General features: G+C 38.0%; 4 protein-coding genes across 8 annotated transcripts; 3 read left to right on the top strand and 1 right to left on the bottom strand.

Moving 5' to 3' along the window:
• Positions 1-1536: 1536 nt before the first annotated feature.
• On the bottom strand, positions 1537-7703 carry LOC119794414 (PI-PLC X domain-containing protein 1-like). Of its 2 annotated transcripts, XM_038301968.1 has the most exons (8): positions 7666-7703; positions 7450-7581; positions 7241-7377; positions 6968-7093; positions 4502-4657; positions 4311-4423; positions 2199-2269; positions 1537-1916 (listed from the first exon to the last, which is right to left on the bottom strand). In XM_038301968.1, the coding sequence occupies exons 2-8, from the start codon at positions 7556-7558 to the stop codon at positions 1612-1614; spliced, it is 1017 nt and encodes a 338-aa protein (XP_038157896.1). In that variant the 5' UTR covers positions 7559-7581; positions 7666-7703; the 3' UTR covers positions 1537-1611. The 2 variants fall into 2 exon arrangements, with proteins under 2 accessions (XP_038157896.1, XP_038157895.1); XM_038301967.1 differs by lacking the exon at positions 7666-7703 and having other exon boundaries at positions 7450-7659.
• Positions 7704-21659: 13956 nt separating this feature from the next.
• LOC119794415 (four and a half LIM domains protein 2-like) lies at positions 21660-32059 on the top strand. Of its 2 annotated transcripts, none has more exons than XM_038301969.1 (6): positions 21660-21736; positions 24301-24490; positions 26785-26959; positions 27079-27248; positions 30743-30929; positions 31279-32059. In XM_038301969.1, the coding sequence occupies exons 2-6, from the start codon at positions 24335-24337 to the stop codon at positions 31428-31430; spliced, it is 840 nt and encodes a 279-aa protein (XP_038157897.1). In that variant the 5' UTR covers positions 21660-21736; positions 24301-24334; the 3' UTR covers positions 31431-32059. The 2 variants fall into 2 exon arrangements, with proteins under 2 accessions (XP_038157897.1, XP_038157898.1); XM_038301970.1 differs by having other exon boundaries at positions 21697-21736; positions 24306-24490.
• A 1896-nt stretch (positions 32060-33955) lies between these two features.
• cunh7orf57 (chromosome unknown C7orf57 homolog) lies at positions 33956-46873 on the top strand. 2 transcript variants are annotated; one of them, XM_038301993.1, is made up of 8 exons: positions 33956-34102; positions 38180-38254; positions 38549-38722; positions 40476-40563; positions 40806-40926; positions 43291-43355; positions 43432-43532; positions 45908-46873. In XM_038301993.1, the coding sequence occupies exons 2-8, from the start codon at positions 38203-38205 to the stop codon at positions 45964-45966; spliced, it is 660 nt and encodes a 219-aa protein (XP_038157921.1). In that variant the 5' UTR covers positions 33956-34102; positions 38180-38202; the 3' UTR covers positions 45967-46873. The 2 variants fall into 2 exon arrangements, with proteins under 2 accessions (XP_038157921.1, XP_038157922.1); XM_038301994.1 differs by having other exon boundaries at positions 33957-34102; positions 38180-38245.
• Positions 46874-50611: 3738 nt separating this feature from the next.
• Positions 50612-114232, top strand: LOC119794442 (plakophilin-4-like). 2 transcript variants are annotated; one of them, XM_038302025.1, is made up of 22 exons: positions 50612-51096; positions 51588-51770; positions 73284-73396; positions 75446-75480; positions 75992-76093; positions 77976-78130; positions 81172-81628; positions 87450-87620; positions 89392-89593; positions 94426-94558; positions 95288-95501; positions 103370-103553; positions 105875-105992; positions 107532-107726; positions 108740-108913; positions 109041-109191; positions 109489-109681; positions 110306-110390; positions 110511-110628; positions 111611-111739; positions 111817-111890; positions 113026-114232. In XM_038302025.1, the coding sequence occupies exons 2-22, from the start codon at positions 51639-51641 to the stop codon at positions 113278-113280; spliced, it is 3390 nt and encodes a 1129-aa protein (XP_038157953.1). In that variant the 5' UTR covers positions 50612-51096; positions 51588-51638; the 3' UTR covers positions 113281-114232. The 2 variants fall into 2 exon arrangements, with proteins under 2 accessions (XP_038157953.1, XP_038157952.1); XM_038302024.1 differs by having other exon boundaries at positions 75992-76099.
• The last annotated feature ends 584 nt before the right edge of the window (positions 114233-114816 follow it).

Genomic DNA, 114816 nt, shown 5'->3' with positions numbered 1-114816 from the left:
ACGTCATAGCGTGGCGCTGCGGCCTGTTCAGCCTTCTTTTTTCCCGTTTTGAAGGACGGATCCAGTGTACCCTACTTAGCCTTAGGTATCCCATGATTCATTGCGAGTCCAAGCATGTCGGCTGCTCCGTGCTCAGAGGAGAAAGGTAAAGGGCACCATACAGCTGTGAATATTGTAATTCCGTCCATCCATCCATTTTCTGTCATTTTTATCCCGGCTGGGGTTGCTAGGGGTGCTGGTGCCTATCTCCAGCTGTCTACAGGCGAGAGGCGGAGTACACCCTGGACAGGTCGCTAGTGAATAATGTAAGTGCAGTTTAATATAATACAAGTATGTGAATAGTTCAGTCTGGATTTAATGAAAATTGTTTTTTTAAACGGTTATTGAGTCAGATATGTTGTGTGTAATGTTTGTTTTATTGAAAGGTTTTATCGGTCCCTGCAAATGACTGAAATTTAAGCACAGATTCAAATATCTCTGCAGTGTGGGGACTAGAAATTAACCTGACTCCGCCAGATGGATTTGCTCTGCATATCGATCTGGAAACCTTCCGTTGAAGTAATTTTGGGAAGGGGCGAAAATACTGGTTAGCTGATTGGCCTATGTTGGTGATAGATGGGCCAAATAAACCAATCAGATCAACGAAGCATATGACGTACTAACAGAGCGACGACGAAGAGGAGCCAATTGATAGATCAAACTCTTGCCAAAACCAGTGGGGAGAAGAGCAAAAACATCTTTTCCTCTGAGAAAAGCCTCCAGAGCAGTGTTTTGCTATTCTTTCAGAGAAGAAATACTCTGTAATTCCGATCAAACTTGCTCGATAGCCACGCTAACGCTAGTTTCATCGGCTGAAGCCGCCATGTTCTTTAGACTGAACCGTCGCGCTTCTCGTTGCGTCACACCTCAACCCGCCTCAAAGCCAACGCTGATTGGACGTTCGTTTGGTGAACGGCTCCAAATTTTCCTTAACGGAGAGTCTCCAGACTGATTAGCGAGTCAAATCTTGAAAGCTTGCGAGATCAGGATGGTCTCACAAGGCTAACTAGAAATCTGATATTCACGACAACGGTACTGCCGCTGAAGCTCCTCGAAAATGTTAGAACCCAGAACAGTAGTGAGAAGTTTGGTATCCATTCTTTGCCTGCTTTGTGTAGCAACTGTCAAAGTTGCTAGGCGACAGAGCGTACGGGCGGTGAAAGCCGGAGGAGGCTGGACCTGTTTGAATCCATTGCCAAAACTCCTCTGGCCTCCTTATTTTCATTGACTTCCAAGGACCCAATCTACCTGGACCAGGTCCTTGGAGGACTGTAGAAGCTTATCTGTAATGCAGCAAAAAAAAAAATCCAGAAAAGGTTTTATAAAATTTATTGAGTGAATCATATAAAAAGATTTGATTTGACGATTTGTTGATGGAAAATGTGTCTTAAAGTGCAACAGTGATTCATAAAATTGGAAAAACAATCAAAAATAATTACAGTGCAAAAGAAAATCATTAAGATTACATAATAGTTAATATGCATAAAATAATATAAGCAAAAATAAGAGATCACAGTGCTTAAAGCTGTTTGGATTGTAATAGCATCCATGTAGAGGTCCTAATGTTCCTAGTTAACCCAGAAGATCCAGTTCAGGGCTTAACACTGGTGGTAACTGGGTAACAGAAGGAGTCCTGATTGCAGATTCCAGCAGTTTGAAGTTCAGGCTGATCACAATCGAACAGAACCGACTGACGCTAACGAAGTCGCAGCACACAATGTTTACTCCGCCCCCTCCTGGGCCTGGACATTGTTTTGCCGTCCAGTGGAGCAGCGGTGAGAGACCCTTGGTCGTCATCTTCCTCAGGTTTTCGAGGGGATGGAGGAGGACGTAGAGAATGTCTTCAGTCAGGTTCAGACCACTGACATAAAAACCATCTGGAAAAAGAAAATATGGTTTACACTGGTGCTTTTTACATTATATTTAAAAAGCTTAATGGTGCCTAAAAAAAAAAAAAAAGATTTCATGGCGTCTAAAAAATGTTTGCAACAACTAATCCTCCCGTTTCTTCAAACTGGGATAACGCTAAAGCTGCATACTTCAGGTAAGATACTGACTACTGATTAGCATCAAAAACTAAATTAAAATAAGTAAAAGTGGTAAAAAAATTAAAAGTTTCGATGTGATTTAGTCTCCTCTGAAGTTTTAGGCTGTACTACCTGGCCTTCCATGGCGTTGCTGCTCCTCCAGATAAGATATGACTTTGTTTGGATCTGGGCTGTCAGCGTACCTGCAAAAACAGCGCCCCCATGAGACCAGTCAGTCACAATGTTTAATCTGTGTGTTTCAAGCCTCAATTCTAATATCATAAGTTTGATTTTTTTATGTGTATTGCTACATGTAAAACACTGTTCCAATAAAAAAAATTGATTTATTGAATGATTTTTAACCAGGTTATGAAAATATTTTAAATTTAAAAATCCCCTGAAAGTTTTCAGCCAACATTTTTAAAATATCCAACCTGCTGCATCCCAAGGATTTAGGAAGGAAAGGAGCAGCTAGATGCTGGTAGAGTGATTTTATCTCCATGCCAAGGAGGAAAGACATCAGCGAGAGTCTTTATGGAACCTGATTGTATTAATAATAGGAAAACAGCATTAGAATAATAGAAAAAGATTCATATAGGGACAGTTTCAAGTCTGCCTTGAAACCAAAGTGGTAAGAAACAATCACAAGTACTGGGGAAGCACAGTTGGAAATATAAAATGTCCCTTTAAGGGAGAGTAGAAAGTTACAGCAATGCCAAGTTGCAAAAACTGAACGGCAGAAAGCACCAAATCAAACTCTGCACACCTCTGCAAGTGGAATGTTTAAAGAAAGTCGAAGCAGAAACCAAAACTTCAAACATTTGTGGAGTAAATCAGCAACCAGAACAAACAAAGCTTAGCTGTCATGCAAACAGATGGAGGGAAGCGATATGAGCTTGTTTTGCAGCTACAGGACAGAGAACATTGTAGTCGCTAAGTCAACCATGAATTCCTCCTTTTACCAAAGTATTTTAGTTAGATAGTTGTTTTACTTCCTCTTCCTGCTCTGGAGATTAGTGTTTAAGTAAAACCTATTTTCAGGATTTCTTCTCAGTGAAGTATTGATTCTCTTTAGACCAGGTTTCCAGCTTGGTTTCATCATTGTTTAACAAACGATATGCGTCAGTTTGTCCTGATTTCTTTATTATTTTTTTTTAAACTGGTTATGGACAACTAAGAGATCTGGTGGTAGGGGTGTAAATAATAATTGGATGCATCGATCCAACAGCCGACGATCCGATGCATCGATACGTCTGCAAGAGAATCGATTCATGTTTTTTTTTCTCCTCCGGTCTATTTTTATCCATTTGCTCCTGGACGTAATTCTCCCTCCCGTGCTGCGGTGGCGCAAAACCTATTTTGCCCTCTTACCTCGCTTCCTGGTTATACTCTTACAGCAGTTTGTTGCAGTGAGCTTGACACAGACAGTTATGATTTATGCTCAATATTGAAGTGTGGTCTGTGCTACACGCTGTGGGTCTAGATACGGCCGAGGCGGCGAGGAAGTAGGTGCGAGTTTAGTCGGACGACGGAGGGACATGAGGGCCAAAAAGAGCGGAGATCCAGGTGGAAAAAGGGTCCCAGCGTTTTCGCGCACCTCACTCTTCTAGCGGGTCAAACTTCACAAGTTGTTTTCCGCAATTTCAGTCATAAAAAGAAAACAAGCCGACCTCCTGTCTGCAGCACTGTTTGCGGTCAGCTGCAATTTGGGAGCGTCTGTGGAGGGGGCGGGGACGTCTGGAGCCGAGGTATTGAATTGCACTCATTGCACTGATTTTTGCAGTATTTTTTGATGCAACTTTTCTAATTCTGTTATTTGCTGTTGTTTCTAAAAAAAAAAAAATGCATAACTATATTACAGCTTTCTTGAAACTTTGTTTAGCCTGTAAGGTGTAAAAAAAATAAATAAATAATCGATTAATCGAATCGAATCATGGTGTATTCTTGAGTATCAAAAATAATCGAATCGTTGGGTCAGGAAATCGATACTGAATCGAATCGCCATGATGGATTTTATTTACACCCCTATCTGGAAGCAACAAGCTGTTAAATCCTGTGGCATTTTTCTCACATGTTGGCGTTATCTTTGTTTAATGAATAAAGGAAGTGCTTAATATTAGTTTTTCAGGTTAGATTCAGATATTATTCAGACATGCATTAAGACTAAGATCAATCTAAGGTAGAACCAGGATTTGCTTTAATTTTTTTAATCACATCACTGCTAGATGCATGCTATGAATTCACCAGTAAGGTATCGTTGGCCACAGCACAGGGTACTTCCGCTCCATCTGCTGGTTATCATAGGAGACGATCAACTGCTGACCTCTAGACCAACAGGAACGCAACGTAGGAATATCCTGCAAAGACGATTTATTTACATGGATGTATCGAGTCACAGGCCATGACTGTTAAACAGTTTATTCAAGCATTTTAACCTGTGGGAGGCAGAGTTTCCTGCCAAAGAGAGAGATGATGAACTCCACCAGCTGGACGTGATCCTCATCGGTCAGAGACTCAAAGTGTGAGCAGGAGATGATGATGATCTCTTTGGGGTGAGCATCCAGCCACAACGCCAGTTCCTCCAGAGCCTCCTGCAGATGAAAATATAACGATTTGGGCACAGGCGTAACTTTCTGAAGGACTGGTGTGGACATGTCCCCATCAATGATTTCCACTTTTTTCCCCCCTTTCTGCTCATTTACTTTAGCCAAAGGTAACAGATTGGGTGCAGCTTTCTGTGTTCAGAGCGTTTTGAGTCCGTGTTTTTATTTTTCCTCTCTCCGTCTGCTCCAGTGTCCCGCCTCTCGGTGTGACATCATCAGATCTTTTGCTTTGAGACGTCTGATTTGCGGTCGCATTTCACTGCATACAAAGTCGCTACGTGGAGGAGGAGAGACACACAGCAGCACTCAGTGAATATTAACCAGCAGCTACTTTGATGTTTAAGTAAAATTTAGGAGACGGGTTGGTCAAAAAAATTAGAAAAATCTTCCTTAGACATAGGGAGCTTTTTCAGCTTAAAATGGCAACAAACTTTAACTTTACTAGTTTAAAAAATCTTGGCTTCTCAGAGGACCATGACTCCCAGCTAAAGGTTAAAATGTTTTTGTATTGTACAGATAGAATCAGACTGCAGAGCTTCTACATATCTTGAAATTTTGTTTCTGGCATCATTATATTAGTGAAGAGGTTCATAAATCTTTTTAAACAGAGCACAGAAATAGGGAGAGCTGCAGATTTAAAGGTGAAACAGATTTACTCAGATATGCAACATACAATACAACACATCTCCAAGTTTACCAGAAAGTTTACAAGAAAAAAATATGCTATGCTATATTTAAAATGAAGCATATCTATATTTTTCTGGATGGAATTGAAACTGTAATCTGCATCGGACTCGGCTGTTATTGCTTATTTTTTTATACAATAATGTTTTGGGCCTGATATATATAAAATGCACTAAAATGGATCTCTCTAACATCTATAAATATAAATATTAGTGTATTATGGTTCTCTTGTGTTCTCAACAATAGGAAAGCATTCAGTAAATATATGTTAGAGCTCATTTTTAGAAAATATAAAAACCTAATGAAAGTTTTCGGGTCTAGTAACTGTAGGTCCATCAGTCTCCACCCTTAGAGTGTCCCCACCAACTTTCATCACAAAGGCTCTGTTCGAATTCATGGGCTGTGTCCTCCAAGGCCAGATTCTAAGGCCAATTACGTCATAGCGCGGCGCCGAGGTCTGGTCAGATTCCAAGATTCCTCGTTATGCGGCCTTAAAATGCGTCCTTCTTTTTGCCCGATTTGAAGGACGGGTCCGATGTACCCTCTCTATCCTTGGTTTTCCCAGGATTCATTGCAGTTCCAAACAAGCCGGCTGCTCTGTGATCAGAGGAAAAAGGTACTTGGCGCCGAACAGTGGTAAATATTGGAAGTTCAGTTTAATATAATCCAAGTAGGTGAAAAATTCCATCTGATATTAATAAAAATAGTTGTTTTAATAGCTGTGGAGTCAGATATGTGGCGTGTAATGTTTGATTTATCTAAAGGTTTTTATCTGTTACTGTGTAAATGGGTTTGGCTGTAATTTAAGGACAGATTCTAAGGTCTTTTTAATTGCTAATCTGCACAATTTGCTTACCGTAACTAAGTATTTGTTTGTTGTTGAATATAAGAGATATATTTTTATACATACATTGTTTAGATTTACTTATATCTTCCTTCCCCTTTTATAGAATAGAATAGAAAATCCCTTTATTGTCCCACAATGGGGAAATTCTGGTGTTTACAGCAGCAAAACAAACAAAAAAAAATGGTCACACAAATATGGAACTATAACATAATAGGGAAGAGTTAAAAGATAAACAAAATCCTGCACTGTAAAGTGTGTTAACAATATAAAACTGTGCACCTGGAAAATAAATAACCAATATGCAGCTGTGGACATTTTTATAGTAATGGATATTTGAAAATAGCAGCAACATCAGAGATGTGCAAAATGACAGCAGCAGGTTATTTAACTGACTAAAAGGTTTCTATCATTACATTTGATTTTATTTGTTCATGCTCCCGGTGGTTGGAACCTTTATTCCACTCTGGATTCTATTTGTTCACTTTACAATTAAAAAAATAAATAAATAACAAACAGCTTTGAAAAGTTAATATTTATTCTTTTCCTGCTTTGTGTGTCAGCTGTCACGGTTGCTAGGCGACAGAGTAGGGCGGTAAAAGCCTTAGAAGGCTGGACCTGTTGGAATTCACAGCCAAACTCTTCCGGTCTCCTTATTATCAAGGACTTGAAAGGATCCGATCGCGTCCTTGGAGGACGCAGCCCAGGAATTCGAACACAGCCAAAGTTCCACCCTTGGGTTTGGGCTCAGTTTCCTAAGCTTTACTCACCGTGACGGTCACCAGGGTGTAGATTCCATGAGCGAAGAACAACGTGCTGCCCCCTGCTGGCTTCTTGGCGATCCGCAGGTCCAAAAAGCGAACACCGAGCTCACATTGATACCAGAGGACAGATTGCTGCATCAAACACATGTTGTCCAAACGGATCATTTAATTAAACAAAGACCCTTAAACCATGGAGTAATGTTAATGTTTTACGTATTTTAAACATTTGTTTATTTCTTAGGGAGATAAATCCTCTGCATTTTAATAATGATCGTGTACCTGGGTGGTGGACCAGCGGTAAACGCAGGGCCGGATCCAGCAGGGCAGGAGTCGGTCGGTCAGTCTGAGGAGGAAGGGCTCCGATCCGAGCACCGGGGAGGATAGATCCAGACAGAAGGACATGCTGTCATGGCTTCCTGTTACAGTTAGATGCTTAATATTAACATCAAAATAACTTCTGGATGTTTTATTTAAGGAGATGATGTTACCGGGAATGGCCAGGTTCCACAGCGGGACGTCCAGCAGCTCCTCCGGGAGACGAGACATCCAGTTCGAGTCTCCTCCTCTACCGCCATCCTCCCACTGATTGTCCCCCATCTCTATCTGTCAGCTACATTCCTCTAAATTCATCAAAATAAGCGCATTAATAATGTTAACACCTGTTTAGAATACGAAACCCGTTTGTTTACATACAACTTCCCCACCTCTTCTTCTTCTTGTTTTTCTTCTTCTTCTTCTTCTTATGGGGTTTTATGGCGGTTGGCAGACTTGTGAATTGTGCATTACCGCCACCAACTGATATGGAGTAAAGCAAGAAAACAGAAAACGATTCACCCCCCCCCCCCCCCCCCCAAAAAAAAAAAAAAAAAAAAAAAAAAAAAAAAAAAAAAAAAACCTGTGTAACTTAAACCAACATAATACTAAATCACATTTGCCCATATAATTTTTAATTTACTCTAGGTCATCTTAACTCTGCCAGTTTCTGATGGTCCCATCGGTCCTCCCATCATACTTCCAACCATCTCCCAGTTCAAATCTTTAATGTCCAGATATTTTTCTGCAGCCTTCACTATTATTTTGATTTTTTCCGTTTTTTTTGTTGTCTGTGCAGTACAATTAATTACTTCTACCATGAAAAGAACAAAATTTGTCTTTTTAACAATAAGTGAGTCTTCATCAATTTTTTGATTCTCTAGAGGTTTGGAATTTGCCGTGTGTTGAACTGTAGGTTTGGGTTTTTCTGACTGAGATGGGATCCTTTTTGCAGCTTCAGCGTAGGTTATTCCGAGCTCAAATTTCATTTTTTTAATTTCCTCAGACCTTTTGCTTGCTTCACAGCCGCGATAAGCAGCAGTATGTTCTCCACCACAATTACAGCATTTTATTATAGCTTCTTTTCCACATTTACCATATTCGTGTTCTCCTGCACACCTTCCACACCTCTGTTTCCCTTTACAAACTGCTGCAATGTGACCGAATTTTTGGCATTTGAAACATCTCAATGGTGGAGGATTGTAGATTTTGACATTATAGCTTATGTAACCGATGAATACTTTGCTTGGTAATTGCTCTTCCTCAAATTTAATTAGCACTGATAAACTGTCAGATCTTTCTCCGTTTCTTGTTGTTTTTAACCGTTTTACTTCTTTTACTTTTGCACCGCTTATGTTTTCCAGAATCTCTTTTTCAGAAATTTTTAGAGGAACTCCTCCAATGACTCCCCTGCTGATCTTTTTGTTCTCCATTAGGCTGCACTGAACTCTTATCCCGTCAATTTTGTTGATACGTATTGCTTTGCCTTGCTGGGCGCTGTCTCTGCAGTTAATTAGCAGGTCTCCACTGTACAGAATTCTGGCACCTCTGACTTCTCCGACAAGTTTATTGATGGTTTTTGTTAAGTGAACCGGATTCCAATTTGTAAAAGAGTCTGCCTGATTAACGACTTTGAATATGACTTTGAATTCATTTTGTTGTGCTGTGGAATGTATGGAATGATCATCACTGGATTGTTCTGAACTAGATTCCCCTTGAACTGATCTCTGTTTTTTCCGCTTTTTCTCATTTTTTGATGTTGCTATCTTCCACCCTTCATTGTCACTATTTCCCTCTTCCATCCCACAAGAATCGCTTCCTGTTTCCTCACTACTCACGGCCCAAGACATTTCTCCATAAGCAGCTTCAAAACACGCGCCATGCACCAAACGACCATCCACATCCGACCGACTCCCCTTTCCCCGGCCCCTCTTCTTGTTTTTTCCTTCTTCTTCTTTTTTTATGTCGGTTGGCAAGCAACTTATTCATGCGCATTTACCGCCATCTACTGGAATGTAGTGTGGATCGGATGCTGTATATAAATTCTCCCACAAAAAATATGATAATTTAGTTAATGAATCTTATATTCTTTCTATCAATTTCTTTTTTTTAAAGGCAATTCTTTGAATAAATTAATAAAAAAAATGTAAAAGTTTTTTACTGGCGTTTGGCAACCAGCTTAAGGTGCATTTACCATCACCTACCAGCCTGGAGTGTGATCATCAATGACGTCAGAGGGAAGTTATTAATACATACCTCAACGGTATGCACGAATCTGCATATTATCTATCAATATATACCCATACAAATTCACATATAAATTAGTATGTGTGCAAATGCACATGCATACACACACTTATATTCTTACTTTCAATACAATTAAATAATCCAGTGTTTTTAAAAAATATATATAATTAACTGATTTCTTGCATAATTAGATTTACTTTCTAAAAGGTTTATCGTTGAAAATCCTATTTTTTCTCTATGTAATGCTGACTTTAATTACTATTCCTCCTGTTCTTCTAGTTTAACGGCTTAACGGTAAATTACCGCCACCAAGTGGTGAGAAGTGTGAACTGAATGTCGCTCAAAACAAAACAACAGCAAAAACTAATGAAGAGATCCTACCAAAACTAATTACTCCATCTTAGCAAATAGAATATAGCATGGTAGCCCTTTCTTATTGCATATTTCAGAAATAAATCAATACGGTCTAGTTTTGGATCAATTTCTTCCATCATGATAATGCTTGTTTTGCTCTACTGTCTCATTTTCTCCAGTTACAATTTTACTGCTGAGGTTTGTTTATTATGAACCACTCAGCAATAAGACTAAGGCAACTTTTATATACAAAATTTTGTTTTGTAAATCTTTTATGACATTTCCAGAAAGTGCAGCAGTGATCAAATGTCAACAGTGTGGGAGAAAAAAAATGTTGTAAAAAAAGCATTGATATGGAATATGCTGATGAAGGTTCCCAGTAATCCAGGTCATAGTCATTCCGTAAAAATTCAAAAAAATATCCATATCTTCAAATCTTGGAAACCAAGTCCAGTGGATATTTTTTTGAATTTTTACGGAATGGCATTGATATGGAAGTTCAAAGCATTAAATATATATGGGGAAAATATGCAGAATTTTGGTTTGGTGTTATCAGTGTGATGCAGAGTCTGTGACATTATTTAGAGTTTTCTCAACAGTTCAGCTGTCTGATGTTGGTGGGGAAGAAACTGTTTTGGAATCTGCTGGACCTTCATCGGAGGCTTCAAAGCTTCTTCCCAGAGGGCAGCAGGGAGAACAGTCCATGGTGGGGGTGTGAGGGGTCATTGATAATGATGCTCAGTGCTGGGATGGAATGTCTTTTATGGAGGGATAATGATCTTCTCACCTTCTTCCAGTCTAAGATGTTGCAGCCTCCACACCACACAGTGAGACAGCTGGTCAGAACGCTCTCTATGGTGCTTCTGTAGAAGGTGGTGAGGATGGGTGGGGGCAGGAGGGCTCTCCTCATCCTCCACAGGAAGTACATTTGCTTTTGTGCCCTTTTGACCAGTGAGGTGGTGTTTAAAGTCCAGGTGAGGGTGTCTGTGATGTTCACCTCCAGGAATTTGGTGCTGCTGACCACCTCTAAAGGGGTTGATGAGCAGTGGAGCTTGGTTAGGCCGATTCTTCCTAAAGTCCAAGATGATCTCCTTCGTCTTCTCCACATTCGGAATCAGGTTGTTATCTCTGCCTGATCCTGAATAATTCCACTCTAATATGTATGCATACAATTTCCTTGATTCATTTGTAGACATTTGTTGCACACAGACTATTTGCTTTGGCAGATAATCAAATTTCTCTGATAATTTTATTGGTTTCTAAACTTTTCTTTGTGTGCTCCCCTTTAATTGGAAAGACAATTTTAGCGCCCCACTTAACTGCCCCAGGTTTTTGAAAGTTGTAGTAAATATATTGTAATTAAATATAGTAATAAATAAAAAAAATAAAAACTTAAATCTCTAACAAGTACCAAATCTACCACTTTTGGAGTCTAATTACTTGAACAGAAAGCAACATTGCTCTCACTTAATGAAAAAACTCCCAATTGGTCATTTATTCAGATTATTTTCACCTGAGACCCCCCCTGAGGGCGTTCCCCAAACTTTGGGAACCACTGTATTAATTAAACATGAACTGACTGTTACTTTTTCAAAACTATCTGATCAGTTAAATTAATGATGAGGTTTCAGCTGATGTCTGACGTCATAGGGTTTGATCCTTTGACCTGGGAGAGCCTCCAAGATTTTATTAACAGTTGTAGATCTAATCTAATTAAAGAGTCTTTTCTGTAAATCTATTTTAGATGCGTAGCTGTGTGAAATGAACCGTGCAGAAACCTTAACTGTAACCACTTCTTTTTATCCTTGTGACTTTTTGAAAATGTAATAATGCTTGAGGTAAAGTTCAGGGATTTGATTCTAACCGTTAAAGTGGGAGTCCTGGGCTCCAACAAATGTTTGGGACTAATAAGGAAGCACATGATCCCTGTTTCTCCTGGATGTGATTATCTTATTAAGTGCAAGTTCATGTTCAAAGATTCCTTATTATCGCCAAGGAAAATTAATTTTCTGCAGCACGGCATACCTAGCATGTCACAGAATAACAAGAACAATGTTGAAACTAACTATAAATGCTAGTTTAAAATAGTGACAGGTAAAAATTGATGAAATTGGTTTAAGGAGGTATAACTAGTCCTTTTTAAAATGTTTAATTTTCAGAATTATTAAATGAACCGAAATCATTTTCTTCACAACAGTGCAAACACCCTGCAGCTGTTTCCTTTTAAGGAGAGCAACTCAAACCAACAGACAAAAAAAAAGGTTAAAAAACAGATTAAATGAAACAAAAATTAGACTTAGAAACATTAAAATGTATAAATTTTTAATGTTGATATTACTCCTTATTACATAAAGAGTTTGTTTTTTCTTCTGCAAGATTTATAAAATTAATTCATTTGTTTAAATTCCAAATATAGGTGCTCAATCTACATTTTATTTCTACTTTTTTCTTTTTTTTTTCATTTATTTTTTGAAAAACAAAATAGCTGAAGCATGTAATTTACTCTTTGCATGTCGTGGTAATAAAAAAAGTTTCTTTTTAGTTATCTGTTTTTGCAAATTAATTCTTCATTTCTTCTTACTTTCCTTTTAAAGTTTGTATTTATATAGTCTTTGGGTGATTATTTTGACAGCTAACAGAAAAAAATGTTAACCCAGTTTCTTACAACAAAATCAGAAATAGATCAAATCTAAAAAAAAAAAAGGTTTAAAATGACAAAAGATTAAAAAAAAACTTTATAGACCAGAAATGAGAAATTACATGAGTGTAAATGAGACTTCACTCAACAACAAACATGGGAAGCCATGTAGAGAAATAAGCATAAAAACATGAAATAAAAAAAAACATTTAGGACTTTAACCAGAAGCATAATAGAAATAATATTTCTAGAGCTGTACGCAATATTCAGCGTCATTCGGCCTTCATCATATGATGAACTCCAAGCCTCCATTTTCCTTTAACGAGGTCATAGTAATGAATAAACCAATAGAGGTGTTTGTAGTTACAGTCCGGACTCCGGGACCAAATGAACAACATATGGTCTTTAACTAGATTCCTCTGTGTGTCAAAGGGCCTGCAGAGGCTAATCCAATCAGGACACAACTTGGTTTTCATCAGACTTTCCAGAATTCCCCAGTTAGATTCTTTGGAAGCGGAAAGTTAAAAGTATTTAAGTAACTGCTTCACCTAGTTCTTTTCCTGTTTACTTCAAAGGAAAATAAATAGGAATACTTTCATTTTAGCTTTAGTAGAAATCTAAATGTAAAACCTGGAACTTTAGTTCATTTCATTTTTTATTCATTTATTTTTTTTTTGCGGAAGCATGAAGATCTAATGTTAAGTTATTTTTTTTAGATGTTTTCAGTCAAAAAAAGACATTGTTAACTTTTTTTTCCCAAGTTAAGCTATCATTTAGAGTGATTTGTTTTATAATAATGTTTGCAATTAATGATTATGTAGCTTCTTTATAAGATGATTTGAAGCCTATCCTTTTGTCCATATTAGATCCTTTTATATTTTTCACTTTTTGTTTTTTTATGACTAGAAAGACATAAATCAGAATACTCACTTATTTTTCCATTTTGAAACATCATGATCCTGGCTTTGGTGGTTGGCTTTATTGCTCATTCCACTCACCTGTTTAACTCTGCCCAGTTTCTCATTACTGCTTATCTGATCCACCTGTTTTCAGCTCCTATATATGCTGCATGTTTTCCAGCGACCAGTGGCAGATTATTCAGGCTGTTTGGTGGATCCTGAATTTTGCTTTGCCCCTGTCCGCTCTTTGATCCGCTCCGTTCTGGACTGATTCCTGGATTCTACTGGCTTCCCGAACCTGGACTGTTCTGACCTCGGCTTGGATTCCTCTTCTGTATCTCATCGGCTCTCTGGTCTGTGAACATGGTTCTGCTTCGGCTTTGGAAAATTCCCTTCAGGACTCTGTTGCCCCTCGCAGAGACGTAGCCAGAAAACTTTTATAAGGGTGGCCAGGCAATAACCAATGTACACTGAGGGGTGGCCGAAAGTGGATAGACTTTAGCCTTTAGACAGATTTTATTTGTCATTTTGTTCACACAAGTGTAAGACAAAAAAAAAATTATATATAGGATAGGCGCCAGAATGTTAGAGTAAATCTACACTGTTCCAACAGGAAAATTAATGAGTAAAACATCCATATTTTCTAAATAAAGACAAACTATCCTTTCCTACAGCCTTTGCTAACAAATGGATGAGTATATTTAAACATCCGTGCTTTCTAGATAAAAGATATAGTGGATACAATTCTTTGAGGTTTGAGTTCTGGGGCAAACATCTTTCAATTGTCATTACTTACCTAATTTTATCAATAATCATTCTGCCAAAAATTTATATTTACAAGAACTAATATCTATGTAAATTGATTATTTAATACATTTTTATTAAAATAGTTATGTATGATTTCACTGAATACTCCTATATTAAAAAATGGTAGGGGTGGGAACAGGGGTGGCCAGTGATTGGTTAAAGGTGGCCATGGCCACCCCCGGCCCCCCATCTAGCTCCGCCCCTGGCCCCTCCGCGTCGGCTGGCATCAGCTCCACTCTGAAACAAGACAGTGACCATTTTCTCTTAATAGTCACTGACCTGAGTTTCAGTTCCTACAGAGGATCCGGTTTATCTGCTCCAGCTGATAAACCAAGTGTTCAATAAAGACTTGTTTTGAACTAATCCACATCTGTCTGCTTTAAATATTAGGTTCAAATTTTGAGTCTCTGACTTGAAAAGTCTAAAAATATCGAGGATCTATCAGAGGAAAATAAGTAGTTGAAAACACAGACCTGGATTCTCTAACACCGTTTTACACATTGAAGATGTAAACCAGCTCAACATTATTTAGACTGTAAAAAATCATCTGAAGATCAGTTCTTGAATCTTGCTGCAGGTTCTCACATTGATTTAGGTTTGGGCTTTAATTGGATCACTGTAACATGAATATATTTGATCCAGGACTCAGTTTGAGCTTAAAAATCTTCTTTATGGGAGATTTATGTCAACATGCATGCCAGAAGCTGCAGCAGAAAGCAGACCTTCTTCTATAGTCTGTGGATGAAGGAGAGAAAATAAGTTTATCTATTTTATAGAAATGGTCACATGGTGTTTCATCCACGTTCCTTTCAAAATTGGGGTTTAACATTTCTAAGACACGTTTCAAACCTAATATTTTCACAAATGCTTTTTCTTTGATACCTGTGTTAACAAAATTAGATTTAAAATTCCAAAAAAGGAAACTCAGACCTTTTCAACGACAGTTTGGAGGTAATTTCAGATGATATAACCGGCATGTGTTAGATAAAATTGCTCTTTTATTAGTTTTTTTTTTCAGTTTGATATTATTGGTAAATGTCAAGAAACAATGGCTAACTCTTAGGAGCAAATGCTTTGTCTTATGCAGAAGGTCTCCAATAATGTTAATCACATTTGTCTGACATTTCCCTTTTATGAGTGGGGAAAAATATATTTGGCCATTTTTAGCACCATTGTGCTAAAATCACATATCCGCCAAGCACACTGCCCAATAAAAGCTTTATGAAACAAACATGCTTCAACCTATTCAGTCCACATTTGCATTAGTTAGTCAAGATGTGGATCTATAAAATCTGAGGGTTCATACAACGTTTCAAACAGGGTTTCATGGTGAGGCTAAATGTTTTTTTCTTTGTTTATTAACTTATAAATCAGACATGATATTTAAAATATTCCTCAATGCCTTTCTGTCATACAAATACAAACAATTGTATTCCTAATTGGGAGCTGTACTTTAATTCACATATGTAATTTCAGGAGGAATTTGCTCCTAAGACCCTCTGGGCTCAAGGGTTAAAATGTTGCTTAATGTTACTGTAATATTAATATGGTATACCTTATCTTAATAGAAATACATAAAAGTAAGAATTAAAGACATAATCAAGATAAAGTCAAGTGTCGACCTGAGACATATTTCTGCTTTGTGTTAAAGGAACTTCCTGTAGTTGTTAAAATAGCGCAGAGGTGGAAAGAAACTAAAAAATTGTAATTGAGTAAAAGTATCTTTACTTTGCCTAACTTCTACTCAGAGTAAAAGTAAAATTACCCATCTGAAAATTTACTCAAGTAAAAGTACAAAATTATTTCATTTAAAATGTAATTTGAGTAAAAGTTACTTAGTTACTTTGAGTTATTTAATGCAAAAAACAGGATGAGTCATGATCGAATTGAGCACAAGGTGTTTTAATCGATTTCAAGACGTATTTCAGTGGACATCCACACTTGCAAAAGATCAGCTGGGCTAAGAAACATACACAGCACAAGGACAGTCACAACCTGTACCATAAAGTGCAAACAATTTTCAATCCTACTGTCCAACAGACAACACCATGATAACTATCTTACCGCCACATTTTTACGTAAATTGGATGTTGATGTTTTAAAAGCCGAAAGCTCCGTTTTGCTGGGTAGGCACATGTTGCATTGCATTATCACATTGTTCCCTTTTGTGCATTTGAAAACAAATAATCCTTCCAAATATGGCCAAGGGTTTTTCTGGCTTTCGTCTCCAGAATATGTTTCCTCTTCAGGCCTTTCCTCATCAATACTCCCTAAGTTGTGATTAGCAACTGCCATCTTCCGAAGCGCAGCACTGGATTTTGAGCAACCCAGTTGGGTTGCAACCCAGTCTCATGGAAAAATGTACCCCCACTACGTTGGTCCACACTGCAAAACGTAGTGGAGGTACATTAATGGCCATTTTTTTGTGGTACTGTTACGTTTCTTCTGCCTATACGCTTTCTATTGTTTTACGTCCTAGTCACGTGACTTTCAAGATTCCAGCTGGGAGAAGAAAAAAATATATATATATATCGCCGACATTCGCTCATTTTTTGTGGAAAGATTAATGACTTGAGTTTGTTTTTGCATTAAAATGAGTTTTGATTACATTTCTAGTGAGAAATGTATAGTTTGTTGTCAGAATATTTACTCAGGGAATGTACATATTCACTTGCTTGTTCGTTTCTTGCAAAGATTTTTCAAGATAATGTGAAACTGTAACATTTTGGTATAAACATGGCTGAGATTTCTCTAACTTTTAGTGGGAAAATCAATCATTTCAATCAGTTTCTGCATTTAAATGGGTTTTGATTACATTTATAGCGAGAAGTGTAGGGTTTATTTACATAATATTTACTTAGTGAACATACATGATCACCCGCTTGCTAGTTTTTGCTACGATTTTTCGGATCTCGTCAGGATTATGTGAAATTGCAACGTTTTGGCTGCTACCCATCGCCTAATTTTTTCACCATCAATATATATAAATATATATATATATATATATATATATATATTTTTTTTTTTTTTACTCAGTAGCGTGAGGAAGTTTTAAATGTAGCAAAGTAAAACTACTTAGGTTAAAATGTACTCGAGTAAAAGTAAAAATTACATATTTCAAAAACTACTCAGACAATTACAAATTACTCATAAAAAGTACTCAATTACAGTAACTTCAGTAAATGTAATTAATTACTTTCCACCCCTGAAATAGCGCCATCATAAAAAGAGAGAAAAAAAGAGAAATCCAGCAGTATTTTTTAAAAAACTCTTTCTCTGTGTGTTTGTTGCACAATATGTTAAATTTAAGGGTCTGCAAGAGGCAGTCAGAATCTAACACAAACGTCAGAAGTTATTTTTGAGTGAAACCAAAGTAGAAGTGCTTTTTGATATCAATAAAAAAATCCAGTGCAGAATACCAGCATATAACACTTCATATCTACTGTAAAGCACGGCAGTCGAGGGGTGATGATTTGGGTTGGTTCTGCTTTTTTAGAGTTGAAGTAAAGATTTGATCTTGGTCTAAACTACTGAATACAAAAAAGAAAAAAAAAAAATACAACTTGCCCGACTGTGATTCTTCTTATTATTGGATGTTAGAGATTAGAATAATTATTGAATACTTCTAAACCAAACAAAAACTAACTGGTTTGATTCCTTTTTATATAGTACTTTTCTCTAAAGTGATTTTTATTTAATTTCCCATCTTATTACTTGTCCAAAAACTAATTTGATTAAATACAGATTAAACACTCTCATTGGTACATTGGAACCATGTTACTTTTCTAAAAAAAAACAACAACAAAAAACACACGTTTAAGAGAATTAATAACATTGGTTTAGCACGTACGACCCACGTTCTTAGGCCTTAGTCCTCGTTCCGGCTGACCCGGGTTCAAATCTGACCTGTGGTCCTTTGTCACATTTCTCTCCTCCTCTCTCATACCCCCTTTCCTGTCATCCTACTGTCGAAAAAAACGAGACACTAGTGCCATAAAAGGAAAGAGAATTACATCCTGAAGGGTCAAGTAGTCAACTCATTTATTATTAATTAACCTCCCTGCCTTTACTCTTAACGTTCTCCTTCCTATTTAGCTCTCATTCAGCATCTGTCTGTTGAACACAGTCCCTGACTTGTTTGAGTTGCATCGTCTTTATCTCGGTCAAATCAGGAGCAGGAAGGACGTTAAATGAGACATATGATTTATAATTCATCAATTACATTGATTGAGGATTTCATAAACTCAGCTGAGCATCAGGAGATGTATGACCTGCCCTGCTGCTGTAATGTACAAAATGTCAACATGCACAGAAACATTAGACTTTTATTTATATGTATATGAATTGACTAATGTTTCTTAGTTATGTGGTTTTTCCATCAGGAAAAGCTTTTGCAGATGTAGGACCTCAAATTGCCTTACTGTTTTTCCAAGTTTACCTAAACACCGATAATTAGGATTCTCTTAGAATTCTTTATTCGAAAAAGAAATCAGACTTTTTCAAATCAAAAATTCCTGTGACTTTTAGAAGTGATAAAATAATCTAAACAATGCACAACTAAACCATAATAAAGCATTTGTTGTCAAGCCAAGACCGTTTAAAATAATGAACTCATTATTGAACCCGATTTAATCTACTAAAAAATGGATCACAAACCGGATTCACAATCAAATTAATTAAGTTTTTGTTGTCAAATAGTTAATTTTAAGCTTTTCATATTGATATTCTCGAGTATGGCGCAGATTTAAATCCTGATCATGTGTAATAGCTATTAGTCTCTCTGATTTATTTCTATACTACTATCATACAGAGACGATGATCTTTGCCAATAACAGCTAATTAGCTTCATCCATACCCTCAAATGTTAGCATGTAGTCTACTTGTATAGATTTTTTCAAGTCAGGAGACTCCAAAGCGCTTTACACTGCATTCAGTCATTCATTCATACGCCGATGGTGGTAAGCTACATTGTAGCCTCAGATGCCCTGGCCTGGCCCTGGTCCCACCGGGCCCTCTGACTACCATCAGTAGGGAAAGCGGGTGAGCAAGTGTGTTGCCCAAGGAAACAAGAACTCCAGGCTAAGTTGTGAAAATATGCAAGTGCGCAATCGCGTGCCCAATTGCATCACTGTTGATGCACACCACTTAGTGCACAGTTTAAAGCTTCGACTACTGTATATACCAGGCAGATGGAGCAGGGTTTTTAACTGGTGACCCTACAGTACAGAAGTTTATTTTTGTGTTCTTTGATGTTTTCTTCCTAAATGCTTCCTCTATTGTCTTCTAATCTGTTTGGTGTCATTTTATATTTTAATATGATGTCTGCGGTGTCAGCCAGTCTGTATCGAAATAGATTCCTCACATGGTTTAAATTCAATGATCTAAGGCTAAACAACATTAAGCAAGCAAACGCCGCACATTTAAATGGATCATCTTGTAAATATACATTGATTTTATGACCAAGAAACACAATCTAATGTGTTGTAAATGTTTCTGTTAGATACATCAATGGGAATTTGGACGGATATGTAGAAGTGTGAACATAAAGGCGTGTGGTCGGTCAGCTAGTCAAACAAAGCTGAGCAAATATGTCTCATGGAAACTCTGCAACGATACCTAATCACATTAAACTATCACCGTTATTAGATTTAGTTAAAAAAAAAAGCATTCTTAGTACAACGCCCTGTTCACAGAGCCCCTATGAGCAAACATTCAGTCCTAAATGCTTTGCATCGTCTAGTGATATACAGGGAATTTTATTTGAAGGAATTTGACCGATGTGTTTGAGGTTGGATAATCACCGTTTTCAGTTTTATGCTTAGGTGTTAATTACATCAGTTAGCAACACACTGTATACACAGTGATATATTTGCTCATTAAAAATGGCTGTAAAGATGAGAGGCTTATTTGGGGTTTTAATGATTTTCTCAAGCTTTTTTTTTCTGTGTGGAATTGTGAAGTAGTTTGGTCAGCAAGATGAACCAAAAAAAAAAAAAAAAAACAGCTTCAGCCACTGGTTCCAGATTTCTCTGATGTCTTTTTATTTGGAACTTTTCACTCTGACAACCATCTCCTGAGCTTCCAACACTGCAAAAACGACCTCAAAATAAGTAAAAATGTCTTAAATTAAGAGTATTTACCCTTAATTTCAGCAGGTAAATAAGATGATTTGCCAATGGAATGAGTATTTTTATAAAATAAGGTATTTAGATATTATGCACTTGAAATAAGACAATGCAATTGTTTTTTTCTTATTTTAAGTGTAAATTGTCTTGTTCCATTGGCAAAGTGTCTCACTTAAATACTTAATTCAAGAAAAAATGCACTTGTTTTAAGAAAAAATGACTTATTTAGATTTATTTTTTTTGCAGTGAAGAGCTCAATGATTGTATAACCAATTGGCAACACACCTGCACATAAGTGGACCGAGCCATGATTAAACAGGTAGAAAAAAACAAAGTCTAAACAGAGAAACAAGAATAAATTTATTAATCTAATTTACAAACTCATCTACATAATGAAAGAGTCTGCGAAATAAACGATAGATACAAGATAACTCAATGACATCATCTGGCCAATTTAGCAGGAAATACTTGGACAAACAATGGTGAGTTAAAAGGAAAACAAATATCATGAATATACTTTGAAACAAAATAAACAATTTCAACCAATAGTAATCCAGAAGTAGTAGCTTTAACTTAAATATATAAATAGATGGAAACTGCGACATAATGGTTAAAACAAATACACTAAGGATAGTAAGTGAAGCAAATTTACATTTTAAGCATTACAAATCAGAGAAAAGAATAAGGGACAAGTGGGGAACACAAACTGAACCACTTTGTTACAGGAATGATTATAGACATAAAGCTAAAAAGATTTTTTTTTTTTTTTTTTTTTTACAAGAATTTTGTGCAGAAATTAGAATTTACGTTGGATTAACTCTAATCAACACGTTAAAATATATGTATGTACAAACTATGTATGCATAAGCTAATAATTTAATGCCTTTTTTAAATTTTCTGCAGAATCACATATTTCTCATTTCTACGGAAGAGGATTAGGGCCACGGAAAAAATAAAAAAAAAGTTAACAGATTTTTTAATATTATGTCAGTTTAATATAAGAAAAAAGTCAGAATTCTGACTGTAATCTCAGAGTTCTGACTTTTTTCTCATACTGAAATAAAATTTAAAAATCAGTTAACCTTTTTTTTATTTTTTCAGTAGCCCTAATCTACAGAGGAAAGTATTTCATAAAAATATTTCATTCATTCAGATCTAACATGTTGTTTAAGTGTTCCCTTTATTTTTTTGAACAGTGTATCATCACATTTCTGAGATTTTATAACAGCCTTAACATAACCCAGCCTGTTCACTGTGGTTGCATCCCTCTTCTCCACCCTCCTGTAACATCACGGGTCTCATTTTGGTCTAATTTAATAAACATCCTGAAGTACTCTGTACTGCACACACCTCTGGTCTCAGAGTGTAAGCAGACAGCTCAGCTGACACTCAGGTAAGAACTTTATGCTCTAACTTTGCTCTCCAAGTCTGGGATTTTTGCCTCAAACCTGGAGGGAAACCTTAATTCAACAGTGATTATTGTTTGGACAATTATAATCCCAATTCCACTTAAAGCTGACCATATTAGTTAAACTACCAAAGGATCTTTGGAAGTATGGCAATGGGCAAAGAGGGCAGACAGGGTCATGGCAGAACCTAGGCACTAAATTGCATTTATGGAAGTTTGTCACAAGATGAATGGATTCTGCTTCTATTTAAAGTAGAGGCATAGATCACTGTTTTTATTCATGATTCTTAAGGCGGATGAAGGAGATTGTATTGGGAGGTTTTCAAAGCTAATGAGAAAGTTTACCAAAAAAAAAAGCAGCTTTTATTTATGTTCCATTAATCTGAATCAAGCTTCCAGAAACCTGTAAAAGCACAAAAACCCTCAGTTTATGTACATTTGGATTAAATGTATATTTGTTCACAGTGACATTTGAAAGTTTTATCTAAACATCAAGTTTTCAGTCCAAATTTCCTTACTTTGTTATTTCTAATCAGTCATTTTAGTCCTATTTAATTATTTGTTTTTATTATGTTTAATTATTCGTGTTCATTAATGCTTCACTTTTCAAGCTACCACAATAAACTATTCTATTGTGCTTTTTTGATGTACAGCACTTTTACTTGGCTTGCTACTAAAATATTCTACATAAATCAACTTGCATTGTATATAAAAGTGAATGCTAACTTCAAATGAGGGTATTGTTTTATCAGCTTAAATTATTATTATTTTTTTTTCATATTTAAAATATCAGCCGAAAATTGTAGACAAAAATGAACAAAATACAGAAAATAACAAGATTACAAAATGTATCCCATGCAAAAAAAAAACTATTTTCTAAATCCCTCTTTTGGAAACATAAAACCTAAAGCCATTCTTTAAACAAATTACATCTCTAGGTTCTTAAAAGAGAGAATTTAATCAGATCATTCAGTTAGATTAGTTCAAAATGTTTTAAGAAAAAACTGCTAATTGCATCATCTCATTGACTTTGCAGGATTCGCTTCTCCTGTATGAAAAAGCAGATATTTGCTTACATTTTGTCTTTGACTCTTCAGCAATCCCTCACACCAAGCATGCATGCAGCGACAGTAGAGATAAAAGTAGGAAAACTTCAGCAGAACCAGACTCGGGTAGAGAGGCCTTCTGGCGAGGCCGACTGAGATTCAAGGACAGCAGTTATAAAAAAGGAACATAGAAACAGTGATCCACATATACTGTTTATTTAAAAAAAAAAAAAAAAAAAGGTAATGGTAAACTAGCTTAAGTGGCTCTGGCTGGGAAAGAAACAGTTAAACAAGTGAGGACTGAGCCATGTTGAAAAGATGGAAGGGAGCACATACAGTTAGTCACAGAAAAAAGCAGAGCAAGGACTGAGCACTAAAAAACAGGCCCAAATTTATCATCTATTATCTGAGATCATGATGGCAGTAGCCCAGCTGATATTTCCCCCCAGGATGGTCTCCCAGTAGACAGAACCTCACCAAATGAAGCTATGATGACGAGAGAAAACAAAGAGAACAAACAGTTAGAGGCTGAACTAGCAAATACTGAAGAATTCAAGAACAGAAATAGAATGAAGTAAAAGATGAAAAGTGGTTGCTTTGTCCTCCAGCAGCCTAAGTCTATAGCAGCATAACTACAGAGACAGCTTAGGATAACCTGGGCCACTCCAACTCTAAAACAGAAACTTTTAAGCCTAGTCTTAACTAACTAGTTAATGCAAACCTTTGTTGTTCTTTTTCTAACAATATAAAGTTATGAAAGTAACACAAGCTGTTATTGCAGAAGCTAATACTGTAGTGACTGTGGTTCAATAAAAAAATATGGAGTAAAAGATTGTTGAAGGATGTCGGAGAATGTACTGTAAATTAAGCGAATACCATTGTTTTAAAGCATTAGGGCAGCACAATGGGTATGACATAGATTAAAGTGGTCAAAACAGAACAAACAATATCTAAACAGTGTTTAAACAGAGCCTCTGTGGTTTTTATATGTGTAATAGAGGTAGTCAAGCTGTGTAAATTATACTGAGTTAATATGAGAAAGTAACATGTTAAAAGACCAGATAAATAGTAGCAAATCAATGTATTTACACATAAGATGCCTGGTATTCTTGTAGCTGTTATCCTCAACAGGCGTTTTGGATAGTTAAGTATAAATTACCTGTAACTTCACGAAGTGATTCCCAAGCCACATTCAACATAAAGCCTGAGAACTTCATTGTGGAATAAAAACTAATATTTAAGTTACTTCACTTCCATTTATAAAGTAGAATATACCCCAAAGTTTGCGGCATTCCACTGCCTAATTTGTCAAATGTAGTACTTCATAAATGCCTGTTAAGGACAACCTCATGATCTTGAGGCTGTTCTGTTCTGTTCTGCCTCAAAATTTCCTCTGGAACATGACAAAACTCAATCTAATTTCGTAGTCATGGCCATTAATTGTTCTGTAAAGTTATTTAATTACTGTTGCTTCATTTGAGCTAATCTAGTCTTATTTTGCAGAGAAGAAGACTTTTGTGAGGACATCTGAAGCATAATGTCTGAGCGCTATGACTGCACAGAATGCAAGGACTCCCTGTACGGGCAGAAGTACATCCTTAAGGAGGAAAGTCCCTACTGCATCAAGTGCTATGAAGAGCTCTTCTCCAGCAACTGTGAAATGTGCCAGAAGCTTATTAGCTGCACCGCCAAGGTGGTACTTCCAAGTTTTTTTAATTTATTATCCAGTCTAGCCCCTTTATCTCAAATTTATCCTAAAACTTTAGCATTTGTCTGCTGAAAGCAAACAGCAAGTTGACATTTGGTCATAAATGCCGAATTTTTGCTTCTGTGAATTTATTTCTAACGAAAAAACCTCACTAGTTGAGGTTCAGTTTCAAACAAGGACGTTTCAAGATTTTTGTCTCAATTTATATATCAGTGCTAAAGCTTTCAGGTTTTCAACATTCCTGTGACTTAAATGACTCCCTGAAGCTTTTGAATGTATCTTTTCTACTTTCCTGTTGCAGTAAGGAGTGTTGCATTATATGTATAAGCTTCTACATTGTGGCAAAGGAAACCAACATGCAACTTTTTTTTCTTCTTTAAGAATGCTATACACTGGGAAAAAAATGGAAATCTAGATAAGTAATTTTTTCTTTAAATAAGTGCATTTGTTCTTGAATTGAGTTTGAGGTAAAAGAGACATTTTGCCAATGGAAAAAGACAATTTACATTTAAAATAAGAAAACACAATTGCATTGTCTTATTTCAAGTGCATTTTATCTAATTATCTTATTTTAAGAGTAAAAATACCCATTCCATTGGCAAACTATCTCATTTACCTACTTAAAATGAGGATAAATACACTTAGTTTAAGAAAGTTTCACTTATTTCTAGATCGTTTTTACAGTGTAGGACAAATAATAATAATCTTCCTAGTTTATCTATTCAAAGCTTACTTGGGTAACATCGAAAGCCCTGAATCTCCAATAGTAAGGCTGATGAGAAAGCAACCAGGAATGGATGTAACGATAATATTTCCCACCAAAAAAAACGGGAACACTTTCATTTCTAAGCTTTGCTTGCAAATTAAAAGGTTGAATTTTCGTATACTTCTGTGACATTCAGTGTGCGATATATTATACCTTAAAATCTGGTTACAAACTAACCAATGAACTTATGAAAAGGCACTATAGATAGATAAGATAGATAGATAGATATTCATATCTAGTCTGTTTTCTCCAACTTTAAATTTTTTTTGTTACACCCTTGCACTTCCTAAAGGTTTTCTTTTTTCTGAAGCTAACCAGTAGTTAACCTGACTCCGCCAGATGGATTTGCTTCGCATATCCATCTGGAAACCTTCCGTTGAAGTAATTTTGGGAAGGGGCGAAAATACTGGTTAGCTGATTGGCCTATGTTGGTGATAGACGGGCCAAATAAACCAATCAGATCAACAAAGCATATGACGTACTAACAGAGCGACGACGAAGAGGAGCCAATTGATAGATCAAACTCTTGCCGAAACCAGTCGGGAGAAGAGCAAAAACATCTTTTCCTCTGAGAAAAGCCTCCAGAGCAGTGTTTTGCTCTTCTTTCAGTGAAGAAATACTCTGCAATTCCGATAAAACTTGCTCGATAGCCACGCTAACGCTAGTTTCATCGGCTGAAGCCGCCATGTTCTTTAGACTGAACTGTCGCGCTTCTCGTTGCGTCACACCTCAACCCGCCTCAAAGCCAACGCTGATTGGACGTTCGTTTGGTGAACGGCTCCAAATTTTCTTTAACGGAAAGTAGCCAGACTGATCTGCGAGTGAAACCTTGAAAGCTCGCGAGATCAGGATGGTCTCACGAGGCTAACCAGTAGTGACTTTAACACTGAAATACATGTCCTCAATGAGCAGGAAAAAAAAATACAGAAAACTTTCGATATGAACATACTGTAGATACCAAATTATTTATACCAGTTCTAGAAAATAGTGCATAGGTTTTTTGTGTCTGAGGATGCTAATTACATTCAACAGGCATCTGCGTAAGTAACCCAGTAATCATCTTAATAGAATCATAAATGAAACAATATTTAATAGTAAGGAGTAAAGAAAATGGGTTGCCAAGTGGCTCAGGTGTTTATATCCCCTATTAAAGTTCTTTATGCTCATAATATTGTCTTATAATTAGTCCCCATTGGGGAAATGGTCTGAGCATTTGACTGTAAAGCAGGGGAGCAGCTGTGTAACACTAGTTGCATCAGGAAGGACATCTGGCGTAAAAGCTTTGCCAAGTCATAGCGACCCTGACTATAGGGCAAGCTGGAAGGACTCAAATAAAATTCTTTAACTATAATTCTTAAGGGAGTCTAAGCTAAGATTTAAAAATAGCTCTTATTCCATTCCAGCAAATAAAGAAATCTTGTTAATCTCTCTTTAATTATTTTAGAATGTGTTTAGCAAGCTGAATATTTAAGTCAGATAAATAAAAATCTGACCCTTTTGTCTTTTTTTAAAGGATCTGTCCTTTAAGGACCTTCACTGGCACAGTGAGTGCTTCCTCTGCAACATGTGCAGCACATCCCTGGTAGATCGGCCGTTTGCAACCAAGGACGACCTCCTGATGTGCACTGACTGCTACTGTGCTGAGTATTCCTCCAAGTGCAATGCATGCACGAAGACTATCATGCCAGGTAGAAAAAAAAATGGTGCTATTTCTTTAACGATTTAAATACACTATACATGTTCATTTTGAAAGAAGAATGAAATCTTGAAAATAAAGGAACTCTGTGACTCAATATCCCCAATAAAGGGACCAAGAAGATGGAGCATAAGGGCATCAGTTGGCATGAGAAATGTTTCACCTGCAAATCCTGCCAGCAGCCCATGGGCACTAAGAGTTTTGTCAAGAAGGATGGCAACAACTACTGTCTGGATTGCTATGAGAAACTGTTTGCCCTGCAGTGTGTGCACTGCAAGAAGGTAACGAGCCCAATCATATTCCATCATTTTAACTGTCCCAACTCCCTCTCTCTCCTATATAAACCAATATACGCGAATATACTGCACATTGCATTCTTTCAACACATATGAAGCTTTAGCACTGTTTGACTAATTGCACTGCAGCAAGTTTGATAAATAACAAATGTAGAGAAAAAAACAGATGGTCAGGCAGGCAGGAGTCGGAGGCGTATTTTTGTCATAAAAGTTGGCGCAGGGAGTCGTCATCTGTTACACTGGTGAAAAAGTCAGCAACAAACAGATAAAATGACTACAGAATGGTGTCACACTGTTTTATAAAGATGAAGTAAAGGGTTTTAGAAAAAACATCTACATTACATTATGATGAAAGTTACAGATATTAAGCCAAGTGAGTGATCATAATATATTTTAGTCATCTAAAAAATTCTTAAAATCTAGAAAAAGGCTTGATTTTAAATTAGATTAAGCTTGATGATAGTTAGGCTTTAGCTTAAATCAGAATAAGCTTGGTGGATTGGCTGTTATTGCTAATTTCCCTTAGATTTTAGATATAATTCCAAATATTTATCTCTGTTATCCTCAGCTTTAGTCAGTTAGACTGTAGTTTTAACCTTCCGCTTTAATGTTGCTCAGCTTTTAGCTTGAATCCCAGATCTCACTGTCTTTAACAATCATAATTCATGTTTAATTTGTTAGACTTCAGTTTTTCAGAAAATGTTTTCTGCTTTTTTAGCAGTTTGTCTATACCTTTTTTACATAATTTGCCTTAAGTTATTTTTAGCTTTGAGCAATCAGTTTTAAAATTGTAAGGAATTTGTGTTTTTTATTTACCTCCATACTTTTAGTGTTAGTCAGGTTCAGAGGTGGGTAGAAACTAGGTACATTTAGCTATATTTACGTGAACAAGTTCTAGAAGAAAAATTACTTTTCTTGAGTACTTGTACTTTACCATACTTTTTACTTTTACTAAAGGTTTAGTGCAGGATTTTTGCGAAATTTTGAAAAGACCCGCCCTCTCCACTTGCACATGCACATGCACATGCACATGCACAACCCTGCACCCGCTCCTCAGAGGGATTTAGACAACTTTTATAGGAAATTTGTATACACAGAGGGCCGGATTTATCAAAGGTTTGCGTGTATTAAAACGTGAGCTATTTCACTGCGCACGCAAAAAAATGTACAAACTGATCTATCAACAGCGTGCTAAAAGGATTTGGTCTTTAAAACGTGCTAAATAGCGTCTCTTATCCATTTAGTACTTTTTCTGCAATGAATATTCAATATAGGGCGTTTACACGCAAAAGTGCGTCTTGTGGGAGGATAACATGTAAATATATTAATTTAGCACTCGCAAAGTGATTTATCAAACCTGAAAGCAATTTTGCTAACGGTATCTGACTCTATATTTAACACGTTTCAAAAGAAGGTGCAAATGGTCTGTATGCGTAATTGCGCACACATGGCAGCGGTTATTGTCGCAAGAGGAGACATCGAAATGAAGCAAGGAGACGCAGAGAACGCATTTTTTCACTCCGTGTGAATATTTTTGGAATGAACGAGGAAACGATCATCAAAACATATCGTTTATCCAGCATTGCCATTTTGGAGCTGTTGGGGGAACTCCGAATGGATTTGGAGCCAGGCACAAGGAGGACCCACGCAATACCAGATATCACGAAACTCCTTGCAACATTGCACTTTTTTGCATCTGGGATCTCCCAATCTCGTTTTTCAGAAGTGCTGTCCGACGTTCTAAATGCCATCTCGCCCTGACGCCCTACCGGAGAACCCCGACACCCTGCGCCTGTGGAGCAACATGCCAATGCAGTCATCTTATCCACAGTCACTTCTTGTGAGCCATTTGGTATGTGCATTTTTCTACAGGCCGATAAAAAACACCTGTTTTATTTTTGTTTGTGTGTTTTTTTCTTACTGCGGTGAAGTAGAAATTCAGCCACATACCACCTTAGGGAATAAAGGTTGCCAAAGTTTATATATATATATATATATATATATATATATTTCTTTCTTTTTTTGGAGGGGGTGGTGTCACTGTAAGATTAAAATTTCTTAATGCACTAGTTTGCACAAACTACAAACTACTTTGCCGCAAACCACAAAACGCGCAAAACCATCATTTAAATAGGGCGTCTCCAACAGTTTTGCGCCTGCCACCAGTTACGCAATCGCTCTTGTTAAATCACCCGCAAACCATGGTTCAGCCCCTCGCGCAAAATTCCACTTTGCGAGCGCAAATTACTGCACGCAAAATTGGATCTTGATAAATCCGGCCCAGAGTGTATACACAAAGAAATTCCATTTAGTACAGCTTTTCAGAGTGCTATTGAAAGGGTGTGAGGGCATGCACGAGCCCATTTCTCCTTGTGCATGCCCTGTTTAAAAGTTTCTGTTTGCATCAATCATACAAGCTTACTTTCCAAAAGAAGATTTGCAATTTTTCCACTATTTCAGACTCACCGCCAGTAAGTGAAAATGGGTTACATAAACATATCACCAGAATGATTGTCAATTAGGTGGACCACTTATTTTAATGATCCATCTGGATAAAGAGTATCCTCTACTACACCTTTAAGTTATATTCTTGTCAGTATAATGGTAACCTTAGTTGATTATAATTTCTGCCCTACCCTCCACAGTAACTTGAGCTTTTTGTAGATTAGGATAAAATACATTAGATATTGTAACCAGAGGTTGTTTCTCCTTTCTTTGCATATATACAAAACCTACTGTTAGGATTGCGTTTATAATTTTATGCTAAAAACAAATGGTATGGAAACGTTTTTCTTCTATCCAAATTTACTATTTTTATAATAATGTTACGTATTTGTATTTTAATTTTACTTTAAAACACCAGAGTTTTCAAAAAGCTCTATGTCTAATTACATCATTTTTAAATCAGATATTAGGAACCAAAGTTACTCTGTATCTGATTATCTATTTTACTAAGCACTTATTTACTTTTACTTGAGTAATTTCTTGTATGACAACTTTGTAACGGAGTAAGAAAACGTTAAAGTAGTGCTACTCTTACTTGATTAAACTTTTTGGGTATCTATCTATTCACCTCTTGTCAGCATTTATCTTATGATTCATTTTTATTTTCTTCAAGATGTAACAAAACATGACTGCTTAAGTTGTTTTAATGTTTGCTTCCCTGGTAGTAAAACTTAAGGAAACATTCTGTGTTTTTATTTTTACCTAAAATGACCATTTCCCCATGATAGTCACCTCTCAGCATTTAGCTTTTGGTTGGCTTTTAGCTTTTTGTACTACCAAATATTTAGGTTTCTTGATCTCTTTTTCATTTTAAAATGTAATAAAACCTAAATATAAATGGTTAATCAATGAAAAGGTTCTGCTATTCTATTCCTGGATTTTTAAAAAAAATCTTATTACACATAAATGTTGTTGTGATTCAAGATCTCTTTTCTTACTTTTTTGTTCTGGCTTTTTTTCTTTCCATTTCTCAGCCCATAACGACTGGAGGGGTGAGCTACCATGACCAGCCCTGGCATAAGGAATGCTTTCTTTGTATTGGCTGCAAAATGCAGCTTGCTGGCAAGAGATTCACCTCTCGAGATGATGTAACCTACTGCCTTGAGTGCTTCTGCAACTTGTTTGCAAAGAAATGTGCCTACTGCACCGACCCAATAAGCGGTAAGTTGATCTTACACAATTCTTTAGATCCAGTTTGGAATAAAAAAGTTTAAAAAAACTATAGTTTTTAAGTTCCTGCTAGACCCTCATAACTGTCAGGCTCAGAAAAAAAATATAGTTTTCTTTAAATAACATGTGTTAATTGTTTTTTGTCATGAAAGGACCTGAAAATATTAACCAAAGCCTCTTTCAAAGTGATATTTGGTTAGATTTTAACACCACCAAGCTGAAATGCATATTCTCAAGATCATATGCTTCCCTCGGTACCCCAGTGTGTCCAATCACCATCAATTACAGACTAATTGTATTACAAAAATCATGAGACTCCGCTTCTATGTTTTAACTTAAGGTCTCGGGGGCAGCAAGTACATTTCTTTTGAGGATCGCCAGTGGCACAACAATTGTTTCAACTGCCGAAAATGCAGCATGTCGCTGGTTGGTCGAGGCTTCCTCACGTTCGAGGAGGACATCCTCTGTCCCGACTGCGGTAAAGACATCTGAGGATCTCTGTGGAATAGACAGAAGAGTCAAACCAGCTTAACGGAGACAACTCTGCAGCAAGTTTAAAATATGTTAATTGTTATATTATATTTCATTTTGCATAATCTATACTTCCACGCTGTCTTTCTTTGTTTTGTTTTGAAAGAAAATCTGCAAAACTTGTGAAACTTTGTCTTAAAGAACTCTGGAGTGTAAGTCTTTGTGGCCTAATTACTGCTAGGTTAAACCAAATAACAGCATTAAGATACTTTTAAAGGATAGAAATCTAATAATTGTTCCTACTAATGCTTTTTTCTAACCATTTTAGATCGACTAAAATGTATAAGTACAAGTAAAGCAAAGTTTGATCAGTACTTATTCCTGGATTTCAGTCAAATTAAAAGCCTGTTATCAGTTATTTGGATCTGAAAGAAACATTTTTTTTTTACTTTAGTTTAATAACTTGCCGTTATGTTGTCTTTATTTTTTTATGAACTATTTGTTCAGTTTTTTCACATACTGGCAGATTATGGTTAATTATTGTCATCTGTTTAAACTAAATCAAGCTCAGTGTTTCCTGATGTCTAATAATTTTATTTGAATAAGTAGAATATATGAAATAAAAGCATTAGGTTGTCAAAGTAAAACTACATCTCAGCTGATTACTTTCGTCTGTCTGTCTGTGTTAAGGATAACGTGAAAAGTTAAGACGGAATTTTAATTAATTTCATTAAATTTTGGTGCTGATCCGAATCATAATCTGGATTCAGGATTTATTTATTTTTTTTATGATTCTCTAACATTGTGAGATAGGGATACTTGGCGGAACACGCAGTTCCCCACTAAACCAGAGGGTGGCAGCAGTAACTATTGACATCCTCGGCATAGGACTCAAAAAGTTCGTAGGTGTTTTACTGAAGACAAAAACACAAGAAAGAAAGAAGGGTGTTGCTTTGTTAGCTAGGGTTAGGGTTATGGACATTTTTTGTGCGCCTCGTGCCAAGGAACGATAAATTTAAATTTGGTCATGATTCCGATCATGTGCTAATTTCAGCTATAGGTGTAAGTCTCAGTTTGGGGTAAAATTTGCTTTTTTTTATTTTCTGTATGTATTTGTTGTTGTTTTTCCAGCCTTAAAATCATCCTATGCCACAGGCAGCGATATTCAACCTACAGATACTAACTTCTAACTTGCATGATAATTTTCCCTGCCAAGGATCCAGTTTGTTGAGGAGCAGTATAAGGCATTAAAAAAAGAAAAGAAAAAAATAGAACTAGTACTGATGTCTCAAACAAATCTTCAATGATTACATGTTGTTTCTTCTGTCTTTACATCTATGTTGTTTAAATGTTCAGCCAGTAGAGAGTGGGTACCCCTGAATATAATAAAAAACAAAAAACAAATAAATGCTTGTAGACTGTTGGTAGGAAATCTGCAACTCCTAGCTGCAGATTTGATGCTATGGTAAATGATCATTTATCATTTACTTTAAGAAACTGGACATAGAGGAACAAAAATTCGAATTAAATCTTTCAACAATCCATTAAAAGAAAATTCAGTAAAAGACCTTAAAATGATTTGAAGGTTGTAATCTTAGACACTGGTGGTTCTAGACAAATGTTGCCAGGGGGGCACGTGTTTTTTTTTTTTTTTTTTATGGGAGCACAGAGCAAAATAGAAAATAAAAATTAAAAAAAGGGTAAAAGTTCATAATTTAATTTATCAATGATCCTTAAAAACAAAAGATCCCATCTAAATAAGTTTATAGCTAAATTTGCAACTGCTTGATTTTCAAATCATAGTAAAATAAGCCTGTTAAAAATGTCTTCGGAACAATCAGTAAAATATTTTGTTATCATATCATCATACAAAAATTATTTGGCGTTATGTCTTCAGTAGAGGGGCCATAACAGGGGCCAGGACCAGTTCTACAGGGGCACAGGCACCTGTTGGCCCCCATCTAGAACCCCCCCTTGAACTGAAAATCTAAAAACCAAAACTGATTATCTTATTATCTTGTTTTATAACTTATTGAAAACACATTTAGATGGTTTTGGTTTGGTAGTTTTCTACAGACTCAGTTCTCAGACTCCAGGGTCTCAGCTTCAGCACAGACTATTCAAATGATTGCATTTGCAGTGATTAAATTACCTCCTCAGCATCAATCAAATGCTACAGAAGCATGGATTATGCTGCAGTAGATCAAGCTCACAAATAGTACTATGTGCATTTAATGAGAATCTTTTGATAGTGCTTAAATGCATTGGATAATAAAATAAACACTATTCACGGTATATTTTTGCAAGCAGTAACAACACAATAAATTAGGGGTAGAATGACACTGAATTCAGAGGCAAATGGAAAGCAGCCCACTGTGAAAACTTTCTAGAAACGTCCCTCATTTTAGCCTTTTTGCCCACCGAACAAAGATTACTTATTCATGTACCTCAAACAGTTTGTGTAAGACAGAGTTCTCACTCTTATTGTAGCCATAAGCGTTCACGTGCACGTGTTTAATAATCTCACAGCGTAAGGCGTTGTCTTAATAAACAATCTTTGGTTGTGGACAGGAAGAGAGGAGCAGGTGTCACCGGAAGCTGTTAGCTCTGTATGAAAAAAGCCCGACGCTAGTGGCTTTTTAACTGCCGCAACCCAGCGCATCAACTATAAGAGATTATACAGCTCAGCCAGAGTAAGAACTTTGTACATTTTACTTATTTGTCAGTCGTTATATGCGTTTTATTCAGAAATTAGCAGCGTTGCGGTGTAAAAATAAAGATAGCGTTGGAAACTAGGCGGCTAATTCAGCTAGCAGCGCTTTGTTAGCCTCATAGCAGATTAATTTATACCTCACATTAGCGCCGAAGTAAGAGATGGATAAATAATAAATAAATATATATAATGTTAAGAGTCAAATAAAAGGATCGTTTACATTTGTGTATGTTTTTAAAAGTCTGGAAATATTAACAGCATTAGTAACTGGGCGAAGTTTGGCCGCTAATGTCTGTTTTTTTTTTTACGCAGTTGCCAGATTTAAGTAATATTTCATCCACCTGATTGCTAACCCATCTCTTCATCTGCATAATTCAGTTTGATTAATTAATTAAATTAAACATTTTCGTCCATTTCTTTTAAACCGCTTCATTCACAAAGCGTCTGCCCATCTCCCCATTATGAATCTGGTCATCCGTTGCGCGCATCTCTTCACGCATAAATCAGTCCTTAATGTATTCATGCATCTGTTCATCCATTCATAATTCGTTGTGCATGCATATAGGTCCATCTATTTATATCACAGATTGACTTAAATAGGGTTTTATGAGGCAGGTACTAATGATGGTGAGATGAAGCCTCATGGGAAAATGTCACCACCTACTGGTGGAGTGCAGAACAACACTTAGTAATATAATGGATTTTTTTTTAGCAATTGTTCTTTTTTTCTCCCCCCCCCCCCCCCCCCCCCACACACACACAGACACACTCCCACACTCCTACACTCCTTTTGAAATTGTTAATGTTCTCTTTTGCAATATTTGTATGTGTGAAATGTCTTAGAAGAGAAAAATCACAGTTTTTCTGCCCTTTTTGATGAAATAAGCTCAAGCAGACAATGAAAGTGCTTCTGCAAATTGGCATCGGTGAACAAGATGAAAGATGTTTTTTTTCAAACTTAATAGTTTTTCCAGAGTTTTTGGTTTTAATCGGGTAGGAAGTTATGTGTTCAACCACTCCTTTGAACACATAACTTTGCAGTGTTTTTACCCAATCTGTATTGTACTAGGGGAAACCAATATAAATTAGTCACATTAGCAAAAATGTTATCGCAACTTTCAAAAGTCTGAAGTGGGTCTTGATCCATCAACCTCAAGAACAGTTTATTTCTTACAGCTAACGCCACTAGCAAAATAACAACGATCTGGAAAGCAATACTACGTAAAACTCATTACATCTGTACCCAATGGCTTGCTCACATTTCTATCATTACATTGTTTAATCTAACCAAACTAGCTTTAACCAACTAGATCTGTTGTTTTTCCAACCAATCTATTCTTAGAATCTATCCAAACTTTTTACAACTGACAGCAGCTCTCCTACAAATTCCCACATCTTGACTGAATATGGAGGCTGTTTAAATGCCTATCGAAGTTCCGGGTGACCTTAAGTGCTTCCCGAGGGGGTCATGTGGTATGGCGGGGTAGCGAGGCTTCGGACGTCATCAATTTTGGCTCCTCCGGCAAAAGAAGCAAGCCTCGATATGCGCCTCGCGGAAACGCCCCCCACCCCCTCATCTCGGCTCATCTCATAGCATCACTAGCAGATACCGATTATATGGATTTGCTTCCTCCCCCGCTCACGTGATTGAAATTAGAACTAGGGCTGCAACAACGAATCGATAAAAATCGACTTTTAAAAGCGTTGTCAACGAATTTCATCATCGATTAGTTGTGTCGCGCGATTAATGCGTCATCCGCCGCCGTCGTCATTGCTGTGGGGTGCCCCCCCATCCCAATCCCGTTCTCCCGCAGGAGTCCCTCTCAGCGCTGCAGTCAGAGCCGCAGGATGTTTACCCTCAGCGTCCAGACTGCAAATGAAGCGCGCATGCGCCGGGATTGACGGCGCAAATTGATCACAATAATTAAAATAGCCTGCGCTTTGTAAAGCGAAAAAAGTCGTAACATGCAACTTTTGTAAAAACAAATGAACATGGCACGGAAGCACCACTGTTATGACGCAGCACCTGAAAAGAAAACACGTTGGAGCCTTCAATGGCAGTGAAGAGAGCTCATCAGTTTGGTTTTAAAGTGGGGAAACGTAACGTTAGTTTCTCAGGTAGCTCATCTGATGCTTTCCTTACCGTGTTAGTAGGTTACAGACAGTGATAAGGTTGGCTACTTATTTTACTTTTAATTTCATTTGAATTAGCTTAAGCAGCGTTTATATTTTCTTTATAAATAAATTAACTTGCAAATTATGAGGGCAAGGCTTTTAAAGTTTAAATCTTCTGGCAAAGATAAAGTAAAGAAGATCCTGCAATGTATGGAAGTAAAGCAGAATAAAATCCAACAAGATCAGTAATATGTCAATTAATTATATGCCACATTGCCATGTAAATATCTGTCTTTGGAGGATGTTTTTTAGCACCCCTAGTTCTCTCATTTTTATTCCAAATACAATTTATAATCTGAATCACAGGGCTATTTTTATCTCTATGGTTGAGTATTTTCTCAAGTAGCAACTCTAACTGCTATACTTTCCTGTCTTAAAAGGCAGAACTCTTCTAGTCTAAAAAAACCTCATTTGTTGAAATGGGGGGACCTATTGTTTGAACCCCTTAGGGGCTTTTAAAAACAAAAATGTATTTTTTTGCGCTTCATGAAACAAAGTACCCTATATTTTGTGGATGTACAGCTACATTTCTCATGTATGTTTGCGTAGTTTTAACACAAACATTTATTTTTCATATTGCACCAGTACAGTTAATGAGCAACCTGTACTTGTGTGCTTGTTTGTTCTGAATAAAATGTTTATTTTGGAATAAAGAAGTTAATATAAAAAATATTTTTTGTCCGATTCATCGATTAATCGAAAAAGTAATCGGCCGATTCATCGATTTTTAAAATAATCGTTAGTTGCAGCCCTAATTAGAACAAATAACAGTGTAAATTAAAAAGGGAAACGTATTACAGAGTAGGGGTGCAACTAACAAATATTTTGCTAATTGATTAATCTGTGGATTATTTTTCCGACTTATTGATTTATAGTCGGATAGCAGAAGACTTTTTACTAAATTAAACCAGTTGAAACTAAAACTAAACTTTTCCACTGGAGGAGTTCTGGATAGGGCATTTTAACAGACAGATTTTTTTTCCCTCTTAAATGCAAAATGTTTATTGAATTTTTTACAGTTTTATTATAATTTCTGCTCTAAGTGAATCGCTTTTAAGCTACAGGCATGTTTAACAGTCTCTATACTACAGTTAACAATTAATTGATAACTGAATTAGTTGATGAATATTGCAATAATTGATAAATCACGATTAATCCAATTAGTTGTACCAGTCCTATTGCAGTGGATTGCAAAATAAGGGAGTGGCAATGCCTTCTCCTCAGGTTGATCTCAGGGCATGGCTGCTGATTGCACTGGTGAATCCACAAACATCTATTTAGTATCTTATGTGTATACAAGAGAAAAACACCAATATCGGCCTAAAATATCGGCTGGCCGAAGCATTGGTCTACCTCTAATGTATACTTGCGTATGCATCCATTCATCCGTTTGTTTATCCATTGATCTGTTGATCTATCAACATGTCTTTGTTTAATACTCATATTCAACCTATGCATTATTACTTTAAAAAATGACTGGAAGCCCAGATTTTAGATTTTATGAGTAATCCTTAATCCTTTTAGAAATTCCATCTTGATTACTTCCCATCAAAATTTCTTCCAACTGAACTGATAAAGATCCCATTGAAATATATTTTGCCATCTTGTGGGCACAGCCAGCAACACAACTGATTTACAAGTTTAAAAAAAGTAATAAAAAGAAGAGTAATATTCTAACAAATGTAAAAATCCACATTGGGTTTTAATGGGGGAGTTACTGATTTTAGTTTTTATAATTTTATCCAATAATTTAAACTATATTGATTGATTTAATTAAAATTCTTTGTAGGTTTTTTTACGTTAAAACAATTTTCTTTTAGTTTTGTCCAGCCTAACTTGTTAGAGTTGGGAGATTTAAAAAGTTTGCCCCTTTTGTCCACAGGTTTTCCTCCATCTTCAGTTAAAATGAGCACTGCTGTACCCAACCATCGAAGGACCAAACCTGGAGGTACGACTGGTAAAACTTCACCTAATTGTCTTCTCTCATTTTCTTAAAATGTTTGTTAGTGGCATGTTTTCCCCTAGAAATGAGTTGTTTTCTTGTCGACAAAAACGTATTTCATCTCTCAGCCTCAGGTCTTTCAACGCATGCATAATTAAACATATTAAGTTGTAAAAACCATTCAACCAAATCTTTTTATGAGAGCAATATAAAAAGTAAAAAAAAAACAGCTCGTATCTTATATCATATGAGAATATCAGAGAACCCCTCTGTTGCCTTAAAGCAAATGTTTGCTTTGGTTGTTTGCAGGCATAAAGCCAGGCGCTGATAACAGCGGCATTACCGGACCCACCTCCCAGATTCCCGGTCTCTGCCAGAGTGCCACCGATAGCATAGAGGTGGAGAGGACCAGCGGGAGACGAGTGGGGATATTTGAGAGCGACTCCGACTATGTCAAGCTGGCGAAGCAGGGAGGACACAAAGGTAAGCTGATGATTTCCATTTTTACTTCATAGATCAACTCAAGAGTTAATAACTTCCTGCTATTTTCATCCAAATGGGACAATGAGCATTGATCAAGCTTTAAAGTCGTAGAGAAATCATATTTAAATGTCAAATCATTCTGGCTTAAACATGTATATAAATGTACTCTTTATCAGACCATATTGTCCCAAACATTTAGAAAATTTCAAAAAAAAAAAAAAAAATCCTGTCTTAAAATCTGTGGGTTTTTTTTTTTTTCGTTTTCTTATGCTGGCCAGTTAGTTATACGTCAGCTTGTACACCTAAATTCGGCCAATCATATATCAACGGTCATCTGTCAATCAAATTTATTTCAGTCATAGCATCTTGATTCATATGTCGCAGCTAATAAACGCAGCGGTTGAAATAAGAAATAAGAATCATTTCCTTTCCCATTGAGTTCCGTCCTAGCGTTCACGGGGATGGACGTCTGTGTCTTCGGCAGGCGTAGAGCTAACAGAACTGGCAGCGTTGTGAGGCAAGGGCTCAAACATGTACGGCTGGAAGCCTTCTACACCAAACCAAGCTTCTGCCGCCCTGGCGTCCTCTTTCACAACATTTTCGTCCCCGCTTTCCTCCTCTAAATAAAAAATGTATGAAGGAAGAGACTCATCCACGACCTCTGACACTAAACTCTCCTCCTCTTGCATGTTTCCCCTGTTCATAGCGTTCCTTGACAGTGTCGTTTCTAAGTCACCAATTTATTTTCCCACTGCGAACCTAATAGCACTAAGTAGCTAACTGGTTAGCAAGATTGCTTCTAAGAAACTGACCACAAACAAAAAGGCCTGCGAATCTTCTGCCACAACAATCCCGCCCCCTTGATAAACGACCAATCACATTCAGTTTATTCTATATGTGTAAATTTAGGCACCACCTGGGAGAACTCAGAACTGCAACGGTTGGAACAGCCGCTTCCCTACGACTTTAAATCAGTCCACAAGGAAAAAAACTGCATCATTGCATCTGCAACTTTTTAGAGACTTTGAAATCCTTAGGGTGACTCATCAGCTGATAAGATATGAAAATATGGGATAAGTGGGAAATTATATCACTTACTGTTAACAAAGTCACATTTTAGAATTTGATATAGAAATCCAGCATTCATTTGAAATGACTACATTTCAGTTTAGCTTTGATTGCAAATTAAAATATGTGATAATCTAATCCATATAGCTCCCTTTAAAACTATGTATGTCATTATTAAACAACACCAAGCTTCATTGCATCATGTAGACAGGATGTTTGTGTTGGATGTTTGCGAGGCGCTGTGTGTTTGAGGCTGATGTTTCCCTCTGGGATTTCATCTGGAGCAGAAGGAAGATGTAGAGCATAAACTGCTCCATGTTATAAACAGATCCACCGCTCTGATTCCCTTTCAGAAACCTCTTTCCCTATTTGTGTTTAATGGACAGTGGCAGCACTTAACATTTTAGAGGAATCTTATCTCCATGGTGCATAAAGACCTCCTTAGTAACTAGAGTTAGTGTAAAAAATGGTGCTAAATAAAGATAAAAACAATCGCTGTGAATTTCTGATTTTAACAGTCTTGGAATGAGAATTCCCAACTCTGAGAGTTTGGAGTAATTGTTTTTGCCACTGAAACTGAGCTGAAAGTTAAATCCCTCATGGTGTTTTTGAAGTGAGATAGGAGTTAGTCATTACTGCCTGCAGAGTTTTAGCTCCATTAACCGGGTTCCCCTTCCTACTGCAGGCCTATTGAGTCATGATGCTGATGCCGATGACGCACCGAAGAAAGCCTACAACCCGCCAAACTGGTTCGGAGGGGATGAGTCAAAGAGGTAAGACCTCCATCCAGACGTCAAACACGATGAAGCGTCACAAAACCGATTTAAGGGAAAACATTTTTAAAGCTTCAGTCCGTAGTAGAACTCGTACCTGAACAAGTTTGGTTTTGACATCCAAGATCAAATGTTCCTAAATGCTCCAGGATGGCTCTGTCTGTTGGCAAAGTGTCGCAGCTGCAGGCGACATGTTCCCAGAAAATCTCACATGGATTGTCACCGTGGTTTTGTGCTTTCAGTGGCAGTAAAGCAACGTCTCCTGACAGCCAGATGAGAGCGGGCAGGCAGCCCCTGGCTGCTCCGTTTGGCACTGATAACAATTCCTCCTGGGAGAAAGAGACTGATAGTTTTAAAGAGAAGGTGAAATAACCAAACTAGTCACTCCCCAACATTCATGCCATGCAGACGCCACCCCATCTGTTACCTCATCATTATTTCAGTTATGATCTTTCCTTCATTTCCCAACCTCATTTTTCCATTTGGAAATTGGTTAAAAATTTCATTTTCTGAAGGTACTTTGTTGAGTTTTATTTTTTTTTTTCTGGGAACATTGAGTGGAAATACTTGCTCAGTGCATTTATGTCTAATAATCAGGCTGTTTTGTTGCAACTAATCTGGGTAATCTGGAAACTCAAGGTAATGCAAGATTATTCATAACCGGTTGGATTTCTTCAGCACATTTTGTTGACAAAGAAGCCACAAACTGATATGTGACATTAGCATAACCTGAGTAATCATATTAAAAAAATATATATTTAAAAAAAATGTCATTTGGTAATTAAAATCAAAATTAATTCATTATTTTAGTTTGAGCTGGATGAACTTGAAGAGATACCCCCTTTGTCTGCTTTCAGTAACGCATCTGTGAACAGAATTAGTTACTTTCCTTTTTAGCAGGCCAGTCAAAGACACCTAAAAGGACTTGATGTTGTCCACAATTGTGATCTGGTTGACGAAATACATTTTAGTTTGTGGTTTTTAACTTGATAAAATGTAAAAAGGTTCTAAAGCCCCGTCACACCTTGGCGATTTAGCCAGTTTATGCCTGACGTACAAAAAATCTGCCTAAAAGGCTGGCATATGTTGGATAAGTTATGGGTACATTTTGTATAAGTTATGAGCACAGGTCGACATACGACAAGTATGTCGAGAAAGTTGGAGCATGTTAAAAATGTCCTGCCGTATGCCAGCTTATAGGAGGATACGTTAAAGGTAAGCAATCTGATCGTTAACATACGTTAAGTGTAAGTTACTCATAAGTTGTGGTGTCCAGCTTATCCAAAAGTTAAGAGTAAAGGACAGATTAGACTTTTGTTACCGCACACATCAAATGTCGCTCGAGTCTGGTCGCGAACCAGTTTTGCTGGTATGCTTCTGCATTGTCGGTCTGGAATTTCTAGGGACGCACAGCAGTTTCCCGCCAAAGCGCAAGAGAACTTGCGAGAAGTTTGGCGGATGGTCACGAGAAACTTTGTTTTGGCAGAGACCTTGGCATCGTTCAAGTGGTTGTACCTCCGAACCTCCTCGATTAAGCTTTCATTGTAGTTGTCCATTGTAGTTGTTCCTCGGTTTTTAAAAATGGCGCGCTCCGGCACCGAATCGAGAAGGACGACCACACAGACTGTGGGAAAGGCGTACCAAGGACCAATCACAGCTGCTTTTTGTCTGTGCGGGTTTGCGAGTGTCCGACACATAGTCAGGATTTTTTTGGGGCACGCAGACAGATTTGACAGTTGCAGAGGCTATGCGTCAGAAGCATAAATTGGCCTTAACTTGTGCATAACTTATTTGGAACTTATCAAGAAATTATCTCCAATGTATATCAGTGTATTTGACGTGTTCCAGACAACCGATGAACGTGTTCCTAACTTACAGCTGCTGTATGTCGTATTGGCAGCGCTTTGGTTTAAAAGGGGGTTCACAGGAGGATTTTATCTGTAGTCCTCCAGACTGCATCCCCATCATAGGCTGAGCATGAATGTGAGTGTGATGGATCCTCCCTGCATTCATGCCAAGACCAATAAAGTTCCTAGCAGACATGACGCTGAATCTCCTGTGACTACAAACCTTCTTTCTTTTTTATTTATTTATTCATTCTTTTTTTTTTTGGCAGCTAGGTTAATACCGCGATCAAAGAAATCTTTTTTTGCAGTCCCGGCGCCTCTGGGCGCCTAGTTGCCCCCTTAGGACACTGGCTAGTGAGATTTCATGGACATTACTCTGCCAAGGGTTATGCAAAAGTTAGGCTGTTGTTGGACATATTCTCTGGACTCGTTATGAATACTGTATGTATACGCCAAAAATTAAAAAATACATAAAAAGTTCAGCGTATGCCAGCGTTTTAGAAGATTCTTTGACGTCAGGAATACGTCGGATAAATCGTGAAGGTGTGACAGGGGCTTAAGGGTGTGAATACTTTTGCAGATCTCTGAGTTTCCAAACTAAAATCCATCAGATCAAAGCTGATATTTGGTTTTGTAATTGAGCTTCATTTTAAAATGTTTTCTGTGGATTCCCTTCTGTTTGTTGTGATCATATTGGATTTTGTTTTATTTTTTCATTGCATGACAATTTCCTCCTTAGGTTTTCCTTGTTTCCTCCTTTGCTCGGCTTCCTGTCCCCCAGCAGCTCATTTATTCATGTGTTCTGTGTCTTCCTGCTGAATCCCAGCCATGTTGCTGCTGCTTTAACAGATTTAAATCTGGTTAATTCTCCAATCTGCAGATGTCTCCAAATGATGCAGCGGACGAGATAGAGGGTCTGTCCCTGACCAACAAGTATAAGAGAATGTAAGAAATAGTTTCATCTTCACCAACATAGATGTGTTAGATGAGAGGTTTTACAGCGTGACCTTCTCCTCCTCAGATCCTACGATAAGAAGGCTCCTCCGGTCAGCATGTCCAAGCTGCTCAGTCACGGCTACATGGAGGAAAAGAAGAAGTCTGGCAACGATGATGACACTTCAAGTAAAAACATTTTACTCGCTGTTAAACACTACAGGATATCTGATGGTTTGACTGTTTATAAAATATGATCTTGGATGGAAGGAGCTTTGAAAGTAAAGGTCGTTAAAAGCGATTAAAAAAAAAAACAGGCACAGATTATAAAAGGTGTCAGAAGCAATCAAATCTGAAGTTTTATCTGTATATGAAGAGATGATAAATCTGTTTAAGTATTTAGCATCAAAAGAGGCTTAAAGTTTCACTAGCTTTGTAAACTATTAAATGAAAAAGACTTTTCTTTAAAAAAAAAAGCTGGAGGTTTTCTCTCGACTTAAGACAATGATTCATGAAAGTATGTCCTTTGTATTTTGAGCTGCTGAAAGCTGGAGGTCCCATTATCTCAACATGAAGAGATAATTAAACTGTTAACACAACAAAATGGGCTTAAAGGCCTAAACACACAGCTTGTGTACAATTTTTAAATCTATGTCACATTAACTGGAGAGGCCCCGACTGAGGTGGGCAGATTGTTTTTCACTCCTCTCTATATGCTATACACAGATTGGACAGATTATGTAAAGTTATTTAAAAAAACAATGATAATAATAAAAACATTCTTTAAAATAAAGCTCCACTAAAAGAATTTAGTGCAGCTCCTCAAACTAGAAGAGATAGAGAATGTTCATATATTGAAAACATAATGAGGTCTACATCTAAAGAAAAAATAAACACAGCAATAAACACCGTGGGACGATTTTGCGAGGCCCCAATGGATTCATATTTAATCCATTTTCTTTCCGCCTCATTCATTCATTCCTTAATTCATTGTCCAGCTTACTATATAACGCAATGTGTGACGCCAAAACAGACTCTTCCCCGTGTGATTAACGGCTTTTATTTTGTGATTCCCCCAAACCGGATGTGTTTTACTTTGAAACCGCGCCTCTCTTCCTATCAGATCCATTGAATCGCTGCGTAGTCTGACTAAAATAGACCTGGGTTCTATCTCAGTCAGAGCTGCAGAAAATCAGGTGGTGATCATCCGCATTGACATTCAATGAGCGCTAAACACAACCTCTTCCGATAAGATTTTCTGTCGGATCGCACGCAAAAACGGATTTGGTGTTTTCTGGCCTTAAGAGTCTCATCTTTACTTAAGAAATGGATGAATTTGTAATCTCTACATAAAAATAAAAAAATAAATAAAATATGATACATTTCCTATTGTAACAAAGTGGGTCTTTGTTTTTATATTTAAGGAGCTATTAAATTGTTTAAACTAGAGTTCTGCTATTGTTAAAAGATATTTTAAATAGGTTGGGTAAGATAATTTAGTCCGATTTATCCTTTGGGATAAAACCTGCTGGATGTCTCCTTATCTTCATCCAGAACCGTCACAGGAGATATTAAATTAGTTGTACACTTTATACAAAAAAAGCTCATAAAATGAAAGGTTATGATCCTTTAGGTCGATCAATCATTATATTTAAAGATAATTAAACTTTTATCATAAAAAACAAACTTTGAGAAAGAAATAAGATGTGCACAATCATTGTTTCCCCTCATTAGAGATAAATTTACATACATCTGCAGCTATTTATGTGTAGTGTTTGATCAATCGTGTGAAAACGTCTCTTTTTTTCTTATGGACCCTAAACCTTAGAGGGAAGAGGACTGAAATAGATGTGAAAGATTCCTCAGGGTGATTTAGAGAAGGGATTTCCTCAATTCAACTCAAACTTTATTTATAAAGCACATTTAAAACAACCAGGGTTGACCAAAGTGCTGTACAGGAATCACAGTTAAGGAACATAAGATAAAAGCCAAAGGCTAAAATACATAAACACATAAAAATAGAATAAGATAAATGTTTCAATTAAAATAAAATTTTGAATAAAATTAAATTTAAAATAAAATTTTGCCAGATGTCCACTTAGACATGATTAAAAGCCAGGGAGAAGAAATGTGATTTTAAAGAGGATTTAAAAACCTTAAAAGGAGCCTGCTGATCTAATATGCCAAGGCAAGTTATTCCTGTTATAGCTTTTTCATTTCCGACATATAATTTGGGTTTTGACCAATACTGATATTGATTGAATGCATTAACAGCATGAATCTTAACATATTTATTTTTATTGATTAATGGTTCAGTTGTTCTCAAACCTATCATTATTGACTAGTTGTATAAATTTAGGCATTAGAATAATTTCTAAGAGCATTAAAGGAGCATTAAAAAAACATTAAATTAGAGTTAATGTTCAGGTTGGACACATTTAAAAGAAAACCTTCACAGATGTATTAAAAGGAAAATATTTCCATGGCTTTCACTGATGTAGGGCAGATGACAGGTTGAAGAAGCGACTAAAATCATGCATGCAATGTTTGTCTCTGTTCTCCAGGTGTGACCTCAGAACAGACCAGCACCGTCATGACGGAGGATGTGGACGATCTGGACTAATTGGCTCCGTTTCTGATTTGCAGCAAAAAAAAGGGGCTGTTCATTGAGGTTGTTATTTTTTTTCCCCCCACATGAAGGTGTGAACAAACCTCTTAGTTTTCGTCATGTTTATTGTAAATCCACTGACTGTTAGGGGTTGTGCTCATGTTTATGCAACTTTCTGTCTTTATTTATTGCTTTAATTTTTATGGAGAGAAGAGAAAAGAATGCTGTTTCTGAGTAGATTAGTTAGTGTTGGTGTCGTTTGGATTTCTTTGCTCGATTTGAAAGCAGGGCTGGAATCCAACAGCGGCCTTGTTGCTGTTTGCTTCCCGCCCTGGACGTATGAAGATCGACTTTAAATGTTTATGCTGATGAATCGTGGTTCCAGTGGCGTGTATATTATTCGCTCCTGCCATCCTGAAGCTGTCGTGCGCTTCTTCTCCGGCTGAGACGGCAAGTAGGAACATTAGTTGAGACAGCAACCCTGCAGCTGTGATCACATGACGAAGTTAAAGCTGACGGCCGGAGTCGCTTTGGTTTGTTCGGGTAAAAAGGAGCCAAATTTTTTTATTTATTTGTTTCTTTTTAATCCTGCTGATACTTCTCTCACCTCCTCAAAGTAAGAAACATACAGCCTCGCTGCTGTTTACCTGCCAAAATAACAAGAATAAATCAGACGAGGCTGAAGCAAACCGCTTTAGATGCTTTAGTGCAAAAGTGCCAAGCTTGTTTTATCGCTGTGAAATCACTACATTCCCCTTCAGCTAAGATCAAAACTTTTCAGTTTCTGGATAGGCTGTGGGATTTTAACTAAAGAAACTTGAATTTCAAAAGCTCCTTTTCCTCTTTTATGTTTTTACATTCCTTGATAAATCTCGAAATCTACAGTAAAATGTTCTTAAAAGGGTTCAAACTGACGTGCAACTTGAAAAAAAAATGCAGACAACCCGTCGTTTCCGCCTCTCTTTGACGCGAATCCTTAGAAGCAGCAGAGCAAAGGAAGGAGCGAATCCATTAGAAACAGACCGTAATGTTCCCGGGTGCTGGGAGCCGTTTTAAAGTTGCACCAGAAGTGCTTCTGCAGACGATAGAGATCTCCTCTTCCTCCTCTTTTTGTCCCATTACTTTGACTGCCAGGATCATCGGCAGGTAATGGATTCCTGTCTCACTTTAAAACGCCTTCGCCTTGACTCATCTAATAGAAGTCATTTTACGGCATGACTGAGTAAAATCCTAATCCCACAGGGACATTCGCTTAAAAATGAAGGATTCCAGCGATGTGGTAAAACAAATCCATCTAATTAACGACGACGAGACGCAGAACCACCTAGTTTTTAACGCAGCTGTTTTATTTAAATATATCACATCTGTGTGTGCCGTGAAAAGTGTTGACACTGGTTTTACTTTGCAGTGAAAGTAACAGAGAATGTATCCTGTTCTGATCTTTTTTTTTTCCTTTGAGGTACGGGTTTATTATTTATGATCTGTTAAATATTCAGGTGAACGGTGTTCTGTCGTGTTTTTGAGTTTACAGAGCAGAAGTAGGAACCTTTAGTGGCTTAACGTCTCAAAGCTCTTCTCTCCCTTTCGCTTTTACTTGTTAAATTTTGAAGCAATGGTTTGAAAAATACAAATACGCCAGACAAAACTGAAGAAGGCAGCGTTTTAAAGGAGGTCGAGCCCCCTTCTCTTCACTTCTCAGTGTGTAACTCTTCTCTTGTTGAAAGGCTGCTCTCACACTATTAATTGTCACTTCAATAAATGGGCATGTGCATGTTCATGAGTGGTGGTGTTTTCTTATCCTTTTTTCTAAATATGAAGCTGCATCAGCCTCTGATTCAACGTCGTCTGGATTTATTATGTTGTTCATTGCAAAAACTAATATAAGGAAGTCAGTTTTTCTTAGTTTTTTTTCCTTTATTTGAGCAGTTAGTCAATATACCAATAAATTTACGTGATTTACTTTTGAAACACTGTTAAATATAAACTCTGTGTCTACACCTTGAAGCTTTCTCTCTCCGTTTCCTTTCCCTGAAAGGAGACCAGTCGGGACAAACTCTTTAAATAACACTTCATAACATATCTATTAAAAACAAGGAGATATGACAACAGATTCTGATAGAAATTGTAATCTTAGATCAGAGAAGTTGCTTAAAACTACAGAATGGCAGCTGCTTACCAGCCGGGCTCACTTCTCGGGAAGTGGCCCCGAAAAACAGTTAGAGGCATCTTATTCATCTCCATTCTGCCACAACATATTTTACATCTGATGAGGAGGCATCTATGGCTTCAGCCTTATCAAATTCTTATTCTATTCCCAAATATTTGCCACCAAGATGAAGATTATAACTTTATATCCAGGACAGAGGAACCGTCCTAATTAGATAAACTACTGGGGAAAACATTAGTTCTGACGCTCCGGTAAAGGTTCTCAATCATCCAGGTCATTCCGAAAAAATTAAAAACAATCTACTGGACTTTGTTTACAAGTTTAAAGACGTTTCGCTTTCCATTTAGGAATATTTTTCAATTCTAAATGTCAGGGATATCGTTGACATTTTGAATTGAAAAAGCTTCCTGGATGGGAAGTGAAACGTCTTCAAACTTGGAAACAAAGTCCAGTGGATTGTTTTAAACTTTTTTGGAATCGGTTCTGCCACGCTACAGGCAGCTAATATTAAGGTGTAAAAAACGCACACATCATCAATGATAATTGGGATTCAGTTTTTATATATGCATAGATATACGTACAGATATATATACAGAAGAGCTATATGTGTATATATTTTATCTATTATTTTTTTATCTTTATTATATTGTATAGTTGGATGTGTGTATATATTATATAAAACTAACTGGAGCGTGTAACAAAAGTAATTTCCCTCTGGGATTATTAAAGTATTTCTGATTCTGATTATCCTAACAACACCATTATCTTATTCCAATTGGATAATATTAATCTTATTTTAAGGATAAAATAGTTGTTCTACTAGCAGATCAACTTATTAGCCTCAAACATTGGGGCACCGAATCAAAGAATGACAAAAGAAAAAAGGGCTAAAAGTTAGTTTACTGTATAACAGGGGGCTTCAACGTTTTCCAGGTCAAGGACCCCCAAACTGATGGAGCGGGGAACCTCTGATTATATATATTGTATGAAATTGTGTTTTATCAAGCTGGTTCTAAAGTCACATATGGAGTCATGTAACGTAAGTAATTTCTCCCTGGGATTATTAAAGTATTCCTGATTCTGATTCCTGGTTGATGGGACAGGTGTTGTGAATGAAACGGTGCCCAGCTTGAAAGAACTCCTGTGTGTCGCTGAATGTGTGCATTGATGACTGAAAGACATCTTCTGCCTCCATTTATCTGTTTACTTCAGTGTTTAATTCATGTTAATGTTTATTTAAAGACATTTCAACTATATGAAAAAAAATTGCAGGGTGGGAATATAAAAAAAAAAGTCTAATCAACCAAAACATTTGCAACCCCCATGCAGTAGCTCCATGGACCTCCTAGGAGACGCGGACCCCCTGTTTAAGACCTCCCCTGTAGAACATTAAGAGAACCAAAGAGCCATTTGCTGCTCTAAAAAACCTCAAAGCAGAAGAAAACTGTTCATATCTCACTATGCCTGAAGTGCAGCAAGTTAATGTTAACATTAATTTCAATTAAGTTCATAACTTGCTCAGTTTGCATTGTTAAAATAAAACTGTAAGGATAACAATAGTAAAATAAGCTATGTGTGACCTCTCTGCCTGTTTATTTCATTTATCATAAATGTATATATGATGTCCTATATACAGGGGCCATAATGGGCCATGACCTGTTCTACAGGGGCACCGATTTACCATTAGGCAATACTAGGCAGCTGTCTAGGGCCCCAAGTTCCTGGGGGCCCCCATAGAACTCTGTTTACATGTATGGTTAATACAATTATTCCTTAATTCTGTTTTTGATAAAAAATTATTTGGCTAAAATGCCATCAGAACGCTTACAATATTGTGTCTCAAACCCCCACCCCCTTAAGTGTCCGCCATATTGGATCAACATTGCTGTACATGTTCAAAAACCTCCAAACAGACAGCAGCATACCATTTGAAAACAAACTATGCACTTTTGTCGCTATATTTAGCCACTTTCCAGACCCCTCTAGATCTTTGATTTCAAAAAAGCATCTAGCACCAAATCTAGCAACTTTTTCTGCTACTGGAGACCTTGGCGACAACAAAAGCAGCGAACTCTACTCTCCAGAGCAAGTAGATTGGTAACCCTGCCTCCTGCTCTCCTCTATCTTGTCTGCTGTCGTGATTCATGCAGCTATTATTTCATCCAAATGAAAAATGGAGAACAGAGAAGCAGATCATGGCTCGTCTACAGTGAGGACTGGGTTATTTACTTTTTTGGAAACACAGGAAGGAGCAATTAGCTAAGTGAGCTTAGTGATGGGAAAAAATCTTTCATTCCTTTTGAGACGGCATGAAAAACAATCACAAAACATAGAGAAATATGTTTTGTGAAATATAAGAGAGTGAGAAAACCTAGAACAAATAATGGATGTCTATTCTATTAACATTTCTCTATCTGTATAATGGGTCCTCTGCCTGTCTTTGCCTAGGGCCCCAGATTTCCTAAATCCGCCCCTGCTCTCACACACACACTAAGCTCTGCAGGCTGCATCCTTCCTCTCCACCGGAGCGCTCTGCAAGGAGCTGCCGCTGCTGAAGGCTCCGGCCGCGGCTCCTCATCGATCTTCCGATCGGAAATAATCCATAGCCGCATGGTGACGTCACGCCGCTGATGCTCAGCGCCCGTGGCACGGTGCAGCCGGGACGCCAGGAAGCGTTTGACCCCTCCGAAACGCGCATACGGGATTAATTGGACGCAAACAAAGGCAAAGAGGGAATCATAATTGCAAGGAGAAGCGCGAGGACGCGCACGCGGCTGTTTGTTTGTTTGTGACGTCGGCGCGCGCGGCAATGGATTAGCTGTCACGGCCGCTTTGCAGGGAGAGGATGGATGCGGACTGAGCCAGCTGTGGCCTGCTCCTATCAGCAACATCTGGCCGGGGAGTCGCGCGCAGCGGCGGGCGGGGAGCGTCGCTGGCTCTGGTTCTCTGAGGCGGTGTGACCTCGTCCTTGGCTGCCGGTTAGTGGATGGTGGGATGGGGGTGCAAGGATCACAATCAGGCTGCACGTTTAATAATAACGGGGGGTCGCCTGCACCTCATGCATGGTGCATGCTCACCTGTGAACACGCTTGGCTCCAGTGTTTTATGGAGACCTGAGATATAGAGTGGAAAGATGCAGCCTGCAGCCCTCTGTGTGTGTGTGTGTGTGTGAGCGTGCACAGCACCTGTGCAGAAATCTGCAGCTGCATGACCAAATGATGAGGGGTTAAATCCTTCTGAATGACCTGATCATTCAAAAAAATCATATGCATGAGAAAATATCTTCTGTCTAGTTGGAAAAAAAAAGCCCAATCATAGGAAACAATAATTTATTGGTGGAATACCATAGAGTCTGAGATATTTCAGCAGCTCAGAGGGAGAATCCCTGCTATTAAAACCAACAATGATTACTGTAAGTGATGTCAGCATGATTATGGAAGCATTAAACCATATCCTGACCATCCTGCAGGGTCAGAGAAGGAGCGTGCAGCAGCCAGACAGATCTGTGGACGTGGAGGATATGGAGGAAGTTGATGCAGGAGGGGAAGGGCCCATGGTGGTCAGAGAAGGGCCAAGCCGTCAAGGCCGCCAGTGTGAGTCCAGCGCCGCCACACCAACCACCAACAACCTCCTGGCTTCTGTTAAAGAGCAGGTAAGTTCCTGCAGTCACACCCTCTGTGGCTTCACTGCCATGTCTTTCTTCATTTTCAGTGCAAACATTTGGCTTATTTGGGAAACCTGCTCCCACTGACAGAGTTTGGACATCATCTCAGTTCCCTTATGGCGCAAAATAGCTTGTATTTTACACTGTAGTGCAGATTTTGATTTTTGCAATAATTTATTTTCTGTTACAAGAGACTATGCATACAGTGCTGGATGTTTGTTTGGTTCTAATTGACTTTTTTATTATTATCTTTGTTTTCTAATCATTTTACACACCAGTGGTTTCTGTTTTCTTTTTTGGAGGGGCATGATCTGGCTTCTTGTTGATTTAACTCTTTTAGTCATGCCAGGTTTGTTTTAGCTGAATGAAAGGGTGGAAAGACAGTTGAATGTGTTGGCAAAATAGCCAGATAAATGACGACAGCAATGACATCACGATGGAAAGAAACATACAAAAAAAAGCATCAATGTCATTATTAGAGCTATTGTTGTTTTCCATCAATCTTAGATGGGCTATATGGTCATTTTCTGAAAACAGTTGAAGAAATCTCCTTATTAACTGTCAGACACGGTGGTGAGTGATGGTGATGTGGGCTTGTTTTTGCAGCTGTGGGTCCTGGAAACCTTGCAGACATTAATGGGCGATTCTTTGACTAAACGGCTCTTTTTATATCAGTTATGTTTCTTAGAGATCACATCTTGGACTTAACTTTGCGGCCATTATGAAGCTCAGTTTGGCTACTACCTTTGCATCTTAAGAGATTTAAGGCGACTTAAGTTTGTAAAGTTAATCTCAGTATCAGTTTATACACATTTAATATTGATCATGTTTGGATATTTCAGCTGATTTTGTGCTGTTTTCTATTTTTTAATGAACCATCAATCCCCAGTCCTGTTGCTTTGGAAGTCTAAACAAGTTTCAGGCAGTTTTATCTGTGCTTGTAACTCAAGTCACTCAAGTTTCCACAGTAAATCCAGGGGATTATCTCCAGATGAGGATGAAATTTAAGCTGAGTCACTCAGATCTAAAATTCTATTAAAAGCTTCATTCATTATTTCAACTGCCACATTTTCAGCACCAAGGGAAAAAAATGAAGTGGTGCTAAAAAAAAAAACATGCAGTGCGCTCAGCTATGTTCCAAAGCTCAGACAGATTCAAATTGAACCATTTCAGAAGGAGATATTTCTTATTTACCAAAAAAATTGCAGGAAATTCGTCCAAATGTATTTTTCCAAATATTTCAAACCAGGTATTTTTTTATGGTATGAACTTTTATGATTTGCTGCTGATTCTCCCTGAAATGCCTTTGATCTGCAGGAAAACAACAATATGAACCTGTGAGGACAGCCTCCGTCTGTCTCCCTGTCCCTGCTGTTATGTTTGATGCTGATTTATATCCTGTCAGCATGGGAGTCTTTCTGTTCTCGTCCTCTTAATTATACCTGGACAGTAGCCACGTTCTCTGCTCGCTCCCTGGGTGTTCAGTTCTGAATCAGACGTGTTGCTATTTAAAGGCTTATGATGTCTAAGGAAGGAGGTTCAGATCCAATGTTTAATCTGCACCTAAATCTAAGGAAGCGGCTATTTGACAGCCTTAATATCATATTTGGTGCATCAATAATGAACATTTTCTGCATTTGCATTCTTTATATTCCATTTTAGAGATTCTGCATGATAGGATTCTTTTTCCCCTTTTTAAAACCCCAAAATGTGCCCCTGATGATGCTCTGCAGTACAGTAGCTGTCAACATAGGCCTAGTTGAAGACATGTTACTCTTCCTGTTGACCAGATGAAATATGATCCAGTGACACTGAATGGAGCGATGTGTGCAGAAGGGTTAAGTCAAGGGCACTTCTTTCACTTATGATTGAACTCAGAGATTTTATATCAGTGGGGATTCTTATACTGCATAAAACCTACAAACATTTCCTGTACTTAGTTTGTGTTGCTAATAGCGCCATTGTCCGTGTTGCTAATGGATTGTTGAGTTTTTAAAAATAAGACTGGAAAAACAACATGCACAGCACTAAAGGGAAAGCTGAATTAGGAATTATCTGACTTTGTCTCCAGAAGCTGGAGAATTTATCTTTTAATAACACAATATTTCAATGCTCATGTAACAGCTGTAGATCTAATCCCATTTTTGCTATTTGCTCCTACTCTTCTTATATAGCTCATTTTTCGTAGCTTTTGAAAATGCATTAGAAAGTGGGTTTTAATACAGATTTTTCTGGAAATTTTCATTTTTCCTGGGGCCTTACTTTCATAGGTAGAAAGACCCGGGGTCTCGTTTAAAGAAATACTGTGCAGGATCCATATTAAAAGGTAAGTATGGCAAAAGTCCAAAAATTCAGATTTATATAACCGTGCACAATCCCCAAGCCAGGAGATTTACCTTAGAAATCACAGCCACAGTTTGTGGTAATGCTGCAAGTAACGATTATTTTGCATGTTGACTAATTGGTAGATTATTTTATCGATTAATTGATTAATAATCAGATAGCCAAGATTCTTTAAAGAAGACTTTTTAAGAGATTAAATCAGGTGAAACTCAACCTTTCCCACTGGAGTCCAGGGTAGCGCATATTGACAGACAAAAAACGTTTTGTTTTTTTATCTTAAATGCAAAATGTTTATTTCTTTTTACAATTTTGATATAATTTCTGCTCTAAGTAGGTTGCTCTGTCAGCTAAAGGCATGTTTTGGAGTCTATAGATCAGTGAGCGATTTATCAATTATTAAATTAGTTGAAGATTTTTTAATAATCGATTAATCTGATTAATTGTTTCAGCCCTAGTTTGTGTAAAGGCTTAATCTTAGGTTCAGCCCTATACATACCCGACCCTAAATACTCCAAGCAAAGCACCTTATATTTTTTATTGTGTATTTAAACAGGCTAGCTGATCATTGATATTAATCTGTTTCCAAGTGCAGTGAAGACAATGAAAAAACATAGTTAAACAATGGAGAGGTGGAGAATTGTTTGAATAAGTTTGGTAGCTACGTTATTGGTGTAACAAAATAAAAGAAAGTATCATGAATGGCAACACAGAGTGTGTTTTCATTGGAATAAATGGCTAATCGGACTAAAAATGTGTCATATAAACATGTAAGTTGGACCATTCTTATCAGATTTGGAAGGATCGTATATGGACGTTAAGTGTAGTCTGACTGAGAGGGGTGGTTTATACAGATTGACAATCCAGTCAGCATGCATGTAAACGCTTCACTGGGTGAGGTTTTTTTTTAAAGAGGCAAGAGTAAGTCTGCCTCAAGTGATTCATCTCTCTGGCTAGCTGTAATCAGAAAATTCCAATTGGCCTGTTTGCATGTCACATTTTTTAGTGGCTGTTTTGTTCCAACTATTCATGTCCATATAAAAAATCCAAATTTTTTTTTTTTGCTTTTTAATCCAAATGCATTTTGGTCTAATTCTGAAATTTTGTGCACGTAAACATGTATAGCTAATTACAAACAAGATGGAGGGCAGTATTGGGCTTTTCGCTGGCTGTGATATCTCAGATAAATGGATAATTTTATCAATTTATATAATTTTATCATTGACCTTTAATAAGCTGACTGCAGCCTGCACTGGAAAAATGATCTAGAAATAAGTAAAAATGTCTTAAATTAAGTGTATATATCCTTAATTTGAGTAGATCAATGAGATAGTTTGCCAATGGAATTAGTATTTTTACTCTTAAAATAAGATAATTAGATAACATGCACTTCGAATAAGACAATGCATTTGTATTTTCTTATTTTAAGTGTAAATTGTGTCGTTCCGTTGGCAAAAGGTCTTTTTTACCTCCTCAATCCAAGAACAAATGCACTTATTTTAAGAAAGAATGACTTATCTAGATTTGGATTTTTTCCAGGAGCCACACCTATTTTACACCCATTGTAACTCGAAAGTGACAACACTGGCACGGCTTCCTTTAGACGGGCTCTTTGTTAAACGCCTTGAAAACTACAGAAAAAGAAGACAAAGCTTTACATATACAGTAGATACATTTACAGACAATCAGGTGACACGTGCTTTAACCGAAGTTACCTCGTGACCGCCTGCCACTTCGGAGGTCTTTAACAGTTTAATTCTTCCTCGTCCACTCTAAATTAAAATATTAAGTAATTAAAACACCATTACCAATAAAATTGCAAAATATTACAAACACAGCTACAAATACCTTGACAGCTACAGTAAACACAAGGCTGCTCCACATAATGCAATCATTTTTACACATTCCCAAAAGGTGAACCAAAGAATGTAAAATACATTATCTTAACTTTTAGAAATAAATATAAATTTTTCCAAGAAAAAAATTATCTCACTGACACTTAAACCCATGTTAAATCTTTATGTTTTTATATAAGTTCTTACATGCACCACAAAGTCCTGCATATCCATATTTAATTGTGTTACTTTAAAACCATGCATCCAGCTATCCTCCCCTTTCTTTTTTATACTGGAGTTGTGCGTAGTGATAGTGTGGGTCTGGTTTCTTCTATACCGGACTAGCTCAGCACATTTATCCAAGAGCAATACTGTAGGGATTCTATTTGCTCATAAGCCAGTCATCATCATAGGCCAGGAAACCTTGGTGGAAGGCTTGCTGAAAAAGTAATCCCTCCTGCCTCCCCCATTTTTAACATCCTTTAACAGAGTCAATTAATGCCAGTTACACAGAGACGGCAAAATGGTACTTAAATGTTTATAGCAATCAATTTGAATGGTCACATTTAAGTGTTTTTCTGTATGACTCAATCTGTGGATCATAGGGAAGAGGAATGAATGGAAAAAATGACAATAACATATTTCTTTTTTTTTATTATTATTTTTACAGTGTCCTGTCTGGCAATGTGGCAATAAGAATAATTGTCTTGATGCCAAAAAGAGCCCAACAGATTTTACTTTCACAACTATAGCAGTATGGCAATTGCCATATTGCTCCACTTGTTTCATGCATATAAATTGCTTTATTATAATTATGCAGGGAGTTTTACAGTTTATATGGACACTGCAATGTAAATAGAGCAGAAAAACTGAAGAAGAAAAGAAAAAAAAAGAAAGAAGAGATAGAAAGGAGAAAATGACAAAACATTTTCAGTCTGCTTCATCACCTGTAACAAGATGAAAAAAGAACAGCACAACTGAGACATGGCACGAGACATACAATAAAGCAACACCTTGAAACTATCGCTAAAGTAGTATTATTAAGTCTGACATGTACTCTGTGTCAATAACATACTTCAAATATTGGGCGTACCTTAACTTAGAGTTTAAGCTGGTTAATAAACCTTTTTACCTGCACCACCTACAGTTTGCGTCTGTGTTTACAGAATATAACTTGAAAAGTTGTGAACAGATTTTAATTAAATGTTTGCCAAATGTGCACCGATTGCCAAGGAACAAGATATTGATTTTTATCGAGTTTAGCTATAGGTTTAATTTGCCATATGGGGAAAAAAAATTGCTGCTTCATGGAGTTCTGCGCTCTTTGAGCGGTTTTCTAGTTTTTAATGTAACAGTTCTTCATGTATAATCACGGCTCAGAGGTGCCAGCATGTATCAGACTACATCAGGTTTTTTTGATGTAATAAAGTCGATCTTCTAGTAAATATTCATATGCAGTGAAATTGAACTTCTAAGAGGCATGGGCGGTTCTAGACAGGGGCCAACGGGGGCCACTGCCCCTGTAGATCACGTCCTGGCCCCTGTTATGGCCCCTGTACTGGATGCATAATACTCCAACATATTGTAATGATGATCTGCGCTGGAACAGACATGGTTACTGATAGGTCCTTTGGATCAATTTCATTTTCTTTTTTTAAAAATTCTGTTTTATTGATTATTTAAAAACAATAAGGTGATAGCTTCAGTGCTATTGAGATTGGATCCCAGTTTTAATCTGCTAAAGGTTTTTTTCAAAACAAAAAAAGGCTGAATATATCAGTTTTTCTTGAGTTCTAATTCAGATTTTATAGAAAACGGTCATTTTACTGAAATTAAGTCAAAAATATGTAAAATTACAAAATTCTAAATGTAAATTCACCTAACGAGACATTGGATTTTAATTAAACCTAATTGAATAGAAATTTCCCGTCATGCAGCTATATTAATATATTTGAATCCCTTGCCCTGTTTTTTATTTCATGCTTTTCTGTGCCTCAATAAAAACACCGCCACTGCTAAGAGGAATTATGATGCAAACTGGCTTCAGTTCATCTTCTCACCATCTGTGTCCCCAGTTTCACGTGGCTCCAAAAGAAAACGAGTTAAAGTTGGTGTGAAGTGCAGCTAGTTTACAACCCAAGTTGTTTTCTTTAAATATAAAAACATAAGCCTGTGTAAGATTCAGGCCCTGTTTTGTGCGTACACACGTTTTACAAAGTAGATCACAGATCTGAAGGTTGGGCTTTTTACATTACCTCAGGATCGTTCTAAGGGACGGGATTTTGATTGCTGCAGGACATCCCAGAACTTGTTGCCAAATAAAATGCAAAATGAAGTTTTGTTAAACCTTTGATATGAAATATTTGCTTAATCTCTTCCTGCTTATAGATCAACTGTGTAACTCTAAAGCTGTTAATCCTTTCCTATTATTCAAATGTGCCGCGGTGTGAACAGGTGTTTGCACCCCTTCTTGGTTTCTCCTTTTTCTGTTATTTTTGCAACACTTTTTAAGAGCATGAAACTAATTTAAATATTGTTCGAAGAAAACATGCATTTATAAATAAAGATTTTTATTATTGAGTTAGAAATATAATCCGAACCTACCGGTACATACCATACCTGTCTGAAAAACTGATCCTTCTCCTTAAAAAAATTGTATAACTGTGGTTTATCACACCTCAGTTTACCTTTTCTAGCCACACCAGTCCTCAAGTATCAGTTAAACAGACCTGACAAAGTCAGGTACACTAGTAGATCCTCTAAAGTAAGACATCATGTCGAGATTTAAAGGAATTCAGAAACACATGAGTAAGGAAGGAATTGAGTCTTTCAGTATAGAACAGATAACAGAGCCAATTTAAAGCTGTAGGACTCCAAGAAACCATAATGAGAGAAATTATGCACAAATGGCAAAATCTCAAAAATGAAGACTTCTCTCAGATGAGACAAACGTGTGAAAAAACTGTTGCAAGGTGTGTGTCTTATTACATCTGGAGTACAAGTAACACTGCCTTTCAGAAAAAAGAACACCACCCCACTACTAACGTATGGTGGTGGTAGTTTGATGGTCAGGGGCTGTTTTACAGCTACAGGACCTGGAAGTATTGCTGTGATAAGTGGAATCATGGATTCTTCTGTCTCCAGATTGCATGTTTTGCTATAATTTGGTCTTATCATACAAAGAACAATGTCCCAAAAGTATTGCTGTTGTTATTTAGATGCAACCACAGTAATTTTTCACTGGTAAAACAAACAAAAAGAGCTGTTTTCCCCCCAAACTACACGTTGATCATCAAAGAAAGAAGAGTAAACTGAAAACTCACTGCTTTCATGTTCTATCTCTACCTTTTAGAACGACATAATACCTCCAAAGTCTCCCTCTCTGCTTCCTAAATTCCTGATTTAATTTCCTTTGTTGGAAGCTGGATAAAGCTACGCTACTTTTTGCAGTGCTGATAAAACAATGCACTCTCTGGTTTCTTAAAAGAACTGAGAACTGTTTAGGAATCAGCATTTAAAAGTGTTTAATCATCTGTGGAATATTACCCACAGCCAACTTTGATTCGTAATTAAGGGTAAAAAAAGAAACTTTAAAGCCAAAAATAAGCTATTTTTGAACATCCAAGTCTGAGAGATCATGAAATAATGACCTTCGCCGTCAGCGAGGGGAATTACATGTCCAAAGCAGGACATCTTTCTTCTTGATCTTTGTTTTCATAAATGTAAAGCAGAAAAGCTCAGCTTTGTAATTCAGACACCACCTTGGTAAAAAGCCCGACGTTCCTTGAGGCTAAATGTTTCATCATGAAACATGTTTTTAGATGATTGAGCATCCTGAGAAGAAAAAACAAAACAAAGTTGCTTTGCATATCCCCGTGCTGGAATGCAGGCAGCGGTGCTGCTCAGGAGTCAAATCTATTGCCTGCGGTTAATCCACAGAAATGTCAAATTAGACCTGCTAAATGGAGCACATCAGTCATTGCCCTCTATTGTGTGTGGGGCCTGATGCTTTTCCACTTAGCTCCCATTTAACCCCTTAAAAGTGGAAAAGTGATGGATTGTAGCCAACGAAGCAATGGCGAAACTTAAAACCCCACTGAAGTGTCAGAACACGGCTTGACTTTGTCACTTCTTCAGCAAACAGAGGGATCGATCAGATGTTGAGATAACGGCCTGCAGCAGAGTTTCCACTCAATGAAAGATGAGAATAAAAATAGAGGATTGAAAATATCAAGAAGATCATCAATCATAGTTGTTTAGACTTTCCTTTATGCAGACAGAACAGAGATTTAACCTAAACCAGGACGGTTTAGTGCTCTCCAGTGCAATGAACGCCTTTTAACTAAATTCACTTTCCATCAGTCCAGTTCATCTCAGTTTATTTCAGTTTAATTAGAATCTTTCTACTTTATTACAGTTTATTCCTGTAATAGTTTTTCCACCCTAAGGTCCATTAATTGCTAAAGCAGATCCACATGAAAACAATTGAAATACCATTGAGAGTAGAAATGGATTTTAACACTTTCACTTGAAAAGGAAGAGCAAATAGCACAGAAAATCAGCTCCGATACAACACACACACAAGGCAAGGCAAGGCAAGGCAAATTTATTTGTATAGCGCAATTCAGTAGAAAGACAATGCAAAGTGCTTTAAATGATTAAAATACAGGAAGATAAAACAGAATCAAAGCAAGAAGGAAAAAATAAATAAATAAATAAATAAAATAAAACATGCAGAAACAAAAAAAGAATATTAAAAACAGTTGGAAGTTTTTGTTAGATTACATTTATTTACTTTATGATTTTTTTTTTTTTTTTTTTTTATGGAGAAGAAGAGGACTTTGTTTGAGCTAATTTTCCAGTATTTGATTTCTAATTATCTTTAAAGCTGTTTGCATTTGAACAAAAATTTCTCCTTGGGCAGTTGACGATTCCCCAGAACCTTGCCTTTTGTTCTACTACCATACAACTGCAAAACCTGGATAACTGGGGGGGATCCCACTCTAGATTACCGATGTCTCCGTAAAATTAAGTACCTTGTGGTGGCACCTACAACCTTCCTCTCACTCTTAGAGAGAGCCTCACATTCCTATGCGAGGTCTTTTGGTTCACAGGTTCGCAGTCCTAAGTCCAAACATAACAGATCCTACGTCCTGTAAAACAAAAACTATGGGTCTGATCTTCAAAGATTGCTGATAAGAGGTGCTAAATTGCACATGCAAATTTTGTTTTAGTACGTGCATAAGTGGGCGTGTTGTGGGTGATCTGCAAAGATCACTGCATAAATGTTAAAACATGCAAACTGTCTGGGTCCATCCATTAAAATGAGCTGGATGTTCTACAGGCAGTTTGAGAATGGCCGTAAAAGACAGAGAAGGGTTCTGATCTATGGAGATCGAGGTAAAAGTTATCATTATTTTAATAATAATGATTAAAAATTATGTTTATGGTGTATCTCAGATAGGAAGCTCAAAGTGCTTAAAAACAAAAGCATGGGTTATGGTCCTGTATTCAGAGGATGTGCAGGATTATTTCCCTCCCTATTTCTATTTTCTGGCTCCACTGATATTGATCTTTTTATAACATGCCACAATAATTAAGTTCTGTCATTTTTTTTGCCTTTCAGTTTTTTTTCCTTACCCAGATTGTCTGCAATCGAGGTGCATTAATTTCTGCCGGGCATTTTTCCTCTGTTAATATTGTTCTATACTGATGGTCCAAACATATTTACATTTGCATTGATATCTCTCCATCCTCTGGCAACACAGCAATGCCACCTCTTTGGCAACAATGACTGCAGATGTTTTTTTTGCTTGTCCGTTTGCGCTTAACTTTCAGAAATACTAAAAAAGATACAAAACCTGTGACCGCAGTTAAGTGTCTGTGTGAAAAATCACTTTGTACATGGTAAATGTTAACATTTGCATATCCTCCACTCATTAATTTATGCGGTCCGGTCATTAGGATATTATCTGCATATTGATGAAGGCACACACGCAGAAAACGCTTTGCATACACTGTCTGCTGAAAGGCACCTTCTTTGAAAATCTGATCTGCGCATATAAACCTGTTTGCACCTGTTTTAAAACATGCAAACCTCATGAACATCAGATGCTTTGTGTTTGCCAAAGAGGGTCTTTGATTTTACGGAAGAATTTCCTATTTACGTGTTGCTATTGTTACAGGAGCTTTGTGCGTGCTCTGTGGAACAATGAGTTCCAAATCTCACCTGCAGTTTCAGTTTATTAAAGCTACAGTGTGTAATTTTCAGCGACATCTAATGTCCAGACTGCAGACTGCAGCAACATGAACGTCTCCCCCCCACCGCTTCTCCCCCCCAACAGTACGGCGAGCGTTACGGGACAAAATGTCTTCCACGACGTCGGAATCACCTACCTTCTCAAGTGATGAGGTTTGTTTACATAGATAATTTTACAGATAGTATTTCATTAGTCTGTGTAGGGTATAGATTTCATGTAGACTTTAGATAATAAATATACCCGTTGATTTTTCTACGTCGTTGTGACGTTTTGGTGAGCTGCTTTGCATGGTGATATAAACAGACGAAGTAATTGTAGTCATTAGTTTAACAGCGAGATTGTGTTCACTGGAAGAATATATATTCCCCGTTTACAGAGTCCAAGTCTTGTTTGTGGCACGGGGGTTACAAGGCGAGGAAGAGGGAGAGGGAATGCAGCTAGGCGAGAGAGAGGAGCCGGAGAGAAGTAACCGAGGTATATATCCAGAAAATTATTTTACAGAAAATTACTGAATCATTACCTGTGAAACGTCAGGGATGTTGCTGAATAAGTATACTGGAGAGTAACAGCATCATCACGCAGCATGTTATTGTTTTAGACAGGTCTGAGCATCCTGTACTCCAAAAACTGCAGTGATATTAGACAATTGTGTGTGTAGGGTTAATTACCTGTCCAAGAGAAAACTGGCAACTTGAGCGTCACTTTGAAAACCTTTTTCCTCCATCAGTGACTTCCATCGTGTAAATGCCGTGCCAATGTTGATCCGTGTTTTTTGTCGTTTCTTGTCACGCTTGCGTTTATTCTCGTCGTGTTTCCGCTTCTTAGATGACGGGGGTTCGGTGTCCGCCGCTTTTCGTTGTGATACAGAGTAGGCATGATCCTCCATTCGTCTGATGTTTGGCCACACAGTGCCAAACAGTTTGCAAAGTCACTCACGCCTGCCGCCTTGTTCACCTTTCTTGTCACTGAGGTGCAGTATACCTGCTTCTTCTTCTTCTTTGGTTTCAGGCAGACTAAACGCTTCTCAGGCATAATACTGCCATCTACTGTTCAGTACCGTCTCAGTTCATCTCTCTCAACTTGCCGTAGTTACTTTCGAGCGTAATGGGAGATCTCGCAATCGCTAGTTTGTTGCCTCTGCGCTTGCCGTAGCGCAAAGATGTCAGCCTCCATGGCTGCGAGACCCGCTCCTATGTAATTATAAATAACGAATTCTAAGGCAACGCAAATATTATGGTTAAAAGGCTGAGCTCATAGGTGATGATAAATAACATAGTTATGTATAATATATTAAATTTCTGACTTTATATCCCTGTAATTATTACATACTGTAGCTTTAAATAAGCTACAATAACTCATGTAAGCAAAACATGAGTCTAAATGTCTAACAATTCCCCCTGTTGTTGTGGCCAAAATCACCCAATAATCCAATATACATAAGTTCAGTTCAATTCCCTTACAGTCTCTCTTCTTCTGTAATTTATTACCTGGTATTTTACTTATATAATAATTCAGAAATTGTCTTGAAATTATTATTTTCCAAATTTTAGGAGGAAAGAGGAAATTTTAAAATAACCCATTCTGACACCTTTTCATACCCCTTTTTCTTGCATGATGGTATGCACATGAATTTGCCTTGTGTGTGCTCATGCATATGGATGGAGCATTAGCAACATTAGCAGCATGCATAGTTCTTTTATCATAATATACCAGTCTCTTATTGGACAGGTAAAAGGATTTAAAAGCAAAAAATACATACTGTCTGCAGGAGAGTCCCTTATTCACTTATTCGCCCCCTTTTTCAAGATAAAGACAGGAGTAATGGTGATGCAGGCTGCAGTTAGCATCCTTCAACGATTGACATTAATTAAGAAGGAGGAGCAAAATCTATATTTTTGGGTTTTCTGGTTTGAAATAAAAAAACACACAAAAAACACACAAAAAACACAAAAACGTTGCTTTTCCCAGCAGGTTTTTACACGTGGCTCTACACCAACTAAGATTTCCAGGGGTTTCAATTTGCTTATATCAGCAAATGTTATTTCAGAACTTGATAGAAAACAACACAACTTGTTCCAATTCAGGTAGAAGGTTTAGCATTTGATGGAATAGGAACAGTTATCCTTCCATTTTCATCCAGAACTGAATCAAACTCTCTTGATGCATTCCCAGACTGTGTAGGAACCCTGACACCACTGCAGAGGCTCGCATCTGTAGGGCCTGTTTTCTTTCCCTGAGCTGACAGCAGCAGACTGTTGCACTGCAGGGCAGCTCCCAGATGAGCTTGCTGCTGAAAAAGAACATGCATGCTCATCAAAACCCACAAACAAGATGTATTAGATGGGCAAGATGTTTTTTACAACCAGTGAGAAAAAATGAAATATGAGTAAGTCATTTTTTTCTTGAAATAAGGGTATTTACTCTTACTATCAACAGCTAAACAAGACAATTTCCTAATGGAATTTGATTATTTACATTGAAAGCAAGTGAAAAAACATCCCATTATCTTATTCAAAGTGCATAATGTCATTTTTTTTATTTTGAGACCAAAGTGTCTCACTTCATTGGAAGATCATCAGATTTACCTGCTCAAATTAAGGTTAAATACACTTATTTCAAGAAATTTTAATTACTTTTAGATATGCTTTTGCAGTAGACTGACCAACTGCAGGGCTTTCCATGCTTGGCTTGATTTTAATGGAAAGCGCCAACAGAAAACCCTGCATGTTGCAGGAAATTACCAGCACAGGTGCACCTGATGTGGGTGAGTAAAAGCCCAGTGTAGACTGAAAGGGTTTGCCTCATGTAAGCTGCAGGCTCTCAGTCTGAATCAGTGGCTTAAACTGACTCTCACTGTTGTTATATCAGTGCAGACTGGACCCCAGCTTTGAAGCGTGACATGTTGTCAGAAATGGAGCTCCCACAAGCCACCCCCTAGTGCCAGAGGTGGAGGACTTTGAGTCGTATCCCCATGGTGTAAGAGGATTTCTTTATCCCCTGAGTGGTGAAATCACAGAGTACCCCCCACCCTCTACCGTGCCATCACTCTCTGATGTTCTTTGCATGAGTGGATCCGCCTCCACCTGCCTTATCCGCTCCCGGACTTGTGTCTGCCATTAGAGAAGAAGCACACTTGTTGCTTGCAATTGAAAAAGGCAGACTGAGCCTGTAAAGAGGCAGGAAGTGCTTTAATCCAGCTAAAGGTCACATGTGGAGGCGTACAGAGTGGGAACACTGGGAAAACAAAGGCAGGATAAACATCATTGAGGTCCGTGGAGGGCAAAGTGGGAGTAAAATCTACTGTCTCTGCTTTTACTCTCATAATTTCACTTAGTTAAGGTCCCTGCAGAGCCTGGATTAACAGAGACAGGAGTTCTATCATCCATCTATCCATCCTTCTTTACATATCGGCTAAAAGAATTTCTGGATTTTTGCTGTGAATGATAAGTGAGAACATTTGATATTGAAAGCTGTAGAAATGTCCTTTACTTTATTCATCACAAATTTCATCACGATAAGATGCTTGTGGGAAATATCTGCCACTGCAGCAAAACGAGCCTGCAAATGTTCTGACAGGCTTTGTTACAAAGCCTTTAAGACGGAGTTTGCAGCAGCAGGAGAAGTAGGACGAACATTTCACGGATATCATTGATGCAGCGTGGATAAACTGAACTGCCGGGCCAAGATTAGACACAGCAAGCAGCAGAGGTCTGAAGTCGGTGTGACTCGATAACGGAGTGGAAAAACAGGCTGTGACGGTTCACAATAAGCTGTGTTGGATCGTCCGTAAGAACCCCCCCCAGCTGGCGCGAGGTGTCGCCTGGCACGGCTTGCTGTTGGCCGCTGAGATGTGCTGCAGCCTAGCGAGGGTAAACAAGCACGCCTGTGTATTGCTGTCCTGTCTCTGCAAAGCTTTAGTGTGATGTAAGGGAATGCAGAAAGGCAAAGTCAGCAGCAGTGCTGTGACAATAAGCCGCATGCTCTAAGCACTCATGTTTAAAACTGTGTTTGCTTTATTGGTAACTTCCTGTCTTTAGTGCATATCAGTGTAAAAATGTTGATTATTGATTAAACCAAACAATTGGCTATCATTCCGTCTGTCTGTCTCACTTTCTGCTAAAATACTTTTTCATTAAGAGAACTTGAAAAATATTCACATCTCTAGTCCCTTGCTTGATTGATGATAAAGCATTGTAAATCACCATTTCACTAGGAGAACCCTTTATTCAGTATCTAGTATCAAGGTATTTACAGGTTTTCGTCATGTTGGGGTCTAGGCGTCTAACCCACATGCAGAAAACACTCTTCAGACAGGGAAAAAGTTAAAAGATTTATTTAACAAAGTTTACAAGGAAATGTGCACAGGGTCTTGGTTCGTCAGACTGGTCACGGGAGGGAAGTCACTAGAGGAGGACAGATCTGTTAAAGTGGATCCAGGAAACTTGCAGTTAAACGGTGGCTTGGATTAATACCTGTTCAGAGGGTATTCGGATCAGCAGGGGGGGAACCGTGTTGGTCCAGAGGCCGGTCGGCAGGCTGAGGGCAGAGGCTGAGGCAGAGGACAGACAGGCAGGTTCCAGGCAGTGATTGTTTTCTCCAGGATGACTGATATCCAGATTAGTCAGGATCTGAGAGGCAGAAGAACACAGGGTCAGACTAGTTCACAAAATCAGAGAATCAGATCAGAGAAGCAGGCTCATGTTTGCTGGTACCTTTACTGGCAAACACTCTGGCAGGGAAGTGTCAGCCTCCTCCTCCTTAAGTAGGCCTCTTGATGAGCAGATGGGAAACAGGTGTCGAAGTCAGCTCACGCCCTCAGGAGGAAGATCTCAGGTGCCCTCTGGTGGAGAAAGTTAGAAAAGCCTCCAGATCCCAAGAGTTTTAGAAAATGAACTTCCTAAACTGCTCTAAAATTTCCATAATACTTTTCTTATAGTTTAGAATCTCTTTAACTTGATTCCACTTTTTCTAAATTGCAAAAAGACAAAATCAATATATAAGATGTTGCCTCAGGACTGTCGAGTAGAGACTGACATTTTTTCGGGAATCCGTGGGATGGGAGTCAGTATTAGTAACGATCACGTGATTGGGACGGTACAGGATTAAACATTAACGGGAGCAGACGGGAGCGGGAGCAAACCAATAGTAACTAAAAAAAACTAGGATCGATGCCAAAAAATATAATAAAATATAAAGAAAAAAAAAAAATCCAGTACTGGCGCCACCATTTTGTTTTTTTCCTTGAAGCCTACACTATAATGCGAGTCAAAAAAACTACACGACCCAAAAACCATTTATAATTATTATTATTCCTTTTACTTTAACTGACCTTTACTACAATTAGAAACAGGAACTTAACTGACCCTTCATAGAAATTCAGATTCAATGTATTGGCAGAAATCTTATTGAAGACAACAAGAATGGGAGTGGTGCAGGAGAGGGAGTCATTCTGAATGGGAGTGGGAGTAATTTCACCAGGAGTGGGACGGGACAGGATTTAGATTTCTACTCTGGCCCGGGATCGGGACGGGACACAAATTTTTTTCTGAGGGAGTGGGACGGGACAGGAGTGAAAATCCACTCCCGTGTCAGTCTCTACTGTCGAGTCTGAGATCGTCCATTCCAGTCTTTAAAGGAATAGTACACCCAAAACATGATTAGACTTCATTTTCTACTCACCCCCATGCTGAACAACACTCTGGAGTACTTTTTTGATATCTCAAATGCATCTGGAGATCTGGGAGGCTTCTTGCTGTCTGCTGACATTCAAATAATGGAGGTCTATGGTGCCCGAGACAGAAAGGTCCACAAAAGTCCACAAAAAACGTGTCAATATTCCTCCATACTACTCGTCCAATGTATTCCAAGTGTCCTGAGTGGGTAGCATCCAGAATTTACTCGAAACGAAGTCATTTAGAATGTTTTTAGAGCATAAACAGTAGTGTATAGGATTTCCTGAAAGCGCGAGCCTGCGCGTTCACGACGCTACGGAAGCCGGCAGACCAAACCAGATGAAAGTGCGCATTCAGCGTCTGCTCTGCCAATAATGCAAGCGTAGAAGAAGAAATGAGCTGTTTACCTGTGCAAAGAAAGACACAACGAAAGAGAAATGTCTGAGGACTTCAATGTTAAGGAAGAGCATGAGTTCTTTGCCGAGCTGAATGCGCACTTTCATCTGGTTTGGTCTGCCGTGGTTTCCGTAGCGTCATGAACGCCCTTTTAGGAAATCCTATACACTACTGTTTATGCTCTAAAAACATTCTAAATAACTTTGTTTCGAGTAAATTCTGGACGCTACCCACTCAGGACACTTGGAATACATTGGACGAGCAGTATGGAGGAATATTGACACGTTTTTTGTGGACTTTTATGGACCTTTCTGTCTCGGGCGCCATAGACCTCCATTATTTGAATGTCAGCAGACAGCAAGAAGCCTCCCAGATCTCCAGATGCATTTGAGATATCAAAAAAAGTACTCCAGTGTGTTGTTCAGCATGGGGGTGAGTAGAAAATGAAGGCTAATCATGTTTTGGGTATACTATTCCTTTAAGGTGTTTCACTCATAAATAACCAGTATAATTGTGTAAAGATGCAAAAAGGAGGTTTAATTTCATAAACACGACTAAACCAAAAAAAGCTACAGTAAGAGTCAGTTTGTCATCACTACAAGATTTTGCAGCAGATTACAAGTGTGAGCCACGAGGGCTTTGAGTCCACAAACATCTGTCCAATTAGTGAGGATCAGCTGCTTCAAAGAATCAACTTATTAAAAATGCAAAATTAGTCCTGTGTGTTCTGTTCTCTTCCTGATATTATTGATGTTTCAAGCTGTTTGAGTTAAGATGATAATGTGTCGACAATCTGCTGTCTGTGTGAATCCAGTAGCCTTATTGAGGTGCCTGGAATAAAGCCGTCTAAACGGCCAAACTACTGGAGTTGGTTTTGTGCAGAGAAGCAGACTTACTACCTCTGAAATCAGGACAGCTCTGCTATTTCCATCAGCTGCAGCAGCTCACTGGCTCCTGCAGTCATTAGGATACCAGTAAAATAAACTAGAGAAAAAGCTGGTCATGGTTGACCCAAAAACAAAAAGGATATAGATGAAAAGCTGGCGGGGCGGATTTAAGAGTCTTTTGTAGTTTAAAAGGGATTATGATGCAAGAGACTATGATGGATGATCTGATTCTAATTCAGATGCTGTTGCATGACCTTAAACGAGCAATTCAAGCTGAAATACCTCCAATGTGCCTGAATTAATAACAGTTTTAAGGAGAAGAATGGAGCAGATTCTTCCTCAGATTTAACCAACTATTATCCCAAATACTTTTCAGCAGTTGTTTCAGCAGCTAAGGTTGTTTATGTAAGCAGTTAGGTTTAGGTTTTATCAAATAGAGCCGAATTGAATTGGAGACTGTAGCAAGGCCGAACAGGGGGAGGCGGAAGGAACGGTTACGCTGGGCCCACAGTTATAAAGGGCCCACAAAACCCACCATCACACTGGTGACAAAAACAAAATCTAATAAAAGGAACGTCGCACAGCCCACCTCTTATTTTTTTTTGTAGGAAAATAAGCATAAAAAGCGTTTCTGAAATAAGATTAATAGGTAATGTAAGATCATTGTTGCCATGCCAAACTAATTTGCGATGTCTGGTAATCTTTCTCCCTGCTGTGCATTACTGTGCACACTGTGTACCACAGGTGACAGTACTCTCACAGCTTCTTTTCACTCTGCACACCTCTGACTTGCAGAGCCAGACAGAGTCCTGTCATCTGCAGAAATACTTAAATGACTCAGCAATCATTGGATGCATCAAAGATGGACAAGAAGCTGAGTGCAGAGAGCTGGTGAACTACTTCGTGACATGGTGTGGAAACAATAATCTGATCCAGGATGTCAAAAAAATAAGGAGATGACTGTAGATTTTGGAAATAAAAACAAGAGTAAAGGGAATCCTGTTAAAATAATGGGAGAAGTGGAGTATAACTACCTTTGCATTCACCTGGACAACAGGAGGCTTCTCCAGATCTGGTTTTTAAATCAACCCCTTATTTAAATATAAAAATAAAAGCCTATGAGTTACTGTACAATTTATTTTCCCCTTGGGATTAATAAACTATTTCTGAGTTAAATTTGGCAGAAAGTGACCTCTGACTGAGGTGTGCATGCATAGGTAGTGTTTGCATTGATGTCTTTGTTTTGGAACAGTGTCTCCGCTTTGTTATTACATTAGTGATAGACCGCACTTGTTTTTTTGCTCTGCTTGCTTAAAGTCCATCAATGCTAAGTGTTGTTGTACTTCTATTAGTTGTTTCCCGTCCCGTTGTTTTAAGTCTGCTTTATTTTTAACCTTTGTTAACTTGATTTGGAGGAAATCTTTTGGCTATTACTGTGCCGCTGACCATGGTGCTGAAATAGAGCAAAGCACTGCATAACTCTGGTGTCTGCATTTCCATTATTGATGCTGTGCAGTGTGCAGTTTCTAATCTTAGACTGACTTTGTTTTACTTAATATCTGGCCATTTATGAAGCACACTGTCTCTTTTTTACTTATGACTCAGGGATAGACATAGTAAACAACAGCGTCCAGCCTTTTCATGTTAGATGTGTATTATTAAAGGTCAGAGTTTACAGTAGTGTGTTTTGGTAAGGATAATCAGTGAAAATCTTGATGAGGTTCAAACACTATAGGGACTACTATGTTCTCATGTATCTTAAAGGAATAGTACACCCAAAACATGATTAGCCTTCATTTTCTACTCACCCCCATGCTGAACAACACTCTGGAGTACTTTTTTGATATCTCAAATGCATCTGGAGATCTGGGAGGCTTCTTGCTGTCTGCTGACATTCAAATAATGGAGGTCTATGGCGCCCGAGGCAGAAAGGTCCATAAAAGTCCACAAAAAACGTGTCAATATTCCTCCATACTGCTCGTCCAATGTATTCCAAGTGTCCTGAGTGGGTAGCATGCAGAATTTACTCGAAACGAAGTCATTTAGAATGTTTTTAGAGCATAAACAGTAGTGTATAGGATTTCATGAAAGCGTGCGCCGGCGCGTTCATGACGCTACGGAAGCCGGCAGACCAAACCAGATGAAAGTGCGCATTCAGCGTCTGCTCTGACGATAATGCAAGCGTAGAAGAAGAAATGTGCTGTTTACCTGTGCAAAGAAAGAAACAACGAAAGAAAAATGTCTGAGGACTTCAGTGTTGAGGAAGAGCATGAGTTCTTTGCCGAGCTGAATGCGCACTTTCATCTGGTTTGGTCTGCCGCGGTTTCCGTAGCGTCATGAACGCGCCGGCGCGCGCTTTCAGGAAATCATATACACTACTGTTTATGCTCTAAAAACATTCTAAATGACTTCGTACTGAGTAAATTCTGGATGCTACCCACTCAGGACACTTGGAATACATTGGACGAGCAGTATGGAGGAATATTGACACGTTTTTTGTGGACTTTTATGGACCTTTCTGCCTCGGGCACCATAGACCTCCATTATTTGAATGTCAGCAGACAGCAAGAAGCCTCCCAGATCTCCAGATGCCTTTGAGATATCAAAAAAGTACTCCAGAGTGTTGTTCAGCATGGGGGTGAGTAGAAAATGAAGGCTAATCATGTTTTGGGTGTACTATTCCTTTAAATAATGTCAAAATGACAGCTGCTTGGTCAGTTCAATCCTCCAGGTTTTATGTCTCATACGCCTCCTCATGTGCCAGTGACAGTAGCATTAACATCCTTTAAAGTAGTAGGGAAGGTATATTTAAATTTCAAATCATTCTGGCTTAAACATGTATATAAATGTACTCTTTATCACACCATATTGTCCCAAAAGTTAGAAAATTTTTTGTCTTTTAAAAAATCCTGTCTTAAACGTCATACGTCAGCTTGTACACCTAAATTCGGCCAATCATATATCAACAGTCATCTGTCAATCAATTTTTTTTCGGTCATAGCATCTTGATTCATATGTTGCAGCTAATATACGCAACGGCTGAAATAAGAAATAATAATTTCCTTTCCCATTGAGTTCCGTCCCAGTGTTCACAGGGATGGACGTCTGTGTTTTCAGCAGGCGTAGAGCTAACAGAACTGGCAGCGTTGCGAGGCAAGGGCTCAAACATGCCTTCTACACCAAACCAAGCTTCTGCCGCCCTGGCGTTCTCTTCCACAACATCTTCGTAACGCTTTCCTCCTCTAAATAAAAATGTATGACGGAGGAGACTCATCCACGACCTCCGACACTAAACTCTCCTCCTCTTGCATATTTCCGCTGTCCATAGTGTTCCTTTTCAGTGTCGTTGCTAAGTGCTACGTGGTCCCAATGGAATTTCCCATTGAGAACCTGCTAGCACTAAGTTGCTAACTGGTTAGCAAGATGCTTCAGACAAACCGTTTGCCACAACCAAACGTGCTTGCGAACTTTCCACCACAACAATCTCGCCCACTTGATAAACTGACCAATCACATTCACTTTATTATCTCGTGTAAAGTCGTGCACCATTCGGGAGAATTCGGAACTGCAGCCGCTTCCTTACGACTTTACATTTTTCTTGCTTTGTCTTCCAAAAAATCCTCCTGGCTTTTTGTGTTTGTTATTTTATTCCTTGTGTTTTTTTTTTAATTATTTTCTTATTGTAAATGGCTTTGGTTAGCTTAATGAATATTTCAAAGTGTTCTAAATGGATTCATTAGTATTTCTACTAGGAATTTAGTAGAAAACTATTAAGCTTCTATTTAAACAGCTGAGCTTACTGGCTCCTGCTACCCAGTCACCCAGTGATGACCGTACTCAAGTTTTTCCAGTTTTATTGTCCTATGGTTTTACAATTTTCTAATAATTATGTCTTAGCTATTCAGCTATTGTTAAAGTCATAATGTTTAGTCAAAAGCATTAGAAAATGTTTTGAGGACTGAGGCTGTGATCTCAATTGAGGTTTGTCAGGTGATCCAGTGAATTTTGTGTGATTATAACTGCATGGATAACTGGGTTTAAGAAGGACCATTAAGGTACTGTGGTGTGGTGGATGTTGGGATGTCATCTTGCTCTTCATGTTTCGCTGCAGGAGCTTCAGTTTGAGCGACTGACCCGCGAGCTGGAAGAGGAGCGGCAGATTGTGGCGAGCCAGCTTGAGAAGTGCATGCTGGGAGCTGAGTCACCAGTTGCAGACAGTAGCAGGTAGGTCCTCTTTGCATTTATTTGTTTCACAGGGATTTAAAATATTAGATTTAAGATTCCCTGCAGAAATAGATGTTGAATAATTTACATGAAACAGTTTCAGGAACAATTTGCTCCGAAGCGTTTGGTCAAACTTGACTGCCCAGATTTCTACTGGAGTTTTAGAGCTTTTGTACTCTAGGAACCTGGCAATTTCCCCTTAAGTAAAATTCTTTGACCAAGTTGTCGCAACCCTACAAATTATTCTGTTTTTGTTTTGTTTTTTTCTTTTTGCCATACAGAGATGGGATCTGATGAAGTTCATAGTGTCTAAATGACTTTTAAGCCTTTACTCTGAGTAGGCCAAACCTTCATAAAAAATTTTTTAGCCTTACTGTCTACTTCATAGCTGGACTTTTTCTTGTCATCCTCCAGTTTCTGAACCATCCCAGACCATCATAATACCTACACCGTGTTTGACTGTTAGCACGATCTTTTTCAGCAATGCTGTGTTGGTATTACACCAGATTTAACAGATCACACACCTCCAAAAAGGTCCAACTTTTTCACATAAGTCCACAGAACATTTTACTAAAACTACCAGGGATCACCCAGATGTTTTGGGGTAAATGTTAGACGGATCTTCATGTTCTTTTGCGTCAGCAGTGGTTCTGACCTTGGAACTGTCCTGTAAATTTGGTAGCGCAACTACTTGGGGAAAGTTTCTCTCCTGTTTTCTCCATCTGTTGCTAAAACCTCTCACTGTGATTCACTAGAGTCCCTAAGCATTTGCTTTCTAGACATTTTATACTAATTAGTTTTGCTTTTGAGATATGTTAACGTACTTCATGCCGTCAGACAGGTTTGGTTCATTAATTCCTTGTTTCTACAGGTCTAGCAGCTATAAGGCCTGTCTGATGATACTGAGTTAAATGTGCGGCCATTTATACAAGCAGCTAGTTTGGATTGTTCATTTTTACATTTTGTTTTTGCTCAGATTCTCTTTTTCTCTCTTTTTCTAAATTAATAAGGGGTTCTCCTACTAAATATAATTACTTTAACATCTAAAACACCAAAGAGAGGCAAGATTAGAGGAAATCTGCAAAGAGGGAACATAATTTTTAACAGCAATGTATATAACTGAGCCTTTGAAAATGATTATGATCTTGTTTCAGTTGAGGAAAAGCAACAATAAATTCAAGCTTCTGCTGCATAAAACCTCTGACTGAAATTATATGAAGACTGATTTGGTCTAGAAATATGTCTGCAGTTTTGAGTTTGACCTTTTGAAATGAAAAGTTTCTAAGAATCTTTATATCTTTAAGATGCTGCTGAGAATCCATAGCTTTAAATCTTAAAAAGCTTTAAAATTGTTTCACAATCTGAAATTATCTCTGGTAGGCATATAAACTGATAAACCATAAATAATCTCTTGACTTTTTTTTGTTGATAATTTTGCTCAGCTTTTAACTAGCGATGCACCGATACCCATGCTAGTATCGGCCAGGGCCCCAATCCAGCACTAAAATGTGGGCAAATAAGGCACTGATACCATTTTGAGAGTCAAAAGTTTATTCAACTATTGTCACCCATTCCAGGTAGGCAATAAAAGGTTCTACTGGATTCACTTTGTATTAGTCTTTTTTTTTTCCTGCTTCACAAAGGTAGGCAGCAGCTTGACAAAGCCGTGATGGCAATTATTTTACATCCAAGTAGTATGCAGTTCTCACATACATTTCAAACCAATGGTATCGTTATCGGCCAATACTGCACAGCCAGGTATCGGTATCAGGTGCAACACTAGTTTGTTTTTACAGAAATTGTGTTTTACATCTTCCCTTCCAGATGATGTTGGCTGCTGTTCTTTAAATAAAGATTTAGACATGTTGCTTTCAAAGACTTTTACTTGTTTTCTCTTTCATTTTTCAGTGTAGAATTGTCATTTTTCTTTAAAGTTAACACCATCTTCTTCCTCCTTCCTGATTTAACTGAACATTAAGTGTTCTTCTTTGATTTAATTACCTTTCACTCTCCTGTCTCCTCCATTTCCTCCTCTTCTCTGTTCCAAAGCTCTTCTGAGAAGTCGTATGCATGGAGATCTGCAGGTACTCTTTATTATTTATAACTTTTATATAACAGCATATAAATATCTTTAATCTAGGATTGTGGTTTGCTTTGGTAATCCTTAAAAAAAAAAAATCAAGGTTGAGGATTTTTGTGTTTTTCATAATCTTGTAGCTTTAAATGTGATTAAATATTTATCAATTTGTGAGGCAAAAACGTTTTTCCAGATAAGAATACCATTAAAGCCTCCAGAGGACTGAAGATTACTGGCATGCAGCACCAGGCGGTCAAGCAACACAAATGATTCTAACTGACTGTTGGCTTCTGTACCCTTATCCTGAGATATCTGGGTTATTATTATTCATACATCCTTCTCCTACCAAATTGGAAACATTGTTAGCTTTTAAAAAAAGCTCAAAATTAAAAGAATGATCTTTATTTTGTGGTATGACAACTGTATAAAACATTTCAGTGAATCCTCTACATCTTCCGTCCTCTGAAGAATTTGAATCTACAGATAAATGTTTGGCTAAAAAGGGTTTTGTATGATAGGTGGTGAGTCCCAGGGCGTGGCTGCAGACGTATCAAGTCGCCACCATGAGGCGGAGGAAGGACTCTACCTGCCTGAAGGGGACCGCGCCTCCCTGCATGACAGTGAGGGTTCGTCAACAATCTATGGAGCACAAAGAGAGAACAAAACAAGACGCTAACATTTTTATTTAAAAAAAGATATGCAATCCTAATGCAATAAAATTGCCTTGAAAATTAGATTAAATGTAATAATAATGCACATTTGTAAAGAAGAAAGAACCTGCTTTAAACTACTGTTCAGGAGCAGGTAGGACATAAACACTAGGGATTAGAAGTGAAATCTTTAGCAGAGCCTTTTCCAAAAAACTTGCGTTTTTGTTGCCTGTTATTGCAAGTATGCAACAAACCCTATTTATTATCAAATCATCCAAAAAAGCATGTAGATTCCCCCCAATGCCAGTCATTTTACATTCAGTGCTGACCTAGGAACCTTTAGCCCTTTGGCCATTTCCCCTGTTTCTGGTACAACTTTATCACTGACTATAACTGTTGTCACAGTTTACAATATAGCAGCCTTTCTCTTTAAGGGTTGTGATCATCTGACTGCTATAGTTCTCACAAATAAAAAGTAGATTTTTAGATTGTGGTGAAGGAAGATGTTTATTTAATGCTAAAATGTCCAGTAATTTAGATTATGTATACACTTCATTAACTATATGATAATCAATGATATTATATGTCAGCTAAAAATATTGTGTTGCATGGTTTAACTCCACTTTTATTAAACCAAGAAAAAAATAGGCAAATATGTTGTGATATGAACATCACCAGTGTATATAAATGTGCTTTAAGAGCTCCTGCTTTTAGGGAGGTGATGAAGGCAGGAATGAGTCAGAGAAGGATGTATCTGGTTCAATTTCAGAGCAAAAAACTTGCACTTATCTAGTGGTCATTCGGGTTTGCATCAGTAAACACACATCTGGATGAGATTTTTTTTTGCTATGGCCCCTGGCCGCAGGGGCCACAACAATTTAAGCTTCTGGTTTGTTATGTTGAAATTCTGGGCTCTGGTCAGGAATCTGATAAGTTTCAAGTTAGGCTTGTTGTAGAATAATTCGTACTTAACTTATAATCATCTGCATATATCAACTTTGCAAATATAGATTATTTAACATGATAATTTGAATAGGTTAATTAGTTTGCATTAGTCTTGTTGCATCTGTGTAATAAAATTCCCAGCCTGAATTGAAATATGAAAACCCTTTCGAAGCTACTTCAGTATTTTTTAGACATTAAAGTTACTTAAATAATGTGTTTTGTAAAGGATAATGAGAAAATGTGATTTTCTTTACTTAAACACACCCAGAACATAAAGTTTGCCTCCTCCCTGCTGCTCAAATGTTTTATTTTTAGCAGTAAAACTTTCATACCTCTTCACACCTGGAGCTCTGCAGCGCAGCTGCAGCCGCTCTCTGTTGGACACTTGGTGTTTTCACTGGAGCGTTTGACACTTTAGTTCCATCAAGCTTCCTGCAGCATGTTAGACCACCAACGATGCCCAGCTGATAGAGCGGAGCAGCAAAGCAGCTGGCGTGGCTGTAAACTCTGATTTGAGCGGATCGTTGTTTTTGTTAGTTTCTTCCTCTCTACAGTTTAAGTAATTTACAGCCCGTTCTCGTGATCCTGAGAACCGTTTAACCTCAGATGTTCTGCAGTTAATTCCCACTTAGGTAAATATGCGGCATCTGAAATGTTAAAACAAATTACCTTCAGGCTTATTTGTATTCCATACGGTTGGAGTGGTCTCAGAGTATAAAAATATCCCCCACACGCTTCCTCCTCCTCCTCTTCCTCCCACTCATCCAACAGAAGAAAGTAGGGCAGCAGATTGCTCCAGCAGAAACATTAAAGTATAGCACATGTATCCTTGTGTATGTGTTTATACACAAAACAATATTCAACAAATTTGTGATGATGTGCTGGTGTGTTTTTTTTTTCCTCTCAGGTTCAGGGGGTCACTCAGCCCACATGACCTCGTTTTCCGACAGCGGGTACCAAGACAGCAGCGTCAGTTATTACAGCAACCAGAACGTGGTGCGTTCAGAACCCCGAGCCTCAGTATCAAGAAGCCCCAGAGCAGAAGGTCAAGCTTCGGGGCAGGTAGGCTTCCTTCCTCAGCAGGAAACCTCTTTTTGCTGAGAATCCAGAGGAAGGATGAGAAGTCGCCGGGAGAGCAGTGAGCAGAGCAGAGGAGGAGGACTTGTCCTAGTTGATAACTCATGCATCTAACATAGTGAACCACTGGTTCAGCTGGTTCTTTACATTCAAGTGACAAGAAAGTTACTGAATAAAGAGATTTAAAGGCATGCTCCTATATAAAAACAAACTTTAACAAGGATGCAATGCATTTTTTTAAAACAAGAAATAATATTTTCCTTATTCTATTGTATTAAATTTTAATTAGTTATTGTTCTTTATGAGATGTATAGTTAAAAAAGGAATTTAGAAGCAGAAAAGCCTTTTTTTTCTCGCTGCAACTGTAAATTAGACTTGAAGATAAAGGTCAAATAGAATAAATAAATTACTTTCTATTTACTGAATGACAAATTATAGCGTAGATTATATAGATGTTTATTTTTATTACATGTTTCAAATTCAGTTATGTACATCATGTTTCATCAAAATTTGGTAGAACTACTTGATTGATTGATTTATTGATTGATTGACTTAATTGATCTCACAGTTTGCTTGTTACATCAGCTCAAATAGTCAAAAAAAGAGAACATTTATGACAAAACTCAGTCCAAAAAAAATAAAAACAATCTACTGGACTTGGTTTCCAAGTCTGAAAACGTTTCGCTTCCCATCCAGGAAGCTTTTTCAGTTCAAAATGTCAGAAATAGCGTTGAGTTATAGATGTTATATAGTAGCCCAGCAAGGCCCTGTTTTTTGTTTTGAAAACATGCAAATTGGAACAGAGGAAGGGGTCCACCCATTTGGAATGGAGGTCGTTTGACGTCTTTTGTTAGACTGCAAAACTCATAAAGTTTAATCAAGCTTCTTACAGTAGTTTGCTAGAGTTTTGGCCAATTCCTCCTGACAGAACTGGTGTAAATGGGTCAAGTTTGCTGACACACAACTTTTAAGCTCTGCTGAATGAGATCACACCTCAAAATCCTTGAATATTTCTCCCTTATCGACATTGTAAGTTATTTTGCGGGTCCGCATTCATACCCAACTTTAACGCCCTGGCTGATTTCTTGAGATGTTTCAGTATTTCTGTCATGATGGGCTTAAGTGTTCTAACCCACATGCAGATAACCACTCAGAGACAAAGGGAAAAAGTTAACTGGTTTACTGAAGAGGTTACAAGCTCAGAGAGATATAGATTAACAGGTTTTCTCAGAGGAAGATCCAGCGAACAGGTGAACCAAAACCGGAAACTCTAGGGGGGAAATCACAAGGATGAGTTCAAGGGCCGTAGGGAAAATGATCGAGGCTGCTAAATGGTTCAGTTAAGACTCACATTCAAGGGGTTCTTGGAAGCTCCTCGGGTCCAGTTTGTGGAGGTATTGTCCAGAGAAGATTGTACTCGTTGGAGGGCGGACAGGCAGACTAGTGAAGGGTCCAGAGGAGCAACGGAGCGAATTGTCACAGGCTTTTCCAGAGGTGGGCTTGAACGGATCAGGTGAAGGTTTCCCCTTGCTCAGAGAGACATGAATATTTCCTTCCAAGGAGGTAGAAGGACCAGGCTTATCCTGCGGATCAGGAGGGTTATCCTACCGGAGAACACAAAGAAGAAAAAGGCAAACTTAGACTCAGAGATACAAAGGCACAATGGTTAGAGTCAGCTAATCTCAGTTTGGCTAGAGTACCCATTACTGGCAAACACTCTGGCATTGAGGTTGTGACAGTCTGCTGCTCAAATACTCCTCTGGTGATGACCCAACAAGCCGCAGGTGTGGGAGGAAAACCGGAAACAACCATCCAGGCCAAAATGGGGAAGGGGGACAATCTGGTGGTGGAAGGACAAACTAAAAGAAAAACAAACAAACAAAAAAAAAAAACACAAACAGGACCCTAACAGTTTCTACATTAAGTAATTTCCTTCTGGGATTATTAAAGTATTTCTGATTCTGATTCTGATTCTGATGATACAGTGTGTTTTCTCAAAAAGATTGAGTCCAATATGTGACCAAATCTTAGCTGGTTTTTCATGCAGTCGAGAGCTACTGGATTAAAAAATGTGTAAGCTAGTATATTGTAACTTTTATATTGTATTCAGCCAGCACCTGAAGGGCAGAAGGAGCGACTCCAGGAATCGTTATCAAACGACGGTTTATATGAACGGTCTGGGAGTTTTTGGTTTATGCATTTTTAAAACTGGGATTTAAAGACTATATTTGACCTTGGAAGGCAGAGGAAGTTTCTTAATGTTCTTCCATTTCCCTGACATGAATTATTCCACTTATTAATGTGGAGCTGAATCTTTTTAAATAAAAAATAAACCCTGAGGGTAGAAGAAAAATGGACAGAACAGCGAAGCTCCACCACAGCTACTTTATTGAACCACACATGAGGAAAATATATTCTACTCTCAGCGGGTGGCGCTTTTTCCTGTAGCTGCTGCCTGTTTCCTTTCTGCCTGGTCTCGATTGACAGCAGCTGCTAGATGCCCAGCAATTATTGCCATGAGCATCATGTCAAAGTGTCACAATATTCTCTCTTTTCACTGCGGCCCATAATTATATGCTCTCTGTGTGACGGATGATTTCTGCTGATTTAAATGATCAAAACACCCCAGGCTCACTGGAGGCTCGGTGATACTTTTCGTCAAACTTTAGCAAAGCTTCGTATCTTATTACTCATAATTGGGTTGAATATTTGAAAGAGTAATGATTCCAGGATGTCAAATAACTTTTATACATCATGACACTTTTCATACCTTGCTAACCAATTAAGTCACTTTTCCCCTCTACCGGTTTTAGTCGGATGTTGATGGTTTTTGTGTGTTTTTCATTATTTTTTCCATCTCAACACAAGTACCTTTTAATGGTCTCCCACAAACATAACGAGCTGTGAAAATTAAAGGGCATTTATGGAGGGAATGTTGGAAACAAAGTCTTCTTTATCAGACTAATTAAATGTCACATTTGGCAGCATTGGGAAGACTAAGTTGTATATTGGATTTTTTTTTGCAGGCATCCAGTCGGATGTTAAGGAGAATGGCTTCCCTCCCCTCCAGGAGCCAGTCACCCGGCTGCGGCACCACCGGAACGGTCTCCCCCTCCCGCATCTCTATGCGGACGTCCCAAGGCAGTACATACGACTCGCCCATCCTGTCTGAGCCCAAACCCCTTGCTGCCGTCTTCCCTGGCACCCCCATGCCGCCTTCCTGCCCGTCTCCAACCTCCCCCAGCGACGCCGCCGCGGCCCTGGGAAATGGAGGAGCGATGTTAGGCGGGGGGAGACTGGGCTCCACCCTGTCCTTGATTGAGGGGAGGGCTTTGACAGGGTCACCGCTGCGTTCAGGGATGACGGCGATGCCTCAGCACTACGGCTCCACACTCCCCAGACAGAGTCAGTCACTGGCTTATGGTGCAGATCCATACGGCCTGTACCAGAGGAGCGCCCTGCCACGCCCAGACAGCCTCATAGGTCAGTTAGACATCACACCAAATATGATCTGGCCTTATTTATTTTTTCACAAAGCTTTTGATTTTCATCTTTTAAATGTTACTGTATTCATTCAAACTCTCATTTTGTAATAACACACTGCAAAAAAAATTGAAATCTAAGTAAGTTTCTTAAAAAAAAAGAGTATTTTTTTTTCTTGAATTAAGCAGTGAAATGATACAATTTGCCAATGGAATAAGGCGATTTATATCTAAAATAAGAAAAACCAATTACGTTGTCTCATTCCAAGTGGATATTATCTAATTATCTCATTTTGAGAGTAAAACTACTCATTCCATTGGCAAATCTTATTATTTACCTGCTTAAATTAAGGCTAAATACACTTATTTTAAGACATTTTTACTTATTTCCAATTAGTTTTTGCAGTGCAGAGTTTGACTCAGTATTTCATTGAGGCGGTTCAATCAATCAAACAATCTTAAAAATTTGTAAAAAAATTGAAAAAAGGGTATTTACTGCACGCTTAATTTGAGCAGGTAATAATAAAATGATGAAATAGTTTACAGTTGAAATAAGAGACTGCAGATGTTTCTTCTTATTTAAAATGAAATTGTCTCATCAGTTTAAGAGAAAATGAACTTATTTTAAGAAAAAATGGCTTACTTATATTTTCATTTTTTGTCCTCTTGTTAAATTCTCATTTTAAAATATGATTTGTTTTAATTAGAAACAACATTTTTGGCTTACATATACAAGGTCTTGTAGATCAGCACTGGTGGAACAATATAGGATAAAAAACATCTTCCTCTGTGCAAATAAACATTTTAGGTTGCAGTTAAAGAAATCAACTGAATAGCAGGAGGTTGCTTTAGGAAGAAGCTCTGCATTCTAGACACAGAGGCGACGTCATTATGAATCTGTAATGTATAAAGTCAAGGGGTCGAATCTCACCTGCAGGCCCTGCTAATTTTCATCCAGTCGGTTTATAATCTGAGTGGGAAATCGCATCACTGCTGTGAGAGGAAAGGATGTTGCACCAAAATAATGCACTTGAGACCATTTCCCCCGTTTATGTAAACTTTACATAAAACTTTTTTTTTTTTTTACTGTGGATTGAAAAAAGAGACTATCTATCTATGAGAAGAATATCTAGCTTTTCAATGAACTGTCTCCACCAGCATTTGCGGATGACACTCTTTCAAATGCAGCTGAATTACATGATGCAAGCTGGTGTAAAAGAGTGATGGAAGCACAGGCAGGAAGGGTTTCACATCCATCAGGTAGACACTGAGCCCGGGTTTCTTGTTAATTATGTTGGACGTGGTGATTGATGCGCAGGAGGAAGAGAAGACAGAGTTCTCAGTCGAGAATGAAGAAACGCTCACAGCATGAGTGAACAAAGCAGATCCCAGGGATTCCTCTTTCAGGCAGTGTTTGTAGCGAACTGATGGCCGAGTGAGGAGAGTGTTTTGCTATCGACTGGTCCGATTGGTTTGAATCTGCGGTGTGGGAACAAGCAGGAGGTATCGACTAGATGGATGGGTCATTGTCAAGTGCAAAAGTATCAAAGATATATTTATTTTTATTTCCCTTTAACTCACTAATCAGTGTGTTTCCTGGTGCAGAACAGATTTTTAGGCATAACTTACAATGACTAATAGGTTGATGCTTTATATAGAGCTGGATCCTCAGCAAAACGCTGCTGCCACCATGCTTAAGGTTGTCGTTATGAACAAAAGATTTATCTTGAAGAAATTTGAAATGGCTTAAGTTCCTGGTTATGGAGGCGGGGCTTCTTTAGTGCTATGTTGTCAGTCCATGGCAATGTAAAGCTGCTTTTTGCCACCATCAACAAGCTTCTGCATATTTCTGTTGCTATGTTTGACCACTGTTACAGGATTATACGCATAATCCTCAGATTTTCAGCAGGGCTGAGGTCAGGAAAAGCCTTTTCAGGAGCTTAATATGTGTTTAATCCAATTAAAAAACTTTTTTTATCTGATAGTCATCGTGATGTCACTTGGATGTGAGAAAAATGTAACAGAACAATATGGAAGTTGCCCTTTTGCAGTGTTGCAGACAACAGTGCCACTAGCAACTGATTTGTCCCACAGGATGATGCTGCCTCTACCTTGCTTTGGTGGCTTGAGCATTCCATTAAGTCGTCCAAATATACCCATTTTTAAACATCTGTATTCCATCAGTAATGCTCTGTTTGTGAAAACAGCTGTTTCATGTTCATATTTTCCATTTATTTGTGGTTTTGTCTTTTAAGGCTTCCTTATCTCTCACCTCCAAGTCATTAAACACGACATTTTTAAAAAGCAATTTTTTTAGAGGTTTTCCACTTAAAGTTCATTAAAATTAATGTGAAATATACAAAACAACACAAAACACAAAAGAAAACAACATAACATTTTTAGCTTCTCAAGAAACTGCTGTTAGATCTGACATCCCATCCAGATGTGGAGATGGATCCTATTAACATCTGGGTCTAATTGGAGGTCTTTGTTTCCAATAACTTGTTTCTTAGAAGACTGTTGAACAAATTTCAGATGTTTCTCTCATAATTAATCTGCCTGATTAGCATAATAGGTGCAAATTTGACTAATGCTAACCTAAAAATTTATCAATTCCTTTGCTCTTAACACACATTTTAAGTGATGTTGATTTATTGTTTTTTAGCCAGCATCATGATTTTAAAGATGAATCTATCAGAACCGGTTTTTGCCATTTACATATAACTTTACTCGCTGAGGCTAAGGAGCTAATTGACATTCCTGGAGATCCGATCCTTCGACTTTGTGTCTCTGTGATGCAATAAGACAGCCGTGTCTTGCTGAGAAACTTGAGAAGGGATTATTTCTGTGCTGCTGCCAGAATCTTCACTGAGCCCGGCTTACGGACGTCTTTAGGATGCTTTCAGAGCAAATTTCCCACCAGAAAGAAAAGCACACTTTCTAGCTTTAAACCAACTGTGTTTGTCTTTGGCACAAGGATCTCCCTTCCCTTGAAAACTCTATGTTTTGCATACATCAAACAATATTTACCACTTATTGTTTTTATTGGCTGCTTATGGATCCCTCTCCTTGCTGATGCTGCAGAGACACAGATTTGCTCCTGCATCCTGCCAGAAGCCTATCCCTCTGACCCATATAGGTTTGTTTCTGTCGCAAAGCCCTATGGTGCATCTGCACATAATTTTCAGCTCACAGCATCTGCTGTGGGTGTTAAAATCAAGGCATTCGTGTCCGACAAAACTACAGATGTTTTCATGGACTTTGTATGTGCTACAGTAAGTGGCATTTATGTTCTTTTCAGACTTATTCTGGGTTATCCTTAGATATTTGCCGATTACATGAGTTAGATGAGGAATAGATGGATCCACATGATTAGGCCAGTATTGATGGTGGCTTACTCCTTGAAATTTGCCATAAATAAAATATAAGTGATGAGTTTCTCTATTTTAAAGATCTGTATAAAGAACTGTCCCTGACATTAGAAGAACAAATGTTTTTTTTCTTTTTATGCTTCAGAAAAAGAAACAACTAGTTTATTATTTCAAAGAAGATCCAATCTATATATATATATATATTTATATATCAGCTAACATTACATCTACATCCACAAGGCACAGAAGACGGGATTCGAGCTGCAAAGTTTAAACGTGAAAAGATGAAATTCCACAAACCCAGGGGAGTCGTAGGGTGTTGTATTACCAATGCCGTATTGGTAAGGGGCAAGGTTACAGTTAAAAAACGAAAAGGAATGGGTATGCAGGTGGCGCAGTGGTTAGGGCGCATCAACCATGTACAGAGGCCTTAGTCCTTGACGTGGCCAACCGGGTTCTAATCCGGCCTGTGGTCCTTTGCTTCATGTCTTTCCCCCTCTCTCATACCCCCTTTCCTGTCTACTGTCAGAAAAAACGAGCCACTGGTGCCGTAAAAACTCAACAAAAAAAAACAAAAGGAAGGAATAAGAGAAGGGTACAACAACAAATCCAGATGTGAAAGAAAGGGAAGTTTAAATGGACAGATGACGAGCATCCACACACCACTTTTAAAATGAACCGAGGCTTTTAAACGAATGCTAAAATAATTCATTTCTTTAAAAGAAAATTTGGTGTTGCAAGGAATAAAAAAAAAAAAGCATCAATAAACAATATATATCTCCATTTTTTTTTTCCTGACAGTTCAAATATTTTGAGACATGCACAGAAGATCATCTCTCTCCTGTCATTGTGCCAATGCCTCCTCCTCTCCACAGTGACTGCAGACATTATTTAAGGATGCAAGTTTGCACCTACATTTTAAACATGTCAAATGAATTTTGCATGAAACTTGCATTGCAGGCAGCTGATTACATTTGCATGTCCTCCTCCTGGAATTTAGCCATTTCTGATGATCAGCTTGTGTTCTAGATATTCATTAAGGCAGAATGAGCTGGATCTCCTGTATATTAATATTATTATTATTTTATTTTTTTAATAGATCAGTTTTACTTGTGCACTAGTTCATGTGTGTATTCAAACATGCAAATATAGTTGATCAATGTTTTCCTGATGCTGTCATCTCTATGTAATACCCAACATCTTAATGCTTCCAAACATGTAACCCTGTCTTCAACCTCATTCTAAAGAAATTATTTAAACAATCTCATCACATTTCAGTTGGACAAATACAGAACTCACTGCAAACAACTGACTTCATTAATCCTGTAAAACTATGTTTAGGTCAGTGGTTTGCATCTGACTTGGAGTGTGTTTAGGAGGATGGAACTCCAGGTTCTTTCATCAGATCTCCAACCAGAGGTTGCTCTAGTGAGAGCTAGCAGAATTGACAGAATCCTGAACAGGTGTGGAAATATTTTTCAGAAAAGCTGGTTTCATCAAATTTCAGCCGGTTTTGTACATGTTGCAAAACCTGCAGATCCTGCTAGACCCAACTTATAGATCTTAGAATGTTTGTTTAGTGAGAGCCGTTGCAGATTGCATGAAATTTAAAAAGAATTCATACAAAGTTTTTGAGTCCTGCAATATTAATATAATTCATGTATAGATTTCTGACATGTTTGGAGAAACATTTAAGTACATTTATTCTCATTAGGACTTTGTAAGATTAAACTCCATCTGAGCTGTCTTAATTATTTATATTAAATAACATCCATTTAATAACTGCTGTAATAATAAAATGATCAATGCAAACCTTCTAGGATGATCGGCCAGTTTTATTTTGAAATATTTTGCAGCTTCAGAGTCCTGTCATTCGCAGTTTAGGGATTTACTTTTTGCTCCTAAAAACTAAGCACGAAGATCTAAATCTAAATATCCCAAGCTTACATTTCTTTTATGTTACGCTGTCAGTTTTAACAGAAAATTTATGTAAAACATAAAAAGGAGAAGAGCAGAGAAATGGCTCCTTCATCAGCAGCTTTATGTGCAAATCTTTCGCTTCAGCTGCTCAACGGATCCATTGAGGCTACCCTCCCTCTCATCGTGCCCTGCAGCCTCCTTATAATTGGAGCGCTCTTTGAGCTGATCTGCTGTGAGATTGGAGGATGGAAAAACCCTTTGCCCTGTTTGTTTGACTTGCTGATGCCTAGGCCTGCAGCAGAGTCTGAATGACCAGAGTAGTGATGTGCTTTAAAAGCTAAAACATTCATTTTCTCTGCATTATTTCTCAATGAAATGTATGTTTGTATGCTGTTGATGCTATTATCAACAGACAAAGATCCACAAATATTTTTGTTGATGCTCATATGGTGGTCACGAAGAACCTTTGCAGTGATTTACAGTAATAATTTGATGATAATTTGTATATTTGTGGGATTTGTGCACCTGCAGGGCTGCACAGCTCGTACGCCGGTCACGGGATGCAGTTAGATCCAGAGCTGAGGGCCGCCTTGTCACCCGACTGCCAAATGACGCCTGTTTTCGACGATCGCTCCTTTCAAAGCCCCCTGTACCACAGCCCCACCCACGACCCCCAGGGCTCCCTCTACAGAGCAAACACAGGTGATACCCCTCTAGAACTATTTCTCACATTTTACCTATAAATCCATCCAATAGTTTTGACTTTTATCACTTAACAACCCAAATCTTAAATGTATCTTAAGGCTGCAATAAGACTGAGAATTTAAGCAATTTAAGCTTTGCATATAACATTTTGCATCAATTAAAAGTACTCACGAATTACCTTTGAAATTAAAGTTCCTCTGCAAAAAGAAACATGTGGAATCAAACAGCAGCAATCCCCTTTTATTTTCCTTGAAACTATATTTTTTACAGTTTTAGCGGATTCCATGTGTCTGATCATGTTCCTTTTTTCTGATTTAAAAGTGTTCATATTTCAAAATGTTAAATATTCCTTTTTTATCTTACATGTTCTGTGTTTTATTTCAACTGTACCTTTTACTCCGATCCCCTGCTGTGTTATAAAGTGCTCTACAAACACAATAAATTAGAATACACTTAAAGTTTTACCACTGATTATCGGTTCAATACAGGTCTGGACTTTGTTTTCATCATTATTACGTTTTGATTTATTCCATTTTAGCTCTAGCTCTATATTTAAAACATGTTGATTGTTTGCTCTGGATTTTATCTGGATCAGATGATTTGCATCAAGCTTACTGTAGAAACGTTCTTAAAATAAGTAAAGTCTGAAAATAATTGTATTCACCTTTAATTTGTGTAGGAAAATAATTTGCCAATAGAATCAGTATTTTTACCCTTAAAATAAAATAATAGACTGCAGTTGTTTTTCTTATTTTAAATATAAAGTGTCTCACATACCTGCTCAATTCAAGAAAATTTGCTCTATTTTAAGAAAAAATTACTTACTTAGGTTTTCATTTTATATTTCAATAGAATTTAATATAATTTAATAGAATATATATAATAGATAATAAAAATGCTAGCTAGGGGAGCTTTTTCTTGCAGTTTTTATTCAATATGTATAATATTTTTTCAAAGAATGTCACTGTTGTTGTAAGTTTTTTTAAAGTAAAGTTTCCATATTGGATCTGAACTATAATTTTTCAAAAATTTTAAAAAATTTTAACTGTTTAACATTTTTCTTTCCACTTCACTTTTATTGTCCACTTTGTGTTGGTATAAATACTTTTGTGTCTGTGATATGTGAAAAAGTAAAGCGGGGTGAATACTGCTGTATGGCAGTAAATGCTATCCTCACGTTATTACTATAAAAAATATTAAGATTTTTGTTAATAACATCCCCCTCTAAATAAATAATATACTGTAGTATTTAATCCGCTTGCAGTTGTAGAAAGTCTGTCATTTTTGGCGTCAGTCTTTCAGAGCCAAAGACTCCATATTTCATTCAGTACAGTAATTTGCATTAATACAAACAATCCTGTTTCCACACCAAAGTTTGCCGCTCCATTAATTTTTAGGCCAAGCTCTGTTGGGTCTCATCAGAACATTTATTTTTTCTAAATCCCCGTAAAATGTGGATAGCAGGCTTGGAAACTGTGATTTTTATTGCTCCCTGAGGTCAGCTCTTAATTAGGCTAAAGCCTTTCATCTTCCTCCGCAGCTTCCTAATGGGGAGCATTAAAGCTGAGTGCTTTGTGGAGGGCGATAGCACGGAACCCTAGGACTTATTTTCATGTTGTTTAGTCATTATTTAAGCTGTCTTTCAGAAATTGTGTTCAATTAATTAAAAAAAGGCTTCATTGCATTTTAAAGCTCGTAATGTGTTTAAGATTCTCTAATGTTGCTTCATGATCCAGAACCTGTTTGCTGTGTTATATTGCACCTGCAGGTATGGGGACCCTTCCTCGGACCACAAGCCATTGCGGCACGCTGCCGTACCAAAGAAGCAGCTACGGGCTGAGCTCAGCAGCTGCCTACGTCGACTCCATCAGGGTTTCCGCGGAGCCTGTGTTCTCCCACCGGCACTCTGCGCTGGTGGACCGAGTCATCACTCGTACGCCTTCCATCGAAAGCATCCACAAGGACCCCAGGTACTCAGAAACTCTAATATTTGAGTTCTTTTATGGAAAAAAAGGATTTAAAATAAGTTTATTTTTTCTAAATTTGAGCAGGCAAATAAGTATTTTGTCCTTTGAAATAGGATAATCAAACTTTGAACACTTGAAATAAGATGATGGAGCTGTTTTTGCCGATTCTAATCACTTTGCTTTATTGGAAAATGTATTTACTCACTTGCTCAAATCAAGCGAAAAAATGATTTTCTCATATTGGCAGTTTTGCATTGTTCTTGAAACTATTCTAGCATCTCCTTTGTAATCAAGAGTCTTTAATGTCATTATATCAGCATAAATAAATGTTACTTAGTCTGCAAATCAAGCTGCACATGTATATGATGAACACATTAATTAAAACACTTAATGTGTTTTATCGTTATCTCCCTTTCATCGCCTCTTTTTTTCATCTTTTCTCTTTTTTTTTTATTTTGTTTTTCCTGTTCTACTTACATTGCAGTGCCCGTATAATCTGTAAAACTCCCTGCATGAATTATAATAATGTTATTTATATGCATAAATCAAGCGGAACACTCTGGTAATTGCCATACTGCTCCACTTGGGAAAGTAAAATCTGTTGGGCTCTTTTTGGCATCAAGACAATTATTCTTATTGCCACATTGCCAGACAGGACACTGTAAAAAATTATAATAATAATAATTAAAACACTTGAAAATGCAAAGTAGGAGTATTCAAAATGTAGAAACAGGGAAACATATGTACATAAAATTGGGATGTAGTGTTTAGTATTCACATTAGGTGCAGCTTGTGCTGAAACGATCTATGAAACAGGCTGGTGGTTTAGTTTTGATGTTTATTGTCTGCCTATAGAGGGCTGACTGCCTTACCATATAATAAGCCTTTCCTCTCCAGTGTCAGCTTTTTGAAACTGAAGTGTTTCCCTTTCCTCACCAGCAGGGATAATAGTTTTCAATGTACTATTTAGTGTAAAGGATCCTTTAATGCATTTCATGGTGGCTGGGGTCAGAGTGAAACGACAGTAATCATGGGTTTATTTATTTGTTTTTTGAAGCACTTTAGCAGAGAGTTTCAGAGAGGCAGACAGGGGCTGTGATAAGCTGCAGGGAGAGGCTAATTTTGTCCAGAAAAACCCCTGCAGGTTGATCAGCGTGATTATAACGTCTGACCTGACGCCATGTCTGAACCCGCAGCCTTGTTATTGTTAATCTCCTTCTCGTTATAAAGATCACTTGGTTCAGATGCAGAATGAGGTAGCTCTTCTAAATTTTGTGGATTTTCAGTCCTTTTGCTGTTTGGAGAGTGAAAGTGTGCAAAGAAGCTTTTTAAGAACTGGGCTCGGCTGAGCTGCTGAGTGCTCATAACCTGTGACGGACCTGATGCCTCTCCACATACTGCGTCAGTGGTTGTTATTGAAGTCCTCTTTGATGCACTTCTTTTTCCAGTGCTTTGCTTGCTGGAAGTCTTTTTTTTAAGTTCACTCCAGGCCCCTGCTGTAGGCCAGTCTGTCTCCTTATCTGTAAGTTGCATCCTGAGCTTTAAGCAGTGCCCACACTGAGCAGTCTACCCATGGTTTCTAGTTAAGAAACACCCTGCCTGCGTTTGTGGGTAGCACAGCGTTAGTTCAAAAGCAAAATAGGCCATCCTCCATATCAGGATCACTTTCACTGAACACTTTCCAACCTGTGTACTGAAAGCAGCCCTGTGAGGTTTAGCATGCCTCTTCAGGTCAAACTTTAGTGGTTCTGATGGTTAGTTTGGTTCTGCATATCAGAGGTTGTAAACAAAGAATTGACTTATGATTAATTGTGGATTAGTGGTTTGTTAGATTAAAATTTGTTCCAGCTGATGATTGATAGGGTCTACTTAAGAGGAATTTATTGCATTGTTTTAGTGTTGCTGTTTTCCCCTAGAGGGCAACGTTCTTAATTCTACTCCTCACTGGTTTTTGGAAGAGAAGTAATGCCAGAGCGGAGGCCTGCCGTAGCACAAACATGACTCAAGAGTCGAGGCTGGGATTATTTACTGTTTAATGGTGACAAAGATGAAGAACGGACTATATGTGGTTCTGTTTGTAGGTATAAACACTCTATCCCCCAAACAGCGCCCAGTTAGCTGTGCTGAATGGTCAAGTAGTGTAACTTCTATTCAATTCAAGTCACTGTAAGAGAAACAGAACTACACTGAAAAATAGGCAAAACTCCAACATCTATAAACAAAGGTGTTGATGGCAGCAGCAAAGCTGATATTTCTCTCCATGATGGTTTCACAGCCAAACAGGCAGAGACCAAATGAAGCTAGTATGATGAAAAAAGCAGAGGGTGCATAAAGTTAGAGATTGAACTAACAAAAACTGCAAAATGGGGGAAACGAGATAGACTGAAGCAGAATGATGAAAAAGGGTCTATATGTCCTCCAGCAGTCTAAGGCTATAGCAGCATAACTATTGAGATAGCTCAGGATAACCTGAGCCAGTCTAACTGTAAACTTTATCAAAAATCTATTGTATACTTCACTCATATCTATTTAACTCTGCAATAATTTAATACAATCAATCATTTGCACAGAACTTTACTGTTGTCACTTTATACCAGTGTTGCCTTGACTGTATATACTTAATGTATATTTTTTTAAATATATTTTTACATATTTTTTATACTTTGTATTCTTCTTTTTTTCTACTGTACTGTTCACTGTGGTGCAACGCTGCAATTTCCCCACTGTGGGACAAATAAAGGATTATCTTATCTTATCTTAAATGAAAGTTGTAAGCCTTGCTTCAAAAGTAGACAGGGTGTCTGCCTCACAAACTAAAACTGGTAGTTGGTTCCACAGGAGAGGAGCCTGATAACTAAAAGATCTTCCTCCTATTCTACTTTTAGAAATTCTAGGAACCACTAGTAAACCTGCAGATTGAGAGCGAAGTGCTCTGTTAGGAACATAAGGAACAATCAGATCTCTGATATCAGATGGAGCTTGGCCATTTAAGGCTTTATATGTGAGAAGGAGGATTTAAAATTCTATTCTGGATTTAACAGGAGGCCAATAAGGACAAGCTAGGACAGAAGACATATGATCTTTTTTATTTTGATTTTCATCAGAACTCTGGCTGCAGCATTTTGGATCGGCTGAAAGCTTTTAACCACAGTTTGTGGACTACATAATAGTAAAGAATTACAATGGTCAAGCCTTGAAGTAACAGTTTCATGCACTACTAATCTCAGCATTACCCCAGGATAAGATATTTTTTTTTTTTTTCAATACTCGGGAAATGAAAGAAATAAATTCTAGAAACTGCTTTGATATGGGATCTAAATGAAAGGTCCTGATAAAAAATTGTGGCAAGATGTTTTACTCAGTTTAACTCTCATTTTGATGGTTATTAAAAAGTGACCAGAGATGACAGGGTTGTGAGGAAATACTGTTCTCCTTCTGATTGTGTTGCATATGTCACAAGGTCCAAAGTATGACGATGAGAATGTGTGGCACTATTCACATTTTGAACAAAGCCAATCGAGTCTAAGAAAGGCTTCATTTAAGCTATCACCTTCGATTTCAGCATGGATGCTAAAATCTCCGACTATGATGACCCTGTCAGTCATTCCACTCTAAAATAGATAGGAACTCTGAAAACTCATCTTAACATTTAGATTAACAACCTGGTGGATAATACAAAGTAACAAAAAGAAGAGTTTTTTTTTTTTTTTTTTTTTTGTTGCTTTGTAATTTGAATGAGGGAATAAGGGTTAAATGTTCAAAAGAGTTGTAATTATTAACTGGCTTAGGAGTAATCAGTAAGTCTGATTGTTGCTGCTCCTCCTCGCCCAATTTCTTGGTATGTGAAAATTTAAATAGCTAGAGAGTTGCCTCATTTATGCTCACATAATGCTGCAGCCAAGTTTCTGTTAGACAACATAAATTAATTTGATTTTCACAAATCAAGTCATTAACTAACAGACTTTTCTTTAAGAAAAAGATCGTATGCTAAGTACACCACATTTAATCGTTTTAACTTTTGAATGTGCTATGCTTGGAAGGTGAGGATGTGATGAAAGAAAAGAGGGAATTAAGCAAAACGTTTTCATTATGATAGAAAAAAGACATGCTAGCAATAAGCACAGGGAAGATGAAAGTTTAAAGCATTTAATGGATTTGAGTTTTAACATTAATTTGAGAGAAACCAGAACCCCTGTTTGAAAAATACTGCAAACAGAACAAAGTCTCTCTCAGCAGATTGCTGTATTATACTAAAAACTGAAGGCAATATCACAGTTAGCATCTACTTCAACGAAATGAATTGACATACGTTGTCTTAATCTTACATCACTGTTCAGTGGAAATCACATGATTGTTCATCTTTTATCTCTATTTGATAAGCTGCTCGGTTCCGATTTTGTTGTATCTTATAAATGCTCATCTCTGCCTTCTGAGATGTTCATGCTGTCTTTAAGACGTTTCTGGTTTCTCATTTCTGGTAATATTTGCTACAGTAACTGAACTGAAATAAATGGTTATTGAAATATAATTTATACTTTAAGAAAGGGAGAAATTCTGCTTTCTTTCTTTCTTTCAACATTTAATAACCGAACTGCTTTTAGTTCTTAATTAGGTTGTTTCTCTAATATCAAAAATGTAACCATAAGACGTTTAATATTTATGCCTACATAGACAACATTGACTGGAAATTGCAGGAGATATTTAGACTGTAATTGAAATGAAAAATACACAGAGTTATGTGAAGTTTAAATTTTGAAACTGAAATCAACATGTAAAAGCTCACAGAAATGCAATGCAACTAAAGTTCCAGGAACCGTCTCTTTGTCCCTCCGCAGGGAGTTTGCTTGGCGTGACCCGGAGCTGCCAGAGGTCATCCACATGCTGCAGCATCACTTCCCCTCCGTCCAGGCCAACGCCGCCGCCTACCTGCAGCACCTGTGCTACGGAGACAACAGGGTCAAGGTGGAGGTAAGGTGACGAGTCACGCTGAGCAGCAGTCTGGATAAAAATAAAACGGATCGTCATACACAAACGTCACTCGTCATGTGAGAAAACCTGCTGCTTTTGAGATTCCAATCAAGGCATTGTATTATATACATTATACATTTGTATTATATCTAAAACCAGTGATTAATGATTTCTGGGTTTTTTTTGTTGGCATTGCTTCCCTTTGTGTGTCACTGCTCTTGGCATTCTCAGCTAAGAGAGTTTAACTTTACTTTTTATGAAAAGCAGCCAGACTCTGAGCCGAGGCACCATCTGCACCAAAGAAACTTTACCTGACATCGGTGCCAGAACTTCTCAGCTCTTTGTCACGCTGAAATGCTGCACGCTCTCTCCTCGCTCAGCTTCCCCTGCTGCAGCTGATCCCGTCACTGTGGCGTTATATCCGGAAGGCTTTCTAGTGCTGCTGTGTTTCCTTGAAGATGCACTTTTATTTTTCCTCCTGACACATGCTCTTTCATCAGAATCTGAGGCTTTCAGCCGCAGTTTAAAACACAGAAGTTTAGGAGAAACAGCTCCCCTGGGAGATTTTTTATTTAAAAATGGAACATGAGTTCCCTCTGCTTGTGTTTTGTCTGATTATATATCAATTTCCTTGCCTATAGATAACACAATATCCAAAAAAGGAGCTGGTTTAGCATTGGCAGGGTGTGCCGGAATAATGACGTGAACTGTCTGGTTTTTCATCTGTAGGTGTGCCACCTGGGAGGGATCCAGCACCTGGTGGATTTATTGGATCATAAGACATCTGAGGTACAGAAGAGCGCCTGTGGAGCCCTGAGGAACCTAGTGTACGGGAAGGCCACTGACAACAACAAGGTGGCACTGAGGAACTGTGGCGGCGTTCCTGCTCTGCTGCGCCTCCTAAGGAAAACCACAGACAACGAGGTCCGCGAGCTGGTCACCGGTACGTCGGCTTGTTTTGGTTAAATCTGCGTCAATTATACTCTTAGATCTTAATCTTGCATCTTTGCACTACTGAAATATAAATGTGGTGCAACACGGCTCATCTGATGCTGTATTAAAATAGCGGCTGAGGGGTGAAAAACACATGCTTCAAAGAGAAAAATGAGAGAAGCAGACAAAATTAGTATACAGATGCAAACAACACATACAAAACAAAATATGCAAAGAGAAATGCAACAATTACAGGGAATACAGGGCAGCAAAGTGCGAATGCAATGCAAATACCTAAATGCTGCAAAGACACAACCAAATGAAAACACATCCATGATCCTAAGGCACAGAACACATGCAGAGAAGAAGCTTATCTGCATAACATAAGGGCTTCAGACCACTAGGGGGAGATGGTCATAAACTCATAAGGGACCAGACCATAGATATTACTTAGATCTATGGTCGCGAATATTTGTTAAAACATGAACAGGATGTCTGCCCAGATGATATTTGGGTTTATAAAACAAAGGCAAGTTTTCCTTTAGTGCTTATATAAAGGACCTTTATCATACGAAATGAGCAGTTTAATCTTTTAACTATATCCTAATGCTATTCCTACATTAAAATCATGCACAAAGTGGTACACTGCAAAAACTGAAATCTAGATAAATAATTTTTTCATAAAACAAGAGCATTTTCCTTGAATTGGGCAGGTAAGTGAGACACTTACAATGGAACAAGACAATTTACATCAAAAGTGTTGTTGAGGTTTTTATTTTTTAAAAGACCCACTGCTCTGTTTAAAAGTTGCTGTTGTCATAGTTCATACTAGCTTCACGTGTCCGAACGTCCGCCCTAACCCTCTAAATCCTTCAATCACTATATAGAGGGGAGACTATATATTATAGTGACCTCAGTCAACTTACCATTCAGACAGATGGTAAAACTTCCCCGTTGGTCCACTTTGCCATGCCTGTGCTATCTTTCTTATAAGTCGCCGCTGTCGAGTAGCAGCAGCCTAGGGACGCAGTGGGTCGCTCTGACGGCAAATCCCATAATGCTTTGCGAGGAGGCAGGTATATCCCATAATGCTTTGCGCAGAGAGCTCTCCTTGCAAAGCATTCCGGCATATATCTGCCTTGTCTGAGACATTTCTTTTCTTCTCATACACTTCGTAAACAGTTTTTCTCTTAAGACCCTTGACCATTTTCAAAGAGCTGCAGTGAGAAAGGTGAACTTCAATGACTGGCTAAAACATGTTTACGCCTGAAAGTGCACATGTGCAGAAAAAGATAGCTAACGGGACTAGCCATATACATTTCAACAGAATGATTGACAATTAGGAGGACCACTTACTCAGATGATCCACCAAAAAATAAAGTTCGTCCTCAATCCCTTAAAGAATAAGAAAAAGAGATTTTACTTTCACAAGTGTAGCAGTATGGCAATTGCTCCACTTGTTTTATGCTTGTAAATTGCTTTATTATAATTATGTAGGGAGTTTTACAGTTTATATGGACACTGCAATGTAAATAGAGCAGAAAAACAGAATAAGAAAAAGGAAAAAAAGAAAAAAAAAGAGAAAAGATGGAGGAAAGAGGAGATAGAAAGGAGACAATGACAAAACATTTTCAGTCTGCTTAATCACCTGCAACTGGATGCAAAAAGAACAGCACAACCGAAAGACATGGTACGAGACATACAATAAACCTTGAAACTATCGCTGAAGTAGTATTATTAAGTCTGACATGTACTCTATGTTACCTGAAGATATGAATGTGGGCTTTCTGTATGGAAGTGAATTAAGTGCATTTTATCTAATTATCTTATTCTTAGAGTAAAACTAATCATTTTATTGGCAAATGATCTTATTTTCTGACTGAATTTAAGGGTAAATACACCTAATTTAAGACATGTTTGTATATTTTTGGCTGGTTTCAAGCACGTCTTTGTAACCCTCATAAATTCTGCTCTCTGTCCTGGAAAACTAATTGCCGTTGTTGTTTTTTCTGCACATTTGAAATATTACCATAGCAGAAGAACTTGGTAGAAAAAACTATTTTAACCACCTAAGCAAAGTCTGAAAAAATGTTTTGCACTCTCTTGAAGTAGTTTTTGGCTTTTTCAAAAAAAGAGTAAATGCTCTAAAGAGCTCTAAGTCTTTGATATAGCGAATGTTTACCTCCCATCTCTAGATTTCTGAATGCCAATATTAGAATAACACTCCTCTATCTATGTCTCCGGATGGCATGAACCATCACAAATACTAGCTTAGATGATAAAGGAAGTAGAACTTGCCTGTTTGCAAAACTTTTATTAAAACCTTGCTCCATCACTGATCTGAGGTCCACGCTAGCTTGCTACCTCTGCTTTTTGTTTAATACATCCAAGCAAAATATCAACGCATAACAACTCAACGCCTTGCATTGCCTGGTTAGTTTGCTCCAATGGATGGAATTGCTCATTTCTGTTCAAAGTCTAAACAAAGTGACTTGCAGTACAATCAGCACAGAGACAATTATTGTTCATTTCCTGTTTAAACTGGGGGAATAGGTTTTCTGACTGCGCATCCTGATTTTTCATAGATTTAGCACACAGCACAGTTCTGTTTTTTCTAACTGTTATGGTCTTACCTTGTAATCTCGCTGTAAATCTGTCAGGGAGGAGCTTAAAAACAGCTTTTCAAGGCTTTATGGTTGATATTTAATCTTTTTAATTTAGCTTTTTTTCTCACTTTTTTGATACTTATTTAAAGTGCGGCATAAGTAATATTCATTATTACGAATCTTATAATTTCCTAAATAACTTTTAACAGTATTCCCTCCAAATACATCTTTCTTTTATGGTCACCCCCAAAATGCCAGTATCAAATGCAATCTGCTTATTTTAATGAGGTGGAACCGACCAGTATGGAGTTTCCCATTGAGCTCGCAATCTTTGCAGATCACCCACATCATGCCCGTCTATTGCACCTGGTGATTTAGATTTAGCAATTTAGCTCTCCTCATTTGGATTCTTTAAAAATGTTTTGATACATTATATCATCATTTCATGGGGTATTTAATAAATCTAATGCACATTCTGCTATTTTTTTACTACATGGTTAGTTGTGTTTAAATACAAAATGATGCTATATGATTTTAAACAATTTCAGTGCTGCATAACTTACTAAGATGCCACCGATGCAATAACACAATCACAGAAAAATGCTTGTTTCTAATTAAAGAAAATCACAGACACAATGCATTCATTCGACATGTCTTAATTTGGCACTTTGTGGTACATCAGGTTTAGTTTATCTATGAAGAACACTTTGAATAAGTTCCAAGGACAGTTATTAATGAAGTTTATAATTTTAAACAAAATAAAAAGCTTGATAATTAGGAATTTAAAGGCAATCAGTTTTCTGTCTCTATTAGCTATTGCCCTATAAAAGTTGCAGTATTTTACAGCTTATTCTGGCATCTTGCAGCTGGAAGAAGAAGGGATGCAGATCGGTCGCTCAAGTTTGATATCATGGTTCTTGACCAGAAAGTGGTGGATTTTACCTCCATGTTAGGTTTCCAACCCCTGAGATCAATTATTTAGTAAATCTAAAAGTCTATAAGGATGGAAGAGCTGCATGACTAAAAACAAAGGTTCAACATTTCAATTTTTTTTTAATTCATTAACAATGTTTATGAGAAATATACAAATAGTTTAGTTCAGGTTTTCTGCCAAATTGATGCTCTACAGTTCAGTGATTTTTAAACCTTTGAAAAAGATTCGATTTTATTTGATCTCAGCATACAAATGACCAAATCTGTCTCCAAATGATAACGTGACTCTGAGATCCCGCTGTGATGTGCGTGGGCGTTCTCCTGCCAGGGAGGTCTGTCGGCCAGCTGGCCAGCTCGCTGGCTGTGCATCGCTCTGTGTCGCCGTCTGACTGCCTGCCTGGCTTGCAGGCGCTGTATTAATCCTCGTATCGGCTGTTCAGTAGGAGGTGAGAGAGGCAGAGGCTTAAACAGTCGCCGCACACTGTTGACGGAGCGGATCTCGGCACAGTCGTCAGGACAGATGCTTAGATAATGTGCTTTGGAAACAGGATGGAGCCGATGGCTCTGCCCATGCTGCTGAACACCAGCAGATCTGAAGCTGTTAGACTCTCAGAATCACAGTGGAGAGTCTTTCAGACTGAAGTTTCAGAGAAATGCTATTTTTGAAAACTCAGCTCAGGAGTTGGATGACTGCAGAGCTGCTATGTGGTTGCAAGGTGCTCTGCTTCTTTGAAGACATTCTCTAAGGATCCACAAGGCGTTCAGTGCATAACATTCAGAAACGTGTCTGCATGTTTTAAGCATCACTGAGTCTTTCATGTTTTCTAAGTAAAAAAGTGACTTTTGTTGGAAATGTCTGTTTGGCAGCTCAGAGGAGTGACCACTGAGGAAGGTTAAGGAACTGCAGGGAAGAACTATGGAGGATTTGAACAGGTTTACAAGCCTTTATGGAACCATTTCTACAGTCCAAACATCTGTTCATAATTTCAAGTTGTTTAGGGCTCTCTCCACTCTACCAAGATCTGCAACAAGATCTAAACTGCAGCCTTAAATATGTTTTTTTTTTTTTTGTCTTTTTGCTGCAAAAATTAAATAACCTCTTTTTTATGAAATACAGCTTATTATTTTCTTTAATATCTACTATATTTTTAGCTTTAAAAAAAGAAAAGAAATAAGATGTTTCATAAAGCGTCTATAGACTGAGATTTAGATGTAAAAAGTTAAATAGAAGGAAAATATGTCTAAAAACATAGCACTGATTCTTTTAATGTGAATCTGATGTGAAAATTCAACCAAATATAAATTTAAAAAAACACTCAAGCTTCTTATGCTGTTATTTGTTATTATTCTAGATTAGTTGATTCTTTATATAATTTGAAACCCCCATTAAAAGCCATTGTAGAGGTTTCAGAGAGCTGCAGGTTGCAAACACCTGATCTATGCGGTCAACTTTAATTAAAAAGAAGTCAGGAACAAACAAGGAACCATAACCTTTAATTTCTAACATTAGGTCCAGAATGGTGAAAATACCAATTCAATCTGAAAAACTCACACAAAGAGAAAAGACAATTAGGAGAAATTTATCACTTTGTCTTTGGCGCTCAGACCTCGGCAGGAAACATAGCGCTTTATTTTGATAGATATGCATGAACAGGAGCAAAGAATAGGGCTGTTTCCCCCCAAAGGCCTGAAACTGGTGGTGGAGTGGAGATAGATGAAGTTGGTCAGTCTGTAGACTGCTGGTTAGTGAGACGGTCTGCTGAGCTTTATGGGGAGATCCAGTGGACTGCATGAACTGATACTAGAGCTTCACTCAGGGACCTGGAAGATGGAAGTCCAGTTGGATAACACAAGTTGAGAAAACCTGTCCATGATGAGCAAGCATGAAGCGACAGTGGAGAGGAAAAACTCCCAGTTGGGAAGAAACCTCTGGCTGAACCAGGCTCAACATGGCGGTCTTCTGTCGGACCGGTTGAAATGAGACGCAGAATGCAGTAAGAGTCCAGGAGGAATAAAACTCTGATGAAGTTTTAGCTACAATGGTGGACACAAGTGATTGTTCCTCCTCTGTGTGAGTGTGTGGACCTGTTTCTGCTCAGTGTGCATATGTGAGTGAAGGTGAGTTCCAGCAGCAGGAGAGCAACAACAATCCATCGGAAATGTGTGAGGAGAACCGAGCCAGCAAGCAACAAAAAAACGGATAAAAAGAGCTTAAAATACGGTATCTTTTAACTCCAGTTCTAAATCACCAGCGCTTGGACACAGGAGGAGCACATAAGGTGTAGAGCCGTAATACTGCTTCAAATTACACGTAGTTTCTATATAACCTAATAGTAGAAGGGTATAGGCTTTAATTTATATAAGTATGCATTAATAGCTTTGAGCCTATTTTAATTAGATAAGATAAATAATTAATTCAAACATCTTCACCTACATAGGAACAGAGATGGGCCTCTGAATTACATTAGCAGCTGTCCAGCATGGAAGTGACTAGGGGTGGGTATTGGCAATGAAGTCATGATTCGATTCAAATCCCGATTCACATGCCACGATGCGATTCTATCACGATGCATCACGATACTTGAAATATTGCGATGCGTTGTGATATTTTCACTGAACACTGTAGGTAAAGGATACAGCCATTACCAGTGGCTGACTGGCTGGGTGTGATCTGGATAGTGTCTTCAATTGATACATAACTGAAAGCAACTGAATTCATTCATAGCTGTATTTATTGAAATTACTTTTGGAGGTGTTGCCATGAAAACAAAAACTGGACAGAAATATTACTGTTACTGGCGTGGACACACTGACAAAAAGATTTTAGGATTCATCAAACTTAAAATAACAAAATAAGGATAATCAGTGCCGTTTAATGTATTTTATTTGTTCTTTTTTTATAATCGATTCTTGGCTTCAAGAATGGATGCAGTAGATCACAAAAATTAGAATCGCGATGCATCATCATGACGATTATTTTGCACACCCTTAGTAGTGACGGTATTAGGCTTTGATAAGAAGGAGGGACACAATTCCAGTCAGAATTATTCCATAAACGCGCCCGACGCGCTGCGCCTGCTGCTCAAAACGCGCCGCGGGACCTTTTGCTGCGCCTTGACGCGCTGCAACCATTGACTTTGCATGTAAACTCGCTGCTTCTGTCGCGGAAGCTGCGTCCGGTGTGAACGCAGCATAAGCCTCTCGGTGGCTAAAAACATGTTTCGTTTCCAAATCTAACTTGATATTAGAGTAAAATCCACCATGAAATCCAGTCTCAGTTGTTGTTTTAGGTGGTATAATCATTCCACTCTGGGAAAGCAATGTTAAAAACATAAAATTAGAATCCCAAGATCATGTATAGCCCGTCTTAAACTGAGCAACACTGTTTTATTAAAAGAATTAGTCAACCTATATCTTCAACCCTTTATAGGGCAAGTTACCAATTTGGATTACTTGCATACCCGTTACAAATGGAGTCCCTTTGTCAGTGGCGCCTCCAAAAATGTTTCATAGGGGTGGCCAAATGGGGCCACTAAAAATCTTGTGGTGGCCACTGAAAGTAAAAGCCATAATTTCAGAGTTTGAATCTACAATTGTGGTAAACCTGCCTTTAACACCATAAAGACTAAACAAAACACCTACTCATATCTTGGTTTATTTTGGGCCAGTGGGGTGGCCAGGGTTTTGCACAGGGTGGCCACCCCTGGCCACCACCTGGTGGTGCGCCACGCCACTGCCCCCGTCCCTCAGTGAGGTCTAGAAGCACCAGATCTATATCCAGCCATTCAGCAAAGATACTGCTACATGGCTGTACATCTTATTTTGGCGTTTGACCAATTAGATGAGCCATTGAATGATATATTACCCACTGTAAATTTTAACAAAAAGTTGAAAAGTAAGCCTAGTTAACAATTATATTTAGGTTTATAAGCTAAAAAATGTAAGTGCCAGTATCAGCATTAATGCCTCTAACAAACAAAATGTGTTTCTCTCTGAGTATTTTTCATAAATTCCTTATAGAAGCACTAATATATTCTGGTAATTTGGCATTTCTTGTTATTACATTGACATAAATTTTTGCCATTAAAATATCTATATTTTTTGATGTTACAAAGGTAATAAGCTAACACTATTGGCTTGAAATTTTGATTTTCAAAGTACTTCACTGAGTGCCCTATAAAGGGTTAATGGGGTTCAAACTCCTGTAAATCTAGTGTGACACCTAGTGGTTATATGAGGCAAAATTCTGCAGGTTTTATTCTATTAATCATTTTAGGTCATTTTGATAAAACATGTAAATACATCTTAGGCTGAATTTCTTTGCGTCCTGGTTTGACAGGAGTCCTTTGGAACCTCTCCTCGTGCGACGCAGTGAAGATGACCATCATCCGCGATGCCTTGACCACACTGACCAACACGGTCGTCATCCCGCACTCCGGCTGGAGCACAGCTTCTCACCGCGACGAGCACAAAGTCAAGTTCCAGTCCTCCATGCTGCTGCGCAACACCACAGGCTGTCTGAGGTGAGCCGCTGTTGCAGCTAAATTGGTGATCCTTCATATATTGTGACCCAAGGAGGAGCTACATGTATTTCACCGTAGACTTTTTTAAGTTTAGGTATAAATCCTGTGATTTAAGCAGCTTTCAGAGCATCCATCAAGTTCAGATGGCTCAAGTACAAATAAGGTCTTTCCAAAGTATTCAAATACTTTATTGTGTGTTGTCACAGGGACAGTTTTGTTACTTTTATTTTAACATTTCCTCACAAAGAAGAATGTCACACATAATTATTCATACCTATTAATGATTTTATTTATAGTCTTGTTATAGGCAAAGTAGACAAACAATTTTTATTGTTTTGCATGGTGATGGCAGCATCATGCCGTGGTAATGCTTTCTTTAGCAGACCCCTAGATGCTGGTAGAGGTTATGAAAGGAGCGCTGGATTTTCACAACTTCATATTTTATCAACGAATGCAATACATCTTAGTCTAAATGATGAAGAAGCAGACCTGACAGGAAAGTTCTCATTAATTCTTACATCTTTTATTTGTGTTTATCAGGTAAAAATAAATCAATTAACCATGAAATTGTGTAGCTTTTCGGTTAGGAAAATAAATTTGGGCTCCGTAGTGATTTTGGCCTCTTTTACCCATTTCCCACTGGCCGAAAAACCCGTTTAAACCCGGGAACAATCAGCTTTTGGTCGCAACGAACCGCGTTAAAATCGCCTCAGCTCTGATTGGCATGCTGTGGGAACACCAGAGCCGGGTTGATCCACTAAATTACAAAACACCATTGAACCATTATTTTGCGCCACAAACATGGCTGAAACTTTAATATCCTTATAAATAAGGCCCTTTTGCACCATTTTTTCTTAAAATGGTTTTCCTTTCTTTTCTCCAATACTGTTTATATGAGGATAACTGCTGCACTTTAAATGGCAATGCTCATTTCACTGTTGTAAGCTGTAAGCAACCAAATGTCATCTTGTATACACTCTGTATACAAGATGACAATAAAGTTTGAAAGTCTAACAACGCAATGTACGGATGTCAACACACTGCACCAGTTTCGACTGATCTAACAAGAAGAAACAACTATGTTTACATCCGATAAACATTGAGCAGCTCTGGTGAGAGGGATTTGGAAAGATAATAGTGCGAAACAATAAAAAACACTGACTGCACCCTGGCTTCCTTTCATGTTGCTCTCCATTGTTTACTTTCCTGATTTTTGTCGCACTGGTGACATCATCAATGCTAACCCAGCGTGATGAGGGGAGACCAGTTTTCTTTGCCAGTGGGAAGAGAGCCGAATGCCAATTGTTAGCGGGTCGACCCATGTTTAAAAAACACTCGTTAACCCGGTATTTTCAGTGGGAAAAAGGCTTTAGTAAGAGAGATCGGTAGACCGGAGACTGAGGTGGAAGTTTACCCTCTAGCAAGACTACTACTCTAAGGCTTAAACTACTGTACTAGGTTGTGTTAGAATGGCCTAGTTAAAGGCCAGAGTTAAGTATCTTACAATCCTTCTTCATCCACTCTGATTCATCTGTAGATGTTAGAAGCCATAGATTCATACCCAAAAGACTTAAATCTAAAGTATTATCGTATTCAAATAAATCTTTTGGATTTTTTATTTCTGTAATTAATGTTCTCCACTTCATCGTAATGTGTCACTTTGTAGCATAAAATCCAGATTTTCCATTACTTTTATTGATGTTTGTAAATGCAAAACAACAAAATGTAATAAAAATGAAATCCATTAGGATTTCTGCCTCTTTAGGCTGCCGAGTTGCTTGTTGTTTCATCATTAATTCGGTTTGTCTTATAAAACACACTGCCATCTGGATTTATTTGTCATGTTAATGATTCTGTAAATGTGGCTCATAATAACGTTGCCCCATCAGTAACAAATGCAGCTGTGAAGAGCTGATAAAGCTGCCTGGTGTCTTTGTCTTTATTAATTATCTGCAGTATTAAGCTTTAGAGGAAGAAACATGGCTCCTTATAACATAAAGTGTGTTTATCCAGAGGTTAGTTTATGGCGGTTTGTGCAGTTTTCCCTGAAGTGGGTCTCCATTTCAGAGGAAAATCCATCACCTTTAGCTGCTCAAAGAGAGCGTACTGCATGCTCTGCAGCCTGCAGCATTTCCATTCATCCAAAGCTGTACATTAATGGTATAGAAATGCATTGTGGGAGTTTATTGCTGCTGTGTCGCTCTCCTGCTCCTATTGGAGGGGCGGCTCCCTTCTTTCCTGTATCCGGGCAGGTTTGGGCCACCATGGGGGGGAACCCGTGCACTGCAGCGTGGTCTGAACTACATGTGTTTGTGTGTCAGGAACCTGAGCTCGGCAGGGGAGGAGGCGAGGAGTCAGCTGCGCTGCTGCGAGGGCTTGGTGGACTCGCTGCTGCACATCCTGAAGGCCTGCGTCAACACTTCGGACTACGACAGCAAGGTGCTGCAGAGGCCAAAACAGCTGCTGCTGTTGATCACAGTTTATTCCCAGCAGGAGAATCGCTCTAAATCAGCTAAACACACAGATGATAATTAACCAAAGAAATACTATTCACATGGTGCATTTATAAAATGTAACTGACAATTTAACAGTTAATATTATTCATTTTCCCTTTTCTGTTTAAACATATAATAATCATAGATCTGTAAAATAAAGATTTTTCTTAATCCATATTAGAAATGGACCAGGAAACACTTAATGTGGGAGGCAGGTTGCAGGGTAGTAGCTAATGTTAAAAATGTTTGAGTAATTTAGGTAACAGTTTCATGTTGAAAGGGAATTAATTTTTATCTAAGCAAAACATTTTTTCTCATTTTTGGCAGTTTTTTTAATTGGGGCCCAAGAACAAAATGGGAATATGTTCCATGAAAAAAAAAAACTCTTTTGGAAATTGATTTGAAAATTTTATTTTTCTTGTCCAAATGCCAAATGTCCAAATTGCCGAAAGACTTTTTTTTTATTTTCCTTGTTTTTCTTAGCCTGATGCTCCAGCACAGGTTTGGGAAAAGGGAGACGCATGTTAATAACTAATATTAAATATAATTTATCTGACAGTTTCATGTAGATAATCAAAATGAAGCTGCATGTATTCTGAAATGTATAGTGGAGGATGTTCTTTTTTTGGGTGGATCATCTAAATAAGTGGTCCTCCTAATTGTCAATCATTCTGGTTACATGTTTACATGCTGTCCTATGTGTTCGTCCCTATTTTCACTTACCGGTAGTGAGTCTGACATTGTGGAAAAATTGCAAATCTTCTTTTGGAAAGTAAGCTTGTATGAACGATGCAAACAGCAACTTTTAAACAGAACGTGCACGCTCTCGCACATGTTTAATAGGCTTTCCCTCTTTTGTGTATGGGCTTTTTTCCCCTTTTTTTAATGGACAGGGCAGGTCTTTTAAAAAATCCCAAAAATCCTCCACTATACCTTGCCTTTTTTTTTTTTTTTATGATTTTTATTAGGGACAGACCCAGATATCGTTACCTGAGAGACTGGCACAGATCAGGAAAAATCTGTATATATAATTCTAAAGGAAGATAAGGATTAAAATAGATTTTTAAAACCCAAAATGTCTTTATTATGACAGCAGTTTTGTGAAATATTTCTTCAACACCTTTTGACAGGGGTAGTAATTTTATGAGAAAAAAACAACTTTATTTGGTTGTTTATTTCTGCTCTTTAATAACTTTAACAACAATGAAGATTAATTATTGCTCCATAATAAATAAAAACAATATTTCATCTCTTTGTTTTTTGTAAACATTGGTTTAAAATGTGTGATTTCAAACTTTACAATGAAAATTCCCAAATATCTAAATTCTAACCGTCAGCATTGATAATTAAGAGCTTTTATTTGGCGCCACCTTCAGGCTGAAATTATACTTTTTGTAAAAATGAAGAAAACAAGCAAATGAAACAATGTTTTTATTTTCGTATCAGAGTATCAGCTGATAATAGAAATATTTTTCCCCCTCAGATTGTGGAGAATAGCGTCTGCACCCTGAGGAACCTCTCATACCGCCTGGAGGTGGAGATGCCCTCCTCCCGTCTCCTTGGTAACCAGGAGCTGGACACCCTGTTAGGTTTCTCCTCACCAGTGAAGGAGCTGGACTACCTGTGCTGGGGGAAGAGAAGGCACGGCCGGAAGAGGGGGGGCTGGCCAGAAGGAAAGGTACGATGGCGTCAGGAAGGCTGCAGGTTTAAGGTGGAAAAAAGTATAGTTTCTATCTGAGGGATCAAATAATGGAGTCTGAAGTGTCAACATTTTACTGTATTAATTTCAGTGTTAAAAAAGCAAAAACATAAGAAGGCATTTTTAAGGCAATAATAACTGATTTGTTTGTTTCATTTTTCTTCAGAACTTCTTTAACTCTTATTTTGATCAATAGATCAGAAGACAACAGAACAAAATCAGTTTTAAACTCAAACCACCTGAAGTTTATTAACTTCATCGATCAAGTAACACAAGTAGCAAAATTAATGGAAAATAGTAGAAAAATCCAGGGGGTGCTAAAACTTTTGTTTAATAGTACATATATCCCAATTTACAAACCAAAATTATAACAAATGTTATATAAGATAGATCTGAGATATCAACATTTGACAGAAAATAGAAGAGAATAATGGGGTGTAACTATTATTATCTACTTAGATAAACCTCCCTGTTTATTTCCATCATTTTCTCCTAACCTTGTAACTTAGCAATTAAGATGTTTGATTTTATCCTGACAGAAGGGATCTCGGTTTCAACCAATCTTACTCCTGAGGGATATAAAGTTAAACATTAGAATATATATATTATTCTATTGGTAGGCTATCTATGATTAACAGAGAACTATACATATGTATTTTATTTAACAAAGAAATAATGGGACTGGTATCCAAAAGGTCCCAAATAACTAATAACTAAGACAGATTTTAATAAGTGCCTTAAATCAAAAAAACATAGTGAGCAAGACCAAGAGATGCCTGAAAGAGTTTAAACAGACACAGTAAAAAAAAATTAAAAAAAGGAACATTATAATAAACCCAGAAATAAAATCCCAATAAAACACAAAAGCACAAAAAGTGTCTGAAATTAGTTGCACAATAATCTGGAACAACCTGAAACCTCCCCAACAAGAGAAGCTCTGTAGACACGCTGTCAGAGTTTAATGTGTTCCTGTCCTCCTGGCGTTGGTGCAGTGGGACGGTGCCGGACCCATCCCAGGTTTCTCCCAGTCTCTGAGGGGAGCAGAGCTGCTCTGGCACCCTGTGGTGGTGAAGCCGTACCTCAACCTGCTGGCTGAGAGCTCCAACCCGGCCACACTGGAGGGCGCCGCCGGCTCGCTGCAGAACCTCTCCGCTGGAAACTGGAAGGTAGAGCATCTCTTTGCATTGGGAACTTATCATTCTTCAATAAGAAATGAGGGATGTTTCCAGGCTTTTGCACTATACTCTCTGAAAAATGAAGAAGGTGAAAATCTATATTCGTTTATATCTGCAGTTCTCCGCCTACATCCGAGCTGCTGTGCGTAAAGAGAAAGGTTTGCCCATCCTGGTGGAGCTGCTGAGGATGGACAATGACCGGGTGGTCTGCTCTGTCGCCACCGCGCTCAGAAACATGGCACTGGATGGCCGCAACAAGGAGCTGATAGGTACGTACACACTGACTGAGAACATAGATCCAACAAACTAGAATAACATCTATGACCCAGACATCTCTCTTTTCATTCCTGTTGAAGTATGTGCTCGTCGTCCTTTTGTGGTGAAATCTTTAAACATTTCATCTTACTTACAGTCATGAAGCAGACAGGAATCTGCTGATTGTCCAAGAAAAATGTGGAAGCAATTTCCAGTTCTGATACAGAGCAAAATGTGCTGCTGCTGCTGTAGAAATAAAGGATCCAGTGTGAAAAACTCTTACGCTTTTCGACTGAATTATGTTCCTGCAGGAAAGTACGCCATGCGGGACCTGGTGAACCGGCTGCCAGGCAGCACACCCTCTGTGCTATCTGACGACACTGTAGCATCGGTCTGCTGCACTCTGCATGAGGTCACCAGCCGCAACATGGAGAACGCCAAAGCTCTGGCCGACAGCGGAGGCATCGAGAAGCTGGTGGACATCAGCAAAGGTCGAGGGAAAGGGTAAGAAGAACATGCTGTCTCCTTCATAAGCATTTTTTCCCAGTAGAAAACCATTTAATGCTTTTATCATTACATGATGATTCCTCCATGACTTAAATGGGAAGCAACCAGTGTGACGAGTCCAACATTTAAACCTCTTTTACTAATTTCAACCTTGAGAGACTCACTGAGATTTTAATTAGAACCTATTTATTTGCAGGTAACAGGTTGTTCAAAATGTTTCCATCTAAAGAAAACATATCTGCAGTTCCTCAGAGCAAGCATGCATGTAGCGACAGTGGCCTAGTCAAAGGCCAGAAACCCCCTTTTAACAGGAAGAAACCTTCTGCAGGAAGCAACCTGCAGCAGAACCAGGTTCAGCGTGAGCGGCCATCTTCCGAGGCCGACTGGGGTTCAAGTAGATGGAAAAAGATAGTGATATAAGTTTAAAAAGTTATTTGGTGCTTGGGCCCTGGCAGAAGGTTTTGATGCTGTGAATCAACGTAGGTTTGCATTAGTAACCTAGTAATGGAGTAGTCGTGTTGGCTGTAAACTCTTACTTATGTCTTTTTTTTTCACTCTTAGGATACACTGATAGAATTATTTTTTTTTTTTTCATATTACTACTCATGCTCTGTGTTACAGGTACTCCATGAAAGTAGTTAAGGCTGCTGCTCAGGTGTTAAATACGCTATGGCAATACAGAGAGCTGAGGAGTCTATATAAACAGGTGAGTTGAAATCTTTACCAAAGGTTATATTTTATGTGTTAGGGTATGTTTAAGTAAACAGTGTTGATAAATTTGACTAAATGTAATTTGTTAAAGTTATGTTGTGTCTTATGCAAACAGGATGGATGGAACTACACCCACTTTGTCACCCCGGTTTCCACACTGGAGCGAGACCGGTACCGTTCCCACCCCACCCTGCCTACCAGCCCTCTGCAGATGTCTCCTGTTATCCAGTCAGGTACGACCTCTGTCTGAAGCTCTGATGTATACATTTTTGTGAAACACCAAAGCATTATTGGTGCATGCACAGACACATAAATTATATTTTCAGTGTGGTTCATATGGACTCAAAGTACCTTACATACTAAAACTCACAGACTTTCAGGGAAGCTGTCAAGGTAAAGAAAAATAATGTCTGAAAAATGTTGGTTAACCATAAAAGGTATAGTTAATTATTTTTTAAGCAATAGTATCACAACAGGATAATTTTTCTGTATATTTTGACCCAATTTCTTAAGAACATTTCAAGGTATATCAACTTCACTGATGTAGAAGAATTAAAGGTTAAAGGTCAAAGCTTGGAACACTTTAATTAAAACTGGTATTTTTTTCAAAAGTAATAACATCCACAAAAAATCTTAAGTGGTGCAGAAGAAATATTACTTTCACAAAATATATATATATATATATGAGAGATGCAAAATATGTAAATATTTACCTCTGGTTCTAATGCCATCATGGACACCAAAGGTTTCTGCACCAATAGTAGGTTAAAGTCATATGAGACAGAGCTCAGGCAGGGATGCCTATTAGCCCAGTAGGATAGTAGCTCTGAGAAACAGGCTCTTCTCTGCATTACATTTCTCAGATTCAAGCCAAACAAAAAGAAAAAGCAAAACGACGAGGAACATAAGTTATGTTGTTAAATGTTTGTGCCCTCTTAAGTGCACTGAAGAGTCCTACAGATGTTCCCACGTTTGGTTTTATACGTTAAATGTACATTAATTCTAACTGCAGGGACGGAGCTCTTGTCACTCTAAAGCTAAATTTCTTCCTGGTTCTGCTTGAATCTGCAGAACCCTCTATTCCTTTGCTGAGGCAGATGAGGGTCTCCCATGCTTCTGAGCATATTTCCTGATCTCCTAACCTTGTAAAACTATTTACATGGTTTTCTATATCTAATTATAGGTAAACATTTCTTCGTTTGTTTTCACCACTAGGTGGCAGTGCAACATCCTCGCCTGCCATGCTGGGGATAAGAAGACACAGCTCAAACTACCAGAGGGCGCAGTCATCTATGCAACTCGACACATATTATGGAGACAGTTTACACAGACGGCAGTACACAGGTTTGTATTGTGGCGTTCCTCATGTTTAGTGTTGGAGCCCCTTATGTTTGAAAACTAATCAAATTGTCTGTTGGCAGGGTCAGATAAGAAAACTCCCTATTTTATCGGGACGTACTCCTCTCAGTCAGGAGAGGATATAAGAAGATCACAGGTAAGGAACCATCTCTAAATTATTCTGGGGAATCCCAAGACACTCCCAGATCAAAGGGGATATACATACCTTCCAGTCGGGTGCTTATGGAAATGCTGCTTCCTTTTGAAGCTCAAAATAAATCTCATCTGTTCTCATAAACTCTGACTGCCGAAATTCTCTGACTAGAGTTCGGACTGAGCTTGGATCGATTAACTGGGCCGAGCTTAATTCCTTACGACCGTTTTCACATCACGCTAGCACAGTTGCTCGCCTCCTATTGACGATCTTACGGTACTACTGCTCTCTACTAGGAAATGTTGGGATTGTGTTTTGTTCCATCCGTCATACATCCTGGATAAGGTCCTCCGCCCAAATTGCAATAAGAGCCTTAGTCGCGACATCATCCTAGGTTGCACCATGCTCTTTTTAAGTCATTTTTAAAAATGTAGCGTTGAGAAGTTTTCAATTGTTGTTTGCAGTTCTTCTTCTTCTTTTTTGTGACGGTTGGCAAGCAACTTACTGATGTGCATTACCGCTAACTACTGGAAGCTGTAAATAGGAGATGAGGCGGTCTGATCATGCGAGAGCCGAGTCACAACTGAACCACGCGGAGCCCTACTGTCAAACTAGTACTAGTTTTGCAGGGTTCAGTTGTGTCTGCGTGCCAACAGTTATCTCTTTTACCGTTCTCAGAATGCTCTAAGCATGGTTTAAATGTTTAATGTAAGTGGGGATGTTTTCCGTTTTTACAAGCAATTTAGAGCTGGTTGTTTTGGGATCTTAATGGATCAAGCTTTTAATTTGGGAACTCTTCTTCTATGTCATGAATTAAATGAGTGGAAGATGCCACATAAACTCATCATCAGAACATTAGGTTGTAAAAGCAGATAACTAGGATATTAATTTTCTATAAGAATAACAAGTCCTTGCTAACGAGAAAGTTCTACTCATAGAAATTATGGAACCTCTTTCGAAAAAACATAACTAACATTATCGGTTAAATGCCCAAACCAGCAAAATCCCATTTAATTTGTTTTCCTAGATTGTTATCTTCTAATTGAACCAGTTTCCATTGCTTTATGAGATTATTCTGAGGAGTCAGGTTATGGAAATGTGTTAAATTTTTTTATACCGAGTGTCCTTCTTCTTGTAGCACCCAGAGCCATTTTATGACGAACCCGACAGGAAGAACTACAACAGCTACAGAATGTACCTGTCGTCGCCTCAAGGCTACGGCGAGGAACACTACGAGGACGAGGCGGTCCATCTGCCTTCCTCTCCTGACGGCTACGCCACCCAGTCGCTCCGATTTAAAGCCAACACCAACTACGTGGACTTCTACTCCACCACACGGAGGCCTTCAAACAGGGCAAACAAGTTCACTGGGTCCCCCGATTCATGGGTGTAGGGACAAAAAAATAAATTTTTTCCGTGCGTTTCTGTGGATCGTTGTGCGTGGAGACTGCACTGTACTGTCTGTTTGGGTGAAAAGTTATGGGTGCATGTGAATCTGTTTGAATCTGTGTTAAAAATGGGCTGAAGGATCAGGATCCTATCGCTTTTAGCGGCTTGGTTTCTGAAAACAAATTATAGCCGTTTTTAGACCAATGGACTCATTTATTTTAAGCTAATCATACCTACCATTAAGGATCTTTGGAAAAATTTAAATACATAAAATAAATATATCTCATTCCTGATACATCTTCAGCTACATTAGTGTGAAAAAGTATTTCTTTCAGATCATCAAACAAGCTTTGATTTTAGAGAAAGATAAAGGTTTTAAGATAATGATTTAAGTTGCTAAAGACAACAAAAAGCTTCTCCAATCTACCTGGCTGTTTGATTTCAACCTAATTGGTTGTTTCCTGTCTTTTACATCAATACATAGGTTTTCTTTTTCTTTGCCACACTGGAGTTTTTTGGAACCGGATCAAGGCCTTAAACTCAAGCTACAGGATTTTACTAAGCCTCTTAAAAACATTTACTTTGAAGCAATTCAGCTGTTAATTTGCTGGTGAGCTTTGGATTAACGTCCTGCTACTCAACCCAAGTGTACTTGAGCTAAAGGCCACCAACCGATGGTGTAGCATGATGTTTTTTTTGTTAAAAATTTGTTGGTTTGACCACACATGCAGCAGAAAACTAAACTTTCACGTTTTTAGGATCATATGGAGTTATTTTTCTAAATGTAAGACAGGCTTATTTGTTTTTCTTGATCTTGGATCTTTGCTTAGGAGACCATTTTTTTTCCTTTCCTATCCTTAAATAAATGAATCACAAACTGAAGTTGGAAGAGTTATGCCGGCAGAGCCTTACATGTTGAGACCTCCTGGATGAGTCATGATAGGGATGGGAATCGAGAACCGGTTTCGTGTGTTCCAATTCCATGGCACCATTTGGCAGCTCGCTTAACGATTCTCTTATCGATTCCAGGCAGCGATAGAGCCTAACACTGGGCGGCACGAGTTACGTCACGTTTTTTACGCAAGTTACGCACACGGCATTCAGTAAGCAAGTACGACGTGACCAGGCGCAAGTCTAGAAAAGCAAAACAAAACAAAAAATGGAGTCCCATCGGGTAAACCGATCGAAAGTTTGGCTTCATTTTAAGAAGAAGAAGATGGCAAGGCAAGGCAAATTTATTTGTAGAGCACAATTCAGTACAAAGACAATGCAAAGTGCTTTACATGATTAAAATATAGGAAAATAAAACAATCAAAGCAAGTAGGGGAAAAAATGCAGAAACAAAGAAGAACAGTAAAAACTTTTGGACTAACGAAAATAAAAAAAAGTTGAACTAATGTTTCAGTTGAACTGTTTAACAAGAACAGTTGAAGGCAGTCCTAAACAAATATGGCAACAAGGCGCTTTGCAATCATTGCTCCGCAGTTCAGGGAGCGAGAGAAAGTTGGCGCTCGTTTATTTAAATCGGGGAGATGAGTTT

Source organism: Cyprinodon tularosa, unplaced genomic scaffold, assembly GCF_016077235.1.
Source record: "Cyprinodon tularosa strain WSP-4 unplaced genomic scaffold, ASM1607723v1 ctg48, whole genome shotgun sequence".
Lineage (NCBI taxonomy): Eukaryota > Metazoa > Chordata > Actinopteri > Cyprinodontiformes > Cyprinodontidae > Cyprinodon > Cyprinodon tularosa.
Note: the sequence above shows the minus strand (reverse complement) of the source record. Positions and strands in the feature narration are given on the sequence as shown.

Bases quoted from the DNA above. Each gene is read 5' to 3' on its own strand.
- LOC119794414 (XM_038301968.1), bottom strand. From the start codon at position 7,558: ATGGGGGACAATCAGTGGGAGGATGGCGGTAGAGGAGGAGACTCGAAC. The intron at 7,094-7,240 runs GTACACGATCAT...TGTTTGATGCAG, and splicing joins ACCGCTGGTCCACCACCCAG to CAATCTGTCCTCTGGTATCA. The intron at 2,270-4,310 runs GTGAATTCATAG...CTGTTTTTGCAG, and splicing joins TGGCCAACGATACCTTACTG to GTACGCTGACAGCCCAGATC.
- LOC119794415 (XM_038301969.1), top strand. From the start codon at position 24,335: ATGTCTGAGCGCTATGACTGCACAGAATGCAAGGACTCCCTGTACGGG. The intron at 24,491-26,784 runs GTGGTACTTCCA...CTTTTTTTAAAG, and splicing joins TTATTAGCTGCACCGCCAAG to GATCTGTCCTTTAAGGACCT. The intron at 27,249-30,742 runs GTAACGAGCCCA...TCCATTTCTCAG, and splicing joins AGTGTGTGCACTGCAAGAAG to CCCATAACGACTGGAGGGGT.
- cunh7orf57 (XM_038301993.1), top strand. From the start codon at position 38,203: ATGAGCACTGCTGTACCCAACCATCGAAGGACCAAACCTGGAGGTACG. The intron at 43,356-43,431 runs GTAAGAAATAGT...TCTCCTCCTCAG, and splicing joins ACCAACAAGTATAAGAGAAT to ATCCTACGATAAGAAGGCTC. The intron at 43,533-45,907 runs GTAAAAACATTT...TCTGTTCTCCAG, and splicing joins CAACGATGATGACACTTCAA to GTGTGACCTCAGAACAGACC.
- LOC119794442 (XM_038302024.1), top strand. From the start codon at position 51,639: ATGGAGGAAGTTGATGCAGGAGGGGAAGGGCCCATGGTGGTCAGAGAA. The intron at 105,993-107,531 runs GTGCTGCAGAGG...TTTCCCCCTCAG, and splicing joins CTTCGGACTACGACAGCAAG to ATTGTGGAGAATAGCGTCTG. The intron at 111,740-111,816 runs GTTTGTATTGTG...GTCTGTTGGCAG, and splicing joins ACACAGACGGCAGTACACAG to GGTCAGATAAGAAAACTCCC.